Source organism: Chelon labrosus (genome assembly GCF_963514085.1).
Source record: "Chelon labrosus genome assembly, chromosome: 3".
Lineage (NCBI taxonomy): Eukaryota > Metazoa > Chordata > Actinopteri > Mugiliformes > Mugilidae > Chelon > Chelon labrosus.
In genome coordinates, this window is record NC_140339.1 from 25,712,360 (window position 1) to 25,844,799 (window position 132,440).

Genomic DNA, 132,440 nt, shown 5'->3' on the forward strand with positions numbered 1-132,440 from the left:
AGAAAAAGCAGACAATGTCAAGGCTAGAAAAAAATAGTAGCAGGCCATTATAAATTTTGAAAGATCTCTGCTGCATTTCTTTCACCTCTTTGATATTAATGTCTTCATTTTTCAATTGCACAATTAAAAGCCATGGGATTATTTTTCTCTTTGAATTTAATGCTATGCACAAAGTCCATTTTGAAATCTTGAAAGTCTTTGGGAAAATCCAACTGGAGGGTATCTAGATCAAATACAAAAGTTTCATTACCACTGACATGTAGGAAGCTAAATTAGGCGTAGAAATTACATTAAATTAAACCCAGCAGACTTGAATGCAGTGTTCACCATGGTGCATTATGAATATAATATGAAAGTGTTGTATTATTGAAAAGGCTCTTCAAGTCGGCAGAATGTTTTTAGAGCTGGGAATACTTATTGGTGTGTTTGGCAAACCAAGGGTCCTTGTTAGCATGGACAGCCTCACTGACAGGATGAATTTAATTCACCACAACGCGTCATTAATGCACTATATGGACAGATGGACAAGTGTTCCACACACACAAAAAAGGAAAGTGTGTGAAAAGGTGAAGAGTCAGACCATTTAATGTTGTTTAATGTTGCATTAACGCTGAGGCATTACAAATACACTGATGATCAAAAGATTTCTGGGATGAGTGTATTATCACTTATAACCACTGTGTTGCAATTGTGTGTGACTCATCTCGGCTTCAAGGCAATGTCAAATGTTTGTATTAATTAATACTCTTAACCAAATGTTTTCAAACAAAAAAAACTTACTATAAAACTAAATATCATGATTAGAATAGTAATCTAGTTATTCTAAATCTAAAACATAATTATATTACAGATCATCCAAGCATGTTTCCACCACTATTTCCATTCACACAGCACAACTGTGCATAGTTAGCCACATGGTGGCATTGCATTAAAAGAGCACACAACAGTGTTTGTGTGACTTTAGAATGTGTATGTATTTGGCAAGAAATTGCCCCATGGTTTAACATCTGTCACCTCACATTAGGACATTACAAAGTATACCTTGATGTATTTGGGGTGACACTGTATCATTATTAATATTAAATACTTTGAGATGCAAACACTAAACAAGACAGTGGAATTCACTAGTTTTAATGCATAAATACTAAATGCACAGAAGGAATGATATGGAAACATTTAAAATACATACATATAGCTGTTTAAAAAGGTGTTGTGGTGACAGATTGCGGTATTATAGTGGTTACAGGTTAAGAAACCAGAATGTGCCTGACTTATCCCTGGCCTGGCAGAATTAGTCCAGGTAAACAAAGCCTAGAGCTAGTCTCTCAATCATCACCATGGAGTTCCTGCACATATTCCATTTGAACATTCATTTCCAGACTGAAAGGTCCAGACTTGTTTTCTAATTTTTCAGACAAAATCTGGCATTTAAGAAAAGGCTACACGTTTCCAAATCCAGATATTAATACAATCTGCCGACGTATGTTCCTATGTTGCCAAATAACTGAAAGAGGATTGCGGGTGTAAGCACTGTAGCGCAAATCAATTAAAACCAAACGCAGACAGGTTTAATGCACAGCATCTCTTCCAACAGAGGACTGGTGCTACTTTTTCCCTTATGTTCTTATTCCCTCCGTATTTTCTTTATTGTCTCCTTTTAAATAACAAAATGAGTAGAAAAACTAAAATAATTTTCACAGCCTCTGTACACCCATGGAAAGACACCCAAAAAGGTAAGCCATATATGGTCTCTAGCATATGCATTTCAAATATATTGCCATATTTTCTTTCAGACTGACTTGGTACAGTCATAATGCATTTGAGCCATAGCTACTTTGCAGGTATAGCAGCAGCCCTACATAGCAGTGTGTATCAGTTGCAGGCCATACTTCTGGCCTTGATTTCGATGACTTCAAGCTCAGAAACCGTTGATTTTCTTTTTGTTTTGTTTATTTTACTTAAACCACACTGAGGAGGAACACTGTTACCATTACCAAATTGCCTTTCAGTAAAGCTCTTAATATTCCAGGGGAGATGTTTTGTGAGCGCTAACTGGTGTAAATGATGCTAACAAGTGTGACAGAATGTGTTCCATTTGGAAAGTTTCGAATTTGTTCATTGTTTAAAGGGGTCTGTATTCAAAATACAGGAGTTTTACTTCAGGAAGGGGGGATTATAGAGTCCCTCAGGCAAGATGAATTTTTTTTACAAAAGACAAAGCTACTGTCCTGTGTGAAACTGAACACTAATCTTAATCCTTTCTGTGAAAAGGTATTGCTTTCAGTATAACTTTTCGGTATAACTGAAAGTAATAACCGTAACTCTAACCCACCTGATTTTTTTCAGAAATGCGATAAGCCACCTCCACAAAGAGACCGGACAGATGAGGCTCTGGACCTTTAAAACCAAAAAGAGAGAAGCAGACCGCTTCCATCTCCAGTTTTTCTATTCACAATTTGTAAATTACTGTAAGGTACTTCAAAAAACAACTGTCCAGCTAGAATGGAATATGTAAATTATGTAATCAACAGAGCACAGGTATTACCAAATGCACAGTGTCAGGAAACCAATGCTTTCCAGGCCAATGTCCAGCCACGACAGCACTTTAAGTTAAAAAAATAAATAAAAATTGGACAGTTTATTACAAACGCTGTAAAGAAGCCTAATGTTGCCTTTCATGTGACAGACAGCAAAACACACTCTACTGCCTCACATTAAAGCTCTGTACATAACAACCAGCTGGAACACGCAAGAAGTCTGGGACCTGTTGTTCAACAAGAAAAGTAAAATACTGCAACTTTGAGTCCCAGTTTGGCATCCAGATGGTGATGCAGCAAAAGTGACAGATGCTTGTCCCCAGACACTCAACAGATCTGGCATCTCCAACAGCTCCACTGAGAATCTGAAGCAACTTTCAACACCAGCCCTCATCTCCTTCATTAGCTCTGTTTGGGAGTTTACACATGGCTACTCACATCCAAGAGAAGCCTTATTCTTCTGTCTAATCAACCGAGATATGTGTTGTTGGTCAACCCTCGGGGGGAAAAGAACTGCACATCCTAAACACACCCTTCTTCTGCACATGTTTCAGCCAGCACGGTCATGTACAAGTTCGTTTGTGAACTTCTACAAAAAGTAGAAGTATTTTGTTATATATATTTGATTTAATTTTCAATTATTTTTTACTTTGCAATCAATCACTGGCAATCACAAACTATGAGGAGACTAGAAGACGTAACTATTTTTTATTATTCTGTAGTTGCCTGTAAATAAATCATTGTCTTTTTTAAATATCAGACATAGGCCTATACGATATAAAAGGGCAAAAATACGCTAGTATGCCATTTGACTGACAATATATAAAGCAGTGTTGATTTTAAATGCACTGTCCCAGTGTGTGATTGTGATAGTGACAGTACGATATTTCTTCATTTCCCATCTGGCAACACTGAGATGCGCCAACACCTTATGCTTTGGCATGTGTTTAGTGTTACCAGGGGTGAGTAAAGTAAAATCAGGGACATTCAGCGGGTTTACACTTAGGCTGAAATAATATCTTGCACCAAAATTACTGAATTCAAATGAAAAATTGAGTTTTGTTTCATTATAGAAATACTGTATTGCAGAGGCGAAAGCAGACATTCATCAAAGCCTAGCAAGAAAAAAACATAATGTGAAAATGGCCTGGTATCAATACTCAACATATGTCAATGAAACATCACTGGGATACGTGTCAGGCCTGAATTCAAACAGGGATGATACTGTCTCAGTCGATTTTGCAGGTGATCATATTAACGACACCGCGTCATTGATAATGAATACCCCGTGTCATCCTATCTCCAGAAGACACAGTAAAACAGATACCAGACATACAGGCCTTGCGCTTCAGGAACACATATTTGAATTGAATATCAGAGAGTGAAAGCTTGTTGTGTAATAGCAACAGAGTGCTTTTCACCTAATACAGACTCATTAGGCAGACTCATTATTTACTTTGTGTGACTTCTCTAGTTGCCTCTCCAAACAGTAATGCCTTTTTTTCCTGTCTCGTTTATGACATTAAAATTAAAAACTTAATTCAATATTTTTTTTGGATGTTTGTACACAAAGATTACATCAAATTTATGATTTCCACATTAAGAACGTTTAAAGAATGATTCCAACATCATTATTTCTCATCATACTGACCAATGAAACTCATATTTATATTAAAGTGTCCCACCAACATCTGCCTTGATCTATTAATTGTTCAGAGACAGAGATTAATGCATACTTTGAGCAGCACCATGTGTAACAATCTCTTGTTGTTGTTTTTTTTTGTAAAAGTACTCTATCCCCAAAGAGGCACTAGCATAGAGGAGTCAAACAACTGGTAGAACGAGCATGTCAATTAGGAAAGGCTAGCAGCCATGAAGCTCTGGGTCTGTTGCACAGGAACTCTGGAGAAATAGTGACAATACTCCAGGGGGCTGTTAGGCCGATAACAATGGGTTCCTGGGGACCTCCTCCATTATGACAAGAAAGGTCAGATTAACTGTTGCTAAAACAGAGCAACTCAACAAAAATGGAGGATGCAATAGCAGAAAGATGTCACAGAGAAGGACATCTTATCAAGATAATGGGATATCTGAATAACCAATGTTAGGCTACAGCAATTAACCACAATCTAACACATTAAAGGTTTGGTCAAAAGTCAAAATGGCTGCCATTACAAAGGTCAACACAATCACAAATATTTTTCCAAGGTGCCATGTTAAAAGTTGAATCCTTTTTCAATAGCTGTTATATCAATTCATAATGCATTCCGTTATTTATTTTTTGCACAATTGGGTGGTGCTGCGATTTCTTTAGTAGCTTTGGATAATATGTAATGTATTTTGATATCAGTAACATTGGAGGCCTACGTGTAATTAGTAGTAGCCTAATACTACTAAAATAATAATAAATAAATAAATAAATAAAACGTCATGTTTACCGGCACACAAATTAATGTCACAATCATCATTAGTCAACACACCAATCATTCACTGGACTAAACCAACCCATCAACAACCATAGTATAGGTCTCGTGTTTACATATTAGCGCTGTTAAAACGAGCTAATTAGACCAGTTTTCAGTGTTTATAAATTAACAACAGAGTTATGATAAATTTGGAAAAACTGTGACTTACTTTTGGTTGAAACGTCCTTCCCTCTCACAGCTCAGGTGAATTTGTAGTTGCTGGTCTTCTGATCCTTCACCTTCTCCAGTTTTATCCATTTATCCACTGGCTTGGCCTGTTGCAGTCTTTCTCAGTTCATTCCCAATAACAACATCCGACTGAAGCACACCATGCACTTTTATTTCCACAGCTATCAATGTAAGCGTGTTAGGTCCTCGTTTATAGTTTCTCCGAGCCAAAGTTAGCATTTTAGCTAAGGCCCCAAATTGACCGAGGTAGCTGGCCGTTTAGATATTAGCACGCAGAAGTCATGTGCATGTTGGGCCAGGTGTGTCCTGATACCTGAGTTTCTTGTGAGCTTTCTGCGTTTACTTTTGTAGCAGCTTGAGTGGCCTACGTGATTTGACGGTTTGTTTGGTTTTCTGCTGTGTCATTTCTACCGCCTTTAAATGGTCCATTGCCTCTTAGGTTAGCTTACTCCACAGAACAGGTGAGCAAGGCTTGACGTTAATCGGTGCAACGAGTCGAAGCCACGCCCCCTCTGCCCGCCTTAGCCCGCGTAATTGTTCAAGGGAAAGCCATTTATTTATTTGTTTGTTTGTTTGTTTGTTTTTATCATCATAAGATGCACACCGTTGACCACAGTCACAACCCAACCCAAAACAATGTTACCTAAACATAATATTGGAAAAGAAAGTAAAACAGTAAATACATAGTTTTCTGAGTGTTGCAAACCCAGTTAAATTACTCTTTTTAATCAGAATGTGTTCCATTTGGAAAGTTTAGACGTTGTTCATTGTTTAAAGGGGTCTTTGCCATAAGGTTTCAAAATACAGGAGTTTTATTTCAGGAAGGGTTGAGTTCCTCAGGTGATGAAGATGTTGGTTAATGTAATTATTTGCAAAAGACAAGGCCACTGTCCTGCTGATTTGTCCAACCGCGGATATATTTGGGGTTTTAAGTGAAATACCATCCTGCAATAGCTTGGTAGCTATGTAATAACTAAGCAAAGAGCAGTTGCTTGCAGTTATTCATGAAAACAGGAGCTTCCCAGGCAGAAGTACAAATGGGAGGGTGCAAGGCAATGTCCATGAAATACAACAAAGAAACAGTAAAAATCTGGCAACAAACAGAAGTCAGATATCTTGCAATCTTTGTTGCCCATTCTGTTATTAGCATACTTCATGGAGAAACCCTGAAGCACATGCGCCACTGAGAAACTTTCACTGAAGTGCACATTACCTTGTATCCAGTGTCCAAGTATATGTATCTTATATCTCCAGCCATGGAATAAATGAATTAAGTTGAAGGAACTAAACTGCATCTAGTGATATCATCTGAGTCAGTTAAGACAATATGTCTGGTTTTGTTGAACTGACTTTGATCCTTTTTACTAACACTTAGTCTTATCCAAGATGTCAGGTTTGTTTCATCATATATAGATACACTGTCTGGCCAAAAGAAAAGTCGCCACTTGGATTTAACTAAGCAAATATGTATGAGCCTCCTAATGGATAATTACTACATGGGTGATTATCTTTCAGCTGGCAACAAGTTATTTAACCCCAACTGATGCAATGAGTAGCTTCTCATTTCTTAAACAACCATGTCTAAAGATGCATCCCGTGGTCTTGGAAAAGATGTTAGTCTGTTTGAGAAGGGTCAAATCATTGGCATGCATCAAGCAGAGAAAACATCTAAGGAGACTGAAGAAACTACTAAAATTGGGTTAAAACTGTGCAATGCATTATTAAAAACCGGAAGGATAGTGGTGAACCATCGTCTTCGAGGAAGAAATGTGGTTAGAAAAAAAGCCTAATGCTGTGACAGATGTGTGGCGTTGCCCAATTTTAATGGTTTTTTATTGAGATTGCATTATAAAAAAAATAAAGTGATATGTGAGGCTGATGGATAGCCCAAACAAAGCTCTCAGTTAAGACAATCTTTCTTGAACGTAACTCCACTTCCAATAGAAAAAGCAGTGACTTATTATAACCACTGGAGGGCAAAGTGAGCTAGGTGTAGCAAGACATAAAAGTGTTAAATCAGCTTACTGAATAAAATAGTGTCACATACCAGTTTACAACTCAGAATTCAAAACATATTTTTTTATCTATTTGGAGGTCGTCCATATGTCATGGTTTAATATCCCGATCATACCATTCTTTGAATGCCACTTTGTATCATACCGTCAAACAATACAGTAAAGACGTGAGTCAATTGTAGCTAAAATACAATTTATTCCTGCTTTCAAATCACATCATCACAATATTTAGAGCCATATATAACATCGTTCACTATAATGACATGTAGCCAAGGAACAAGACAGTCACAGATGTTTAAGGTTCTGTACGAAGGTAGCGCGGATGTACACTATAAGACTTCTCATTCATCACACTGTACTACATCCAACGATCAGAAGTGCAGTTTTTTAACCAGTGACAGCACAGACAGCAGTGACTACAGGCAGCTGTTTGGTATTCTGTAAGCAACATATCTGTCCATGTTAATGAAGGATATTTTTCTAAATGACAAGTGTTTATAAGCAGATGATGATGCAGTTTTGTCACTCAGAGAAGAGGCACTTTGTCCTAGAGAAAGAGAAGAGAAAACAGGAAAACAGTGTTGTGATCCACAACTGAATGCTGGAAAGATTCAGCTTGAAAAAAGATTCAGTGGTTTGCCAGCAGAATAGAGCAAAACGTACAAATAAGAGCTAGAAGGGGGATAACGTGACAAATTTCCTTGTCGACCTGCTCGCCACCTGGATGTTTCTATTTTATTTGGTCATTATCCTAATACCTATTTTAGAGAAATTCCACAATAACTTCCTATATACTGTATAATGGAACAGAAAACTTAAAGTGAAAGGCATTTAGGCTTCAGATATTTTTTAAGCAAGAATCACCTTCTAGCCACAGGATTAATATGGAATGATAACATACTCCGTATCTGGTCCTGTTCTCACTCAGGGCTGAGCCGCTTCCGTCTGCCAAACGCCTGGGCCCCAACGTTGGTGGGAACGAAGTTGCTGTATCCCAGTCCCCCTGACCGACTCAGAAAGTCGGCCAAGCGGTGGGTTACACAGGTGGCTGTGTTGCATGCCCGCTTTTGTGCTGTTGCATTGCTTGTAAGAACGGAAAAGAGAATAAATTAAGATAATTTACACAGGTTAGATACGTACTTTAAATAATATTGCATATAATTATCAGCAACACATTAAATAGACTGAAAAATAAATGGACATTTTCCAATGATTCTGAAAGCATTATAGACAGACGTGCTTACCATTTTCTTCTTGGGAATGAAAACTATTTCCAAGTTGATTTTTTATATTTTATTTTATATACTGGAAACATAACTACCATAAAATAATAATAATAACATCAAAATGAGTTTTAGCTGTTATTAATATTTTATTGTATTGTACAGAATGTCAACAGTTTTGTAGCTGATTCTTCAGGACTAAAACTGAGTGGAAAATGAAAGCGAGGATGCTTATGAAGTTAGTCACACAGTGTAAATAGGATCCACATGCATCAGCACTCTTGTGTGTGGATGGTGCTGCATTTACAAGCAAATGTTGACTCAGACAGACAAAGAACAGATGTGAGTTTTAATTGTATGAGTTGCTGTAGCTGTCATATTGCTCAGATAGACTTCTCTTCTTGCCAGGCGTCCCTGATCCCACATTAGTGCGAGGATACGTTTGTAGTTTGTGAATATCCTGGGAGAGTTTGCCCAGGACACAAGTGCTTAAGCCGGTGCAGCGCTTAAACAAGGGTCTATCCGAGCTGTTGGAGATGGAGACAAACATGCAGAAAACAGGCTTACAGTGACATGCACATTATTATTTACAATCACATGCATGGTGGTTTTTTTTTCTGAAATGTCATGCATTTACCGAAAAAATCCAGCATATGAAGATATCTTGATGACCAAGTCAAGTTGTCATGCTGTTGTGTATCTTTTTTTTTTTTTTTTTTTTTTTTGCAATAATGACTTTGATCATGCATGTTCTCACATGTTTGATATCATGCTCTATTCCATTTTCTGACCAAGGACACTCTATTGGAGGCATGTCAGTGAATGATGAATGAATGGAGGAATTAATGCATTAATAATCCATGCATTATGGGACTATGAGAGATTGATAATGTTCATGAATTCCACTTTATACCTTGAAAGTTAATAGACACCAACGTTGGAGCTGTTGGACATATATATTTAAATGTGAGATAGACAGACAGACAGACAGATGCCTAAAACTATTAAATTCAGACCTGTTTTCATCAGCTGACTGATAAGGTTGCTCATCTGAAGTCATCTGCATGAACTCCTTGATGGTTCTGAGTAACCTTTGCGCATCATCGTTCAGTAGTGTGATTCCATCTGACATGGACTCCTTACTAGCTCTGAAAATACACATTTGATTACAACCGACTTCGGGTTGTGCCTGTACATTGGTCCAAACACTTGGGTGAGCTGTCCACATAAAATTAATACTTAGTTTTACAGGGCAAACATACGACAATCCTACTTTAAAAAGCTAAGACAAAGCATGAAGTCAAATGGTGATTCAACTGGTGGTGAAGGTCCCAACATGCAAATTGACCTTTGGGACAAAAATGAACAGCTTCACATGAGGTCAAAAAATCTATTTGGTTAGTTATTATAAACAAGGAAACAAATGCTCACATCTAGAAGTTTTTTTTTTTTGTTTTTTTTTTAGTTGTAATTCTTGCAGGAATAATGCCACAGCTCTCACCTGGACGGAGCTGCCTGTGAGATGTACATCTGACAAATGGTCAGCGCGTAGGCAAAAAGGAGCGTCCAGAGTTTAAGCATTATTGCTGTTCCCTGTGGAAAAACACGCAGTACCAGAGAAGACAATTACATTAGTTTCAGTTATAAATGTAGCATTTTATGTCAGTGTCTTTTGTTGATTTTCATGCAAAGCAGAAGATTATTGCATGCATCCACAGCTGCATGGATCCCCTCTCTCTCCTTCTGTCGCTCTCCTTTTCTGTTGGAGCCACTGAAGTTGCAAGTAAAAGAGTTATTAGTGGTGTACGGCTCCTGGATGTTTTGCCAGCAACTATTAAAACAGGCTTGTCCATTAGCAGAATTAAAATCAGCCTACCTTACATAGTATAACATCATCAAACCAGCAGAGCATTACCCTTCTGTTAGCAGCCAGTAGCCACCAGTTACTATCAAATCTACCCACCATCTCTAAAACCCACCATTACATCTGATCATTCTAACAGTGACGGCGTTGTTTCTACGAATATCTTTTAAAAAGTCTCTTTCATCTCTACTCACCGTGAGATAATAGGTCTTCTGGTAATGGAAATTTAAATGATAGATTCACGTTGAATCTGCTGAACACTCTCACGGTACAGGGGTTTATATAGGTTTCCCGTGGTTTCTGTAGGAACTGAGTGAGCACTTGATCATAGACTATTGGCCAGTGAAATGTTTTACCTCAAACTGCCAGCCAATCAGAAGCGCTATGTCATTTACAGCAAGCCAGTAAAAGAGCTTGTATGCAAATGAGATTACTGCGTGGTCATAGATGCACTTCATTCACAAAGAGCTGTCAAGAATCAGTTGGTAGACTAAAATGTAGTGAAGTCCACCTTTAAGCAGGATGAGTGGGACATTCAAACTGTCTTAGGCTCTGCAGCTCAGATGTTTGGCAGCTCTGGATCAAACGTGCAGGCAATGTTCATTAAGGTTATTAGTTTTTTTCTAAACCCAATACACTCTTCTAACCACAGCATCTGGTGTTAACTGTTCTTATAGTAGATCTGCCATCTAAAAGTACAGAACCCAGACCTGGATGACTCTGTGGTTAGGGTTTCCTGTACCCAGCGTCAATAACGGTCAAAAATTGTCGAGGCGCTTCTGGGAACCCAGAACCTGAAACCCTCATTGCAAGCAGAAAGGTGACAGTGGCTAAGAGAAACTTCTTTTCAACAGGAAAAAAAAAAAAAAAAAAAAAACACTGGCCAGATAGAAAGAAAGAAAAAAAGAGGGAGGTAGGAAAGAAATGAAGGGAGGAGGACGGAGAGCCAGAAGCGAGCAGATAAATGAGCATTTCAAATTAAAGGTAAGTTGGCGGAAACCAAAAGTTATTTTCCTACTGTCTTGAATTGTGCTACTAAGTTTAAACTTTTTATACCCTTTTTTTTTTTTTTTTTAAACACAGGAATAGCATCACAGTGAACTGTGTCCATTCGCTGGTGTGCATCCGGTTTCTCCGAGGTAATTACAGGGCTGTGGGTCTCTGGCCATCTTCTAATTCCCGTTATGTAACAATATTGGATGATGTATCATATACCATCCTGCTTCCCAGTTATTTTTTGCGTCACAAGGAAACTCATTAGAGTAAATGAGCCTTTTAGTACTATTGAGCAGGCCTGCAGGCCTGCAGGCCGCACATCAGAGGCACTAAATTAACCACACAGCTACATAAACTGCTCATGAAAGACTTTGGACTTCAGAGCAAAACATTCCATTGATAGTAATTATTGTTAATTTTCTTGTTCTCATTTTAGTACCCTACATAGACATTTTCATTTCATGTATTTATATTTTACTGTATAGTTAAACTTCTAATGGAGTGCCAGTCGAGTAGATTGTGTTTTACAAGACAGCTGAGAGCAAGTTGATTACTCCATTATCTCAAAATAGCAATCATTGTTTTCTCATGATAATAGGTTTACTTTTTCATTATCTCAAGAAAACAAAATTTCTCAGTATATTTATCATAAGAATACAACTTTTGTGTTCTCAGGGTTGATTGTGGAGAATTCAAAAAGGAGTGTCAAAAGTTGTGAATTTGATCACATTTGATTTCAGCCCCCAAGAGGGCTATCATGACTATTGGTGAGAGTCCATAACTGAACACCAAGTCAAGGAATAAACGTGAAGTTTTGGTTGCAGAAGAGAAGAAGAGAGGTCGACCAACTCCCATCTCTTAGGTTAAATAAAGAACGGCCTTTTTTTCTGTAACAAAAAAAGAATTAACTCATCATAAAAAATAAAAAAATCTTGAGGTAATGAGATGAATTATCCAAACATGACAAGATAACGAAATAAATAATTCATGTTTTTTTTTAGATAACTGTTCAAAAATAACTGCAAATATCTCCGTTTTTGGCTTCCATAGAATCTGGAATTTGATCTTTAAACAATCTCAATGTAAGCAAATTACTAGTTTTTTAATACTGTTACAAAACTGACTCAGATACAGAGGATGCAAAGTGACTGCCTAATATGTCAGCCACAGATGTATCTTCAGAATCAGAATCAGAATGTTCTTTATTGTCATTGCATGTCCCCATGGTTCTCCTTACACTGGTCTGTGTAACAATAAGTGCTCTCTGCAGTGTTTTGGACTATACTCCAAGGTCCTGATTCACCACTGCTCTTACCAGGGTCACCAGCTGAGGCTGAGAAAATACATTCCAAGGGGAAAAGTTGATTGTCAAGACTGCAATTAGCTCACGCCGTTCACATTCACTAATTTTAGGCATGAATTGGCCTTGGAAATTAATTACGTCACAGGAGAGCATTCATGACCGAGAGGGCAGCGTTATTCTCACTGCAGCGCTCATCAGTGACAGTCTCAGCTGAGTTGGTGTGAATGCATCTCCTCCCGAACAGAAGCAACAGCATTCTTTGCAGGAACTCTGCCCTAATGAGAAGTTCCTCTAAAGCTCCCTCATACCAACAACTTGCTTTGTTTGAATAGGCAGCTCGAGTTGGAATGATGCCACAGTATGACAGATTTGGGGATGGATCTTTAATCAGTCGTGATGCAAAACATTTGTCCACAAGGATTGTTGAATCCATACCAAAAAGGAGGCCATTTGCACCTAACAAAGGGACCTTCAGTATGTCTTGGATTTGCACGAGATCACTGAAGTGGAGGAGGAGGAGGAGAACATAAAGAGTTACACTAAATTGTTGTGAAGTTGCGAATTTGTGATTGTGTTTTTAGATAGATGTAATCAGGGCAGGCAGATGCTGTAAAGTGTAAAGCATAAATAACTCCACTACACTTGATAGAAGCAGATTCAGTTAGAGTAAACCTGTATGAAAGGCAGTTCTGATGCTAAGTTAACTTTGACCTGTCTGAAGTAAGTGTTTTGCAGCCATTATCAGAAACTCGGACCTCAACCTATGTGCATGGCAGTGGTCAAGAATAAACACACCAAGTGTCTGGCAAAGAACGGCCTGAGAGGAGGACACCGGTCTGTGTCATGGAACATGAAGTGAATTATTCTTCAACAAGGGGACTTGCACCTGCTGCTTTCCATTAGTAAGCTTAACAAAACCTAAGCTAACATTTAAACACCTGCCCAGGAGCTACAGAGGGATTCAAGGACCTCTCAATGTTCCGACCACTGTCATTGTGTTGTTAGACAAAAAAGTAGTTTCTGGACAGCATTAGTATCAGCAGAGAAGAAATTAGATGTTACTCCTTGATGTGGTAATTCCACTTACTGGATGGTAAGTAGTCTATCATCTACGGCCCTACAGTATAACTAAACAGGAAGAACGCTCTCCATATGGCCTTATAATTTAAAGACTGATGCTGTTCTACCACACATATCATAACTGCATTAAAATAGACAGGAATGAAGTCACTGCTGGGTGACTTAAGACTATATGGTAGCAGCTGCATCTTTAATTCTATGGATAGTATTAGGCCATTATGGGGGATGTTACAATGATACTTGATACTTGTAGTCCTTGCTTAAAGAAAATTCACCTTTTCACACACATTCCTGCAAATTTAGCACACACGTTCAATTACATGACTCACACAAGAATGATCTGATTAGATTATAGTGATCTATGACAAAACACGTTCTGGCTACTACAGAAGATTTCACTGATGACACTTCTGAAGAGTCAAGAGTCATCCTCTCTCGGACATTACAGTGTCAGGCCGGTGTTTAATGTCACCACACAGGAAGAGAAGGGAAAACTGTGACCACATTTCACGTGTGGATACTGGACCAGTGACACATTTTGAGTGCTCGCCTTGAAACGGTGGTGGTTTGTGCAGATCTTCCGTGCTGCAGTGTTTAAGATGTTCGAAGCATCCGTATTTTTTTTGTATTTAGTATTTCTTGCAGCATTACCTACTGTCAGTGCTACAATACTGGGTTCTATGAGAATCAGCGTAATTGGTCAAATATGTGCTTTTTGCTTCTCTCCGTGCACTGCTGAGATACTGCGCAGGGGTGGCTGTGGCTCAGTAGGTAGAGTGGGTTGTCCACGAACCGGAGGGTGGATCCCTGGAACATGCCACATGCTCAAGTGTCCATGAGACACACTGAACCCCCCAGGTGTGTGAAAGTGTGTGCTTCCTCCATAATCAAAGACAGTATTACTTATATATTGTCATGAGCTTAGCAGAACTAAATATCAAATAAAATAAATAAGAACATATGTTTTAAGGATTGTCATTAATTGCAATTATTCATTCATTCATCTTCAGTAACCGCTTGTCCTGTGAGAAGGGGCTGGAGGCTATCCCAGCTGTCATCGGGCAAGAGGCGGGGTACACCCTGGACAGTTCGCCAGTCTATCACAGGGCCTAATAGCAATTATTTTATTTAAAATTTTTGATTTTCTCACTTCTCACTTCTGAGATTATTCTCTTTCTGCTTTGTCTGAATCCAGTGCAGGTGCAAAATACGGTCCACGTTAACCACCTGGGCAGTCCTGTCGCTGGCATCTTGATTAATCCGACCACTAACAAGATAATGCAACGGTGAGAACATGATTTTTTGATTAAACCCGACAGATGTGTTTAACGGTTCCAGAATAGCTTTTGAGTCAGGGGAGCTGGCAGGAAGCAAAGAAGCAATTTGCGAGAATGTCCTCATTAGGTAGCACTAACAAATCTGAATGATTGGGAGAGGTCTGTAGAGGCCATTGAGGCATCTGAAAAAAAAAAGAAAAGCTCGCCAGCTGCCTCAGCAGGAAGCAACGGCTGGATAAACAACTTCATGTCTAATGAGGAGCCAGTCACGATGAACTGATCACACAGCATAGCGGAGAGCATGATTTTACAAACATGCAAATTGTTTATAGTTTAAAACCACATTAATGAGATGATTGTATTTGCCTGGGTTAAACTCTGCAAGCTCTCTCATCTGCACTTCTCTAAAAAAAAAAAAAAAAAAAATGTTGGAAAAAGGATGGTTTCAAATATTTTGGAACCATATGCTGTCATGCTTGCGCACTGTCTTCACATGTTTACACCCATTTTTAGAACATTTTTGACCACGAGCTTGGAGAAACTCACACAACTATGTGGGTTTGAAATGTGCATACCTTCACCTTTAACCTCTGAATGTAGTGCATGACCTAACCTTTAACATGTTGAGGTAAAGGAACCTGCAGCAGATTACTGGGTCAAAGTTTATTTGCTTAAAAACATGGTAACACACGGTAACGCTTCACCACGACTCCTCAGTCAGATCAGGGAATTCACTTTTGATGCATAAATGAGGTTTTCTCTCCCTCTTTTTCTCTGTGTGTGTGTGTGAAAATTATTTGGAACTTAAAGAAAACTCCGGTTTAAAAGCTACAGACAGCTGTGATTAACTGTTGGTGCACGTTTTGGCCAATCTGGGGCAAAAAAGCTGATTTGAAATCAGCTACAATAATGTAGTTATTTTTATTACAAAATTTGCTTCTGCGATAAAAAACTTTCACATCACCTTTGGAAGATGTGTATGTTTCATTAGCAGAGTGTATCCTCATGACTATGTGACCCGTCTGAGGTGCATGCTTGTCCTTCTTTAGCGTGCGTTTTTCTATGTCTAAATAAGTTAACGTGATCAATAATACCCGGTAGCTAGTGAGCGAAACATGCTGATCTACTTCAGCAGTCATAGTAGCCTCTGACTGACCTTCCAAGAAGTCCCGACCACTGTTTTCCCCTGATTTTTATGCACGTTTGAATCTCTGCACTGTGCACTTTGTGTTCTGGAGTCCACGCTGTGTGTGCCAACTGAGATTTAATGTAGCCAGCGAAATAATCCATTGCTTGTCTTGTTTAAATGATAGTTTATGTTAATACACTTAACATTTAGAAGAAGGGTGCCCATGGGATCGCCTAAATTAGTATAATACAATACTCAGTGTAATTGTGGATTAAGTAAAGCAGTAAGATTGAAGTTCTGCATCCAGACTGCGATTATTTGGTTTATGTTTTTCCTCACTGTTCATTTGAGTGACTTCATAACTGTTGCAGAGACGGACAAGTGCATTGAAAAGGACTGCTGTTCTGAATGAATCAACTTCATTTTAATCTCTCCCCATATAAAGAACAGTGGCCAGTTTCACTGGTTGCTTGCATCATTCCAGTTCCATGTACTCTGACTAAGCATTAGGTTTTGATTCACATTACTTGAGTTCCTTTCCCTTGACCCATCTCTCCTCCCCCACCCCATCCCCATGTCCAGGGCTGAATTTCTTTTCCCAGTACAGCCCTGCAGCACGTTCCGTGTACTTCTCAGGCAGAAAGAGGCATCCAAACAGTGTGCCGAATTTAATCTGCCCTGCAACAAAGTGTGGCTAACCCTATCCGTCTGTTCAATCTCAAATCCCTCATACTGTAACGTGGCAGATTTAAACTTACATAACTGTCTGGTGTACATTTGTGCTTGTGCAAGTGTTAGCCCCTATTCATGCACTCTGCAAGCCCTGCTGTGTCCCAGTCAAACAAAGTTATCAAGGCAGCATACAACTTTAACATCCAAAGAATGTTTAAAAGCAACAACGGACGACACGAACTGCAGTTTTATGGTGCCCTGCCTCATCTTTAGGTCAATTAGAGGCAGATAAATGCTCAACCTTAAAAACTCAATCTAATAATCACCTGAATGGAGCGGATTATTGATCAAGAGCTGAACAAAGTCCACCGACAGTTGACTCTAACTTTCTGGCCAATCTTAGCCTTAGAGGCGGGGGATAGAAAATGTGCAAGATGATACATATGCGCTTCAGTGCCTCCGAAGAGAAGCCAAAGTCGGCAGAGTTTGTCAGCAGGGAAGAGAGGTTTTTGAAAAGATGGTTTCAATTAAATCGCCCTCGCTGGTGCCGGTGTCCTGGGCACAGGCTCTGCTCGGAGTGGGCTGCTTGACTGGCGCCCTCCTCGCTTTCCTGCTGGTTCGCCAGCTCGTCAAGCAGAGAAGACCCCCGGGGTTTCCTCCTGGTCCATCTCCCATCCCTGTGATAGGGAACATCATGTCTCTGGCCACCGAGCCGCACGTCTTCCTCAAGAAGCAGAGTGAAGTTCACGGACAGGTAATGACTCGGACTGCTTACAACGCTTTTTACGCGAGCGCCCTGCAAAGCTGTGCAGCGCACCACCCTGCACAAGAGCTTTCAGACGTCCACGGCGCATGCACACACCCTTGCAAGGAGCTGTAAAACGAACAAAAGGGACTCGCCCTGACATTTGGCTGTCCGTAGCTCTTGACTGGAGGAGAGTAACTGGCAAATCAGCCCCTCCTAGAAATACTTCTTTTTTTGAAAAACACTATATTTTCTAAAGTTAAACACAAATTAGGTGCACGACTGGATATCTGTTTAGATGGATCAGTTAACCTTAGAAACTGAGTTTCATTCACTCACTGCCTTGTTGAATGTCATGGCATTTTTAACTGCTACTTCTTCTTCTCATGATAAACCAGTTTGGAGAGAAGAACAGACCCAAGCAAAAATGTTTTAACATGCACACCATTGTGGTTCAGATTCCTTGACACTGGAGTTCATGTGGATTAAAAAAAAAGAAAGAAGAAGTAATGTGTGCCAAAGAACACAGTGTCTTCAGTGCTCATGTTGCAGCGTGTATCTTTCAGATTTTCAGTCTTGACCTCGGAGGCATCTTGACTGTGGTATTAAACGGTTATGACTGCGTCAAGGAATGCCTTTACCATCAGAGCGAGGTGTTTGCTGATCGGCCATCACTGCCTTTGTTCAAGAAAATGACCAAAATGGGTGGTAAGATCCTGTGATATGTTTCCACTGAATGCTGTTTAATTTAGAAGAGCATTTCATTGTCTTAATCATATCAAATGACTGAATTCTCTTCTTTATTTTTCTCTTCGCCCTCCAAAGGTCTTCTTAATTGTAAATATGGCAAAGGCTGGACCGAGCACCGCAAACTGGCTTGCAACTCTTTCCGTTACTTCGGCAGTGGCCAGAGAATGTTTGAGAGGAAGATCTCGGAGGAGTGCATGTTCTTCGTCGACGCCATCGACGAGCACAAGGGCAAGCCCTTCAACCCCAAGCACCTTGTGACCAACGCGGTGTCCAACATCACCAATCTGATCATCTTTGGCCAGCGTTTCACCTATGACGACCGCAACTTCCAGCACATGATCGAGATATTCAGCGAGAACGTGGAGCTTGCAGTGAGCGGCTGGGCCTTCCTCTACAATGCCTTCCCCTGGATCGAGTACGTTCCCTTTGGAAAACACCAGAAGCTTTTTCGCAATGCTGCACATGTTTATGACTTTTTACTGGAGGTTATACAGGGATTTTCACAGGGTAGGGTGCCCCATGTTCCGCGTCATTATGTCGATGCGTACTTGGATGAGTTGGAGCAGAGTGCAGGAGATCCAAGTACTTCTTTTTCTTATGAGAATCTCATCTATTCTGTGGGTGAGCTCATTATTGCCGGCACAGAGACCACAACCAACACCCTGCGCTGGGCCATGCTGTACATGGCAATGTACCCCAACATACAAGGTCAGTTGTAGTAGGATCATCATCCTTTCTATGAGAACATAACTGAATTTGCTCTAAATGTGGTGATAATATAACGTGGCGTCTGAATAAATGCCTGATATTCTCTGTTTTTTCCCTGCAAAGAGAGGGTGCACAGAGAGATCGACAGCGTGTTGGCCAACGGGAGAGCGCCCACCTTGGAGGACAAACAGAAGATGCCCTACGTGGAGGCCGTTCTGCACGAGGTCCTTCGCTTCTGCAACATCGTGCCGCTTGGTATTTTCCGCGCCACGTCCCAGGACGCAAAAGTCAACGGGTACACAATTCCCAAGGGGACCATGGTGATCACAAACCTCTACTCGGTGCACTTTGACGAGAAGTACTGGAACGACCCGGGCGTTTTCTCGCCACAGAGGTTTCTGGACAGCAGCGGCAACTTTGTGAGGCGCGAGGCCTTCCTTCCTTTCTCTCTCGGTTAGTCTTTTTGTGTTCCTTCAAAACCGGACAGAATTTTATAGATTACTTGAAGTTTTTGAAGGTTATTGAAATGGACTAAAACTAAAATCAGGTATTTGGAAGAAGGGAAAACTAACTAAAACTTACAAAATTCCATCACCTTTTCAGATCCATCAGCAGAAACATAAACGTAACCATATGCATCAGCAAACGATGGCAAGGATTGTTATTCATTAGATTAATTTCTCCTCACTTCTATGTACTTTCCTACTAGGAAAAAAAAACTGTAAGATTGATGTTCTTCTGCTGTATAACTTAACAATTTTCATTTGGTGCATGTTCTTGGTGCCTCTTTACATCTGAATATGTGAGAATGTAGTAGATTAATTTTCTACAGCACTCTATATCCTGAGTTAAACCCAGTTTTTTTTTTCCGCCTTCCCCAGTGACTTCCTTGACTTCCTCCAAATTAGCCAGATGTGGTTGAGGCCTGCCTGTGGCTGTGTGTGTGTGTGTGAGACTCTAAATCAGTGCATTTTCTTTTTCCAGGGAGGCGTCACTGCCTGGGTGAACAGCTGGCCAGGATGGAGATGTTCCTCTTTTTCACCACTTTGTTACAGAGGTTTCATCTTCAGTTCCCTCCAGGAACCGTTCCGACTGTCACTCCCAAACTTGGCATGACCTTGCAGCCCAAACCTTACTCCATCTGCGCTGTCCGCAGGCAACAGAAACCGTCCTGCTGCAGAGACACTCCTTACCACAAGTAGGCAAGCAGCCACTGATTCTAGCTTGGTTTCGGCCATTCAAGCCAGAATTACATTACTACTTTGCACATTAGTTCGGCCAAGTGATACAGGTGAATGAAATTGTATCCTATCTGTACTGTACTGACTGTACTGTCCAGTTCCAGTGCAGTACAGTTTTTCCAAAGGATGTTCGATGCCTCTGTACATCTGAATATGTGATCCAGTTTATTCAATTCCCGTTGGTTATTTTAACTGGAAAATATGCACGTTTGCACAAAGCATTTAAACATCAAGGGAGGCAACAAGATCCGAGAGGATATCCTGGACACAGACGTGCTATTGATTTATTTGTCTGAGCTCCAGGCCTGGAAAAAATTAAATGTCTATGAACCTTGGTGCGATGTGTTAGGTGCATGTCAATGATTGACAGTATGTACACTTCTGACGGTTCATAGCCCTGCCTTCATGGGACAGCTTCAGGTCAGACTAATGACACCGTCAATTCAAACGCTTGGGGGCAAAATGGGGCTGAGAGACTTTCCAAGAAAGTTCTGAACACTGTGTATTAGAGCTGGACGAGGGCCAAGATCAACGTCATCTGGACAGACTCTGACCTTTTCTCCAGGGATACTGCTCCGTGGAAAAGCTTTCTCTTAGAAAGCAAATGCAACCCTGTTGAATTTCTAGAAGCGGACTATGCAACACTGGTTTCTGCTTAATGGTGCTTATCAGTACTAACAATGTACTGCATTTATGTGTAACATTTGTCTGTCCTTTTTTTGCAATACTGTTGGTGCGAGTTTTTTTTTTTGTGTATTCATAAAGTTTTTTACTGAAAACGAGACGAGTCTTTTTTTCGTTTTTTGTTTAGCTGCTGCTACGCTGCTATAACCCACATCTTAAATGTACAGAGATCTCAGATTTATTGTATCAAGACCTCATAAGATAAGACATTTACTGCTGCTTTCAGCCCGTGACCTTTTATGGCCACTTAAGGGTAACTAAACAACGTCTTAATACATTTACCTGCAGTGGAAATGAAGGGGATGAATTCATAAACAGAGGGGGAACATTGCTGATTTTTGTAAAAATGACCTACAAAATTTTGCTTTTATTTAAAGGCCTCTTTAAATAATGCACAGGGCAAACTTAAAATAGCATAAAGAACATGAAATGCTAAATTGTCTCCATGTACGCCAAGTTAGCGTCTTCATTCAGATGCTGACAGATTATGTTCTCTTCCGAGTTTATGAGCTCGGTTTGCCAGTTTGTGTGCTCAATTTATCAATCCGCTCAATCAATCGGCCAACAATTGCACAATTTCCCCTGGTGTGGTCTGAACATTGGTATTAATTGTGAATCTAAAATCCAGCGTTCACTCTGCTTTTAGCTGTTTGCACTCTGCCAGTTTCTCTTAGGAAATTGGCCCTGGCTGTTTATATTTCAGCCTGATTTTTGATGCTGCAGTCACGCACAGTTTTTTTTTTTTTCTGCGGCTAAAATGTCACCCAAGAGAGCAGCTATGAAATCAAATCAGGGAACTGAAAGATGTTAAAATGCTGCGTGTTAGTGCCGTGGGAAAATGAAATCGAAAACAACCTCTTTCACATTACACAGAGTGAACCATTGTTACCACGGCAGACCAGACCCTCTCCTCAAGCTGAACTTGCAGAAACTTGGGTGTTAAGCATCGATATCAGTGACAATGGAGGGTATGCTGTCCCATCCTAAAAGGCATCGTAGCTAAGACTAATGGAGATGTCAGTGAAACACAGTTTGAACATGCCCTCGCTCTCCTGCGAGTATGTGTTGTTGTACAGTAGGTGCGTTGAAGTTCTTCTCTTTATTTGAGGTGGTGTGGAAAAGAAAAACAGCGTATACTGTGAGTTCATACAGACACAGACAAACACCAATAAAAATCAACGAGAGCCGCTGATACTTTAGGGATGGTGTTTTATGACAGCTATAAATAACAACAAAAAATCTGTTGCCCGCACAATGTGGATAAGGGTGAATGGTTACATTAGACAAACGTACGTATATTGATGCTACATAAGGGTAACAACCATTCATAGATGTATTTATGGCACAATCATCAGCGGACGCTGTGGTTTGAAAGACTGCACAGTGAGAAGCCAACAAACTTTTACAACTTAATGAGCCAGGTTATGTCAGGTCGGGAGCTACCGAGGCTTTATGATCCAGCATGGGTCCATGTGAAAAAAAACACTGACGACAGACTTGTCAGAACGTATATGGCTCTAACCCGAGTCCAACTCTGACTCTTGCCACCGTCACGTCCATCCTGGTGGAATATTTGATGATTCTCTTGCATGAACAGTACTGGAGCCCAGAGAGATTTCACCAATCAGCATTATCACAGCCCACGAGTTACAGTATGTAGGTAAAGTTTGGCACTAGTTGGGTCAAGTGAGACGACAGTGATAGAGAGATAATGAAGAGTACAAGAGTGGTTATGGTACAGCACAGGGAGACGCTGAAACCAGGTGGAAAATCCAAATCAAAACACCAAGTCCCCACAGTTCCACGCCTGTAAATAGAAGAAGATAAAAACTCTGGAAACACAATGGTAATTACAGGATGTACAATAATGTCAGCTGTGTGTAGAAAACAGATGAATTCATTTGATTATTTAAAAAATATATATTTATATGCACATACTCTTTTGTACAGCGGCTAAACACTTGTTTGGTATTAAAATGTGCACACCTGTATCTATTTTTTTGTCTTTAAATATTACTATCTCAATGTACACTGCTTACTTAACATTTTCTCCAGAGATCATGATTTAATAAGGTGATAAAGGAGCTATCCTGCCTTCCCTTTGATAAAATGTCTTATTCTAGTGGAATGCCAAGAGTTCTTAGAGACAAAATTAGAGAACTAGTAGTTTTTTAACCTGCCTCGTGGCACGTCATAAAATATATATTATATATAAACAAAACCAAAGTGACATGAAACCCTGGATCCCTTCTTTACACACTGGCCGAGTTATGGGTCTTGACAAAAATCTTTAAAATAGAGGAAAAGGAAAGTTAGACACTGTTGGTTTAAAAAGTATGGGAGAGTAAAATGCACTGTAGAAATGTATTTGTATTTTTCCAGAATTCTGACTTTAAAAAGTGATTTCTCACAAATTCTGAAAAAAAAAATCGGAACTCTGAGAAAACAAGTTGGATTTCTTATTGACAAAACTGAATACTGCCATTAAACTGTGGCCCTTTTTCCAGAATTCTGATATTAAATAGTGAGCTTTGGAAATCTGAAAAAAAAAAAAAAAAAAAAAATTCAGAATTCAGAAGAAAAAAAAACTCAGACATTAATTTTAAAACTTAAAAAACCCTTATAAAGGGTTTCCTAAAATCCTGACTTTTTAATCAGGATTTACATTAAACTATGGAACTGTGGAAAATCAAGAATTGTGAAAAAAAGTAAAAATGTGGATTTAGAATGCTGACCCTTATTTATGATTTTTCTAGTGGAGTCCCAATTTAAATTTGAGAAAAAAAATCAGACAATAAGTTAGAAAAAAAATCTGAATTTTGAGAAAAACATTGATGTCATTGTGACTTTAAAATCAGAATTCGGGAAAAAACGACTGACAAATGATTAAAAAAACTATATATTTTTTTTTTTAACAGTGACTCTAATCATCTTCTATCAAAAAACAATGCAGAGACCACTTAATTAAAAAAGCCCGATACACTGCCTTAGAACAGCACAATTGTACAATGTGTTGAGTTGCTGCAGAAAAAGACATTTGCAGTCTGCTGACAATCAAGATAAGCTTTTCTCCAGTCAGACTGTAAAAAGGTTATGCAAACAGTGTATGAATGGCCAACAGCACATACTGCTCCTCTGTCCCAGAGGATTTCAATTGCTTCAATTTGTTTGTAGTCAAGTTGTTCATTAAGAGATTACAAACTACTTCAGTCACCCAGATTTTTAATTTTCTTACTTTTTAAAGTGTATTTCATATTAATGACATAAATTCTTGCAAAATAATTATTCAACTTTGCGTGAATCCTGAGTAACCTTTAAAAAAATACTTAGAATCAAAGAGGAAAATGAAGAATCCATTCACTTGAAACTGCACTCTCGATCTGAATGCGACATGTTTAACACCAGAGGACATTTGACTGATTAGAAACTAACTATAAGGACACACAAACATACACACAAATTACATCCTAAAATAATTAAAAATGTGCTCTCTTTCTCCCTACTCATTCTCTCTATCACACACCTGCCAAAAAATATTCACACACTCAAACAAAATAAAGAACAAAGGATTAAAAAAAAAAGACTGGGTGGTACACATGAGTAAAAGCATCAAAAATGATGCAGATATAATGCTATTAATCAGTCAACATTTCAATAATGTCTTTGTGACTGAGTCTGATACAGTGTTTCGTGTCGCCAGCAAGGAGAGAGAACTACACAAGCCTAGGCTCTGGGCCAATATGGACTTAGTAAAGGTTCAGACAGGCACATCATTTCATATATATATGTATATATATAATTCAAAAATATACCTGACGTTGAGGCTGAAACAGTTTCAGTCTCTTGTCTTTCCATGTATGAACTGTTCACTTTGGTAAAGGGTATCAATCGCTTCATGACGTCACTTGCTTCAGTATTTTTCCTCTACCTTTCATTTTTAAATATACAGAAATAGTTTTGTACCTAAGGGAGGTGTTAAGTGTTAAGCGCTTTGCATTCAAGGCAGCATCACAGCCAGGTTACCATGGAGGCCAAGATAATGCTGGACCCTGTCCACACTCTTCCTCTGCACCTTCCTCCTCAGTTCAGGTGCTTTTTGTTGTCTGGGTGCACTTGACTCTCCATGGGGTGAAAGTGCATAGGAGTTGGGCCCCTACCGTTGCAGTAAGGATCCGCTCACAGTAGTAAGGCCTTTTTGTTTCTCCAAAAACAATGTGAGGGCTTAAGCGTCTGAGTGTCTGCACAGTGAATCTTTCAATATATGTGTGTGAGAGAGAAAGAGAGAGAGAGGGAGGAAAGTGTGTTTTATGTGCATTTGTCAAATGTTTGTCTTTATGTCAGCGAAAGGCAGGTGGTCGAGGAACTCATGTCCTTATACTGCCTCTCGTTTTCTTTTCCCACACATCTCCGTTCTTTCCTTTCTCCTCCTGCTACTGACGCTCCTCCCCCTCCTCCTCCTCCTGGATGACCTGGATGTCATCTGACGGAGAGGTGGGCAGGCTGTCTGGCTGCTGCTGTTTTCCAAGCTCTTTGCTCTTCTCCTCCTCCTCGATGATCTTCTTCCACACCTTGTGGTTCTCCGTCAGGTGCTGCATGATGCTGCAGAACAACCTGCGACGGCTTTTCCTCCTCCCTGCAACAAACAAAAGGCAAACGTGTTTAGGTGTAACAATAGTGTAAACTTCTTTAACTCATTTGTTCAATTACTGAATTCATTAATGGTTATAATGATTTAATATTTAGTACTAGTCTGGGCTGTTAACACTGTGACGTATCATGCAGCTTTCTCACGTCTCTGAATGGTGGACCTGCATCCTAAACACTGTGGGTATCAAAACGTACTTGGTGCCAGCTCATCCTCTAGCTCATCTTCCTCTTCCTCTTCTTCATCCGTGTCTATGTCCACCTGCCCCTCCTCATCGTCTTCATCTGATCCCGCTTCATTAATCCAGTGGCCAGGGAGCAGTCCAGCAGCATCGTAGGAGTTACAAAGTGGCCCCACAATATGGGTGATGAAGGACTCCTGTAGCTTGGCCAGCTGCGGGGAGGAGCGGTCCATGAAGGGGCTGATGGGTAAACCCAACCTAGCCTCCTCATCGCCCTGAAGATTTAAACAAAGATTAAAGATTTAAAAACAGTTTGTTCCAAACACGTCTGTGACTTTAAATGTAAAAGAGCCCTTTTTGGAAGAGGGACTTGTCTGGGATTGTTGTGGAGTTATGTGTGTGTGACAGAGACGGGATGTTGAAAAAGACAAAAACCTAATTTAATATATTGATTTTAAAAAATGAAATCTACAGAAAAATGAAATGATTTCTGTGACTTAATATAAACTCAGCAGCATGAGCACACAGTCCGTACCTGCTCATAAAACTCATTGACGATGCCTTCAGTCCACTTGAGGTGCAAGTCACGGACTTTGGCCGGACCGTTGATATCTGCCAGCTTGATACACACTTGGCACACCAGCAGTCTGTCATTCTCATTGGTCCAATCAATTCCTGGACTGTTCACATCGTTCACCTGTTAACAAACAAAGATGGATGGATGGCCCTATTAAAACCGGTCAACAAGTTGCCTACATCTCGACTATTTTTTAAAAGAAGTATCCTCTGAATTTCTTTGATAGAATTGAAAGAATCAACAAATCTTCATCTCAGACCTTGGCATTGAACTCAGCCAGGAAGTCAAAGTGCTTCTTGAGGTCTGTGGCCAGTATAGCCTCGATGACAAGGAAGCGAAATCGCTTGAATTCCACGTGATCCAGGTTGACCAAGAAGTTGAACTCTGGCTGGGACAGGTAGAGGCTCCAGGCGGATGCAGCGTGGTGGTTCTCAAGCACTGAGCGGTCATTGTACAGCACCGCCTGCACAGCACAGCAGAGACAACAACAGAGACGGAGAGAGTGAGAGACAGAGAGAGAGAGACCGCATTAGGAAGATTCCTACAATTTCCTCTAAAATGTTAGCAAGACATTTGCTTACATAATGCGTCTGTGTACGAGTTACACAACTTGTACTGGATGTAAAAATAGCAAGCACTCAATAAATGAGATAAAAAGACACAAGGTTCTGGTTATGAAAACACAAATGTAACAGTCACACATGTAGTTGGGATGGATAAACATGCTAAAAGCTGTTAAAGGGATGTTAGATACCAAGAAGCAATCCTGATCCTGATCTTTTTAACAGACATGGTGATAGTCAACATCATTAGCAATCAATAGGTTCAGGGTTCCCTCTCCTTTCTTTTAACGCACTTTCCGAGGACAAAACCCAGACAGTGTGAGTGCTATTATTGGACATGTTGTGAAACTACAATATTTGAAGTGGGGCAAGTGGTTAACCATTTCATCTCTCATTAGAATAGCTGACTACAGTAAAGGAGCATACTGCATTTAACTGGCCATGTGGCGAGATGCTAATCTTACAGTATATAGAACCTCTGTTTGAGTCACCAATACTTTGATACTCATATAATGCTCATATAATGATTGTCCTGTCCTGTGAATTTGCATCAGTTGGGAAAAAAGATGCATTCATGTTACAAGGCGGGTAAAAAAGCTGTGACTGTAAAATTGGAGACATGATGCGCCAGGACAAACCACAACTTCAACGCAAGGCAGCAGATGAGACAATGAGGTATGCGTACGTGCAAAACCAATATGCATGTGCAATTGAATTTTAGTGCATTGGTGAAAAAAATGACTATTTATGTCTAGAGACAATTGTTCTGTCTTCAGGTAGAATGAGAGACAGTATCCATCAGCAGTCAGAAAGTCACTGCTGTAAAAACGCAGCCATGTGATTCCGTGTGTATACACAGAACTCGTCTCGGGCCAAGGCGTCAGTGTTGATATTTGCTCTTGGGCTGTTGGTCTTCAAAGAAAAATAAATTCCTGTTAGAAGGCAGGTTGCAACCTGTTGCAAATGACCTTCAGTTCTGAGCAGAAAACTTAAAGTAAAAGCATAAACAGCGTCCCCCGCAACACATCCAGGATCCAGTATTTAATATTATTTTAGTAGATCCATGGAGGATCTGGTTTATTACAGATTGGGAAACTGCGATAAGCCACCATGTTCCAAAATATTCACAAATGAAAGAAAAGGTTCAGGTTGGCCGCTGAAGTTTAGTCTTCAGCATACCATTTCAGTAGTTGTGTTAAAATGTCATTTTGCATAAACCCTTATTTTGAACACTAGATCCTCTGATTCTGTAAACACAAGTGTGTTTATGCTATCAAGTTTGACCATTTAATCTGCAACAGCTTTAAGGGCCAGTGCTCGCTGCGGGTTACCTGAGGTGCATTAGTGGCTACTAGAAAGGCATTTGTGCGACCGGGATGGTCGTAGTCGTGCATTGCAGCTGCTACATAAAGAGCCATGAGCTCCAGGGCAGGGATGTTCCAGGCCAGGCAGCCATAGCTGTCATCTGAAATTGAAGAGCTCTTGGAGGAGGCGTAGGATATCCTGCCTGGAGAGATTCCACTATCTGAATCTGGAACATAACAAACAAGATGGATGAATGTCAGAGATTAAAAAATGAGGTCACCCATCCAATCAAATCAGCTTACCATTACAGCTTTTCTACTTCTGTTTTACACTACTTTTTCATATCACTGCCCTTTTCTCCCTCCTTCCCTCCATCCCCTCTTATCTACTGACAGTTGGTACGGCAGGCTCAGTGGGAGATATCAGTCTAACAGAGCTAAAATATCATTAGCAGAGACAGGCCCTGGGAATCTCTGCACTTGAACTATCTTTGATATGTACAGCAAATCTTACAATTCATAAAAGACAAACAAAAGACGTCAGAATTACTGGTTTGGTGATGTCAAGATTTCTTTAACAAGTAGTACTTCTATAAGTGCCATTTGGCGACCTGTCCAGGGTATACCTCGCCTCTCGTCCAACGACCGCTGGACGCTCCACTGACGAAGCGAGGCATCAACCAATCACCTGTATGTGTTTTCCACACAACCCTGTTGATGTCACTGCTTAAGTCCAATGGCGACTCAGGTATTGTGGCTTTTGTTGCTGGTAGTGTGAACATACCATAATGAGCGTATGAATCACTGGTGTTTACCTGTGTCACTTCCTGTCACATGCTCACTGTGGATCTGCTGGAACCCAGGGATTGGTCGAGTGGTCAGGTACCAAACAGCGTGGAGCACATCAGTAGCATGGACCCGGTTATGATCTGTGTGTTTTTAACCGTAACAGTTTAGATTAAATCTGTTTCACCTTGTAGACCAGATCAAATTTATAGCTAACTAAAACCTAGATTTTAGCCTTGCCACACAAGTAGCTACTTCACTGATCCAGTAATACACATGGCCATACTTGGTTAACACATAAAAATGGAAGCCTTTCTTGAACACTACACAGTGTAATACTCACAGGGAATGTCTCTATAGCCATTTTCCAGAGCACAGAAGTATGTCATGAACTCCCTCACAGGAATCTTAAAGATTTCAAACAGACACATATCCTGGAAAAGGGTGTAGGTTACCTGCAGAAAAATAAACAAACTTCATCAATATGCATGCAAGAAGTTCACAGTTCAAGTGCATGTTCAAGCTGAAAAAAGGAACATTATTTGCCCCTATAGTAAAGTGAGAGTAAAGTGTTTTTATTTAGAGTGAGGCGTGTCTGTCTCGAACATATCTTTGGAACCTTCAGAAACTGTACTGCGGCTGCAGAGCTGACTGGCTATTATTAATATATGCACTTGTATATGGTTTTCATAATTCTAACTAACACCTTTCAGGATAATTAGAGAGAGAAGTTATTAAAATTCATAATAAATTGTGACATGTGCAAATGCAATTTAAACTTAAAATGGCTTCAAATCAAATTCTAAAATTTGGAATTAACTTCCGGCTTTCCTTGAGACATTTAAAAGCTTAAAAACTACAGCTACAGGAGATGGTGGGTTTCTGGTGGTTGTACTGACGTAGCTGAGGATTCGTCCGGTCTTCCCTCCTGTTCTGTCCACCAGGTCAAAGATCTGGAAGTTCCAGGTGTTCATCCTCTCCATGAGAGCCTCGTGTTCCTCCAGCACAGGATCTAACCTGAACTCCTGCTCACCCTGGAGACAGCAAAAGCACGGGATGTCAGATTAGCGCAGATAGGCTAGTTGTAATGACATCATTTTCATCAAAGAGTACTCTTAGCATTCTGCTAACATACCACTGATCGGACTCATAATGAACAGAAAAAAATAGGAATGCAATACCAGAGATACGTTTATTACACAACTAGACTGCTGAGAGTTTCATCAGATATTTGCCTGTGCCATGTTAACTGACTGTCCCAATATAGTACCACTTCAGTTACTCTTTAACATGTGAAATGCACATTACACAAAGAACTGACAATAATCACATACACTATCTATGATGTAAAATAAGCATACAGACCAATGACCACAATCAACTGATTTCAGTGTGACTCATATAGACAGGAGCTTTTTTTTCAAATGGGACGACAGCTTCGAACCCAAAACCTGACATCTACACAATTACATTTACAGGCTGTTGGTTAATCTCTCAAAGCAACCACATGTCTAAGTGTTCATGAATAAAACTAAATCTCTACATGCTCACTGACTACAAGCCTTTCCTGACAAAACCATGAACTAAATGTCTGAAGCATAGCTGTGCTTGGTGACGCTAATGGGAGTGGTGAGAACAAATAACATCCCAAATGGAATACCTGCTCCGTCCGCTGTGCTGCATTAGATAATCATATTGTTAGATAAAGCACACCTCTGATTCCTGAGTCTGCTGGTCTTTGCTCGAGCTCTTCTCCTTCTCCTCCTCCGACAGCCCCTGGTTTCCTCCAGCATCTGGCCTCTCGTCTCCAGATGCGTCCATCTCTGCACTCTCCTCCCTGATCAGAGGCTCCCCTGCGTACTCCAGCCCTTCACCAGCTGTGCACACACACATGCAAGCACAATGATAAGTCACCCAAAATGTCAACAGTGAAGACTGTGTATTTTGCTTTATTTTAGTTTTGTTTTGAACAGATAGGTGTTATAAATTGGACCCATAAAAAGAAACCAAGGACATTTAGCAGACACAGCAGCTAATGTGGTTAATGTGGTGAGAAAAGTGTGATAATAGTGAGATAACCATGGACAAATGCTGCAACTATACATATACAGGATATAAATATATGTTTCACTGTATGATTGTAGTGATACAACAAATTTACATTTGCTAATTTTACTTTAAATGATACAATCCCAGAACTATAACACAAGACAGGGAAAAGATGGACGAGCAGCGTGTTTGCCTGAGTGTATTATAATTTGAGTCCAGCAGAGGGCAGCATTAAGTGTTTCTATTTCAAAACCACAAGCTGCTGGTCGGGACTGCCATAATAACATTGCACTGTCAAATGTACCTGAGCGTCTACGTTGAGCCTCGCTGGTAAATGGTTGATGAGAGTCCCCTCCTGTATCACTGCTGGAAACTCCCTTGAGCATCTGACGTCCACAGCTACAACGCACAGACAACGACCACAGTCAACTGCAGCGCATCATTTGCATTTACTGTTACAGCCCTTTACATGAAATACTGGATAAAATGAGTCATAGCAGCGTGCCAGTCCAATACTGCGGGTCTCACCTGGTGCAGAGAGGGAAAGCAGAGCTGCGGAAAGCCTGCTGAAAATCGGGTGAGCTGATTGTGTAGTTCAGGGGCTTGTGCAGGTTCAGATTGACGCTGGGCTTTGTCAGGAAGTCAGCCGTGTCTGGGAACTCCACAGGCGACCGAGTGACAAGGGATGATGAGGAACCTGTACCTACTGCGGGGGGACTGTGGGTTGGTGAAGTGACTGGGCTCAGGCTGGGAGATGTTCCTGGAGATGATGGAGGGAATACAGGAAGAAAAAAAAAAAAGAAGTGAACAATACTGAGCCAGAACATGAACAATTAACCAAAAGATATAGTAAGTCTTACCTGCTCTTCTGGGCCCTGCGTGGTATGTGAGGGTAACAGAGGAAGATCTCTGTTTGGGAATGGTGAGCAGGTTAGCATTGGGCCCATTTGATAAACCTGAGCTGGGGGACAAAACACACATGTTCAAATCAAGCTGCAAAGAGACTTTTTAACTCTTCCCAAACTTTCTGCATTGCAACTAAATGCCATCTCTATCATATATTTTGCCTTATCTGGAGAACACAGCCCTACAGTGCAAGGTTACATTATAACAAAAACAACATGATGATCTTAAACTCAAAGAAGCTCATCAGCCACTATATTGTATCTAGTCCTCTCCTGCCATCCTGTGGAGACATACTGTATAGGCACTACAACCCAAACAGCAGAAACAGAAATAGAAATAGAAATAAAAAAGCCTTTATTGTCATTGCATGCATGATACAATGAAATTTCAAATTACTCATCATAGTGGTGCTTTTCCATTTCATGCATGTAATTCTGTGATTTTGTAAAATGTGGATCTTCATCTCAGTTTTTACTCCAAAAAGAGACAGTAACTGTACAAGCTTAAATTTATTTTGCGTTTTTGAAGTCGGTGCAAACGCAATGACAGGAAATGATAAAACCCAATTTCTCCCTATACTTGTTTGTGGTTTGCAGGCAGCTAAGAAAACAAACTAAAGGGCATGTTTAAATGTTATATATGTTTACATCTTCTTTGTTTCTCAGCTAATGATGGTTTGTCCCACGAGGCAGGAATTGAGGGTTGGGTGTCTTGTGCTTCTCAGTAACAAACAGCGTCAAACCACAGCAAAGCAGACCAAAAGTGCAAGCAACTGCTCAGGGTTTAAAATATAAACATACGTCCTCGACAGTTAGATGAGAGACAGCAGTATGGCCATGCATTACAGTGCTTTAAGTAAGGGTAACGTTATTTTGCTTTAAATGATATCTTATTGCATCAGATCAGACATATGCTAACAGTTGTTGCCCAGCTCATTTTTCTTGAGCAATATAAGTCAGTTTTGCAAGGAGGGATGAAAAAAGAATAGAGGTAAATAAAAAATAAACAATATTCACAGCTGTAAGTTAAATCTGGCTTCTCTAGCCTTTTCATTGTGCCCAAAAACCGGAATAGTTATATTATTTACATCCTGCAACAAGAGCCCTTAATGTGATCTAAAACTAGGTAGGTTCAGGTTAAAGTACAGCCCAGATGACGTGTGTTAAAAACACTGAAGATACTCTGTGTTTCTGGGAGCGGACACTTGTGTTTGTGTTGATACAGTTTGTGTTGTTACCTGGTCAAGTTGAGGTCAGGGTGGGGTCTCTTGCCACTGTTACGCTCCCAGCGGGAAGAGGCGGAGTCAAGAGGAGGGAGTGCGGAGGTGGTGGTGGAGGAGGAGGCGGAGGAGGTTGAGCTTCGCCTGGGCTGAGGGGTGGGCAGGCTGTTTCTGCTGCTCAAACCCTGATTGGTAATAGAAATCTCCAGTATAAATATATGTTTTATACACAAACTAAGGATGCTGTTACACAAACATTATCACACCTACAAGTTATGTGCAGCCGACTATGGCACTGTATCCAAAGGCTACAGCACAACAAAAATACAGGGTCACATGATCAACACATTTGAATGTGGGTCAACGCAGGGCACAGCATCTTTTCCTAAGCTTAGAAACTGATACACAGCATTATGATACCTGAAGAGCACAAATAAATCATATTCAAAACACTGCTCCTTTTCCCAAGACAAACCGCTGGTAGTTATCAGTATCCAGTTCGTTGCAGTGATAAAACTTGTGCGCACCTTAATTGTTTTCCTGTCGCTCCTCTCCACAGAGTCCTCCACCTCATCGCAGGAGTAGAAACCAGGGAAGGGGGTGAAGGGATTGACCCTGGGGCGGCATGAGCCAGAAAACGTCCCCATGAGACTGGAGATGCTGCGCAGAGATGAGATGGTGTGTGGAGACAGAGACGAATCCATCAGCAGGTCTGACACCAGATTCCTGGCCTCGTTGATGACGGAAAGATCCACACCGTTGCCGCTCACGGCCCCCTGCAACGTGAACAAGTACAAAGGAGCAGAGAAGCAAAAGGAACCTTTAGTGCTGGACATTATTTGTTTTCTATATGTTTGTGGGAACCGTTTGTTAAAAGCTTATGACTTGTGTTGTCTACTAGCCAAGGACAGGCAAACCTATTGGGGGACAGTGGTACTGTGGTAGTAGTGATGGCATCTTTTAGGAATCCCATTTTTTACTTCCTTTCCCACAGTATTCCTCTACATTGTTTCCTCATCACTCTCCTCTTCCTCTAGCCTCTTACACAACAAGACAGTGACAAAAGCTCCACTGTGGTAGGAGGAAAATACACTATACCTAAATCCTACATGAGAAGCTAAGTGATTTGACAATATCTAAAGTGAAACCCCATACATTTTAAGAGCAGCCTATCACAGAGTATGTTTCATAAGAAAAAGGGGTCTGGCAGGGGTAGGTCCGTTTAACATGCACAAATAATGACTTTTGGTCTGTGGGAGCTAAATTCTTTCATAGATTACACAAATAGTTCAAACAAGACGTAGAATGTCTGAGTCTGATAAAAATGTGGCATGACAACGATTCCAAGGTCATTGTATGCAAGTCTTTACACAATGTGTATTTTGCCTAACAAAAAAAAAGTGAGGGAAAGAACTGAATGTCCTAAAGGTGACTTTAGGCCTCTTCTTTTGGTGGACTACAGACCCCACTCTATCTGAAGATTACTGTATGAGGACAACCCCCCAAAAGGCATGTGAGCTGAAATAAACATAGTACTGACCTGATACTGTGGTTTGTACCAGTGTTTCAGATCCCAGTCCCATAAGATCATCTGAAAAACACAAAAGAACTGTCAGTCAAATTCCACTGATGTATTGTTTGTGCGTTTTTGTGCAATAGAGGATATGAAATGTATCGACACAGAGAGAGTTCTACTTGAAGCAGACGTTTCAGTGAGGGCGCTGGCGGGTCAGAACGACAGAGCTTCTGCTAGTCTATTCCGCCAGTTATCTAAACACACAGTGGAGTAACAGTTTACATTAAGGATTTCCTGCACCACATGATGCACTTGTCTACTACAGGTATGCTAATGCACACAGCCCAAGCGGCAGCAGACTGGGGCCTTTCACCGAAAGCAAAAGAAGAAAAGCAAACCACTAAAACCACCGTGGTGCGTCTACAATGGAGCTGTGAGATCTTATCGGGTTGCAACTACGTCAATCGGCAGCATTTCCATGCTATCTGCTGGTAACCACACAGGAGCTCTAACACTCTGCAGCACAGTACAGACAAAGTTGGCATAGATTGTGTAACGGTATTTTGTTGGACTTGAAATAACCTCTCTGTCAGGTATAAACATAACTCGCAAAACGGAAATGAGTAAGTTAAGACAGCCATCAACTAGGGTTTTCAGTTCAATTATGCTTTTGAATGTAAACAGTTATTTTTTTCTGCCTCAAATGCTTTTGAAAAAAAGTATATACACCAATCAGGTATAACATTATGACCACCTTCCTAATATTGTGCTTCCAAAACTGACTCATCAGGAATGGACATGTACCTTTCGAGGGTATCCTGTGGTGTCTGGGAACAGAATGTTGTAAGTGGGGGCCTTTGGGTCCTATGGGTTGGGGGGAGGGGCCCCTGTATCAGTTTGGGATCTAGTGAATTTGGAGGCCAGCTCAACACCTTGTGCTGTTCTTCATGTTTTGTTTTTTTTAGTTGTTCCTAAACTGTTTTTGTGTGTGTGCCTGTGTCAGGCTGCATCCTGCTGGGGACGGCTCCCGCCATCAAGGAGTGTCATTGCTATGGGGTGCGGGTGCCTGGTCTGGTCTAGGTGGGTGGTACATGTCTAAGTAACATCCACACGAATGAATGCCAGGTCCAGAAGTTTCCCAGCAGAACACTGAATTGTCACAAGATGGTCAATGACTTCACCTGTCAGTGGCTTTAATGTTGTGGCTGATGGGTGTCTGTACAACATGTAAAACACTAATATTCACAGCGGCGTCATGTAGTCTCACCCCACACCACAAGAGGGAGAGACACTGAGGACTAAGCTTCATGTATGAGAAGCACCTCAGCACACTGTCAGGAATAAACAACGCACATCAAATTATTTGGTCATATTTAGCAACATGAAGTTTTAAATTGTGTGTTACTGTTTACAAAGACAACATGTGATTTTTCAACAGCAGTAAGTAGGATTTAAATTTTTTTAATCCAATTAGGATTACACAATATGTTACGACTAAAGTCCCACATTCGAAATGCAAAAACTAAACATATAAACGTTTTTACGCCATGCTTTTCCCATCTGTAATATTATTGTTTTGTTTTATGCAGACAGTGCATGAAATCTATAACTATGGTTATGGATCAGTGGGTCCATTTCATCCCCTCTAATCAGCAACCGTTTCATTGATCAAAGTGAGATGTTGGGTGTTTGTCATCAGCATCTGTACAATGCTGCCAAACATTTAATATGGCAAATAAGCCCTGCCATGGCAACCTGACATAGAGGCCAGCAAACAATGCTCCATACACCATGGCAACGAGATGGCGGGAGACGGCCAGAGGATAGAGTTGTTGGCCTTCTGCTTGTTTACAGAGAGAAGCAGAAGGGTTGAAACAGATAGCGAGACGGGTAAAAACTGAAGGAGAGGATGCCATTAAAGGAGGGATGAGGAGTAAAGGACAGAGAACATAAAAAAAAAGAAGGCAAGATACAATTAGATACCGTGTGCACTTTTGACACCCAGTGACACTCAAATGTCTACAGTGTGTGTACGGACCAGCTCCAGCACCTCACCATTACATTATGACCCTCGCTTTACCTTTGTGCGCCATGAATAGTGACGCGGACTCTCCATCGACTCTAAACAACACAGAAACAGGAAAAGCTATCTGAATTAGCGCACCAACCCTATTAAAGCTTGTGCCGAGATAGAAATTATTTACAGTGAGGTCATTTTGAAAAGATTAAATCTGTCAGTGAACAGAGGAATTTATTTTTAGTGATGTTATGAAAACACAGTATGAGGGCAAACGCCTGTATACATGCATCTACGTAGACAGAAAGCAAAGCGGTATAGTCTCACCTCTAAGAAATTTAGGTGTGAAAGAGACGCCTTTGGAGATACTTATATTTGAATTCAGCTCCATTTAAAAATGGTTAAATTGTAAATTAAATACAAATCAAGTGCTCCTTTTCCTCAAGTACAGTATGAAAATACATGATATATAAATCATGCTGTACACCCAAACTAAACTAGCCCTGTTTTGTGGGGACATGTTTGCAGCCGGTCATTATACATAAATTTGACAACTCGTCTTACATCTTGTTAAATTTCAGTCTATTTTTAAACACAGACACAGACTACACAGCTCATCATATCCTGTGTATCTGTGTAAAACTATGTGTGCATCCACATGCATGAGGAGAAATCGCAATATATAACGTGTATACAGTATGCGCACTTGCACACAAAATATGCACTTAAATGCACATGCACAAAAATAGTAAACATGAAAATAATTCCTTACAATTAGTTATAGGGAGACAGGTTGTAAATATTTCCGAACAGGACACAGTAAACTTGTGTAAGCTATTAGACCGCCAGTTAGTTACACCTGCGTGTCATATTAGCTCGGCTCAGTGGTGTGAGAGGTGCTAAAACTGATAAAAACATGCTAATAAGAGTGTGGGGGAGCAGAGAAAAGGTATCAATGGCAGGCTGGCGGGCAGGGCATTTGTATGTAGAGGAGCAGGCCACTGCTGACGTCAGTCTGCAGCGACACACAGCGTCAGCAGCCCCTCTGCACATGCACACGCTGATAATGAGAACTGGGCCCTGGCTTTCAAGACACGCAGGGGAAGAAACGATGATATGGAGAGAGGGCACTAAAGCACAGGCTGGCTCAGACTGTTTCGGGGGAAAAAGAGCTGAGCAGAGGAGAGGTCTGCAGAGCGCGTGGTTGCATGTCCTGTTCGCTGAGTACAGCTTGAACAGAGCAGACAGAGCTGTGCCTTTATGTTGCACACTGCCAAGGCTGGCGAAGGAAGGAGCAGACCGGGATAAAAAAAAAAAAAACAGTCTCTGAACTTTTGACCCTAAAAGACTAACAGCAAAGATGTATCCTACATTTAAAAACACAGAAAATGGACATAATATAATACATACTATTCTGTACTACTTCTGTACTAGAGGAATTAGAATGCTATCATGCTAATGGATTTTCTAACTGATCTAAGCAGTTGCCCATGGAAGGTGGCAAGAGATAGAGGACTTCCTGTCAATGGAACCAGCCTGACAATCTACAGGTCCAAGGGCTTGTAAAAAATCTTTTTGCATCTGTGTTGCGGCAGCAGCCCACAGATCAACAGGAAAACTCAGGGCACTACAGATGGCAGCCAATGGCTGTCACCTGTGTCGTCAGGGCAACCTGGCAGGACCATGGAAAATTCTTTGACTAGGGAAAGGAGCTCGTTCAAAATGTCATCCCTCTCTTTCACACTCATCTACCACTTCACTGGACCTGGTGTTGTTCAGCGTCTGCCCTGCACAAGCAAGCATCTGTAAGTGTCATGAGGAGTGTCTGGAGTATTTTTCTAAGAACTAGAGGATCAGTTTCTTTTTACTCTGCTGTGTTTGACCTTTTCTGCACCTGTTAAGTGAATTAATAAAGCAAACACTTCCAGGGCAGTATCTTGCTATAAACAGTAATAAATAGTTAAATGTTACTTAAACTGTTTACATGTTTTAACTACCAAAAGTTTGAACAAGTTACAGGTCTGAGGTCTTGTTAGTCTTGCTGACCCACCGTTGGCTACTGCTACTTTTAAACAAGCATCTTATGCAAAAGCATTCAACGAGTGTTCTTTTCCTGAAATGCCACTCACTGTGTCAAGTGTAAGAAGTGGTATTTTTTAGTGGTAGTACTAGTTATACAAACTACACCAGAATGCACATATTGTGTTAATTTTACACAGACATAGTGACACTCTTTAAATGATATTCAAGATTTTCACAGTGGAACATTTTCTGGGTATTTATAGAAGCCAGCATGTGCTCAATGGGGAGACACTCCAGCTAATGAAGAGCATGAAATAGGCTTTGGAATTGATGTCATGTCACATTGCATTCAGGGTATTTCTGGGCCTGATCTGCCGTACTTGTCAGCAACTGGTGTTAGTTTACCAGTTTAACAGAACGGAATAGAGATGTTTCATTTGAGCACATGTCGTCACTGAATTTTCATAAAAAAACATCCGGTAAACAATCACAAGAAGAAGAAGTAAGAAGTCAACAATGGAATGAAATGGCATACACCAAATACTTTCATTAAGTAAAACTACACTACCGTTAAACATGTACGCAGTGTTTTACATGCTATCATGTTTGCCACTATGGGATCATTTACACTGCATAAATCTGAAAGGGAGTTTTATGACTTCGTAGCTTCTCCCCAGAGGCAACTGTTAAGGGTTTAGTATTAACAAATGGAGTTAAGATTGTAAACTTATTTTTAAGTAATGACATTCATCTGTCTGCAAAAAGTCGACATATGAGCTAATTCAATAAAGTTAAAAATAAATAATGATTTCCATTAGATAACCTCTTTTACAAACATGTCAGTTGTACCTCCATGTAGTCTTTGAGGCCAATAAACCATTCATTCAACATGCTCTGAGATTACCCATTTTACATTTTGTACCATGATCACATTAACGTCTGTTATATAGCTCGTAACTTGTTTGTGTTGTTCCGAAGTGCACAACTATAAAGGAGTAATTTGACCAACGGTTGGTTAGAGACAGACTCCACGTATGAAAGGTTCCTTTACAGTTTACGGTTACTGTTTGTTCGGAAAACATTTCCGACCCCACTCTTTATGCTGGGATAGCAGTACACTGTCTATGTACTTGTGCTTTCATTATTTTCTAAATCGATAAATTGAACTGCGAGTGAAATCAGCTGTTTGCCCGTTAATGTGAGTCAGAACTTAAAGGACTAGTGTTTAGGATTTAGTGGCATCTAGTGGTGAGGTTACAGATTGCAACCCACTGAATGTGCCTTCCTTAGCGGCCCATTTCCTTGTCACTTTACTGTAATGCAAAAACATGATTAGGCCCTCTCTGGAGCTGGTGTTTGGTTTGTCCTTTCTGAGCTACTTTAGGAACAAGGCAGTGCAGCATGGCCGTCTCTGTGGAAGAGGGTCCAATAACTACTTAGATATAAAGGGCTCATTCTAAGCTAACAAAAATACAATAAATTGTAGTTAAAGGAGATTATATGCTCATAAAAACATAATGACGCATTACATTCATGCTGACAGATTCACCTCTATCCTCCACATTTATCCATTAAGTTTTAAAAATCCATACTGAAGACTGACCCAAAAGGGTCCTTTAGCAACCTTGCTGCACTGTAGTAGTACCTGCTACGTGGTAGTATCACCAGCTACAAGTGTTGCATGTTATATGATACCATAAGATTAGCTGACCTAAAGCCCTATTTGCATAGCATTAGGTTACTTGACACCATGTCCTCACATGCTGGAGGAGAGTAACAAGGTAGAAATGGCCAGCAGAAAAGAAACTGGTGTGACTAAAATAAACTGACCCATGTCTTATTTTAATGTTAAAGAATAAAGAGGACATTTGCGTATAAATGTGGGCATTTTGCTCAGCTGACAGCTGATCCATTTATCTGGTACAGACATGCACTATATCTTTCATTAAACCATCCAGATGGTTGCATGTCTAAAATATTTTACATAATTTGCTGGTGAGTTGTCATTATTTTATAGGATTGCTGTGAGCCACTTATGCACAGTGTGAAATGAAATTTCTAGAAAATGGAGGAAACTCTTATGCTTCCGCTTTATATCCTAGCATCATGCAACATTACATGGAGACTGACTGCTTATCACCAATCTGTTAAATGAACCAATAACACGCAAGAGATATATGGTCATATAGAAAGCTTTGAACATTTACATGACCCTTGTCACAATGCAAGATAAGATGACAATATCTCTTTGTCTCTCATTTTGTTGTTCTCTGAGCATTATGCTCTTGTTTCCCTGACAAGTTACAGATGACATTTCATGTGACCCTACTGGCCCGCAGTGTAATTAAGAGCAACAGGCAACAGTGATTATTTATACATTTGTACATAAAACCCTGTTGAGCAGATGTTTGGTCAGAAATCTTTTTTTTTTTTTTAGCTTTGATGTACAGTAAGTGTACTACCTTTTTAAATTAACAGTGTTAATGTCAAATTTAGTGCATTCTAGGTATTCTATGGCAGCATGCTGTCATTTAAATGGGCGACCTTCTGGGTTTCTAAGCACTTTTTCGAACAAAGTCCGAATTAAGGATTTTCGGTGCTGTTAGATGTAGATGGCTGTAAGCAGGTGGTATATTATCTGTTATTTAATTATAAAATGCAAGGCAGCATAATGAGGCTTTATACTATATAGGTGAAATGACTGATCAGCTGCAACATGAATCCAAAATCTGAGCCTCTCTGGCTTAAACCTCTCACTTTCCTGAGACTCACTTTTGGTCGTAGCTTGCTTCTGCAGAATGAGTAGCCAACACACGTCTCTCCTCTCGTATCTCAGGGGCATTGCATGTGGTTTTACTATGACGGTTTGTTAAGATGAGTCAGTAGACATGCAGCCCGCAGCCTACAGACACACACCCACTAATTTCCTTGAAATAATCAAGATAGTAGTTGCTGTCTGCATCCCAAAAAAAAAAGCAGATGGACCAATCACGACGCTAGCAGAGACAGATAGGGTGGTAAGTAGAAAAAAATTGTTCATGCCAAGTTGGATGGTGCTAATTGCCAATATTATTATTTTGTCAAGGCCTAGAGAGTGGACAAGCCGAGGCGCGTGGCACTGATTGTTGTGACATTTCAATTTTGTAGATTGTATTTGGAGATTGTAACTCCAAATACTGAAGGAACTTGTGGAATTGGGCTGAGAAATGGGCCCTTTTGTCCCATTTGTTATGAATGGAACTGCTTTTAGTGCTAAAAGTTCGCCAGTGCCCCACTGGCTGAATAAGGATGAAAAAGGCACAGAGGCATAAAAGGCTGCATCTGCTTTAGTTGTAGAAGCAAAAGAACTACAGAAGACCTACAGTAAAACACACTGAGGACTAAAGAAGGGGAGGCAAGTGCAGAAATCACTCAAGCTACAGGCTGCAGGTGTGTCCTCATTTCAAAAGAAAGTGGTGGAGGATACTCAAGGGTCCCAGCAGACTTTCCACTTTGTTGGATTTACTGTATCCTAAGATCATGTCTGCATTCTCTAAAAAGAGATGCAGGAAGTCGCTTTGTGTCTGGTTTGTTGATACAATACCGCCGCACAAGAAATAAGCCATTTATTATCTATTCATTTCACTTAATCTTATTCTAGGCACTTTCACTCATTGACAATACAGCATTTTATCTGTTTTGGCGGACAGTCTTGCAGAAACTGCTTTAAAGATCAACACACAAAACAAGCTACAAGACTAAGGAACAATAATAACAAGACTGCCAGCACCTTCTGTTGTCCGGCAACTATTCTGTGATTGGCCAGAAACTGGAATGGGTGTGGTTAGTGTGGAAAGGCGGAAATGTTAGCGGCCACTCTGTGAGTCCCCAGAATATTCTTTTTTGAATTCTTGTTTATCGGAGAAATTTTAACTTAAATTTAGTAATGTGAAATATATTTACTGTTCAGCAATGCAGTATCATAGAGTAAATTAGAAAATCAAGTTCACATTCCAGGTAGCCAACTTTGTAACGTGAACAACGTAGTTGCAGTGCGTGCATCACAATCGTCAAAACACTGAATGATGCCACTGTGGTAACTTAACTTTGTAAAATTCTGCCTTGTGGTATTGTAACCTCCTTAGATTTTGACATCTGATGGACCTTCATATGTAACATGGAGCAGGTTTGATAACAGTGAAGAAAAAATAGTTTACATGAAAAACATAGACATACATTTACCAGGTAGCCAACCTAAATTATATAATATGATTCATATTTTAAATTCTTCAAAATAGCCACCCTTTGCTTTGATTACTGCTTTGCACACTCTTGGCATTCTCTTGATGAGCTTCATGAGGTAGTCACATGAAAAGGTTTTCCAACAATCTTGAAGGAGTTCCCAGAGATGCTGAGCACTTGTTGGCCCTTTTGCCTTCACTCTGCGGTCTATCTCATCCCAAATCATCTCGATTGGGTTTAGGTCAGGTGACTGTAGAGGCCAGGTCATCTGGTGCAGCACTCCATCACTCTCCCTCTTGGTCAAACAGCCCTTACACAGCCTGGAGGTGTGTTTGAGGTCATTGTCCTGTTGAAAAATAAATGATGGTCCAACTAAATGCAAACCGGATGGGATAACATGTCGCTGCAGGATGCTGTGGTAGCCATGCTGGTTCAGTGTGCCTTCAATTTTGAATAAATCCCCAACAGTGTCACCAGCAAAGCACCCCCACACCATCGCACCTCCTCCTCCATGCCTCACGGTTGGAACCATGCATGCAGAGACCATCCGGTTCTAACCACACAGCGGCTGGAACCAAAGATCTCAAATTTGTACTCAGACCAAAGCAGAGTTCCACTGGTCAAATGTCCATTCCTTGTGTTTTTTGGCCCAAACAAATCTCTTCTGTTTGTTGCCTATCCTTAGTAGTGGTTTTCTAGAAGCTATCTGACCATAAAGGCCTGATTGGCGCAGTCTCCTCTGAACAGTTGATGTAGAGGTGTGTCTGTTACTAGAACTCTGTGTGCCATTGATCTGGGCTCTAATCTGAGGTGCTGTTAACTTGCGATTTCTGAGGCTGGTGACTCGGATGAACTTATCCTCAGTAGCAGAGGTGACTCTTGGTCTTCCTTTCCTGGGGCAGTCCCAGTTGACACATTCAAAGTTTTTGAAAACCATTTCAGGTGACTACATCATGAAGCTCACTGAGAGAAGTCCAAAGGTTTGCAGCGCTTTCAACAAAGCAAAGGGTGGCTACTTTGAGGACTCTTAAATATGAATCATATTTGGAGTTATTTCACCCTTTTTTGTTTACTACATAATTCCATTTGTGTTCATTCATAGTTTTGATGTCGTCAGTGAAAATCTACAATGTAAATAGTCATGAAAATAAAGAAAAACCATTAAATCAAAAGCTTGTGTCCAAACTTTTGACTGGTACTTTAAAACGGTAATTACGATTAATTAATTAAAAACTTTTTTTTTTTTAAAAAACTACCTGATGGAAGCCTTGATAAAAGTGGGGCTTTGTGCAAATTGTGCAAAAAAAGAGTTTGCATACCACACAAGCAATTCAACCCTACAGTGCCATCTAAATGCAAATCATGTTCCAGTGAGCACCGAAACTGCCGGAGCTGTTAGCGCTAGCAGTCCTGGTCTGAGTACAGACAAGACGTGTCGGCAGCCCAAACAATTGTTGTTTTTTTTTACCATTTAAAGTCAATACCGTTCTGAAAAAGTACTTAAGTACTTAAAATGGCACTTTAACTTTGTCTGTTCAGTTTTGGACAGGGATATTTTCTTTCTTTTTCTACCATTTTTCCAGACATTAAAAGAGCCGGAGTTTACAGTATTCATGTCTGTGTCTATTATTTGATTCAGTCGTCCACTAAAATCCATTTAAGTTAAAAAATGTTGCTTTTTGGGGCAAATATAAGGGGTATATATACAGTACACAGTGTATATTTTCAGTTAAGTTGTGAAATATGTGTTTAATACCACTTGTTTAATAGCACTTGGTAACCTCTCATAGACTGAAAAAATAGCAAACTGACATCCTTAAGATTTCAAAGAACCAGAGATGAAGGTGCACTCTATTGGCAAAGAATTTGGAGCTTAATGAGAGGAAATCTCGGTGTAGTTCTTAGCATTGACTCACACATGACGTTTCTTCAGATGGCTGTCTGCCAGACAGAGTGCAGCTTGCATAATGACAAACACAACATGCAGGAACAACATAAATGCCACAATATGAGTAAGGTCAACCTTAGTACGTCAATGATGAACTTTTTCCCACAATGGTATGTTTCATGCTCAAATGGCCCGTAACTCTTTGACTGTACCCAACACCAAAACTCAGCAGGCAAAATAACGCCTGCACATCGCTGGTTGTGTTTTAAGACCTGCAAAACCATAAAAATAAAAACAGATGAAAGTTTGTTTCCCTTTTCTTTCAAATTCCACTGTCAAACAAAACACAAGAGGATTTTACACATGTAACTGTATAAACAGCGAGAAGATAGGTCACAATTACTGTGGACTGTTTGGATGTGGTGTTTAAAACTGTGTCCCTCACATTCACAACTGCTAGTCAGAGAGTGTAATTCATCACTATAACTGCTGCACGAAGAGTTTGTCAGTGCGCAGTCTACATATTTTAAATATTTGTATTATATTTATTGACAAAGTTCAGCTTGCAAAAGGTGATTTGAGTAAAAACTTAAAGCTCAGTTAGGTTGGCGACTGCGTCCAAACTAACTTCAAGATGAGAGAAAAGGAGTGTGACATTTTACAGGTCTCGGGATGACAATTTTACACAACACAACATATTCCACGTAAAGGGATTTAATCCATGCGTGACTTTGGCCCCACATTTACTGGAAACCACTCAGTAAATCACGCACCTATAAATAGCTGAAGGCACTCTGCAGTGCAGGCTATGTATGCAGGTTACATTTTATCTGAGCTTAAATTTTCTGTTGACCTGGAACACAGCAATTCATTGCTATCACAAGAGATTGGCAAGAATATAGGCATGTATGACCTTTAGAGAGCAGTGGCAGAGAGCCCAAGTGTAAATACTCTGAATAGTACTTCTCAAAGTCCTTTCTGCTGACATTGATTTGCTGATCTGCAGGTTCATAAAAATATCCCAGGTTTACCTAGTGTTATTAAAAGGACAACAGACTTTAGAATGTGCAATCAGACCGTCAACAGTTTTATGTCAAAGATAAAATAATCAGTTTATTAAGGTGCAATAAGGACCTTTACCATTCCTCTAGCTGCATTTCCTTCTATTTATTGTCCTGTCAGTCCGTAGGTTTGTTTTACAACAAGCGATTCCAAGTTAGTACTATCAAAAACTCCATTTATGCCAGGGGACAAAGGTAATCTCAGTGGCAGTGCTTTCCTGTTAGTGCACCCAGGCTGCTCTGTTCAAGCCAAGAATCCAACATCCTGCACACATAGAGATACAATATAAACTTTGTACTTGTTTGTATATTTTATATGAATTAATTTACAATCCTTCTTTACAACCATTCAGCATAGAAGCATAAAACAAAAATTGTAAAGAGCAAAAGAAATGGAGAGGGCCGAGTACTGGCAGGCCTCTGAGATTGTGCAGAGCTCTGACTGACTGCCTGTTTTGTTTTGCTTTTTTTTCACTTCCCAAACCCTTGAAACTCTAAATCTTTCACAGCAATGCAGTGTCATAGAGTAAATTAGAAAATCAAGTTCACATTCCAGGTAGCTAACTTTGTAATGTGAACAACGTAGTTTCAGTGCGTGCGTCACAATCGTCAAAACACTGAATGATGCCACTGTGGTAACTTTGTAAAATTCTGCCTTGTGGTATTGTAACCTCCTTAGATTTTGACATCTGATGGACCTTCATGTTACATGGTGCAGCAGTGAATGACATTTCACTGTATGTATGTTCCAATCCTGGGTAGAGATGTGCAGACCACAGTTACTGTACATCGACGGGCACTGCAGTTAATAATTCTGACTAATAGTGTATGGTGAAATAATAGATTACATCTATAATGAGGAAAATATTTGCTTATTATGTTCTATAACATGACTTTGTTGTCAGGCAGGAATTAGCAGGCATTAATAATTTTAGATTAAATTTTTTTTTTTTTTTACTTCAAGTGTTTATTTAAATTGTGTTTTTAAAATCAACTTACCTTAGCTCATCACACATAAATACATGCCACTGACAAATAACGTTGGTGTTTAGGTGTGGTTGTCTAATTCTTAGAAAAACAATCTGTTTGTGTGGGTGATTCATGCGACGGTGAGAGAACCCATCCATGCATCGCTACTGGTTGGAACAGTTGCATCTCAATTTGGGCCTTTATTAAAAAACAGCTAGGACCATTTACCACTTACCTAAAGGTTTTCCATCAAACTGATAACTTTAGTAATTTATGAGAATGGTTTCTCACTTTAGCACTTGTAATTTATCAAGCATAAATGCCAAGCTCCCAGTGCTTCCAAACTTATTAAATGTGAGAACAAACACGGAAATTATGTTTTTATGCAGACAAGAATTGGTCCTTAATCTGGGAATATTCTAATTTAAACTATTTCAGTCTATCAAAAAGCAAACATCTGATGCATGGCCTACACACACAACCTATTTTGACCACTGTGGAGACAAAGGACAAGCTATAGTTTGGAGGCTGGGAGGCCCGAGTACAACAGGAAGGTTATACCTGATATGGACATGAGAGCTAGATGAGGGAGGCTCGAAGCCTTGTAAGGGAACATCTGGTTTTATCATGGAATCAGTGCAGGCTCCTCTCATAAACACAACCTAACGCCTGAGCCCCGGAGCTCTGGCCAATAACAAGCATGTGAACACAAACGCCATCAATCAGAGCGGAGCCGTGGTAGGAGGAGTTCACGGGGAAGTAGAGAGAGTGAGACAGGCAGAAGGAACAGAGAGAGAAGAGACCACAACAGTGGTTAAGTAAATCATTTACAAGCAAGTGATCAACACTGGCTTCAAGCAGCTTCTCATTTCTCCTCTGCATATGACACTCTCAGCGATGGTGGCAGGGAGTTGAATTAAAAAAAAAAAAAAAAGAGCTTCAGAACCTCGAAGTTGTATACATATCGAGTCAAAAGTCAAAATCAACACAGGATGGGCCACTCTGAAGCACTTCAACGTTCTAGCTGTTGCCATTTGAGAACGCACTTAAATAACTCAATGGTTGTACATTGTATGAGAGTAATTTAACCAAATTCTGTTCACTCTTCTTGGAAAATTTGTAGTGAGAGGTTGTTTTGGTGCTCCATAGAAACAAAGGACATGTTTCAGCGTGCTCTTCCTGATTGTTGATCGTGGTTTGAAGGCCTGGGCTGGATCACAGAGGTAAAGGTCAGCGTCATACAGGGCTCATACATGTGCTTTTCTAAATGCACCCAGGTCTGCAAATTATAACTAGGTATTATTTTTAAGGGCTGCATAATATTTGCTAAAAACACTGAAAGCTGCGTTCATCAATACACATTTAAATTAGGGGAGGAGTCAATTCTACAGGACATTTTAGGCTCTTTTAGGACAGTATCTTGGGATAATTTTCACAGTATTTTGCCTAGTTTGAGCAGTTTTATGCACTAATTAGCCCTTTTAACAGCAGAAGCTGAACCAAATGTATGCCTGTGTACATGCACGTATAAAAAAATTGTCGTGAGGCACACAAAATGTAGGTACAGAAACTGTACCCTACATCGATTGACTTAGACCATTTCTCCGTCAAATATAGAGCCGTCAAATATGGAGACAATGTAGAAAAAAAAAATATGCTGTAAGCGTAACTACTCTTTTTGTTGTTGTAGTTTTGTATACATTATAAATTATATCCATGGTGCAACCTCCAGAGCTGAAATATTAAGACAACTTGGAAGTGCAAAAAAACTCCAGTGGCTCAAACGAACACTTCAAGGCTGTCTCCAAAAGTGGGTGAATCCAAATAGACCATCATGTTAAATGCCCAGCACAAATAAACCAGGTTTATAGCCTGGTACAAATTTTACCTTCAATAGCTAATTTCCCTATTCACGATAACTCTGTAGGGATAATAAATTTCATCGAACTCAACCATTTAAATTATATTACGGTTTACAAATTATATAATTAGGGCCCAAGGCGCTTTGAGTGACAGGTAGACGCCCTCTCAGATTCTCAAGTTGTCCGTCCAGGCATCACCAGCCCCACTGTATGGACAGACAAACTCCTAGTTTGACACGGACATACGTGTCTGACATATGTTATCAGTAAACAGTCTTTGTTGCGGCCAGTCGCTTCATGCATCTGCAGAGCAAAGCAGTGGCTTTCGTGTAACTTGTCATTAAGAAGAGCGTATCATAGATGCGATCAAGCATTGCTGAGACCATGTCGATAGCAGACGGAAGTACTAATTCCGTTATAGTGAGCATTTTTTTTACACTGAGCAACTCTATAGGCAACTTTATATATAAGGTGATTTGAGCATTTGAATACACAGATGCAGCTGTTATCAAGCGATTCTTTTGTACACAACAGCTTTGAGTCTTTTCTGTTTTAAAAAATCAAATGGCTTGTCCTCATGCTCTGGATGTGCTGTCTCCAATTAACGTACAATTAACAAAATTAACGTTTCAAACTTTTAAAGGCTAACATTTTTAGAGACACAACACACTGTGGTCTCTCTTCGCTATCCATCGTTTTACTGGTGAAACAGAGGGCGATATATGGTCATAAGTTGTGTCATGCGTTGATTAAGACTCATCCTCTCCTGTCATTAAGCTAGGAGCCCTATCACAGACCTCTTCGGGGTATGCTAGCAAGCTCAAGCTCATTCTCCTGCCACATACATTTAGACCTTTTGAATATCAAGATTTCATACATCTCTGTAAATGACACAACACTAAAAGCCAAAGTCGAACCGTTCAGTGTGAAACAATCCAATTCCTTTGCATGGCCAAACAAGCAAACGTCTATCAACTGAAAACTTGAAGGATCGCATCTGATCCCTCCCAACACTGCGAAAGGTCATGGGCTAAATCTACAGGCCACAAAAAGGGCTTCTGTTGCAACGTCCGAGAGCACGACAATAATCCACCACGGCTTCATACAAGGGTGGGGCGTTTCGGTATTTCACATTGTGAAGTCCCCAGAGTTTAGCACACACATAATGAAGTGACAGTCACTGCGTCATGAGGCTTGTATGCCCCCCGTGACGACCATGGGGAGGCTGCCACTGGAGCAACAGAAAAAAAGAGAAAAATAGCATGCGAGTGAGGCAACACGTTTTTTTGAATCAAAAGAGAAACATGAGGAGGACCAGCTGAGCTCAAGAATGACAGAAAACAAACAAAAAAATGTGTCCTAGAAAAAAATTGCAGGGATTAAAAAAAAAAACACTGTCTCCTATTTAAGAAAGGATAACAGACATTTATTAATATGTTATATCTCCAACCAGTGACTGGCAGTGGCAAACATTGTTCTGTAAAAGCTATGCCAAAAGCCCACAACAAGAAAGTGAAAAACATTTTCTGTGTTGCCTTTAAAAATAATGTCATCAACGTTATTCGAATTTAAATATTCTGACATTTAGTACAAAGGCATTCCAGGGAAAATATTTGAGTATGACCTTTATTAATGGAAGGGTGACTCACATGATTCCTTTCTCAACAACTGAGCACAGGATATTTAATTTATTTGTAGATATTTATCATTGGCTAGTGGTGCATTCAACAAATATATTCGCCAGAGACAGCACTGCCCATTTCAAAAATAAACAAAATGCACCAGAAAGACTGTTAGGAACTAATACTTGTCAACTTGCTTTGGGAAAAGTAAGCTCAATGCTCAGGAAAGTGCAATGCCATGAGCAGTTTGAGAACCAAAAATAAATGTTGTGCCATAATGAATTTTTCCTTGCAGAAAATAGTCATTGTTTTTGCTTGCTGCCCACCAGATGCCCATGATTACCTGGGCTGACTCCGCTGTGGGGATGTCCTGATCGGTATCGGGGCAGATCAGGGCATTTTAAAAAGGATTGGATGGGATGGGCGCTAAGCCAAGCTCCATGTTTTGTATTGTTTTACGGCTGCTGTAAACCAAGACCAAATGATAAAAGAATGTGACCTTACATGTCTGCTGCCTGGACATACTTCACAGAACTGAGAAAGAGATTTGTATTGTGCAGTGTTATGCTGTTTTAATGCTGGTTTTTAAGCAGAATTTTGATTTAATTGTGTAAAGGTTTAAGCTAAGCTATATTCTTTATATTTATTTGTTTTTACATTCTTTACTGTACTTATTTTTTTTAAAAATGAAGAAGGCGCTACTGTTGTGTTATAAAATGGAAAATAAGGCAAATTTTATTTACAAAAACATGCACACACACACACACACACACAAAAAAAACAACAACAACAAAAAAAAAAACACGGACAAACCAAACTCAATTAGGACTGGTTTGGGGGCAAAAAAAAACCAACAAAAACATGATGATCAGGACTTTCCTATTCAGAGACTGTGTTACTGACCTGTTGACCAAGAGGCCTTGCTTTTGACAGTAGAGATGATAGTTCTGATTTCAGACACATTGTATCGTGGAACAGGAAGGCACTTTCTTGTTTTTGACCTTAAAGGTTCCTCTAACCGCCTTAAAATATGGCAAATGTAATGAATGAATGAATGAATGGACTTTATTGTCACTATAACAAGTACAGCGAAATTGCAGTAATAAGGAAATAACATGAAATAAAAACAAATGACAAGGAAATACCTACAGAGTTGTTGCAAAGCTTCCTTGGGTCAGGTATGACCAGTAGAAGGATGTAATGTTTATTTATTTTTCCCCCGCAGGAAGTTTCCAGGAAAAAAAGCTGACATGTATGAGGAAATAAATTCAGGTTATATAGCATATATAGAGAGTCTTTTTGATTCTTTACAAATGCATCACGCAGTCTGAAGTATAAACACGGAATTACCAGACAGGAACCATGGTTTTTTAGAGTGAGCAGTGTCAATTATCGTCACCTCAATATCCCATCAGGGATCAGGAGCAGACTCAGCAGGCACTGCAGGCAGTGTGTGGGTCATCACATGGTGGAGCCACCAGACATCAGCATTTTACATGTGTAACTATAAACTTAGAGCTTGGCGAGAGCTACCTATATCTCCTGAGACATGAAGGCACATGGCATAAATACTGGAATGCTGGCTGACTGTCAGATGTCACACAAACAAACCTGAAGTAGGTTTACTAAACAGAGTTAAGGAGAACAAAGGTGAGGCCAACATGTCCCCATTTTACCAAGATCTGTGTACTATACAACTTTATTTATTTATTTATTTTTGAAGAACTTTCTAGGTATTACAATGGCGTAGCATGAAGTTGAAATTGATCAATGAGTTCAATAATTTAAATAAAAATAAAGGAAAAGAAATATCAGCAATAATGCAACTTGTGATCTTCAATCGCTTTTAAATGTCATTCATTCAAAGTCTGTGTCAGTTCTTAGTCATCCAGGTCATGGTTTATCCACTCATTCAAGTAACCTTTTCACTTCTAAGAGGCTGTTTGGGAATCTGGGTCTTCTCAGGACCATGTGTACATGGTGCCCACCTGAAACCCACATGTCTACGGTTGTAACAACCAGATACTAACCTGTAATGAGGACAACAACGCGCACGTTAGCCAGAGAAGGCAGACGCTTTGAAAGAGGGCTATCTATTTAAAACTGGAACCCCTATCTGAACAGGGCAGGTGAACTGAGATACATTTGCCATCCCTTTTCAAAACGGCTTTAACATCTGTCCCCAGAAGTTTTACTGCTCTTCATGCCTCGAGTCTGGAGTCTCTGGCCAATACTGTAATGGGTTGTTTAGAGAAACATTCATTGGAGGAAGAAAAACTGGAACAAAACAAATTTCTTCCAATTACATGGGAGTTTCAGGAGGACAATGCCTTCAGATGTCCACTTGGATAAGTGTAGATACTTCTTTAAGAAACCCAACAAGTTTTTTGGATATTTTTTCAAAGTCTTTAAAAAAAAATATCTGATGCAGATTGAACATCTTTAGCGTCATCATATATATTGGCTTAGGGACATCCACAGAACATTCTACTGCAGTGGCCGGTTTCAGTTTCCTTTGAATGTGTCTTTTAGTGTATTACTCTCACTGCTCTGCTGCTCCATGATATGCTAGTTAACTTCATTAGCTGTATGGACAGACAAGTAATGTGTCCAAAACCTGACAGACAAAAACAGATATCTTCTATCTGCTAACAGCATACCTTTGGGATGCTTTCAGTCTTTGGTACAGTTACATTTTTATCAACAACTATTCTGTTGGTCCATTTGCACGTATATTACAGACAACTGCGCAGTTTTCTTTTAAACTGCACATTTGCCAAGACACAGTATTACAAGACTACAGTGTATTCTGTTGACCAAGGTGGATAGAAAATATTTTATATTGAACATACGAAGAAGAAGTCTCATTCCGAAAAATTACATCACTTTCTGAACCTCTTCCCAACAAGTGTTTTGTAGCCATTGCAACCAAAGAAGACAAGGAAATGAGAAAGTAACTAACTAGCTTGCCTAGAAAGTTGATGGATGCATCTAGCATCATTTCTCATTTTCAATTTCCCCGTTTTTTAGCTATTGTACAGGCAACCTGAATGCGATTTAGATCACTTAGCAACTGTAACACAAAACTTTCTATATGATCACTGAGCTCGGCAGAGTTCACCTGATGACGCACATGCTGCATCTTTAATCCAGGCCTACCCCCAGCCAACTGCTGCTGTATGCAGTCGAGCTTCCAGTGCCTAATGCCCCGTGTCTATGCTGCCATGCCAGGGTGGCCGCTGTTGATACGTGGCATCAAGTCCACTGTTGATCCAGTTGATCCTTTGATACATGGTTGGGACAGATAAGGACAAAGGAGGGTCAGACTGAAGCAGGCAATCCAGCGCATTTCAGAATCTATCTGGGTTATGTCTTACTATTAAAACATTTTCATGTGTATAAAGTACGTTAATATACATGTCGTTGATTGAAGATTGAGACTTTGGCTTGCTTCCCTCCACATCGTCACATAAAGTTTAGAGGGACTCGTGCAAAATGACATTTTCAACACTAGTATAACCTTGTCTTCTGCATGAAGCAAAGTCTTTTTGGCCACTAAACCACTGCCTGTAAAGCCTTGATCCCTCAATATTGCTCTTCAAAAATTCTTGTGAGCACATCAAGGCCTTCGCAGGGAGTAGTTTTGGGCGGGCCACAGCTCCGACTGTATCTGAGTAGCACAGTGTGCATTAGCTGCAGAGAGGGCGTGTGATTAAAACCCTGTGCCTTCTGTTCATTCACTCTGCCATCAATGATCTCCAAATGACTGGCATGAGCACCTATCTCTGTCCATAGACCTCAAGTCTCTGCTGGTGCCGGTTTATCTCGGGCAGCAGCCTCTATCAGACATAATTACTTGCATCACAGCCTCCCGAGCACAGATGCAACAGTCATGACATTTCTTTTGCTGTATATGGACTATCAAATTACTGCGTTACCGCACTCTAATATTTCTCACAAGGATGCTGTCTCATGTGTACCAACAAAGCACAAGCAAATTGGTTTGGCTCAGTACTGTAGCTTTGAAGCAGACAAAAACAAGTAGCACACTGCAACAGAAATAAGCAACAATGCTCAGAAGTTTGGAAAGATGTACTTGTTACTTTAATACAAAACATAGATAAAATCCTTGTAAGATTGTACAGAGACGATTATACAGGACTTGATTACCCTGAACAATAGCGAGTAGATCAAGAGCCACCCCGACAGGATGGGGAGATATCACGTTGAAGTTGCGAGTCATAGACGTTTGTCAGACACAAAATCTACCTACAAAATCTCACTTACATTACGTGAGGAGGGAGCGAAGGAGGGGTGGGATTTCAGTCTGAGTGTGTGTCTGTGCTGGGGGAGGGGTGGATGGGGGGGGTGGATGGGGGGGGTGGGGGTTCAAGTGAGAAAGAAAAGGAGACAGCGACAGACTAAAGAAAAAGTGAAGAAAAGGGGGTGGGGATTTGGCCGGGAGCGGTTTCTCCCCCAAAAATAAAATAAAAAATGATCTCAACCTCACCATTCCACTTAGAAAGATTTACTTTTACCCCGAACGAATAAATTGTGAACAGTTATTGGAAATGGCGATTCCTGTTGGTCGGAGTTAGGGTTTTCATTGCAGTGACTAATAGTGCTTCACAGTTTTGCCCTTTTCAGTGGGATCTGCCCTCAGCTGCTAAACACACACAAGCCCTCCTCTGTAGCTGCGGCTGACGTCAACCGTCACTTAGCAACAGCCTTTTGGTGTAAAAGCAGCAGTGCTGACACCATTTTCAAAAGAAGCGCAGAGATAAAGACAGAAAGAAATTCAGAGAGAATGAGAGACAGAATAAAATGAGGGAGAGAAAGGAGAAAGTAAGTAAAATCTGGGTGAGACTGCATATAATGTTTTGGTGAGAATGCAATGCAAAAATGATAACTGTAATCGCTTTAAGCACCACAAAACTCAAGCTGAAAACACTTTAAGACTATTGAAGGAAAGGATTATGTTATGTCAATAAAGTTGTCTGGAGACTATTAACAGCCAGTAAAATCCATGGCATGCATTCATTTAAATAAAACTTAGATTTACTACATCCTTCACTTCAACTTCTACAAGCTTAAATTTCCACAGCAGCAATTTAAACCAGGGCACCCACCATCTATGTCATAGCAGTCACATTTAACCGTACCACCCCTCGACCGAACTGCTCTCTCCCACAGCTCTCACTCGCCCTGTCACTGCACTGAGCAAACAGTCAGCACATGAAAGGTTCAACAACCTCGTCCTGAACTTAAAAGCTAAGCCACCTGAAATGTTTGCATTGTTAGGAGCCTTGCGGTGTAATTAAAATCCTTTAAGACAAATTGAGCAGAAAAATCTGCACTGTTTCCTCAAACGCAAAAGCCTGATTGTGCTGCAAACAGAGCCAGCAGCTTGGGGAGCACTTTGTCATTACTTATCTGGGAACTTCACATTTGCCAGTTTTTCGTGTTGTGGAAACGGGCGAAGTCTAGGAGGCTGATACAGCAGTTGCAGAGAAAAAAAAAGGGTCTAATTAGCCCAAACTTAGTTAATGGCAATGGCTCAGCGTGCCCCACTCTTGTCCAACATTCTGGGCCTCGACAATACACAAACTCAGCCACAAATAAGCTTTGTACAGATAATAACACAATCAGAGACAAGGTCAGGACATCACATCAAGGCTCATTAGAGAAAAATAAGAAATAGGGAACACGCTGCACAACATATTATGAGCAGTTTAAAAGAAAGCATCTAAACAGCCGTAACTCCAGCTAAGCCCTCAAATAGCAGTAATTTATTGACTAATATGTGAACAATATGTTAAAGAGAGAAGAAAAATAAAACTGTCTGTTAATATCTTGTGAGCACTCTTTTGACGGCGACTCTTCAGCCACCAGAGTCATTAGGCTGAGCTCTGGTAGACCTATCATGAAAACTAAAGAGCTGCAAGCTAATTGCTGGTGATCATGACGCAAACCGTTTCCAGGGTAACCCGAGTTTTGGAGTACCCGCTCCAGCATTTCCTCATCTGTTTGCACTCACACCAGCAGGCTGACAATGCAGTCGCTGCATCCTGTTTCACTCTGCAGTCAGCCAAACACGGTGCCTCGCTCAACTTAACCCCTTCATATGGCTCTGATTCCGCAATGAGAAATTAAAAAGCACCAATGCAAACTAGTTTTCACATTAAAACAAAAAGTGGAAGGGGAGGAACAATTGCAGACAGCATGAGCAGTGAGCAACCCATCTGGAAACTAAAACAATGAGCCAATGATTAACCAGTACAATTCTTAAAACAATGAATTATGTACATTTCAAAAATGGATTAGAAACACCTGAAAAAGCTTCTTGAAAATCAAACGTTAAGGCAATAACCATGAATGCTGACTGAGCTGTTGATTTGACATTAATAAAATGTTCAACTACACTATCAAAGCTACATGTGGCATCAGCGAGGAGTTGCTAAGCAATGAATTAGGACATCTTGGTCTTTATATCGCAACACAAGCTCCTAACTGCTGAGGTTAACTTCACACGTCATTCTCCTTCAGCTAAACAACAGCTGGGGTTAGGTCACGTTTCATCGAAGAGAATTAAACTAATCAGTTCAAAGACAAATGAACATTAACAAGACTTCCACTAAAGCTTGCCATATTTCAATTAATAACCGACAAATTGCATTACATGGCAATTGTGGATGCAAGAGAGATGCTTTTCACGTGGACTGAGAGAAAATGTTCACAGCATTGATAAAATCAAGTTTCCTTAAAAGAAAAAAAAAGTGTGTACATAATCTTTCCTGAAGATAAAATGTGTAATTTGATGATCTGTATTATACGGCAATGAACTAACTAAAAACTATTTTTTTAAAAGCAGGCCAAAAAAAGACTATGAGCGATAATGTAAAAATTAGGTTATTCTCTGAAGTGTGTTAAAATGTATGTTCGGCCTGTTAGAGGCCTCGAGTGGCAAATCATGACCAATAAGGTTTCATCCGATTTGCTAAAAGCAAGATGTACTTCAAGTTTTCTATCAGGCTAAAAAAAAAAAAAAAAAAAAAAAGGTAATGACCAGCAGTTGAAGGATTAACTTTATACTGGAAAATAAAACGGTGCATGTGTCAGCATACACTTCTCACGCTACTCTTGGACTGAACATACATTGTGAGTGGTTTGGTTTTGACAAAGGCAGAGGAGTGTGCATCAGTTTCAGTGATTGCATGGAGGCCTTCATCTGCATAGACAACACATACTGTGAAGATCCTGAAACACTATGTACAGGTATGACTGTGCATAATGTATATGACTAAGAAATTAACCACATATTTATTATACCTGTAGCGTTAGGCTCCATCTGACTGCAGGTGCTAATCTTACCGCACATACTTATTTTTCAAAACTAAAAATCTGCTATTAGGTTTTACAGCAATTGCTTTCTCTCTGCACTACTATAATAGAGATGAAGGAGGATCTGTTCAAAGTAAACATTGCATAACAAGTTAAATACACTTACACCACTGTGCTTATAGAATAACAGCCTCAGAATGCTACAGTCCTTTAGCAAAATATATTAAATTACAAAATATTAAAGTATGTGATTTTGAAATATAAAGTAATAAATACTACTCTGATTTTCTGAGTGAATGAGCTGACGTTTTCTTCGTGGCAGCTTTTTCCACCTAAACACTCGTTCTTTTTGCACACCGTCTGAAGACCGACAATTTCGGCCTTTCTCATCCCTGCTGGAGGCGGACACTTTATTCTACAGGGCAGTTAATAAGACTCTCTCTAATTTTTTTTTCTTCTTTGCAATCACCCTGCGGTACGTCACTCGGTTGTGACGTCAATGTTATATCATTCCACATGGCTTTACAGCGAGCTAACGTGACAGCTGAGAGCTGCTCTGCGTTTTCGCTGCTCTCCCTCCAACCCTTTCTCTATGCAGCCTGCTTCTCTGTTCTCGTCGGGACGGGGGGGTTAGTTAAGTGTATTATTTACCCCCGCCTGCCCCTGTGGAGTGGTCACTGCACAAAAAGAGGGCCCTCTCCCTGAATTCAACACTGCACTGCCAGCATGGCCTCTAAGGTCTTAGTCATGAAGTGAAGCTTTTAGATTTCTGCCATGAAAGACCAAATACAATAATCCTACTTAGAAAAAAAATATATTAATTCCACTTTATTCTCTCCATCTTAAAATAACTAACTGGGTCTCTTAGACACATGCTGACGTCATTTTTCAAGAAAAAAAAAAATAGGTTTCTATTCAGGTTGTACAGTAAAATCGTTGTTCTAGAAAACATTCATTTAGAACACATAACTAAGAACCCACGACCACAATATATATATTTCTCACTTGTGAACAGTGTTAACCTAATTCTGGGTCTTAATTTGGAACAGTCTCAAAGTGAAAGATTAATCTTGCAAGAAAATAAGCAAATACAAAGTTTCATATGGCTTCTTCACAAAGTCACGCCGAGTTCACTCACTTATTTAGATACTACCGAAGAAAAACTTAACAAAACAGAATGACACGGTTAAAGCAGTAAATCTGAGATTCACTGAGCCGGACCCCTGGCAGTAGCAGTTAATCCATAAAGCTTTGGCTGTGCAGGAGGTTTTGAGTTACTGTGGTGGTGAAACACAAAACTGAGAGCACAAATTAACATTAACTGAAACTGAACAGGCTAAATGAGACCAGCTCTGACATTACAAAATACATTGTTCATAGTGTGCTAGTGGATTTAAGATGGCAGCCGCTTCGAAGGGTTTTCTTTCCTAGTCGGCCTGACACATTTAGCTACAGAGACTGTGCCCATGCGGCACCTCATTACATACAAGCGAGGACAACTTAGAAACTGTCATTCAGAAACTTTAGGGTTCAATGTAAAGTCTTCATATTTTTTGGTCACTTATATGTTTTGTTAATGTAGACTAGTATAATTTTGCCCGTAAAGCCATGGCAGCAGGATGACAGGAAACCTGTTGGGTGAGGCTATTAATAGTTTGCTATGGTTGTCCTTTAGCTCATGGTATTTAAAAATTAAAATAAACAAACAAGAATAACAAACAAAAAAAAATGGAGGACTTGTTAGCAATATATTTTTTTGACTGTGAACATTAAAATGCATTCTAACACCATCTCAGCATCAAATACATACATTTTAAATAATACCATAACGTAATAACAACAATAATGTAATAAGGTAAATTCAGATCAGTGTACCGATACTGTAAACAGGTCAGTATGTTGTAAATTTTCAAATTAGGTATTCTAAATCTGCAACGCTCTAAGCCTTTCAAAATTAAACTCATGAGAATTTCGTGGTCTGAGGCAAAATACAAGTACTTAAAAATAACAGCAGTTTCCTGAAACAAGCGGCCTACAGAAGGGACAATTAGATTTTCTTGGGAAATTAAATATATGCACTAGTCAGCAGCAGTCATATTAAACTCCATATCGCGTTCAGTCATCTAGTTTTAGGAACTGCAACCTTCAGAGTTTGTTTTTGAATTCAGCATGTTCTACTGTTCATTTTAGCCTTTGCATCTATTTTGTATACCAAAACGAAAGCTGAAATTCCCTACTTTACAAACTTGCAAGCCATTTCCTTTGGGGTTTTCTTTTCTATGTGTTGTCTCATTTTCCTAATTTATGGGCCGCTACCTTTCAGAACTGTCATTTGATATTGTCCTAAAACAATTAAAAGTAGGAATCAATTGAGCATTAGTGATACTATTTTTACATGGATTTATTCCCATTAACATGCTTTTAGAAGAAAAAAGGACTAGCAATATAGAAACCTACTCATCAGTTGCTCCACAGCACCTCTAGTGGATGAAAACTCTTTGGTGTACGTTTAAAAAAACAATAGCAATAGCCTCAGTCTTATCTGTAGTCGATAATGTCGGTAGCAAAAAGGATCTGTCGGCCACCTAAATGTAAAATATATTCAGGACTTTATTCTCAATGTGACCTCAGAGAATTTATTCACAAATTTGAAAAAAAAAAATAGGACAAGGGTAACCCACGATTTTCAGACATTGTGTTTTTTCTTTTGATGATTATCACTCCGGTATTTCAGCTCAGTACATCTGGTTCCATTTTATGAATTTCAATCACTGTAGCAATGGGGACACGTGAACGACCTTTATGTCCACTCCGAAGTTAGCAGCAAATCAATACGGAAAGGCCCTTCAACATTCGGTATCAATGCCCGCACGACAACTCATTTTCAACAAGAAGTATACAATTTAAACTTTTGTGTCACATTAATGACGTTCTCCAACAATCTTTGAATTACATACGTCTGGGGCTATTTGTAATGCTGGTACCACTCATTTATCACGTGTTTCTGTAGACAATCATCACAGTGATGGTTCAGTCATTATTAATAAACATCAGACTGATTATCAATGATCAATTAATAGCATGCACCTACATCATCGTTGAGGATATAACAGCTCCAATGTAAACAAATAAGAATGTTTCTCACACACAAGGATACTGTAAGATTTAAAAAAATCAACTGTGGCTTTTCACCAAATGTTCTTGCTGTGTAGATTTTAAAACAACACAATTGGAGAAAACAAAAAAACAATGTCTTACTATTTGCATATGCGTTTACCTTATGCTTTATGCAAACACTGGCTCCAGGAAATTGTGTACTTCTTTAGAAGTATGCATAAGGTGTGAACATGCAAGAAAAGGATAAAGCTTCAACTGGAATTTCCTCTGCCAGTATTTTATTATTATCTTTTTTTATTGCCAGTGTTATATAATGGTCATTTACAAGAGATAAAAAGGGGAAGCTACATTTACATCATTATCTGTTTATCTAAAAGAATGTTGGTCATGGGTTTTGCTCCTAGTTGGGTCCTGTTCACCAATGAAGAGTACTGCTGCTGTAGTTACCCACACCACAATATATAATCACACAAATTAAGAATGTTGGATAAACTCCTCGAACAATATTTCAATTTGAGGTGTTGTCCAATCCTAACAAGTACTTCACAGTTAATCAACAACAGGCAGTTTTCGTATCCTGGTAATTATCAAAACACTGAGGATGATCTCAAAAATGTGGTTTAGTTTAGTTGTTTTGAAAGCAAAAATGTATTAATATCTTCTTTGACTTACGCTCCATACTCCAATAACTGTCTGTTATTCTGACCAAAACACCTTCACTTTTATCTGAACATGGAAAACCATGTGTTGCAGCTTCCAGGAAAACAGCCCCGCTCTTTGCAACTGAAAGACATGAACCAGTGGTCCTGTCAGACTGAAGACAGGAAGGTTGACCGTTTTTTTGTTTTTTTTTGTGCATGTGTGTGAAGACAGAGAACGTGCGTAACATCACTAGTGAACCCTGAGTAACTCCTTTCAAAGTGCTTCTCTATGCCGCTTTTTTTTTTGCCAGCCTCCGACACAGTCACTCAATCACTCATTTAGGCAGGTTTCCACCTAAAGAACCCAGAAGTGTTAGTCACATGAACTTTTATGAAGGAATTGAGAGGTCTAACAACAAAAATTGGGCAAATTAGCTGGGTGAACAAAAGGATGGCTGTGAGTCAGATTATACAGCGACCTGATCCAGTCCAGTAGGTGGCAGCAATAGGAACGGCTCTAGAATAGTAATGGCAAATAAAGTGCGTGGAGTCAAGCTGTGCAGCTGTAAATAATAATTTTCTGCTTTGCAAATGGTGTCTATTACATGGTTATGTTACCAATCATGAGCTCTTGTGCTCAGTTTAAATTTCTTCTTCACTGACTACTTTTATGTAGTCAATGAAGAAGAAAGAGAAAAGAACTTATTTGTGTCACCCATAGTGTAGCCCTTCTACATTAAGGGCTACTTGATAATATTGTAAGGCTATCACGGTCTCCCAGTATCCAGTGGGCACATTGCATTGGCCAAGCTGCATCAGAAGACTAAAGCTTGGTTTATAGCTACAAGTCACTTCTACATTGTAAGCTACGCCGTAGCCTGATGTGCACCTCCACAGAAATGTAACTACACGTTGCGGCCATACAGACTAAGCCAGCGACTGGTCCAAATTGCATTTCCTTGTTCTCGTCTCTCAGCAGCTGGACAAAATTCTCCCTTGTTCGGCCTCCTACACACCATCTACTCTGACGTCTACTTAGTCTTCAGTATTGCAGTAAAAGCAACTGTTAATCCAAATGTATTAAATTCAACTCCAACATGAGCTGCTCAGTTCCATTCGCCAATATCTAAAGCATGGAGTCAAAGTCAACACAACTGACCAGTCGCCATACTTGCCAACTAGCGTTTCAGCGTAACAATGCCGACACACCAGCGCACAAGTATAAATACTTGCACGACGTAGGCATCAAACAGACCTGTTTGCGAGAGTATAACCAATCTAACATCTATAGATAAACACATACCCTCACTGCACACATTCGCAACTAACAAACAAGTCACCTGACTGGCATCTACAAGCAGAGATCCATGCAAACAGGTATATTATTGCGTTTACTTATGTCATTTGTCTGTTTTAAGAAAAACTTCACATGACTATTCACTGGCGGAGATGGTGTGATGGTAACACAACAACTGCCAGCAATTGTGATCACAATTTTGAAAAAAATACATTATTTGTACTTTTTTTTCAAAAAAAACTAACAAACAATAATAATATGTAGTACTTTTAGCTAAACAAACTGTGGCGATTCTTTATTTTATATAAATCTAAACATTTCTGCAAATAACACTGCAGCAACATATTCAAAGTACAATCGAGTCTTCAGACTTAAACAACTTGAAAGTCTTTAACATCTTTCCGTACCAAATAAAAGGCTGGCCAATGCGAGAGGCCTTCATTACAGAATAAGATATTACACCCTCCACATAGTATTGTTTACTTCACAGTAATTTTCTGTGATGTATAGGTACATTCTGGGAACTACACAAAGCTTCTGCATCTCACAGGATTAAGGAAATGCGGACTGGTCAAGTAGTCAAATAAGGGCATGTGATCATATTCATACACATTGGATTGAATGATCCACCCTGTTCTTTTTTTTTCTGTTTTCATTTTCATGCTCTGTTTAAGGCCTAATGCAATGTGTCTACTAATCTGCTGATAGGACACAACACAATGAAGTGAAAAACAACTGCTGGAAATAGCACAACTGAGACAAACTGGATATGCATTTTTAGTTCTCTTATCATTTCCAACAAAGCCCGAAGGACGCAAAAACAATGTGCGTGAACTGATGGCTTGGCACCCACTAAAGAACAGCATGCTTTGTTTTTAAATACATTGTTGACGATCCTGCTGACATTTGCCTGCACATAAATGAAGGCAGCAGCTTCTGTCAGCTTCCAGTCCAGCATATTGCTTGCAACAAGATAGTCTTCATTTTGTATGAGTATCACTTGATATAGGAGTATTGGTTTTCAGAAGTAATGCTAAGGAGAAAGGAGCATCACTTCTCAGCGGCCCTGAAAGCTGCATTGTATAAACACACCAGCTTCATACAGCTCTACGTTATACAAGCAAGACATTTAGAAAAGGAAAAAAAAAAAGTGCTCTGTTATGAAAACTGAAGATCCAGACTTGTATGTGCTCGCCATTGTTTTATGTTTTCATATGGGACTGTAGGCCACATCACTTGCTTTGCTGCTGGTTGTGTTGTTATTCTGCCAGCAGGATGTAGACAGCCACTGCATTGATTATCTGCTCTGTAAACGATTAAATTGATATATTCCAAACAAAATGTAGAAAAAAATATGACTGAAAATGATAAACAGACCGGATATCATTTTAATATTTGATATTAAGTGTATTTATAGGCTGTAAAACGCACTTTTTAATAATTAGCTGCAACATTATTTTTTTATGTGTATTTGCACACCAAAAAAAAGGATGAAAAAAAAAAAAAGGCCTGGCTCCTGTATGATAACACTGTAATTCTTAGATTGCTTAATAATAAAGCACAATCATCAATACAATATTATATTATTGCTGACACGTTATCCTTCTGCATTTGACTTATTGAATATCACATGTGTGGCTGATTATTTGGTATTTAAAAAAGGCTAAACGTGATTGATTATACATGTCTTTTTTATATATGACATTAGATGTGTGTTTTGCATTCATGCACATGGCTGTGGATGATCAGTGGGCCTACTTTTGCAACAACAACAACAACAACAACAACAACAGACGTGGTCCTGCAGGGGAAGACCTACCTGTTCTCTGGATATACAAGGTAACGAAGGTCTGCGAGGCATTTTACAACTGCCATAATAGCTGGTCGACGTTTCCCCCAGTGAAACACAACTGGACCTTCTCCTAGGTCTGATCACGGGGACCTTTTCCTCGGCGCTGGAAATCCCACTTGGCGCTTCCCTCGACGGGTAGTATCGGTCGAAGCAGAGCCCCAACAGGGAGCCAGAAACCCCCGCAAAGCAGGCGAAGAGGGGTCTGAGCAGTGCGGGCAGACCGCTCAAACTTGTGAAAGAGACAAGCCACACAATGCTGGCGAAGACCAGTATGAGGACACTGTGTTTGAGTTTCAGCGTCGGGATCAGCGTGAGCAGACCCACACATCCCAACACGAATAACAACCTGCCCACCATTTGCATCTGGTGCTGGTCCTCTCCCCATTGCAAAAACCGCAAAACCAAAAAATCCCCGAGGTAACACGACGCCGGCAGTGACACGAGCCAACATTTGCTGCTCTCCTTCTTTTTCCTCCTCAGGTAAAACGTAAGAAAAAAGAAAGCACATCCTATGCTGAACAGGGGACTGACGGACTGGGAGAAGCCCGACAAAAAAGTCCGCAAATCCCAAAGCGAGTCACTTTGCGAGCTCCTAGAAATGAGAAAAGAGACCGCGAAAATTACAAACGCGCCGACGTAGAGGGCAGAGACCTTTAACAGTTTTGAATTGAGAATGTCTTCGTTGCAAAACCTGCACACGCTAAACAAAAATCCCCTCTGATGGTCCTGTTTAAGGGGGGTGACGCAGCTCTTCACATAGCCGTTCCTGAAGCCCTCTGAGCTGTTTACACTTCCAGCTCCGTCGTGGTGCCTTATTTTGCTGTGCAGAGCCTCTCCTTCCTCCCGTGCAGCCATGGCTCGACTCTGGCTCCTCGTATCCACACAAAAGTCCCCCTCTTCTACTATTCACGCCGTATTAACGCTGAACTACATGACAGCAGACGCACTCCATGGTCACTCAAACGTGCTCCAGCACTTGGACTAAAGAAAGAAGGTGAGATGTTGTTTTTACAGAAATGGGGCTCTCTGTCGCCGCCTACAGGCCACTACTCCCACCTCAGGGCTTTGTGATGTGGAGCTCTGAACCAAACCTGAGCTGCACCAGTAATATAATATTATCAGTATACTTTATTAGGTGGCTATAAACATTTTAAAAAGAAAATGTCAATAAAACTGCTACATTTTTATCTTTCAGGGGTAACCCTTGGGTGTTATGTAGTTATTATATTGTTAATTTAGAATTATATTATCTCTTTTAAAATATAATCTTAAAACCGCGAAAAGTTAATAAGGCAAGAGTTTCGGAGTTTGTCGAGAATTTGTTTTTACGCATATAGTTTACATTAGAATAGTCATGCTCTTATTAGCTCTATAGTTAAAGCAATGTTTTACCACTTTAAAACGAACTGGCCTTTTGGTCAAAACGCGACCACTGCGTGTCGCTGCATCATGTTGCTCTGTGATCGGTTGGTTCGCCTGCCTTGAGCTTGGTAAAGTGGACGATTATCGATTTAACCGATCAGAAAGAACCAACCAAGCTGCTGGGAATGAGAAATATCCTTTCCACATACAAAACTGTAACGTGAAGGGGAAAAAAAGTGTTAAGATTTCATTACGATCATTTTTATTTAAAACTGTAAGATTAGTTTGCTGAAGCAACAACTCTGCAAAACCCTGCTGGCACCACGGATGTAGTCTCAATGTGTGATGTAAAATGCAAATAAGAAAGGGAAACATAATTACAAATCAAAAGCTTGCTTATATCTTATTTATAAATGATAAACCAAAAAGCTTTGTGCTTAAAGACAGGTATTGATACATTTACCATACAAACTGTCAATTTAAGCAACACATTTTACTTTTTTTTCATTGCAGAAATTTTGACTTGGCACAGCAGGAAAGATACACTTCTAATGATATAATTAGTGATTACAGCCTATTATTTAATTTCCCCCCGCCTTGTGCATGCTGTCTCACTGGTAAAACAGAGCCATCCCTAGTATAATTAGTTACTGCCGTGTCTCTGTTGCTATGACAAGTCAAAATGTCTGCTTTGCAAAAAGTCAGTGTGAAGGCAAGGCAGTTTGTCAGTATAGAACTTTTCATTAGATGTAAACTTGACATGCCTCACATTTAAATGTGCACAGCAACAAATAACATACAATAAAATAAATGAAAGTCACTGTTTATATTCTGCACTGTACAATATTTAATTCATTCATTCATCTTCTGTACCCGCTTATTCCTGTTAAGGGTCGCGGGGGTCTGCTAGAGCCTATCCCAGCTGTCATCGGGCGAGAGGCGGGGGTACACCCTGGACAGGTCGCCAGTCCATTGCAGGGCCAACACAGAGAGACAGACAACCATTCACACTCACATGTATAATATACGGCCAATTTAGAATCACCAATTAACCTAATGAGCATGTCTTTGGATGGTGGGAGGAAGTCAGAGTACCCGAAGAGAACCCACGCAGACACAGGGAGAACATGCAAACTCCAGAAAGGCCCAGTCGGCCCATGGCAGATTTCTTTCTCTAAGGCAGTCCAAATGACATGCTTCAATATGACCTTCATCACCTGAAAGAAACCATTCCTACAAAACATAACTTCTTTTCCCAAGTTAAATTACAGTCTTATTGTAATAGGAAGTTTACTTAGAAGGAAGCAGTTATATCTTTTGTTCTTTGTCTGACAATACAAGCATTGTGATCTTGAATTGAACCACAAGTCCTCCTTATCATTACAGTTTCATTTGTAAATACTTACACATAAATGGTTTAAGAAATGAATGTAGTCTGTTGAGGTGTTTACAACTAAAAGTGTTGGTTTACAGCCTCATGTGCCATGGAACCCCACAGTCTTCAGAAAACTACTAAACAGTTATACGATCACACTGTTTTGCAGATGTACATTTTCTTTCACATTAACACAGTGAGTGGTTGTTCTCGTTTAAACAATACGTGTTAACTGGGTCAGTCAACTGTTGTTTAAGACCTTTTGATGGACTGTGTGTGTGCATGTGTGTTGCATACTTTCAGTTTGAATGAAATTACCAGAAAAACTAATATTCTATTGATGTTGATCCTGTTTGCACAGAGATCATTGGCCATGTATTATTAGTTTATTATGATGTGATTAAAGAGTAAAAATAAGGACCGGATGAAAGGATTTCAGATATTTACTTTAAGACTGGTGCTCTCAATTTGCTGGGCATCCACTCTGTCACTTAGGCTAAAAGCTTCCACTGGAGGGTGCTGCACGCTATTAAAATCCACTATACTATTGTGTTAAAGCCATTATGAAATTAAGTTTTGGTTCAGTATTTTATTTTTTACATAACATTGTAAATGATTTGTTTTTGTTTATGATATAGGGGCCAATCCAAAGAAGATAGAGATAGAGATAGATGAAAGTTTGTCACTATAATCTCTCCAGGCATATTTGAGAATACAGTGTTGGACATGGCTATATTAGGCCTATATTTTTGTATAGCAGCAATCCCTCTTCTATCCAATTTTGTTGTTGTTGTTTAGAGAAAGCAGAGAGACCTTTTTGTCTTCTGAAATGTTTTTAATTTTTCCAGGTGATTATTAGATACATGGCAAACAGGCTGAGCGCAGCTGATTAGATCTTTTCAGACTTACATAAACTTTATTGATCCACAAGGGAAACTGCTTGGTCGTAGTAGCTTAGTTGCAATAAACTAATTTAACACTCTTAAGAACCACGAGTAAAAGAAAGATTAAATAAAATAAATATAAGAAAAATCTACTAAAATAAAATACTATTGGCAAAAAATGTACAGAATTAGCATATGAACAAATGTACACGAAACAGAGACGGAAGAATAGTAAGGTGCAATAGTGTCCATTAACATGAATAACATGGAGTTATCTGTTACAGGTGAGTTGTTGTACAGCTTGACTGAGAATGGTAAGAAAGAAATTCTGTAGCGTTCAGTGTGGGAGCGGAGCTGGATCAGTCTGTTGGAGAATGAGCTCCGCTACACCTCTATTGCCTGGTGTAGTGGATGAGATGGATTGTCCATGATGGAGAGCAGTTTGTCCAGTGTCCTCCTGTCCCTCACTGAGACAAACATATCCAACTCACTGCCAAATAACAAGGGCAGGTGTTAAAATTAAGAGGTCAACGCAAACGGCGACAAGTGGCTCAAAAAACAAACAAAACACATTTAAAGTGGAATAAATAACACCAACGGCCCGTGTCCTGCCTGTTATTGATCGCAAAAGCTATTCCGTATCATCCTGTAATTTTCGCTCTCGCGTTTGGACCTTCCGGCGCACCGTAGCAGTGATGTGGCTCACAAAGTAATCTTCCACGTCACTAGGAAGTAGTGGTGAGCCGAGGGAGACTGCTCGTCAAAGAGAGCTTTTCAGATGTAAATACTGAAAACTGGATATCGAAGGCCACCTCGGAGGATAATAGTCGTGCAGTTCGGTAAGTTATGTAGCTTAATTTTAACCTGCATGAGCGATATTTCCTGTGCTGACCAGTGGTAATTGATAAGACAGCAAGCTAACGTTACTGTCCTCCATTTCATTGCTAGCTTGGGCAAAAGCTAAACTGGTGTTAGCTAACACCCGCTAGTCCGCAATTGACCGTATATTTTGACGTTATTTAACTATCTCTATAGATGGCTAAGCAATGGGTGTTTGCGTTTTAGTGGGATTTGCTTCACAACTGTTCGGTGCTAATGCAGATACACGCCATTTAACGCAGTGACAGCAGCTTCGGTGTACGAAGGTGTGTGCTGCGTGTCAGTCTCTTTACTCGCTTTAACTAAATATTGTAATTTTCGCTCGTTCTCCTTTCATATTAACGACTGATTCGTTTAACAGTGAACAGCAGAAAACTTAAAAGCTGTCCACCGTCATGTCTCCACTTATTCAGACAGCGCAGCAGCAAGTGAGAATATATATATATATATATATATTATAATCGAGACAAACATCCATAATACTGTTTTCAAGCGAACAAGAGCAACTATGTTACCTGCGGCTCCTCGTAATGTCATTGTATATATTTTTTTTCAAATACACCTGATTTTGCCCCATTGCCGATGACTTAATGCAGACAGACGCTAAGTATAATACGGTTGTTCTTTATTAGTAGGACTATCCTCTGACAGCTTTTCAATTGAAAAGAAATGGTTGCCAATGTTCACAGCTGTTTAAAAGTAATCATCAGATGCCCATATCCACAATAAAACTTATACTACATCTACTACAGGGATTATCTCTATATATACACGTAAGATCCTTGAGCTGGGAGTTGCACACGATGAGCTATCATATTTAATTATGTTCTGTAGAAAAAAAAACAAGACCTGTGATTGATACCTGGATGACAGGCCTACGTCTCATATTAAGAGTCCCATTCAAGTTTCCCACTCTTCTGTGTCTGCTGCCAGGGAAAAGTAATGCAGCCTTTAAGTGCTTTAGTCTTAACATAATATGTTTGTAAAGGTTCTTGGTGATCCAGGTTGTGGTATATCCAAGGAAAGCTGAAGGCTCTTTAATATGATGCTGCATTGTGAATTTTGTTCAGTCAATGTGTGTCCTGGATCCCTGCATAGTTTCATTTGCTGCACTTATACTTGTGCACCTGCGTAATTGTTTTTTTGTTTTGTTTTTCCATCAGTTACTAAACCTACTATACCTTCTGTTCTCATAGGTCTTATCCAGTGAGCATCATTCATTGGGATTCTTGTAAGCGGACACAAGCCCAGCAGCAAAATGACAGCTGCAGAGAACGTTTGTTACACTCTCATCAATGTTCCATCCGACTCAGAGCCCCCTTCTGAAGTCAGCCTAAAAGCAGATCTAGGTAACCATTATTATTGTGAACATGCAAAACTAATTTAATTTCTTTGGAGAAAAAAGTGAAAATGATTATAATGTTAACATAATCAGGTGAAGTTTGATATAATTAACACATGATTTATGCAAAAATAATTAACTTTCAACAGAAAAGGGGGAAATCAAGGCAAAGACTGAAGCCCTGAAGAAGGTTATCATCATGATCCTGAATGGTGAGAAGTTACCGGGACTGCTGATGACCATAATTCGCTTTGTGCTGCCACTTCAAGACCACACCATCAAGAAGCTATTGCTGGTTTTCTGGGAAATTGTTCCTAAAACAACTCCAGATGGCAAGCTGCTTCAGGAGATGATCTTGGTCTGTGATGCCTACAGAAAGGTAAACTATCCAACATTTAAAAATACAGTATCTATCATAATAGGGATGTTTATAACAGTAATGAGCTTGTAGGATGCATACAAAATAAGGGATATTTAAAAAAGATTATTACTTCAAATGTTATTGCTTTTTTAAATTTCAGGACTTGCAGCATCCCAATGAGTTCATCCGTGGCTCCACTCTGCGTTTCTTGTGCAAGCTGAAGGAGTCTGAGCTGCTTGAGCCTCTCATGCCAGCAATCCGAGCCTGCCTGGAGCACCGTCACAGTTATGTCCGCCGCAATGCTGTCCTGGCCATTTACACCATCTATAGGTACAACCTCTTAAGCATTTCTTGTTCTGTTGTCATTCCACATAACACTTTTGTTCTGTATTCAACAAGCAAATTATTTTGTTGTAGGAACTTTGAACATCTCATCCCAGATGCCCCAGAGCTGATCCATGATTTTCTTGTCAATGAGAAAGATGCCAGCTGTAAGAGAAATGCCTTCATGATGCTGATTCATGCAGATCAGGTCTGTAGCTTACTGTCGCATTACTCTTAACACATCCATCTTAAAGGCCTAACTTACATCACGTCTTTCACATATTCTTATATTTCAGGATCGAGCTCTGGATTACCTCAGCACATGTATTGACCAAGTTCACACTTTTGGCGACATCCTCCAGCTGGTCATCGTGGAGCTGATTTACAAAGTGAGTCGAGGCTTTCATTACTTCGATTTAATCTTTGTTGCACAAATGCATACGATCGGATGATATTTAACATCTGAGTTTTTGTCTGTTAGGTTTGCCATGCCAACCCTTCTGAGCGCGCCCGTTTCATCCGTTGCATCTACAACTTGCTGCAGTCCTCCAGCCCAGCTGTTAAGTACGAAGCTGCTGGCACTCTTGTAACCCTCTCCAGCGCTCCCACAGCCATTAAGGTACACCATCAAGGTTTTTTTTTAGTGATTGTGTGTATGTCGTAAATGTAGTTTATACAGTGTTGATGCAGGGATGTCTTTGGTCAAGTACACCCCCTAATTCTGTGCTTTGTTGGATTCCAGGCTGCTGCCCAATGTTACATTGATTTGATTATCAAGGAGAGCGACAACAATGTGAAGCTGATTGTTCTCGATCGTCTCATTGAACTGAAGGAACATCCCACTCATGAACGTGTACTCCAGGTACGTAGAATATGGCTGTGGTTAGTTTTAGTTGCAACTACCTTAAGTAAAATATAAGCCCGACAAGCAAAAATAAAAAACTATTAATCATATTTATGATGCAGGGATTTTTGTGTGTGATTATTATTTAAAATAATAGAAAATATGTGACTGGATTTAGTTTAGTTAATATAGTCAGAGATAATATAGTCCAAGTCAGAAAGATCTCAGAAATTGGGAAATGTACTTTACACCTCTAATTGCCACCATTGTTGTTTTTTATACAGGACCTTGTGATGGACATCCTGCGTGTTCTCAGCACTCCTGACCTTGAAGTCAGAAAGAAGACCTTGCAGCTGGCACTGGACCTTGTCTCATCACGCAATGTGGAGGAGGTCTGTTGCATGTGCAGTATAGCCATGTTCTTGTTGATTTATTGTATTCACATTGACAGATGGAGGAAATGGAATGCGATGCAAATATAGTGTCATCTGTCTGGTTTCAGTTGGTGATTGTTTTGAAGAAAGAGGTGATCAAGACAAACAACGTAACTGAACATGAAGACACTGATAAGTACAGGCAGCTTTTGGTGCGCACTCTTCACTCATGCAGCGTACGCTTTCCTGACATGGCGGCCAATGTCATACCTGTGGTGAGTTTCATTTGAAATTCTTCTTAAATTCTTACGTAGTTTCTAACAGACACCCAAAGGTTAAGACTTTGTCTGTGTGTTGCTATGATTTACAGCTGATGGAATTCCTGAGTGACACTAATGAGGCAGCTGCTGCTGATGTGCTGGAGTTTGTGCGGGAGGCCATTCAGAGGTTTGACAACTTGAGACCCCTGATCATTGAGAAGATGCTGGAAGTCTTTCACGCCATAAAAACTGTCAAGTAAGGCTTTGTTGGCATATTTAGGGGTAGAATATGCAGTTAATCTTTTTGTTTTCTCTCCTTGTGGTTATAAAAAGAAGGCCAATGTAAATCAGCAATGCATTAAATCATAATACACGCACTTGCCAATTCATCAGGTACACAAGTGAAAACAAGTGCATTCTAATATAAGAGCACAGCACTAATTCTTAGCTTCATGAAGGTTACTGTATTCAGCATTTGTTTAAAATAACTGAGAGAGCCATTTATTCAGCTTTGTTTTCATTCTGGATGCTTGTAGAACTATTGAATTGTGTTGTACCAACATGTTCCGATTATTTTGACGACCCTTTGTTATCAAGTGGGCTGAGCTAAATAACAGAAACACTTAAATGTTTAATTCAGTCCATTTTAACAATAATACAAACTACATCGTCCAAAATGATCACCCAGATGAATCACCACATTTCTTGCACAGTTTCAACATTATAACATTCATGAAGGGGTTTTAGTGCAGGACTCTTATATTAGAATGTGTTAATTTTCACTAGTGTTGCTAATGTTTTGTCCTATAAGCTGTTTATTCAGTGCTTGCTAATTAGAAGTCAACGTCGCAAGACTGTTTTAGCATACTGCATTGTCTGTTGGATGCTTGCTTTTTTAAAAATGATACAGCTAAAGTGGCTCACGTGAGACGACACAATGGAAAATTTAAGTCATTTACAGTTTACTAACAGGGTCTCTTCTCACAAGGAATATAATTAACAATCTAACAAAAGGATGCACATTAGGGTCAGCCTTGGGTTTTCACAGCTAGTTACTGTTCAAGAGGACTTAAAATGGCATATATTTTTTCTTTGCTAGATATAGGAGTCATGCCATAAGGTCTTATTTCTTAACTGTTTCATAGATCGTGATATGGGCTGTGTTTAATAACAGCACAGGTGTATGTAACTTTTTCCATGTGTGTGACCTTGTTTTGTTTCAGGATTTACAGGGGAGCGCTTTGGATCTTAGGGGAATACTGCAGCACCAAGGACGACATCCAGAGTGTGATGACAGAAGTACGCAGGTCCTTGGGGGAGGTATGTTTCTTCATCTTTGTCAGGATTAAATGTAACACAGTTTTACTCGGTCTGTTCCAACAAATATCTGGTCTATTTTCTTTTTGGACAGATCCCAATTGTAGACAATGAGATAAAGAAAGAAACAGGTGAGGTAAAGCCAGAGGATGAAGTGAGTGCAGCTCCAGCTCAGAAGCTGGTGACAGAGATGGGCACCTACGTGACACAGAGTGCACTCAGCTCCTCCAGACCTTCAAAGAAAGATGAGGACAGGTAAGCTTTACACAATGTTCAAGAATGTCATTTTTAGTCCATAATATTGTCTTGAGTGTGTGGAGTTTTCTGTCCACCTCACTCATTCATTTTGTTACACCAGACCTCCACTCAGAGGCTTCCTCATGGATGGAGACTTCTATGTGGCAGCTTCCCTGGCCACCACACTAACCAAAGTGGCCTTGCGCTATGTTGCTATTGTTCAAGACAAAAAGAAACAAAATGTAAGTTGTCCATTCTTTGTTTCACTAAACGACCATTTGTATCATTTGACTTTCTGCTGCCGTGTCTAATCCTTGCTCTCTTGCTGTCCCACTTTAGTCGTTTGTTGCAGAGGCCATGCTCTTCATGGTCACTGTGCTGCACCTGGGCAAGTCTTCTCTGCCCAAGAAGCCAATTACAGATGATGATGTGGACCGCATCTCGCTCTGCCTGAAGGTCCTGTCAGAGTGTTCACCCCTTATGAATGACATATTCAACAAGGAGTGTCGCAAATCCCTGTCACATATGCTGACCGTCAGACTGGAAGAAGAGAAGTTGTCACAGAAGGTAATGACAATGTCAGCGGACAACACTCACTACTGAACCTCCTGACGTAGCTGAAGCATTATCACACGAAGAGAAGTAGAAGTGACAGTTTTTGATGGCTTTTTTGGGGTCAAACCCACCATGCCATATTTATTTAACATTTATAACCTTAATATGTAACACTGATAAACCAGGGCCCTGGGGTGGTACCTATTTTGTACACATCAAACAGGGTTAGAAACATGTACACCTCTCCCAAAGTAAAACTTCATGTAATGTGCATATCTTTATGGAAACTTTGACCTACACATGCAGACATTTTAGAGACTGTGGTAAAAGATGCTGATGTAGTGGACTGAAGCCATTCATAATACTCTCATGCGTGTCCGTGTGATGAACATACAGGCCACCATTCTTTCTGTATGCTGCGTGATAGGGAAACACCACCTCAGATCATAGACGTTTGAGTCATTATTGTTATTATAGTATATATTTTATTTTTGGGGGACATATGCAACTTTTGTCTTTGTGCACACACACAATATACTGTACATGATGCACCTGGTTTCTTCAGTTCGTCAATCTTGTTACAGATTTTCTCTGTTGTGAGTTAACTATTCCCTCCTAATAATCATCTGTTTGTTATTCTGACCACAGAAAGAGTCGGAGAAACGTAACGTCACAGTGCAGGCAGACGATCCAATCTCCTTCATGCAGCTCACAGCTAAAAATGAAATGACTTCTAAAGAAGACCAGTTCCAGCTCAGCCTGCTGGCTGCCATGGGCAACACCCAGAGGAAGGAGGCTGCTGATCCTCTGGCATCAAAACTCAACAAGGTGCACCGCTGGCTTTGCAGAAATCTTACTATACAAGAAAACTGGAAATTACATTGGGGGAAAAAAGTCACTAATGTTAGAGACAGATTGTAGGCTTTCAGATTACGTTTGTTTGGAGATTGGATGGATTTTATTGCTTTGAAAGAATTCTCATTAATCACTGCAGCGGTCATGCATAAATAATTTAAGACCTTATTTTGGCATTTGCCTCAGAGGATGTTTTATATTGTCCAGTGAGAAAGACAACAGTCACTCCTGTTTGTGTGTTACAAGTAGTTTACCGTCGTTTAATTGTGGAATCTGCCTTTAGGTATTTATTTTATTGGTATACAGGCATTTTTATTTTTATTTTTTTTATCACTCTACAATGCAGCCGAAGACCCTAATAGAAAGTGAAAGATAACTTATACTGATGTAACATTTATATTTCGTGATATTAGAATCAGTAATAATTGATTTTGTCCAATCCAGGTGACCCAGTTGACTGGCTTCTCAGACCCCGTGTATGCTGAGGCCTACGTTCATGTCAACCAGTATGACATTGTGTTGGATGTGCTGGTGGTCAACCAGACCAGTGATACTCTTCAGAACTGCACCCTTGAACTGGCCACTTTAGGTTAGTCTAGTTTATTTTCTGCCTCACTGGACAAATATAATGCTAATTACAAACCAGTCGTGTGTTTCTTTGTCGCACTAAATTGAACTTTTTCAATTCTACAGGGGATCTAAAATTGGTCGAGAAGCCTTCACCTCTGACTCTGGCTCCACATGATTTTGCTAACATCAAGGCCAATGTTAAGGTGGCTTCTACTGAGAATGGCATTATATTCGGGAACATTGGTAAGAGAATCCCTCTGTGTCAATTTCACATTGTAATTCAGCTTGTGGTTGTTTTTGTTCTCTGCATGCATGTTTTCTTATTTGTGGGAATCTCTGACTCCTCCTCTTTAGTCTACGATGTGTCGGGGGCTGCTAGCGACAGAAACTGCGTTGTCCTCAGTGACATCCACATTGACATCATGGACTACATCCAGCCAGCCTCTTGCACTGATGCAGAATTCAGACAGATGTGGGCAGAGTTTGAGTGGGAAAACAAGGTAAACTATTACGACCATTTCCTAAAAACTACAAAGTGGAAAATAAAGTTCAAGTTGATTCAATACATAAACAATGATATTTAGGAAGTGAACTTTAAAACATAGGAAAAATGAGCATTGAAAATTGTTCTTCCTCTACTGTAGGTGACAGTAAACACCAACATCACTGATCTGAACGAGTACCTCCAACATATCCTCAAGTCCACCAACATGAAGTGTCTGACTCCTGAAAAGGTTGGTATGAGACTCATCAGTTATTTTCTTGTTGAATTACATATTAGTAAATTGGAGTGTAAGCAGAAGTCTTCACCACACCCTTCTTTATTAGATGAATGTGTCAATACAGTGCTGTAGATGTTGTAGAGTATTCTCAATTCTCCTCTTTCTTTCTTATAAACCAGGCACTGTCTGGCTTCTGCGGCTTCATGGCTGCCAACCTTTATGCTCGTTCTATCTTTGGAGAAGATGCCCTGGCTAATGTCAGCATCGAGAAACCCATCCACCTGGGGCCCGAGGCACCTGTCAACGGACACATACGCATTAGAGCCAAAAGTCAGGTGGGTCACAGCTGCCGCATCATGAACCCTTATGAAACTGAGAAGTAAAGGCAAAGCTGAATTTATTTGCCTTCAGTTCAGGCGATGCCGACAATTTGTCATTTTGCAGGACAGCAACCTGATACCTTATTGAAAGAATTGGACTTACAGGAAAAGAAAAGTGAACGCCTGGAATAACCCATTAGATCCTGATGTTGCACTAAACCCTCATGTTGTTAACAATAGATCTTGGATGTTTACATGCAGTGTCTTTTGCAATAACCCTTCTTCCTTTGTTCCACAGGGGATGGCCCTGAGCCTGGGAGACAAGATCAACCTCTCTCAAAAGAAGGCAAATGTCTGAAACAGCTGCTGTTCTGTTGTCTCTCATCTTACTGCCTTTTCGTCCTAGCAAATTAAGAACTCTATATGGTCAGTTGCTTCTCTGCTCTTTTTTTTTTTTTTTTACATGACCTATTTCTGGAAACTACAATCTCGCAGTGATCTTTCCCTGTCCTGTTTAATTTTCAATAAACATATATATTAAAATAATGACAAAACTGAGTGTGAATGCTGTTTTCGTTGAGTGATAACCACTCATTAAATACCTGTTTGAAGGCACTGTTTGAATTGTCTTGGAAAGTTGCGCTGTGTAAACTTGGCATGTGTCGCAGTAGATTTTTAGTAAAGGATTTCAAAGTTCTTCTTATTCTTAGAAGTGGTTGTGCCTCAAAGTGAAAGGACTCCTTCCTGCACTTCCTACTGTGTCCGGCTTCATAGCTCTCGGCTCTAATTAGAATTCCTCAGATGTCTCTTGTGATACCTCGCCCAGTGTGAAACTGATTGGAATTTGTTCTGTCAGCACCTCTAAACTGACAGTGTCATGAGGAAAACACAAAAATACATAAATGTCCCAGATAAGGACTTGATACCTTTTGATGTAGGGGGAAAATTCATATTTTTATGATTTCAAATGTAATTTCTTATATATGTCTTTTTTTTAATCATGACTGTGATAATGAGATGGAGATGGATTAGTGTTGGCACAGTAGACCTGCGTACTCTACTTGCCCTCCTGTTTATAATTAATGAGTAAAGGGACATTTCTGAGAATGGGCCAGATTAAAGGGTCACAACCCTGGTCATACATTTACAATATCTGTGAAATTTGCCCCTCCAGGGGGCTGGATAAAGGCCAAAAGGTGGCTTTGAGTTCAGACCTTCAGCTGTGAAAATAAACAGTTGGATATCTGGCAGCACTGTGGAGGTCCAACTACTGTGTGCAGCCTCTTTGGAGGTGGATGTTCCTCGCAATCATGACAATCATGGGTAAATCCTATAATGTGCGGTCTGAACATTGGTGTTTATGTAATGATGTTTCAATTTTGACAAGCTTGTATTATATTTAATTCATTGAATTCACTCATGTTTGTATGGGGATTTGTTCTGTGGTTTTGGTGACTATAATATTTTGCTTCTATGACTTCAGTACATTTCTTTATGTATCTGTAGTTTTACTGTGATGTTTTTGTAGTAGTTTTTTTTTTTTTTTTTTACAAAACTACAACCGTTAACCACCTCGTCCTCAGTACTTTAAAACCACACAGATATGACTTTTGTAACAATACCAATATAAATAGGAATAATAAGTATATGAACAACAGAAACCAATTAACTATTTACGCCAAAGTGCAGTTTCACACTTACCCTCTCTCGACACTAGGTGGCGCCACACGTACCAAAGCAGAGAGTGTGACGGTGCACAGTTTACTTAAAGGCAGAGTAGAGGGATTTGTCACGGCTTGCTGTATAATTAACACGGTGGAAATGTAAGTCAAGCTTTTACACACTCAAGCAAAGTCTTATTTCGGACTCACTGTCTTCGGACTATTTCCTAGGGTTGTCGGTCAAAGTGACAAAAAAAAAAAACAGTTCGTGCTCACCTGGGTGATGCCTTGTGACAACACATACTTTAAAATGAAATGTCTTACTTCGGTATAAAATGTACACTTTAAAATGAAAGTGCGGAACAGTTTACGATGTAAATTTCCTCTTTTTTTAAAAAAAGAGCTGAGCTTGTAAATCAAAGGTTATGCTCACAATTTTGCTATAAATAAGTAGCCTGATGGTTAGCGAGTCTATAGCATTTCTACATGTCTACGTAGCAGGTGTGTCAAAGGTATGCTGTGTACATTGTTATTAACCTGCTTATTATTTTTTTGTGCTTTCTTTGCTCAGTTGTGTAGCCCAATTTTAAGATAATTTAAATATAAGACTTCATTGATTCCCAAGGGAAATGCATTTGTAGTTTGTATACATTAACATAAATAAATAAAGTTGAGATTAAAAGTACAAGATAGATATCTAGTTGTTGTACCAAGAAATCGTTGTACTTGTAAACAAGTAACTAATTCAAGTTAAGGGAAAACCAACCAAAGTGAAGAAAGTGGAAAAACAGTCAAAGTTAAATGAGTTAAGTTAAATGAAAAAAGTCAAATAAAAAAGGGAAAATTTCTCTTGAGGAAACTGAATATTGATCAGAATGACACGAGAAATCAGTAAAATACCTGAGATACCTGAACAAATGTTATTTCACAGAATAACTGGATAAACATTATTTATGATAATACCTAAGATTCTGGGCGTGGCTACAAAACAGTTAATCTAATAATTACTAATTTTTACATATAGGATGTAAGTTTTTGAGGATTGACTGAAGACTTGTAATTTTGGACTATATGGGCTTTGCTGCATCTCAAAATGTATTTTAGCAATGTGTGCTTATCCATGGAGCTCTAGATTGCAATGATTTTTAGACAGAGTAGGAAAGAAAAACTAACTTTAGGAGGAGGACTTTGCATTTGTGATGAAGACTGCAGAACACGTTTATTATCACTACATGACTGGCTGTAATTACAGTGTGTAGAGATTACAGACTGAGTCTGAGGACAGGAATGTGACTGCAGGGGTGCATGACATTAGTCTCAGGACAGGGCTGGAGGGTAGGTTAGGGTTGTGTGTGTGTGTGTGTGTGTGTGTGTGTGTGTGTGTGGGTGCGCAGGGGAGTGTTGAGGCAGTCACAAACAGCCTGTAGAAGGGCCCCTAGCGCCAGACATTAGTACTGGCCTGGCTGATCACTCCTACTATCGGATCCACATCTCGAACAGCGCAGTGTTGTCGAGCCTCAAACACGGTCAGGCGTATATGGACAGGCGGCCGTAGCACCGGGATCCTCCTCTATCTCTACCCGTGCGCAAAACGGACTACGCATACGAGTCATTTCGGCACATATCCGAGCTCCCTCTTCTCTCTGCGTTCCGGTGCCTCCGCTGCAGGGCCTCTTCTTCAGTTTACAGAGGAAAAGTGGGTGTTTGCTGCTCTCACTGGTGTTTCGGCAGCGGCGGCGGCGGCGGCGAGCGCAGCGAAGTGTCCTCGATGGCTGGCTGGAAGGACGGCTCGGTGCAGGAGAAGTATCGGCTGGTCGTGGTCGGAGGCGGCGGTGTCGGGAAATCAGCCCTGACCATCCAGTTTATTCAGGTCAGTAGCGGTAGAAAGCCTCCCTTGAATTTAGCCTTGCTTTGATTTGCTTATCTGAAAGCACGGCCAAAGAAAAAAAAAAAAAAAAAAAAAAAAAAAAGGACGGGGGAGGCCAGACATGGGAACCCCGTAAATATACCGGGGTCTGATTTCTTCATTACTTTGCAGAGGCCTGCAACTATTCACCGAGGGAGGTTTTAGGACGAGGTGGGGGGAATTAAACGAAGGAAGACTGCTGTCACTTTAACGCGACGATTTCCGAGAGGACCACTTCCACTTTGCAGTTCATAGCCGCTAGTCAGAAGAGAAAGGAAAGTGGGTCTGCGGAGCTCTTGAGTTGTCCTCTTTTACAAAGTCTGCAAAGTAAGGTGGCGGATTTAGAGTTCACGCTAAGTCGTTACAACTCTAAGACTGCTGTGGCCTACCGAGCCAGGCAACTAAAGTGAGAATGTGAACGCTACAGAAGAGAGAGAGAGAGAAAGAGAAAGAGAGAGTACAGTTGCATCACATTACTCTCTTAGAATAACATTAAACCACCTCAGAGGAAACACACTTTTTAATGTGAGTGCTATCAAACTCTATGGAAATATGTGCACCAGCCAGAGAAAATCCGTTAGGACTGAGTGACTAGAATAAGCAGCAGCAGCAGCAGCAGCAGCACAAAATGTCCATTGAAAAGATGATTAACGTTTGTGTTCAGATTTCCCCAAGACAAGCTGCTGTTTAACCCCATTCCAAGAACTCCCAGCAACCGCAGGCAAACAATATAACTTCCATCAGTTTTGTTGCAGCCTATACAGGAAAACTCATTTGGTGTCACATCGGAGAACAAAAAAAAAGGTGAACAGTTTCCCTCCCTCTATGCCTGGTTGCATTCCAGCACACTGCAGACACAGCCTGCCTCCCTCTGACCTTCCAGGCTTTCATCGTTTAGGACCCCTTTCTGTAAAAGCCCACACACACACACGAACACACACCGTATGAAAGAGATGACAAACTTTGCCCTTTGCCTTGCGTGTCCCCTCCCCACGTCTCGTGTCCGTGTGTTAGCGATGCTGGCTTTCCAGGAGACCAGACTGCAGGCAGCTGCATGTCTCCACACTGTCGGACAATAGTGGGGCTGACACACGCTTTCAGAGTGGGGGTGAAAGGCTCGCGAGCGTGTCGAGTCGGGGGAGAGTCGTGTCTAATGAGGGTTCAAAAAGCTCATTAACCGCATACCAAGGAAAGAGGGATCAGATAGCTGTGGCACATATTTTTTATTTTTTTTTGCCATAAGTGACCTGAAGTGAGGCCGCAATTAAATGTGAATGCGAAACACACAACTCAGATATTTCATATAAGGTTTTCTCATTTGGAGTGTGAAGTCACCACACGTAGTTGCTTAAATATGTAAAAGATCGTATCTTTATGTAGCACAACAGACCGGTTTGCAGAGATTGTTTTATCGATGCACTGAGATGGATTTACATGCTAACAGAGATCGAGCAATAAAGCTTCCACTAAGTTGTCTGTAGAAGTCTCCTGCCAGGATAATTGACAACCATAGCATTGACCAACTCATTCAAGAGCTAATTCTTGAATTGCCTGAAGCGCATTATTTTAGCTGACTGCTTTATCAAACATTGTTCTCATGCTATAGATTCAGTTTGGACAGTGTCAGTGTATACTGTTACTGCTTTCAGCACTGAGCTGGGCTCTTGCCGTGTACATTTTGTATTCAGCAACGCCCGCAGTTAATTTCCTCTCGTGTTTTTTTTCTCACCGCCGCCCAGCATATCTGGTGCCATGAAAGTGAGAAAGGTTCAGATGCTGTTATCAGGAGGAGGAGAGCCGGCTTCAGAAATCTCTAGAAGTCTCCTGCCAAGGGGGAAAAGACCTAACAGCTGGTTGTGAAGTCGAGGCTTTCCCCAAAAGTATGCCGAGTGTTTGGAGGTTGTTAGGTTGGGGGTGCGGGGGGTCTGAGTCAGCCTGGGTGGGTTAATGGTCATGGACCATGTGGAATTTGGCCCTATGGCAAAGGAAGTCCCTCTACTGCTGCTCTTAGGACCTCCTAGCTTTGCATGGAAAAACATGACCTGCTTCCTGAATCACTGGAACTATGCGTGTGCGCTAGTGATATTCTTGACACAGTGTTAGGTTGTGTTTAGCCAAAAATATAATGAACTTCATGAAAGTATTGCTATTATAACACATTTAAGATGTAGGCCAGCCCTCATGTAAACACGTATCTAAATAAAACAGTGTGACAAGAAGTGTGTCTCCACAGCTGAAACACCTTTCTCTGGTTAGTTTCCTGGTTAGCGGCTATTGCTAACCAGGAAACTCTCTTACAGTACTTTTTTTTTAGTGTAACAACTCTATTTTGTTGTATTTCTTCCGAAGACAGTTTAACATTATAGCAAGAAATGTTATTTATTGTTGTTTGCAAAGCCAGTGATTGGACAATTAATCATCATTTCATATCCTGTCATCGTGTAGGTGTGTAGTATGTATTTTAAATAAAAAGTTAAGCCATTTGAGGTCGTATTACCCCGACTGAACATGTGAAATTATGAATGAGCCTTTTTGCGGCATCACCTTTTATTAATTTTGTGACTACTGGCATGTGATTGTGAGTGTGTTAGTGTGACTGTTGCCTGTTGTCATACTACGGTTCCCATTTTAAGAAGGCCATTTCAGTGTTGTTGTTTTTTTTCAAATACTGAAGCCGATATTATATCTGAGTTTTGATAACGGGGCAAAAACAAAGCCTTGACGTGAATCGGGAAATATGTGACCAAATATACCAACACGACTGAGAACTGCCTTATGTCAATCCTCAATTCCGTAGGCACATTTCATTTGTGCCCAGTCCTCGTCTCAGTGTGTCTGAGTCAAAAAGGCAGACGTTTTTCAGGTGTCAGAAGACAAAAGATTTATGTTGCCAGCAATAACGGAGTGGCAGGTCGCTGAAGTCCACTCCGATGCCAAGCAGTTGACTCAAGTTGAAATAGCGCTGGGATGACATAACATTGAGTCATCTGACAAATGTTGTAGAACACAGTGTGTTGTTTAATGTGACGTCTGTGAGGGAGGAAGCATCCCAAGTAGGGGAAAACATGACTCACTTTGGCTGTACGAAGCCTGCATGTCGGGTGGTGTGTGTGTGAGTGTGTGACTGTAAGTTTGTGTTTTGTCCAAGAAATAATAATAATGATAATAACTGCGTCTAAAAAAACTGATTCATTTTCTCAGTGTAACCGAAGGAGTTGTCGGTATGCTCTGAGATGAGATGTTGGGATGGGGGTGGTGGTGGTGGTGGGATTGCTGGCTGAAAAGCATGGCGTTGCTTGCTCACATGCTTGCTAATATTAGTGCGGTGATTGCCCTCGGCGGCGCAGATTCATGCACGAGAGCGAACCATCCTGACTGATCAAGTCCTGACAGATTAGTTGAGGATCTTCTGAGTCCTCAGTTGGATTTACAACCAAAGCACACCAGTGATCTCTCTCTCCCTCCCTCTCTATCTCCGTCTCTCTCACTTTCTCTCATGTACGCCCACTTTTACGCATATCTCACATATTTTCTAGCGTGGCTTTGACTGTTTAGGTATGAGGTCAGTGAGCAGAAACGCTGCCAAAAGTAGCAGGTTAGAAGAATAAACGTGGACCGTGAGGCCAACCCTCCTTGGGCGTGTGGAGGCAGGGTTTGGCAATGGTAGCGTTTGAGTAAAATGTAGAGGTGGGCGTTTCATGTGGATTTGTCAGAAACGGCCACAGGTAGTCAGGCAGCATGTTTGCAGCAATGCTTCTACGAATGTTTGGGATTTTGTTGTATGTATCGGTGCGCACGGAATAGGCCCACTTCATTCTCTGACGCTCAGTGATATGTCACATGCCTTACTGATGAGTACAAATAAATACATTTCTATTCTCATTGATGTTTCTTGGTCTCTTTTAAAGAAGCTGTAATGTCTTTCATTTGTAAAGTAAGACTGAACCACATGAAAGTAAACTTCTGCTTAGTGGAGGGTGTGACAGTGTGTGTGTACCTGTGGGTAGAGGTGATGAGAGTACACTGTTTGTTTAGCTCTACAGAAAGGTCACCTGTTGATTTCTCACAGAGCAGAGCTGCAATGAGAGCAAAGAAGCCCTGCAGTGGTTTTTACGACAGACTTTTTTTTTTTTTTGTTAACTTTTTTAATTATCCTGTTCAGATGTTCCAGGACACAATTCCCATTGAGCCACAGATTTTGTATATGGTCACCCTTCCTGAAACAGAAAATTCTCCTTCTTGGAGTACTGGAGAGTTATCACTCTTGTGTTCAGTTCTACTCTCACATCCGTACCTGTTTCATGTTAGTGTGCTCCGGTAAGAATTTAGCAGGGATATTTAACTTGCATGCACGAAGCACAGACACACAAAAACGCAGATTTTGTGCCTTATCCTCCCTCTCTCTCTCACATTTAACTCCTGTGGTGCTATAGTGGTTGCAGTCCACAAATCCTTTGTGAGATATTTGATCCAAGTGCCACCTGTAGATTTGCACTTCTACAGGATTTGTTTTTAGGTTTGAGTGGTCCAGATTTTAGGCTCGTAAAACTGTTTAATAAATCTATAGTCTATTTACAGTACCCCGTTGCTATATATATAGAATTGTTTGTCCCTCATACTCAATGACAAGGCTCAGATAACCTGCATTGACCAGTCAATATCGACCGCAAATGCAACATTATCCTGTTTCCCTGTGTAACTCTGCTTTTTTTTTCTTCTTTTTTTTTTTTAGAAATTAAATCAACAGCTGACCTTAATATTTTGTATGTACATTTTGCTCTTTGTCACCATGTAAATATACAAGGCATGTCTTCTTCGCATGTCTGACCGCGGTCAAACTCTAACCAGATATAACCTGTCATACGTGTGTTTCTAAAAACAGTTTCGTGTGACCAGTCAGGTGTGAAGCAGTCAGCAGGCCTTGTGGTGGTAGAGCGTACATAACTCTACACATGCTTATTTATCTTCAACTGTGATGAGCTTTCAAGTGTGTGAAGGTTGGTAGTTTATAGCAACACATAGTTTATTTATTCATTCGTACAGTTAAGCACTGTGAGAAGTTCAACCAGAGGCTGACATCAGAGCGGTTAATGCACTGCAGCTTGTTACATGTTATGTGTCGTTGGCTGCTGGACGTGAGGAGTACCTGCAGAGTTTATCGATGGTGGCAGGGCGTGAAGCAGCGGCGGCCCTGGCTGCGATGAATATTGCAACAGAATCCTGTTGCTGAGGTAATTTACTTAAGTCTGGCAGAATGCCTTGAAACACACCATTGGAATGTTCATGCAAAAGGGAGTTTAGGATCCGCAAAGACACTCCCACCCATCTGGGAACTCTCAAGAGACGAGCAGGTCGCTCCCTTCGCTCCAAGCTAATAACAATCTAATGACTATCCAGGGAGGAAGCTCACTCTTAATCAGCAGTGGCAAATCAGCCTTATTACAGCTGGAATATTCTACATATTTGTGGTTAAATCTGTTCTGATTGCATACTTTTTACAAGTGTTTTGTAGTCATTATGATAGAACTGAAGATCCACCGTTAATTAGCGCAGATGTACACAATTCCATAGTTCACTACTCTGTCACGTCTGGTCCCTGTGTGACTTTCAGTGGCCTTTACCTGTTTACACACACTGACGCTGAAGCTGAAGCTGGCTTGGGTTCGTGTGGACACGTTTGTCCACGCACACAGTTACACACGCGCATAATTTGCAACGAGCGGTGTCCATTGTTCCATCACCTGAACAATGGACAACGTCGCTCACCTTCCTCTGTCAGCGTGCTTCCTCGTTTTGCATGCTTCTTCTATATTGGCTGTCATATGCGTTTGTTAGAGATGAGTTCTACGTCAAATCACTGTTTACACAGTCGTTTCCTTGTTCAGTGAAAGAAGAACTTTATCTCGGGGGTTGAACATATAATGCCCTCGGTAATTCAAGAGAAATGCAAGTAATAGTCAGCATTCATCCAGTCACAACCTGACTCATTTGTTGCCTTGAATGGAACAGTAATGAAATGAATCGGTGAGAAAACCGTTACTGTAGCACCGAGGGTAAACTATTGCTGTAAGGCGTATATCAAATGGGTATGTCATCTTAGTGTGATGAGACAGAAAAAAAACTGCAAGTTGTTTGGTGTCAGTGATCAGATGCTCTATGAGCCAGTTCCTATTTATCTGTTTTTTACATCTTCTTCTGTGAAGTAGAGTTATCTTGAGGCAAAGGTGTGATCCAGAATGTTCCCTAGCAGACCTCCAGATTTGAAATCATTTTTGACCGTCTGTCTCTCGTCAATAAAAGAACAAGAACAAACTGTGTGCACAGTGGATGCAGAAGGTATATATGTGTTGTCTCTTAGTGCGTTATAAAGCCATATAATTATTTGAAACCTGTATATATTCCCACTACTACCGTAATGTTAAAAGTGAACAAAGTATTTGTTCACTTACTTTTTGGTTCATGCAGAATCTTCCATGAGAAAAAAGAGCGGTGATACAGTGAGAAATACTCAGTAAATATGATAAACTCCTTAGTAAATTCCTACTAAGGCAGAACTCATCTTGACTGATCAAGATAACAGGAAGCGGTGACTAAATCGAATAAGTGGCGGTCATGTCGAATGACACATGGCACGATTATACAGATCCTAAAGTCTGATGGGGCATCTGCAGTGGCGGATAAAGAAAAGAAAGATTAACAGCGTGTATACTTGTACTTCTAAGATGGCACCGTGTACAAAAAGTACAATGTTTAAAGTTCTGAAAAGTGACCTTGAATGTCATGCCAGTCATATTTATGATATTGTTTATTTTTGTGATGATCTGATAAGCTTCCAAACTTAAACAGAATTCGTTTTATTTTAAGGCTTCATGATGGCATTTTGGCATTTGGCAACTACAGTTCTTCTAATGAACGAAAACTAATGCATGTACTCAAATGACAAAACTCATTGTGTTGTCAGGATCTCTAGGCCGGTCCTGCAGCCCGTGCTGTAAGAGCTTATTTTGAAGGTGTTTTTGATAAGTGTGCCTCAGTAGGATGGAAACATGTACAAACAGCAATGCGCCCGAGTGATTTGATTTTGAAACCAGTCAAAGTTGTCAGTTGTGTCCACCCCCATGGGCTTGTTTTTAAGTGATCTTTGCCACAAAGCAGGCTGTGACAGGAGGCGCTTTCTGCTGCTGTCTCAGATTTCACCTTAAAGCCACATTTCCTTTATGTACATTTATGTTGTTTGCATAGAAAACACTGGTGGGTTTGACTGAAGAAAACCTGCAGGCACCTTTATGCCAACAAAAAGCTTTTGTGAGTGGATGTTTGTCCTCTACAATTGTGTTTCTGTATTCAATATATCATTTTTATTTAACCGGCCTCCTGGCACTTGTAGCTATTGTAGGCATTAGCATTCATACATTTATGAATTCATTATTTATTCATTATTTAATTGAAACTTTATTTTTTTTCCAGGATGCATGCTGTTGTGCAGCATATATGTGGTAGTAATTAGTTTTTTTGTGAGTGAAGATCATAAAGACATTGAATATTGATACTCTTCTTTAAGTTTATTTTACCAATGAAAAGATTATTTGATCTACAAAAATGAACACTGTGTTTATGTTAATTGAAGAAAATGAATGAGTATTTTGCTGTTTTCTCCAAACAACCTTCTCGTTTAGTCACGTGTCAATACATATGCACGTGTGTTTAAATGTTACATATCTTTTGAGGTTATTTGGACCCTCTGTTGACTTCCTGATTGGTCTGTTGACCACTAACCAGAGGGCTTCCCGACTTCCTATGTTACTGTTTCTAGGTAAGACAAATAATCACAATGCGAGGTCCATTAGATAGATAGATAGATAGATAGATAGATGCTTTATTAATCCCAAACTGTGAAATTTCACCGTTGCAGCAGCAATGTACAGGCACTCGACACCATACATAAAATATAACAAAAATCTAAAACCAACAATAAAAACCGTAGAAAAACATTGAAAAGTCGTAGACCTTGTTAGCACTGAAACTCGTAACTGCGATTTTTCAGAAATGTGAAAAGCTTACAGTTGGAAGGTAGGAGGAAATAACCAAATGTAAACTGAAAAGTGGTTTAAAGACTTGTTTTTACAGTGTCTGCCAGCGCTGGTCTGCCTTGCCGCCACGCTATCTCTAGATTCTATTATTGCGAGTTCTCAGTATTTTTCTATGGGCATGGCTGTTGTTTATCCAGCCTAGCAGTAACAGTAAGATGGGAAGTTGTCGAAGTGACAAAGAGTGGGAACCTTCTGGTTGGTGGTCAGCAGACATATCAAAAGGCCAACAAAGGGTCAATTGAATCCATTTGTTGTTCAAAACAAAATTTTGCACAAAGCCACTAATGAATGATTATGTGCATTTTCAACGTGTTGCATTTCCATGTGACTGGGGCAAACGAAATGATCTAAAAAAAAAAAATAGTACGCACCTGCGATATACCCTGGTTGTTTTCTGGTCACTGCCTCTCACATAGTCAGACAGACAGCGAGGGCAGCGGGTTCCTCCGTGTTGTTTTTGGCTATTGTTTCGTATTCACACTTCTGTCTGTTTCAGAATAACTGGTCACAGTATCGGGTCTCGCATCTCAGAGTCATATAACAACAGCTCTTTCTATGGGAGTCTGACATGTTGGCTGCTTATTTTAGCAACCCACTCCCACCATCTTCTAATATCTAGCATTCGAAATGTTTGTACACCTTTTTTTTTTAATATGTGTATATTTACAAAACATACTGTTGAGTTTGTGGGTTATATATATAATATCTGTTGTTGATTTACTGTTATCAAGACCTTTGCCTTCTGACAAGGAGATATTCTTCATGCATCTTTACCAACAGAGCACTATGAATGTTGTTTTTATATGTCTGTGTTTGTTGCTGATGCCGGGCCCTGAATTGCCTGCCAGGCAGCTGGTGGACATTTGGCACGTCTCGTGCAGACAGTGTCCAGAAGCCTGTGGGGCACCTGCTGTCCATCAGGGGGAGGTGAGGCATGGAATGAGACAGCCCCTCAACAGGTGACATTATAGCACTACTCACTGTCCAAATGTGCTGAGGACAATGGCCAAGTTTGGCTTATGTCCCCAACAAATGAGCTTCTGAGTGTCTCTCCCATTGATAGAATACCAGATCACGACCAGGAAGAGTGGTCTGTAAGCATCAGGTGCATGTGTAGATACACTACGGGGTATTTGAGTTTGACTGAGTCAGTGACGCAGCTGTTGGGTGACACAGATCTAACGCACAGAGCAACTGTATGAGACTCTGTCCACAGCTCCAGTTGGTGTCAGCTAACCCAATGTAGAATTTTAAATTGGCACACGCCAGTGAACACCAAGTCAACAGCTGCCTAAAGACTGTTTGGTATGCCTATCCAAAACATTCACAGCCAGGCCCCTGTATATGTTAATCAATGCACGTGGAGCCCAGGCCCTGGCATGCACAAAAGATATTTCCCTTGTAAACAAAATGATGGCAGTAATAGTTGCTGAATTTGAAGTTATGAGGTGTGACTCTGAATGTGCTAGGCCACCAACAAACCTCCAGAACAGCTTCACTGCACCTTGGCACAGATTGTACTCTGCTGTCTCTGATCTCTGAGGAGTTACCAACATCCTTCCCTTAAAGGATATTCTTTTGGTGGTTTTTTTTTTCATGTCACCACAAAGCGACCCAGCAAAATTATGCTTTTTAACCGTTGGTGTCAAATGAATAGATTATGTGCCAACCTGGGAATATGCAACTGTTTTCTATATTATTTGTTGTTTACGCCACCTGGCATTTTGTTCTCAGGATATCTGCCCTCTTACTAATACAGTTCTTATCATGACATGTATGATCATTGATTACGACCTGGTGGTGATGGTGACAAGATAGGCAGGGAGGAACCATCAGGGGGAGAAGATGGTGTCCATTAGGACTTATTTATGAGAAGCTGCCTGCTAAAGTAATAACATTTCTGCTGCCTGTGTTGCGGGACTGCCGGCTTAAAAGCACACAGCAGTAATACTGCTGTGTCTGACATGATGCCAGTGAGTGGCCCCATTTCCTTTGACATATCACCCCATGCTAAGAAGAATTATAGTCTGCAGCAGAGTACGCCAGTGCAGAAATACACACTCAGCACTGGTACTGGAGGAGAGAAAGGGAGAAGATGAATTCATTCCTGCGCAAGCTGTACAGTGTTTCTGTACAGTGTTTCTGGAAGAGAAATGATCATTTTAAAGCAGGCCGTAGTTGGAAACGTTTGTTGTGTTGTAATTTGTCAGTTACGGGCCATTGTGTTTAGTTAGAAACAATTGGGCTCTTAATCGGTGAGCAAACTCTGTGGATTCACTGGCTGCTCTTTATTTTCAGGGGAGATCAGTCATATGGTTTCCCTGAAAACCATAGACTGTGCGCCACACTCTGTTGAATGACTTTGTTTGGGTTCTTGAAAGACACACAGTAGTTTCTCTGTCCTACTGCAGTACTGGTGTCCTGAGTCGTCACAGTACAGCTTTGTTGATGAGAGTGTGTGCTACGCTACTTCGACACAAAGACAACTGAAGGATTGAAGAATTGAATAAAGCCCAGTGTGAACCAAAAACATATGCGTATGTGTGACACGATGGGCTACAGCAAGGCTCGGGAGTCTCAGTGTATCGCAGCATAACACACAAGGTATGTGTTATACATTAGCATATCAATGTGCTTTCTGGGTCAGCTCTTTGTATAGTACTGTATCTGGTTTATATTATAATCCCCTAACTATATGAAGTCCACATCTACATTACTTCCAGTTCTGTCAGCACCTTTCTTCCTTCTACCCTCATATAACTGCATCGATTCCACTCAGTTTTGTGCATTTTGAAACGGCATCACATGGTCCTATTTTCCCACCTCCACAAAAGAAGGCATTGATGAAGATTCACCAGAGCAAAAGGCAGTCAGGGGAACTCACGATGTCTTTTTAAGAGAGTGACTCTTTTCCGTATAAGTCTTAATTTTCCGTTCCTTCCAGCAAAACAACAAAGAGACACGGAGGAAACTGCATCAATAACCCATCAATGTCTGCACACCAGGCGGGCATAACGCAGCGAAGGGCATCATTAGTGATGCCACATGATCGGCTAGACCGTCTCCGTTTTGTTCTGTTTAATCAGTTTGTGAGATTCTAAAGTATTTACGCAGGTCTTCACTTATAATTCAACAAAATGTACGTATGAAGTTGAGATCAGGGTACAGTCTGTAGTGTGACCACTATAAAGCAAATAGGCAGCTTTGAGCCCAGTGATCTGGTGGAAAAAGGCATTTAAATGGCACCTCTTTGATTCTGTGCCTTTGAGCGGGTTCAAAAGCGTTCGGAGTCCAGCACGCATTGATATTTAGGGGGGTGATTGAAGTCTTAATGCCAGAGAGGTTAGAGGAGAGCAGGGGGTTGACTGGAGCAGGAGCTGGCCTACTTGGTGGGGACATTTATCCTGTGCTTTATTCTCTGCATGAGTGCTATCCCCAACTCTACAGCCCTGAGCGCGAGCTGTGCCATTCATCAGCATACTGTCCTTGTTTTCATCATAATTCACTAGTATAGTTGTAACAAAGCCAAATACCACTCATTGCAGCTTGATTAATGGCAAGGTTAAAGAATATGTCCCAAAAGATTTTTTACTAAAACGACATTTTACTTTAACGGCTCAACCACAAGGATCAGTTAAAGTGGCTATTTGTCTAAAGGTAGACATCTAGTTGGGCAAGCAGCCCAAGCAGTGAACATGAAATAGGCGTAAATAAATGAGGAATACACCAGAAACTGCGTGCATGTAAAGCTGTTGGAAGTGTAGTAGGTCAAACCCAGGAGGAGTTCTGCAAAATGTTAATTTATGGTGACATTAACAAGCTAAAACGATTAGTCAGTCAAGTAGATTGTTGACATTTATTAATCATCTAAGTCATTTTTCAAGCAAAAATGTCAAGCCTGTCTTATTCTAGCTTCTTAAAAGAGAGGATTTGCTGGTTATCTTTGTTGTGTATGATGCGGCCACCATTGTGGCTTCTGGGTGCATGTATTAGTATGTTAGTTCCAACTTTAACATTTTTTGGACAAATTAGTTGTTGCTGTCGCTTTCAAACAGCAGTCTGAATTTGTTATTTCCTCTCAGTTTGTTTAATCATCTGACCATTGGAGTCCTATTGTATTCATTGCTTGTATGATCTCAGCAATTAAGAGCCAGTATTGTAAATAATCACCGTAAAGGGGGAGATGTGGAAACATGAGACCATGGAATTTTAATGAAATTCACGAGTTGTTGTTATGGAAGATGAAGAACAACCCTTGGTGACACAAAGTGCGCGGGTACCAAGTTGAAGTAATCTCAACTTTGAGGCAACGTGTTTGAGGTGACGACCATCGGGAGCAAATGATACAGTTCACTGACATGAAACGCAAACACAGAGTTCCCCAAATGTTAACAGCAAGGAAACACGGTCCACAACTTTGGTTCCCACCACCAGATTCACCACGCCGATGAGGGCAAGTAGAGCTAGTCCTTTGTGATCCGTAACGTACAAGTCTGATCTCAAAAACTGTACTAGGCCTACTTGTGACCTATAATAAAAGCTTGCCACTGTTGAAGCATAGGCTAGCTCTGTTCATACAAAAACAATGTTTTTATCCTTGCTTTAATCTTCCTGTGATATAATGTGTACTGTACAACATGGTTACGTTGACAACCAGAGCACCGAATGTCCACTAGTGACCAAGAGGTCATTAGTTTCCAAGGTAATAGAATGCATGTAATCTCATTAGATGACAACATCTTTGACCACATGTTCTTATAGCTGGCCGTCATTTATGCTGCTTATTAAAAATAGAATTATCCTTTGCCTTCAGAGTGGCAGGATCTCACTTTACAGTAAGGTCATAGTACTGAATGGATGTGAGCGTTACGCCAAGGGTTTGCCTGGTCGGGCAGAGTTTCACTGCTCTGCTGGCATTTAAGGACAAGCCAGTGATTAAAGAAAAAGGCTATTGATCTGTTGCGCATTAGGAGGAAGAGGGCTTGCAGGAGTGATGTGCATGGCTTCATTTAATTCGGCATCAAGCCAAAGTTTGGTGGTGTACACAGACAGCATTCTCTAACTGTAAACATTGAATGTTCAGCTTCACGGTAGAGGTATAGAAATAAAATCTTTTCATTCTCAAGCAGTTCTCTGTAGCAGTGCGCACTGTCTTAAAGCTTTCCCAGCTCCAACAGAATGCTCCCCAGTGGCACTTCAAGGCAGTGGACGCATTGTGTGCTTTCTTTCTCTCCATGTGTATTAGGTATTGAATAAGTGACCTTTTTGGTTTGCATGAGCTCATGGGAAAAGTGGGTGTTTCCACAGGAAGTTAAGGCCTTTCCCTCCCCCTCTTTTTCTTTTGCTCTCCCTCTCCATGCAGCCTACGGCCTCTCTCCCCCTCAAACCCTTAAATCTGTCTTATTATTTCTCCTATTTTTTACTTTAAGTGCTTTTAGGTACAAAACACTGCACCTGTATTACAGATAACACACTGATCAACTCACTGTGTGGAACTCTGTGAAGCACGAGAAGAAAGGCGATAATGCTGGAAAGGCAGCGCAAAGATGCAAAGGAATTGGGCTTCACTTCCATGTGTTTGACATTAAACCCTGATGGTGTCTATTTGATTATAGACAGCTGCTCATAGTCCAGCCCCAGAGGTCCAACAAAGGTTAAACTGGTGTGGGTTTAGGAACAGGAAGTGTTGCACAGACCAGATTTCTCTTTTCTTAGATCACTGCCACGTGCTACGCTGTTTTGATATATAGAGCTTAGGAAATCAAGCTAGAGTAGACACAGATTACAGTAGATTTAGGTTTGACTGAGATGTCATGCGAGTAACTAATTTGAAACTGTATGAATATCAATTAACCTTTGAAAGATTTCCTTGAATATTTATTCTATTAAGCATTTCAGTGCATTTCTAAGAATGTACATTTTATCCGTTTGTGATGTGCTATCACAAACAGATCTGTCACGTTCTGTTGCCGTCTAGCTTAGGGTGCGACTTGGCAGGCTCCAGTCTGTCTGGCACGGAGTTTGTGTCCTTAATTGAAATTGCTACACTTGGCTCTTGTCCACTGAACAAGAAGTCTTACAAACGGCATGTTTCACCTGTAACCTGAAGGCCACCACCACCCCCTTTGTGTGATGGACCCTCCTGTCCCGTGACTTGGTCGTGATGTCTCGGTCTACGTAGCACTTTGTATCTGCTCTCTCAGCAGAACTAAGAGTTCCAGTGTGGTGAAGTAAGCTGAACCACTCAGTTTGAGAGAATAATAGCTTATCCTGACCTTATCGCTGCCTTTTCTGGGCCAGCCATCTTTAATATATTTGGCACGTGTCCTGCAATATGAAAAAGTAGACAATAGCATCGGACCTGAGAATGTGCATGCACCACCACCTTCAGCTCATTTTGGAAAATGCGTGAATTCAGGCTCAGCTCCAGGTTCTCCATCCAGAGCTACTTTCTAATTTTTTTTTCACGTGTGTGTGTGGAAAACAAGTGAGTTTGAGTGGCATTTCAGGGGTTGTTGAGAAGTCAGCCACCTTGCAGCTGAAGATGCTGGTGCTGAAATGTGTGCTCAGAGGCATAAAATAGTGAAACTGCTTGTTACGTGTGTGATACTCCAAATGTACAGCATGTATCAGTTTTAGCGGTGGAAATTTTTGCAGTAGGCTCCGAGGTGTTGGTGCGAGAAGTGAGGAGGTAGGGGAATATTATAAATCTGCCGATGCTGACAGGATTTTTCCTAGAATAACACAGTTTAATGGTATTCAGACGACATTTTTCTTTAATTAAAGAACAACCACGGCTGATGATTTTTAAGTCGAGGTCTGTGAATTTTCATCGGGCGTTGGGCCATATGCAGAAGGCAATTAACTCCCGGCCGCGTTGATGACTATTTGATTTAGCTCAGCGTTTCCTCTTATTATGACAGTCTAGTAGGCAGCCGCACCATTTACCCATGTCGGTGTCGCTACAGTGTGTGTGTAGCAAAGAAGGTTGTTTTTTCTAATCATGTAAATCTCAGTTTTTGTTGGTGGTGAATCACTGGTTTTGTTTTCTGTGTAGATAACAACGGTATATTGGTTAACAGTCGAAGAGGCGGCACTAACCATACAAGTGGGATAACTGTCAGAGATGGAAAAGGATCTATATTTAGGGTTAGTAAAGCTGTTTGCGTGGAGAGGAAGTGGGTGCATAGTGCAAGCATGATGTTGATTACACGCCTACGCATATCACCCATTCTTGCTTTCCTTGAGGCTGGCAACCAGCAGTTGTAACAACGAGGATCCATTGCTTAGTGTCTTGACTTGTAATGAAGCGGAAACCTGAACTTGTGCTCTTGTATTCGGTTCGTATGTTAAATAGTGAGATGGTTTCCTGCAGACAAATACACCTACTCACTAGTTTGATATCATGCTGAACCCTTTTCATCTTAAAATGCACGACCGACGTCTTTTCATTCAGGTGTTTTGCAACACATTCTTACGGGGGTGTTGTTTTATTTCTCTGAAAGGATTTGTTAAGCCATGGTGGTTTCAGCAACAATACAAAAAAAAAAAGTCCTTGAGTCATTATATTTGCTGGTTTTCTGGTTTACTTTTTGTTTTCCTTTCTTTGGATAATAAACTAAGCAATCGATCTGAACTAAGCAAGCAGAAGCTAGAAATAATTATTAGTTGCAGCCCCACATTTTTAACTTGACGTTCTCTCACGAGCATCTTGGACATACAACTGCTCAGCACAAAAAGCTGCACTGCAGCTGAGACTCATCCAAGGAAACATTAAAGGCCAGCCCTATATTGCTAAGGCTTGTCTTTAATGTTTCCCTGGTCTAAGCTTAGTGCTAAGTGTGTGTTTATATATAAGGCAGGGATGTATAGAATTCTGGAGGCGGGGACTTAGTGACGGGTCTGGACTTTGGTAGGCGAACATGTCATCTGTGACATCACCACCAACCGAAGGCTCGGCCAGGCCCTCTGCCTGCTCCAGAGGTGGAGTTTCCTTCCTGCAGAGCTGACCAGGGCTGAGTGCGGCCTGACCCACCTTGCCATCAACATCTAAATTGTATTGCGACTTGGTCTTGCAGGCTTTTGGGTCGTTCTCCTCATTGTTTAATTTTGCTCTTTTGTTCTTGTAACAATCGCCTTGTGCAGTGTTTATGTACCTTCTACATCGTTAAATTAGCTTTAACCTGACTTTGACTGCAGCTGTGTGTAGGCAAAATCCAAAGATGTTAATAATCCTGGTTTTACAGCTCTCTAATTCACACACCCACATGGTGGTCATGTCAGCACTGGCCTAATGATTGCCTAAGTGGAGCTTGTGTTTGTTTTTTGAAGCATCATTCCTAGGCCCATGCAAAGTAGTTATATAAGTTGTTCAAGTAGGCTCTGTTTAAATAGTAATTTACATTTCTGGTGTAAATGCCTCAGTTGCTTGCACTGCAGTTAGGCACTTTTTCTGAGAGGACATTAAGAATCATGTTTTTGATCTCACCAGAGCGTTGGCTCGCTCTTCAAGTCAGCAGTCCAATGTTTTCATAGAAACGTGTCTCAAAATGTGCGTGCCTCCCGGGTATGTACCTGTGATTCAGTATTACAGATAACACACTGACTGTCACACATGTTTGAGCTGAATATATGTTGGATGTGTGCTGATATTTTTAATAGTTATGTCCATTTTTGGTATCAAACATTGAATGAAATTACTAGATATCGGAGTCAACTGACAAAAAGCATTTTTTTACGATCAGTTATTTTAAATGTCTGGTTTCAGCTTCTCAAAAACAAGAACATTTCCTCAATTAAACTATAAATATCTTATCAAAGAGTGTGATTATCTTGCAAAGCATTCAGTTCAAACGTTGGTTTGTTTTTAGTACTTGGCATATTCTGTTTAGTAGTGAAAAGGGCGATGAACACTTGCAAAGACTTTAGTTACACTGGGGAAAATGAATTAATTCTAATGTAACGGTCCTGCATTAAATCCACCTTCATGATTGTTATAATATTTAGTTTATGTATAATTCAACTGTGTGATCATTTTGGAGGCTGTGCTTTGTGGTGCTGTTAATCTGTATTGAATTAAATAACAGAAACACTAGAAACATTAGTGTTTCTGTTATTTAGCCTAGTCCAAGACTTAAATGGGGTTGTCAAAATAATAGAAACATCCGTCAGTACCATTTAATTATACTACATCTCACAGGCTCCAAAATGAAACACAGTTGAATCAACAGCTCTTTCAGTTATTTTAAACTAGTGCTGAATACTATAACCTTCATGTAGCTAAGACTCAGTGCAGGACTGTTATATGAGAATGCATTTCACTAGTGTACCTAATGAACTGTCAAATGTTTAGTCCCAACTTGTGGGTGCCACTGCTCCCCCAAACCCTGGAGTGGCTCTGCTCGACTTCAGCAGATTTATTTTGTTTTAGGTGCCTGTTACATCTGATGAAGTCATGGGCTCCGGTGTAAGGATTTATAGGTCATATTACTGGATATGACTCAGACTGGTTTATGTCACACAGTTATTGGTAGCCCTCCTGAGTCATGTTGCACTCCCTCACCCAGCACATCACTCTGTTGCTGCCCAGCTGAAACCCAGCCAGGCTGGGCTACAGCCCTGTTCGTGCTGGCTCTGGTGCTGCTGGCACTGCAAAACAGTCTCATCTATCACGGGAAACGGCTATGAGACAATCAGCAGCTACGCCACCAGTGCATGCGGGGAGGAATAGCCAGAGGAGTGCAGTGCTCTTTGCGTCTGCCCGAGTTTGACAGAATAGGAATAAGAGTTTGACTGTGGGCCGAGGTCATGTGCTGAAGCTACAGCTGGCAGAGTGGTAGTGAATGTGGGAGGGACGAGAAACACAAGCAGCTTTCTCTCTCTCTCCGTCTGTGTCTCTGTGTCTCTGTTGCGTCGTCGTCTGAAGGTGCACTGGCAGCGCAGTGAAGCACGTTCTGGGATGCACAGTAATACTGATGAATTATTGAACAGTGGTGGATGGATGTGACACAGGCCGGCAGACTTGCATGCTGCACAGCGACAGTGGAGTGTGAGGGGAGAGATTACCTGCATCTCGTGCAACAACAGAGAGCTGCAGGTGGGAAGAACGTGCACAGAATATTTAAGGGACAAGAAATTAGAAATATAATTAATTAGAAATTGAACCCTCCTGTGCATTGCCATACTGTAAAGATTAATTAATACTTTTTTCAGTTCTGATTCCATAAATAGGTTTGTGTGGCTCAAGGTACAGCATAGTAGAGCTGCACTGATTCATTTTGATAGTGTTTAATTGTTCAGTTATTATTTCAGCTGACAACTCACATTCCAGAGACCAAACCGCTAACCCTGTGGTTCTGATAACTCAGGTCATGAATATGTGTCAGTCGGGCTCTTATCACAATTAAGGAAGTGATTCAGTTGCTTCTTTATTGGTCGGCATCAGCTGTCAGCGTTTTACTCAAGGATGTGACATTCAGTATTCGGAGTGCGAGCTCTTCTTTTGTCTCCACCACAGCAAACAAGCAGTGCAGCACCTGCATCACACACATTTCCACGTGCAGGATACGCAGGCTGGTAGCGGTGGAGGTTTAACGTGGCTCCTTATCAGAATGACAGGGAGATTTGTCTAGATTTTATGTTCTTGTGATCGCTCGTGTCTTAGGGTGTTGGTTTGACATTCCTCGAGCACTCCCCTCAGCTGTCACCACTTAACTAGTCCCCGAGGAGGGCGAGAACTACAAAACATGGGAAAAATGTAAAAAATGCATGACTCCTCCTCCTCCTCCTCCTCTTCCCGTGTTCCCCCGGCCCCACCCTTCCAGTTTAGGTTACTAAGAGACCAGACACTGGCCTGAGAATGGAAGATTCAAAGCCTTCAGGAGTGAGTGGCGGTTGTAACTGAGGAAACGTCTTGTAAATGTGCTGTTGGCATAAAAACCGGCCTAAGCGGCAGTCGTTGTGTGAGGTAATATTTACTTCACATTTTGTGCCGTGTCTGCAGGCGGTGTGTTTACCTGCCGTCTGCAGTGTGGTAGTAAAGGCAGAGGTCAGTGAGGCTACCTGTGCTGTTTTCACCTAAAACACAAGAACCGAGCGGCTGTTTGTTGTCGTGCCGGCTGATCAGTCTTTCTGTAAACTAAACTAAATATATATACTCAAAAGGTGGGTTTTTTAAATCCTCTGTTGGTGGTCGTGCTGCACACAGTGCATAAAGGAAATGGAAGATGCTCTCACAGTTTAAAAGAAATGAATGGTGGATTGTGGTGAACACCTCAGAAAAACAACAACAACCAAAAAAACCATTTTGTTGTCCAACTGCAGACATTGCTTCATTTCCTGTCAGAACAGCAAAGCGGAGTAGGTTGGTTTCTTGTGAACCTGCTTCAAAGAATAATCTTTCCCTGTTATTTGTAACAGTGTCACAGCTCTATAATGAAGGCCACAGTTTCAGAACACAGGAATTCACAGTTTCTGCATTTCATTCATTTACAAAGACTAAGTTGACAGAAAGTATTTACAGACTATTTTCTTTTGTCCTGTTCTTTCTCTCTTACAGTCCTACTTTGTCACCGACTATGACCCCACTATTGAAGACTCCTATACCAAGCAGTGTGTCATTGACGAAAGGGCGGCTCGGCTCGACAGTAAGTGCACTTTGCTGAACAAACACAACCAGAGTAAATATACACACACATAAACGCACACACATGGGCCATTTGTCTGTTTTTGTTGCACTTGGGGAACTGACTTTGCTGCAAGTTGCTTTGTGCGTGTTTGTGTGTTTGCCTCAACGCACGTGTTCTTGCCATCTAGTCCTCGACACGGCTGGACAGGAAGAGTTTGGAGCCATGAGAGAACAATACATGAGGACAGGGGAGGGCTTCCTGCTCGTCTTCTCAGTCACTGACAGAGGAAGGCAAGTGACAGTTTTCATCATGTGCAAAGAAAAAACACACACAGCCGCACACTCCCTTGTTCTCCGCCTTGCTCTAAGTTTGCGGGTCTGTGTTTACTGTTCTCTCCTCTGACTCTACTAAAACCAGAAAGTTTACGCTCATACTCTCACTTGTTGCTGCCTGTACTTCCTGACTTTGCTTTTGTTCTTGTTGTCATTTTCTTTTGTTCTCAGCACTTCCTCCCTCATCCTGTTCTCTTAAATTCACCTACTCATGTACCTTAGCTGCACACCTAACGGTGTGGGCTGGTACAAAGATATCTTATGATGAATGAAACACTTTAGGGCTATATTTTGGAGCTTTTAAACCATGCACAGCTTTTTTTTTTCTCTTTCATTTCAGTTATGTATGTACTAGCAACATGTATGTATGTATGCACTAACAACACTATCAGGAACAAACAGTCCTGTAGCCTCTTAAATCCTGCTGACTCTCTGGTCGTGTGTGTATTTAAACATGAAATGCAAGATATTGTGAATATTTCCACTTAATTTAAACGTCTCAGGCCACGGGTAGAATTCAAAGCAAAAGCCGAGCTCAGCTTATTGACACCTGTGGTAACCATTGTAACAGTACGCCTGGTTTAATTCGGCTGCACGGCGTATTCAATGCAACAGATGTGCAAGCGTTTATGCCAATGTCGGCCGAACGCAGCTAGCTTCAGTCAGGTAAAGTCACCGATAGATAAAATACATTGTGTATTCCAGTGTATACCTCGTGCTTATTTAGGTTATCTTAATCCCAGAAATGGCACCAGTATCAGTAGATAATAGTAAAGGCGTATGCCACGTGACTTAAATGTCTACGGTTGAACTCCTGTCTGTAGCTCCTCTAATTCTATCAAATAAAGTCAAAATACCAAAAAATAAAGCGAAACAGGGTTTGATTTGTAGTAAATTGGTGCTTAAGTCACCTTTGAAACTTTTCCCCTTGTAGTCGGTCACTACCCAGCCTCCCTGTCGTCGCGTCCCTGCCCAGCAGAGCTGCTTTCCCTTGTCCCCACCCACAACCCCCTCCCAGTGTTTATGTTGTAAACAGTCTTTCCTTCCTCCATTTATATTAGTCGAGTCTTTCCAGATTTACTATGTGCTCACCAAGCTGTCTGAGGGCCCAGGGCAGGAATGCCGTCATGGGTTTGTGGCAGCGTTCTACCTCTTTTCCAAAATGTGCATTCACATGCATTGTAGTGGGATGGCAGGCGGGTCCGTGAACTGACTAGAGTCTCAGATAAAAACACGTTTTATGTTTCTGACTTTTTCCTTCCCTGACATGTTCAACCTTTCAGTCTGATCCACAGATTCCCAACGTCGGGGTGATAGTTCTGCGTGTGTGGGTGTTGAAGGGTGGCTGGGAGGTCATTAGCTGCTGTATATTGCTCCGTGGTCTGATGCACTCACATTTTTAGTTGGACGTATGCATCCACACATAAGAAAAGGTTGTATTTGTTCAGAAAACCCCTCATAACGCCGTGTATTATGCCTTACAGCTTCGAAGAAATATACAAATTCCAAAGACAAATTCTTCGAGTCAAAGACAGAGATGAATTCCCGATGATCCTTGTAGGAAACAAAGCAGACCTGGAACTACAGAGACAAGTAAGTCCAACAGACTGCAGAGATCTGAACCTCGCTGTCTGACAAAACGCGCTTTGCTTTGCTCATCTAAAGAGATAATATCAAGCTGTTTGGAGGATTCACATTTGCATACTTGAAAGTGGAAGCATTGCAGCTGCAGCTAGCTGCTAAGATACAACAGGATGTGAGTGAAAGAATAAAAGAGAGGCTGTAAGAACTGTGGTGTCGGGAGGGGAGGATGGATTGAAATGGGGAGTGTGATGAAATGATGAATTTTCTGCCTGTTGGTGTGCAGTCAGTCATCACTTCCTCCAGTGAAGCCACATCACCCCCTAATGGTGAGCAAGAGTCTTGCAGGTGTATATAACTGATTTCTGTCAGTAGGTTTTATCCAGAGATTAGCTTTTAATAGCATTTCAAGCATAGAGTGGCACAAAGTTATGCTGGTTTATTACCTAATATTCTCCATTCATCCCTGAAAATCCAGATGCTAGAGACATTACATTATACATTGTCAGGATAATTTGCTGCACATGACATAAATGCCCAGATGGTGGCTCAGTAATTTTCACTGATCTGCCCATGCTAATAATATAACCTTATACAGCAATATCACTAAACCATTGTATTAAAGAGTTGGTCAGCATGTTACACCCTTCTTATCCTTTGATGCTATATGTAGTGTTGCTATGGACTTGGTACACTTTTGCATTATTTTGTCCTAGATTACATGCACAGCTTAGTCACAAAGAGGACGAAGGCACATTTCAGCGGTGTCCCTAATGCATTCTACTGTATATACTGAACTAATTAAATTGCTTCAGTTCTCGTGTGGATGGACAATATTCTTTCACAGTGCACTAAATAAGGAAGAACAAAGGAACTGCACAGAGTTGGAAAATGGAGAGGACATTTTAGGCACATTTGGACAGAAAATGGTGAAATAAAATGAAACGGTGTTGGATTTTTTTTGTTGCTGTAAACGTAAGTATTTAAAATTGTGCAAAAGCCATGAAAAGGAGAGGGAGAGCCTGTTTGTGTTATCTAATACATACTGCGTATATACGTGCAGATAACACTCATTAGTGCTGCTGTTTTACAGCTTCCCCTTGTACATAAACAGTGATCAGCCACAACATTAAAACCACTGACAGGAGAAGTAAATATCATTGACCATCTTGTGACAATACAATGTTCTGCTGGGAAACGTTTGGACCTGGCATTCATGTGGATGTTACTTAGACATGTACCACCCACCTAGACCAGACCAGTCACCCCCACCCCATAGCAATGACACTCCTTGATGGCAGCAGCCATCCCCAGCAGGATGCAGCCTGACGCAGGCACACACACAAAAATGGTTTAGTAACAACTCAAAAAACACGAAGAACAGCACAAGGTGTTGACCTGACCTCCAAATTCAAATACTCCAAATCCACAGAGGCCCCTCCCCTCAACCCATGGGACCCAAAGGCCCCCACTAACAACATTCTGTTGCCAGATACCACAGGACACCCTCAGAAGGCCCATGTCCATTCTCTGATGAGTCACAACTGTTTTGGATGCACAAGGAAGACCTACACAATATTAGGAAGGTGGTCATAATGTTGTGTCTGATCGGTGTATGGTTGTATTTATGATTTTGGTTGTTGTTATTTGTTCCAGCCAGGATCATTAGGTAACCAACTAGACATTTAAAACCTGTGTTTGGACGAAGGGATGAAAAAAGTCGTAAAGGGTATTCTGTGAATACGGAACATACACGCAGTCAGGAGAAGTTCAGTGTCTAGACAGTGTATTCTCTACCTACCGGACAATGATCCCAGGGTTTCCTATATATAAGCTTTTGTGCGGGAAATGCTCGAGCTCGGTTTACATTCAAGGTTCAGCTCATCATTATTCTCTTTTCCTCTTTTTCTTCAGGTAACCCAGGAGGAAGGCCAGCAGTTGGCCAGACAGTTAAAGGTCACATATATGGAGGCATCTGCCAAAATCCGAATGAACGTAGATCAGGCTTTCCACGAGCTGGTTAGAGTAATCAGGTAGGTGATTTATAAAGCCATCTTTTACATATTGTCCTCATGTGGGACTTTCTCATACAGCTGTGGCTATAAAAGTAACAGTTTTTATGATAAGTGTTAACAATGCAGAGTACAGCTGTGGTTGTTACATGTTACACTTGTTGCTGTGAAAGTAAATGTCTGTGCACGACTTTAGGTGCAAGTTGCTTCCCATGGTCACAATGCTTCTCAGCCCTACATGTCCTGCATGGACCTTAGCTGCATGCCGTCGCCAGTTTCTCTTAACTTTTACTGTCAGTTAGCCAACAGGAGCATGAAAACACTGTAAATAATAGTAATAATGTTAATTGTCATGACTGAATAAGCAACAAGGAACTTTTGGATTAAAAAAAAAAATCTATATCAAGAGTTTAATGCTCAAAAAATATCAGCTGATCTGAATAATCAAAGTGTGTTCGCTAAATTCTGTCAGAAATCTTTTACAAAATGTGACTGAAAATTTTTGTGGTCTATTCTCTTTAATAATAATAATAATAATAATAATGAAGATATCTTTTTTCAGCATACCCCCTCCTACTATAGTCAGTGTTTGCATTGCTGCTTGTTAGGCTCATGAGCAAAGCTGAGACATCTTACCTCTATTTATTGACAAGCCTAAACTCTATCCCACCACCTTGCTACAGTAGGTTCTCCCGCACCATTCAGGGTCAGAATCCAGTTCATAAGCTGCTCTGTCTTTGTCTCCAGCTGCTGTTCTTACAGGTCAATGATATTTGCATTATTCATCAGGTCGTATTCCAATTGATCAGAATATAAGAACAGCACGTTGGGAGAGAGAGGAAAAGAAAACAAAAAGACGAAAATATGGTTTCCAAGAAATCTGAACTGCGTTAGGTGAAAAAAAATGTCACAGATTTGTCTATTTAGCATTAATGAATACAAAGGGCCGTGACGGCAGATGTATAAAAACAAAAGAAACCGCAAAAGCACACAGAGTCCTGATAGCTGTGCTCTCCTCCGACTCCCAGGAAATTCCAGGAACAGGAATGTCCACCGTCGCCAGAACCTACAAGAAAAGAGAAAGACAAAAGCGGCTGCCATTGTGTGATCGTCTGAGTCGGCCTTATCACTGTAACTCATGCAGCTACTCGACCACCCCACCCACTCTGCCTGACATCACATCCTCAGTGGATGACTGACCGCTGCCTTCTCCACGTGCATGACTTCAGACAGCCTTTTCTGAGATACTCTGACCAGGAACTGCTGTCCCCAGGACATCGCTATGGACAACTGACAATGCCAAATTTTAACACCACTCTACCTTCAGCCGTTATCTAATTCACACGAGAGAGTCCCAACACTAAACATTGCCTTCTAAATCAGCCTGACAAATTAATGTTTTGTACTCTGAAGGACTTCTCTTGCCTTGTAGTGACATTTGTACTTGCTACCGAGATTGAATGAAAACTATATATCCAGAATGTTAATGACTTTCGTTAGTTGTCTGACCAGAGCAGAGAGATTATCTTATGAAGCTTTGTGTATGTTGTGCCATATCCACCTTTACTCCCATGTGCTAATCTGCTACTGTACATATGTGACATTTGTTGTGATTTTCAAAGTGTATTTCTAATGACCTATTAAATCACCACAGTACAGTGTGTGAGGTTGAGTTTGGTTTTACATATATGAAATTGATTCTATAAGTATGTATATAAATATAATGCCTAGACAGACCTTAAAGCTATTATGATAGAAGTTTCTGGCATTCTGCAGTGGATTCTTCTCTTTCTGTGGGTCCTGCTTTTCATTTCGATTGCCAAATATGGAGCGTCTGCTGTATTTCATTTGGTAAAGTCTTATAGATTCAGTGATTCTTCTCTTTAAAGTACCCAAAAATAGCAAAGTTGTTTGAATTCTTTCCTCAAAGGTGGCGGTTCAGTCGACATTGGACACAACACTTTTTTTTGTTCAGATTTTCAAGAAGCAGTAGAGACAACGTTATTGGTAACATATTGTGTAGCTTTGAAAACTAACATGATTTCTGATTGAAACACTGAAAACTGTATGCTCTGTATTCAGCTTTTTTAAAAAAACAATGATATCACTGCAAATCAAGAAGCTCTCAGAATTCAGTTCAGATCATTCCTATGTAATGCATCATTTCTGTCAAACATTTAGCCTATGATCTAGATAACTGTTAACACCATTCCAGTAACACAGTGGCAATGTATTTGTTTTATGTCCTTGAATTATTCCGTATTATCCTCCCTCCCCCCCAATGGTCTGCCAATTGGAAAACCACGACAGATGGACGCATGGAGATGCACATTGTAAGACGGCCCGTTTCCAATGGGACATGAACTCACCGGACCTGCCACCTGTGGAGCAATCATCACCACAGACACAAAATAATGTTCTGCCTTCCTCTTCCCTCTTCTGTACTTCTGTTCAGGCTTTCAAATGAAGTACTGCAGTTTGTTTTTCATACCATCATCTTGTGATATAAACAAGAAAAATCAGATGATGGGAGTGATGGACTTGTTTCTACTCTACTTTTATACATTATTTTCTTATCAAACTAGTTGACAAGTATTTTTATATGTTTATAAGTGAATACATGTTCACAGCGTGGCTGTGTATATATGTAAAGAAGAATATTTAATTCTCTTGATTATTTTAAAGTGAAGATGACTGTTGGCCCAAATTTGCAAAATTGGATTCTTCCCCCAGGTGTGACCAAGAATGTGTTTTTTTCCCCATTGTGGCTTTAGTAATGGAGAATATATTTATCTTGAGGCATTCACCACCGGCTTGGAGTGTGAAATGCCTGGTCAAGTAGGAGATGATCTTTGCAGAGGAGCTTTAAATCAAAACTGAATTTTAATCACAGAGATTTGAAATACCCACTTCCCATCTTATTGCGAATACTAGTGTGCACTCAAATCATACGGTTATTTTTTTCTTCCACGTTAGTGTCTTTTGCCCTGTGTCTAGCTTTTGGTGCTAAAATAAAATCTGTCATTGAGCCGGATTGGGTAGAGAATCTTCCTTTTTCTCAGTCAGTTTGTGATTGACAGTGTCCATTCGGTATGACTGCAACTGGCACCTTATAACCAATATAAATCAGTCATATCTCAAAAACAAACAAGCAATCAAAAAAACAATAATCGGGAAAGGAAAGAATGTGTTAGACTTGAGCCGATTTTGGAACCATCTTACAAAGATGTCCATTCAAATCGTACATAAACTTTAGGTTTTACTGAATTTCTGTAATCTCGAGAGAGTTCTGGCCCTCTTTTGTTGCATAGTAGAGGCCTTCTGTACTGGAGAAATATCTCTTTCAGAAGGCAATATAACACCTTTTCTTCTGTGTCCAAATACACACCTAGACCTTCAATGGCCCAGCTACAAAAATAGATAGTAACCTTGCCTCCAATTTTGTGCCTTTTGGGAGAATTTTGACAGCAAAATTAAAAAAATGATTCATGTTGTGAACCTTACTGACAAATCCAGATCTAATCATGTTTAATTCTGCTGGGGGGGGGGGGGGGGGGGGGGGGGGATTCTATGGCATTCAAGTGAATGCCATAGAACAAACCATAATGTATGCAGCAATATGTTCACCTTCCTTATGATGTGCTGACATGGTATGAACGTAGTTTATAAGTTGTAGTAGTAAAACTCACACACCAAAAACAGATGCACAAATGTTGGACCACAAGGTGACTGTTTTGATAAGGACTTGAATTAAATCCTTGAATCAGGAGGGCTCCAAGTATAGAGACCACAGCACATACTGTAGATATAAATATGGACGACTATAAATTAACGGAAGATCATTCTGCATAAAGAATCTCAGCAAAGTGAAGGGCCATCATAAACGTTTCAAAGATCCAGAAGTCCCAGTTTACTGGAGCATTTGGGCCGAATCTGGGAAACTTTTGGCAGTTATGGTTGAGTTACATTACTGGAAAGTGCTGTGTGGGCCAGATGTGGGCCAAATGTCCCGGGCTGGGCTGAACACTGGCTACGGCAAAAGGCGTGCAGGCATTGGTTGCATGGTTACTTCATGGTAAACTGTTACAGCCTCCTAAGTAGTACTTTAGATTATTTTATTTGTAAAGATAGATAGATAAATAGCCAAATAGACCGACAGAATAAAAATATATATTAATATACAGTATATAATTATGCAAAGTCATCCTATCAATGAGCACAACAAATGACACCTTTTTTATTCAGTATAGCAAGAAAAGATACAATTCACTTTACCCTGGCTAACCATAAAAACACACACCTGGGAGGGGCATTTCATTCTAAATAAATACTTCACCTTTTGACAATGGTGATGGGGAAAGCTATCTAATGCCTCAGTCCAAAATTTCCCATTGGTGTTAAGTTGACATCTGATGAGCATGAAGTCCACACCGAAGCCACTCTGGGCATTCTTTGAAACGAGCGCTTCCTTCTTTTGACGGTTAAATTCATTCCTCTCCACAGATTTTAAATTCAGAAGGAGCTTTGCATAGAAGCACATAAACACATTTGTGGATTCAGTAATTTGTTTGGATTATAATATGTATCAGTGGTGTCGGCACATACTGGATCTTAAACGAGTGATGTATCAGCGTAGCCGTCCATTCGGATACACGTCCCACGAGCAAGTGACTGGTGTAAATAAACTACTAAACACTGTGTGACTAAGTGGAAACCAAGAACCAGCGATGGCAGTACACTTGACATTTGGATCCATAATATTTTTTAATTAGTAGGCTACATATGTGTGCAGCTGCTCTGCTGTGGCATAGTGAGAATAGGAAGAGGGAATTCCTTCTATTCAGCCTCATCTGTGGTAAAGATAAAGGTAAGGATGAAGGACCACTTTAGCTCTATCGTCCTTTGTGTTGTTCCTTTGGCTTCAATATAGAGAGAAAATGAATCAAAATGGCAGCTCAGGAAGATTTCCTGCATGCCCTTTGCCCTCTTTTCATTTCTTCTCTGCGTGTAGTGATTTTGAAGCATTTTTGTGTCAGGACAAAACCTCTGAGGAGCAGTAGTTTTAATCTACATACACAAATCAATGAGCTGCACGTCGCCTGGTGCTGTGAAACGTCAAGATTTTCATATTGCATTCACTGCAAACACCTTCCCCGGCGCACACTGCTATATATACAGTTTTTCCTTGTTCTTTTCTTTTGCACTGGTCAGCAAACGAGTGGAGAGCTTCAGTGTTTGCTCTGGGCTTTTAAGGTGCCTTGGACAAATCCCACTGTCATCCATCCAGTGGTACGGGCTGTTTCATTAGGCTGAGGTCTCTCCGAGGCTAGTGACACGCAGTGCGCAGCCAGTCATTAGAAGTGACCAGACTCCTGGATCCCCGCGAATGAATGAATTAGATCGGCGGCAGCGAGTACGCCGTGGACTGGCAGCTCGCTCTCCCCTCTCCGTAGTGGTATAGTCCATATAGGAGAGAGCGTCTGGCTGCGCTCAGCCTCCCTTCTCCTCCTCCTCCACTTAACGGCGATCCCATTAGTTCGTGTTTGCATTAGGGAGAAAGGGAAGAGGAGCTTCGGCATCGCCGCCTCGCCACCTGGTCCAGTCTTCGCAGCGCAGCGAGCCGGCGACATGGAGGGGGTCAGCAGCAACAGGAGCATGTCTTACAGTAGATGGAGTTATGACAGGTAAGCGATATTCCCCCATCAGTGACAACTGTGCGTTCATCTAGTCTGTTGCGTTTCGTGTTTATTGTCAAGGAAGGCCGGTGTATAGAGGCTGATAGGGTGGGAACCCCCCCTTGCGCAATTAGTTTGCAGGTACAGCGGGTTTGGAAAGGGGAGATATGCGGACGATGTGGTGGTAGGTATACGAGATGACTGCTTCAGTTTTTGCCTGGTATACTAATAACCATGGTATAGTTCACAAACACTCTCATTGGAAGAGCTCGAGTGTTGATACTTTTTTGTCTATCTATCTATCTATCTATCTATCTATCTATCTATCTATCATCATGCCATATATTATGTGCTGAAAAAGTGATAGTGTTCATCCCCTAAATGTCTCAAAATCAAAGGAACAATGTTCTTCCTCCCCACTTCTGAACTAATTAGCCTGGAAGTTGGCACACTGTGTTTCAGCAGGGGTGACTGCCATCAAGACCTCACATTTGGTGCAAATTCAAGCAGGAGTGTGGCATACGAACACGAAGAGCATAACTGATAAACCCACCCTGTAGAGCCACGGTGGTCCTCGGCAGCAGGTTTTTAAAAAAAAAAAAAACAGTTTGGAACAGATTCGTGAGCAAGCCGATTGTTCGTAAACGTGTGGTGTATGACACACTCGCCCTCTGAAGACTTGCCACGAAAACAACCAAATGTCACTTTTGTGTGCTGTCACCGTCATAATGTCAGTTATAAGTGTGAATGAGTCAGTCACTCTGAATGGTCATGACTGGCGAAAATGGCTCCAACGTGGAGGAAGCATAAAAAATAACGAAGAAACGTTGATCTGAGTTTATCTACCAGCTCAATGGTTACAAATGTCCGCAACAAAATTCCTCCTTAGTCATTCTCAGCCAGCAAATTGGAATTCAGTGGATGGTTGGGGGTGCTTGGTACTTTATTGATCACCAGTACAGTAGAGGAGGTTTTACCTTGACAGCGCTGTGTATGTTGGCTCAAGCAGTATCATTGGTATTCTGAATCTGTGCTTGGACAACCCAGGAGATTGTTGACCGAGCCAGTGGTCTCATAGCCTCCTCAGGTATGCTGCAGTATTGTCAGTGTTGGAAACAGTTCTTGGCTGCAAGATGTGCCAAAGTCTGAGTATTGACTGAGATTGTTCGCTTCTCCAGCAGCATGTAATATTTTCTCTCCAGGAAGCCAGTTATTTGCCACAGACAGATTGTTTTGCACCCAAGCAACCTCTCTGTTAATGAACTGCTTCATCACAGTAACACAAGTTAGAATCGACCAGTTGAACAGACTGCTAAATCTTTCTATTGGATCGAAATGAGTGTTATAAATGTAACATTTTTTTCGCAGGCTGGACATTAGCATCAGAGGTCAAATTTAGGTCACTGGCATATATATCCACCTACTGCATTAATAATCATGCATCCTTAGTAAAACCCACACAAAACGTGTCGTGCTCAGTCAATCCGAAGGCTGCCTACGTGAGATCTGTGTAGGTGTTTGTGTCCATGATCAGCATCGGCTATCATCTGAGGACTTAACTTCTGGGGGCTACAGTCAGTTCAGGGGCTTCCTGTTCTGTGCAACAGTCAATCTTTACAGTCAACATAACAACATGAGATGGGAAAATGTAGTTTAATTTTGGGAGACACTGACTACAACATGGTTCCTTTCCTTTCTAGATTCTGCATATTCATATGTGGCAATTGGTTTATGGAAAATTTGAGCAAGGTAGAAGAGATGTGCATAAAGCATTGAGTGGTTGGGTTTCCTATCCAACTCTGCAAGGGATACGTGTAAACATGACACAAATGGCAGGGTGGCTGTTATGTCCCTCTGCACCTCATCTGGTCATGTGTCTTTGGGTGGTTCATTGGCTTAATTGTCCTAATAAGCCATGGTGTGGATTAAGGGCCTGTCCACACAGAAGGCGCCACCTATAGGCCTGGAATATGAAGTAGCGTTTTCGGTCGTGCTGAAACGGATCTGTGTGGACGCGGATATTTCTTGAAACGATGCCATCGAAAACGGAGAGGGAAAAGATCATTTTCGTACGTGTGGACGTGGCCTAAGTGGTATGGCTGGAAAGGCCTAAGAGGACACCACTTTGCACACACTCACCATGTCTCACCTGTTGCCTTTTTTAAATTGTAACTATGTTGTCTGTCTCTACTTTATGTTCCCGGCTTGTAACATAAGTGTGAGCTCGTCCAGGATACCGTATGGGCTTCTTTTTTGTGGAGACTGAATATTCTTTTTTATTTTCTTGGGGTGAGCATGGGGGTTATTATCCAAAAGCTTGGCTTGCAGTGGATGTTGATTTTTGTAGCCCTAGAAGTTAGTAGGTTCAAACTAATGTTGCCACATGGGGTAGGTTTGCATTTACAAGTGAAACTTAGAACTTGAAATGGCACGTGCACGTGCATATTGTGTGCTTCCTGTGTGACCTTTAATGTTTTGGGGATCAGTCCAGTTTTTGTGGATAACTTCTCAATGCTTCTAGCGAGGCGAAGGCAGTAACTTTGCTCGTGTGTTGTGTTGCCACAGTCAGTATAACTAAAGCTTAAAGTAGAAGATTTCAGCCATCGTTCTACCATCTGAGGTGAAAAACAGTAAATAAGCCAGCTCCAAAACTGTCTAATTGATCACTGAGCATAATGTTATGGAAGATTATTATAAACCAGGTGTCATGTATTAGTCTGGTAAACGAAATTAGCATTAACAGGCAACAGCTGATCATTCATATTTCAGCTGAAATATCGCACCCCAATAAACCGTGTATTAATGATGGCTGCATTCCACTTAGAGACGATACGCCTTTTCTAGTGGGGCACTTAATGGAACTGAACCATCATTAGTTCGCTGGTGCTTTTCCTTACTATGATAGAAAACTGTTGTGAAAAAGGCCTATTGAGAAGATTGTTCTCTCCTCGTCCATTACTAAAAAATATTCAGAATATTTTCTCATTTTCTTTCGATACTAGATGATGCTCAACAAGAATGAGCTTATTCATTCTCAGAGACTACAGTTTGAAGGTTTAAGACCATGTTGTATCATTGTGTTTTTCCAGGCATTGGAGGAGCCTATTTGTTCCACAGTACAATCACACTGTGTCCTGGCACTTACTCAGTAAACACTGTATCCTAGAGATGGAGGAGCAGGGTGGTCTGACAAGATACAATTCAGAGCCTGCAGAGCTCAACATTTTCATGTTTTCAGTCAAAGACAAAGGTTCATTTTAGTTTCCTCGTGTACAGTTTGCTTGTTCTCCCTTTGCCTGATTGGATTTACGACGGGTGGTTGTCCGTCTCTCCGCGTTAGTCCTGTGATAGACTAGCGACCTGTCCAGGGTGTAACCTCTTCTCGCCCAGTGACAGCTGGGATAGGCTCAAGCTTTCCCCGTGACCCTCTAGGGATAATTAGTAATAGATAAAGGATGGATGGATGGACATTGTGTGACCAGGTTAAACATAGGACTGTCAGGAATATAAAGGAGGAATAGTGGAACTTATGAATAAAACACTAAAATACTTCTTAATTTCATCATGGGGTTTGAAGATGAGTTGGATAGAGACTTGACCCTTGTGAAAGAGACAGTTGTAGTATCAACAGTGCTAATTAACTAACCATTTAGTAATTAAACTATCTGTGCCCAACTCTAGTTGATAAAAGAATGAAAATCTAATTAAACTCCAGAGGCTCTCTTCTCTTCACTTCTATTTTGCAAGTATTTATTAATGTGAAACAAATACACACTAGCAAATCTCCTGACTTGGCTTTGTTTCTTGTAAAAGCTGAAGGCTGTATTGATGTCAGCCTGTACAATGATTTATCCAACAGACGGATGAGAGCAGACTCAGTGGCCTATTTTACCGGCATGGAGGAGAGAGAATGTCTTTTCTCTGACCGTCTCAGTCTGCTTCAGAACTGCATACACACCAAGCTGACATGTTAGGAAAAAACAAGCAAAGGGTCTTATGGCGATAAACATCACATTGACAACTTTTTGTTCGGTGATCAGTCATTTTTTAAAAATCACGCTTAGGATCCACACATTCAGCTATTGGTGGAAAAGTTAAAGATAAAAATGGATTTTAGATTTGGAATCAAGTCTTGTTCACTTTTAGACTAAATCGTTTGTGTATAAGGTAATTCTTGGTCATTTTGCTTTTCTATGAAGTGTGGCACATTATTGTCCAAGAACTATTTCTGTTGCTGCCCTGAAGTCTGTGCTGGAGAATTAAAGTGCAAAATGACCTTAAACAAACTGAGCTAGCCTTACTGCGTGAAACTAATGTCATTTTAAATGACACTCCTCTGGCTGCACATGTTTTTGACCCATATTCCTATTGCCCATACTGATTCCTAATTTTGATCTATATTATATTCTTAATATATAATAACATACAGTACTGATGATGCATGACAAATACTGTATATTTTTTTTGTGATTCTCTTACTCACTTTTTATTTCCATTTTTATTTGGCATTTGTATGTCTGTAGGGGTTTTTAATCTCAGCACTTCCCACCAGACTTTGGAACTACCTGGAAGAGCACAACATGAGATTTAACTATTTTCCTGCTGTTCCAATGTGTTGTGTTGTTGAGTATGCACATGCGGTCGTTCTCATTTGCTTTGCTGAGAGGCTTTTGATTTGTTCAGTGGATTATACTGTCTAGGTGCAAGGTATTATTGTCAATGGATACATTTCAGATGGGTTAATTAGGAATCTGTGCAACTGACTGAGGAGTTTAATATTCATTATCCAGCAGTTTCAAAGTATTGTTTCATATTGTTTTCATCTTCCGATAAAGTGAATTTTAATTCAGATGAGATTAGATTAGAGCTCATCTGAAGTGAACAAAAATAGAGGATACATATTCAGCTTTTTCAGTCTTCTTGAATAAAATGCATGAAAATGAATTTAGATTGATTCATAATTTATCTGTGGTGTGGTGTGAATAGCTAGCCTGGATACCAGACTCTCTGACTTCGCAGAGAGTCTGGCCTAGCTCCATTGGCAAACGTTTATTTCCTGGTGGGAGGGCACAGTTTGAGGTTTAAAATCATCGGAGTTCCTTTAACCAATCACTAACGTTTGGTAATGACGTATGTTATGCGCCGGAGGCTTCAGGCTATGCTGCCTCGTACTTCCGCTTTCAAGAACGCAACAAGTAAACAAATCGCTACTCTACCATCCCCCATTGCAATTAAGGACGCGAAATTGGAATAAAAGTGCTGTAATGCCAGGAAACATATCCACAACGGAGCGAATGGCTTCGAGTATATCCGTATCCGTTCGTGTAAACATTTCAAACTCGGCGCGCAACTGAAACGTAATCGCTCTCAGACCCGCCCTCTGTTCGCTGATTGGTCCGCCAACCAGTTGGCCGGAGTAAACGTTAGCGGATCAAGCTATTCCAGACGGAGTACTGTAGGGAATGCAAATGAGCGGAAGTACGTAGGCAGGCGGAGCCAGGCTAGTGAATAGCATGGCCATAGCAAAAACAGTCAGTACTTTAACTTTGCATGTGTGTCTCTCAATAGCTGTACGCAATCTGCAGCTTATAAGCATACTTTAATATAAAGTATTAAAGTATGCCGTACTTAGTATCGAGCGCATACAGAATAATGCGTAAAAACGAACCTAGTGCCAAATACCTGATTTCAGATGGTGGTTACAAATACGCGGAGATCTCTTGAAGTGTTTGGGCTGTTGTGGGTGGCTTTAAAAGTGAGTCATTAAAGAATCATGCACTCTAGATGGAAACTGCAGACGAGCAAACAAAAGCTTTGGGATTGATTCATCAGAGTCCATCCAAGAAAATGGTTACTTCCATAATAAAAGAGATGAAATCAAAAAATAACATCAGACTTGAGTGGGGGCCAGACGCAGAGAAATTGTTGAATGTGGTTGCCATGACAGTCTAATCAAAGTTTTAAGAGAACCAAAGTATTGAAGAAACTGACTTGAGTTTTTCAGACTTCATATCTTCAGAGTTCTCTCCATCTTCAGAAATGTAGAGTATACTGTCAGCGTAGGTTTGATGACAATTGCGAAAAAGAGCCTTGAAGCCGCTCTCTATGACTGCCACAGTGTAGTACACAAGGGCAGCTGACATGACAGCTGAGTTCATAGAGTATCAGAATGCCCACGTGCTGTGAAAGCCTGTGCACAACCCTTAGCAAAGATCGGTTTTGGACAGTTCGTCTCTCAACCTTGATGCACAGAGTATAGTTCAGCATCTGAAGAAGTTGGATGATGGATGAAAAATGCAGTTTCTCATGTTTCTGCTTAAGGGCCTTTCATGTTCCATTTGCTCGACCACTGACTCTTCATCTTAACAGTCCCCTGTTGCACATGCAGTTCATAGCTTAGTCTCTGTCAGCTGTTTCTGTAGTAACCAGAGAGAGAAAAAAAGAACAATAAAGTCTTAGGGCTTTTGTCCATACTGCTACACCTTTGGGGTTTGCTTGCTGGCAAGTAGCACATGGCTGTGATCAATTGCAGTGTTGAAAACCTTTGGAAAACAGAATTTTGTAATTAAAAATCTCTGCTAGTTCAGAGTTTTTAAACTACACCGGTTCAGGTTGTTAAAACCTCACCAGCTCATCTTCTCATACACTGTGCATCTGTGGGTGTTGTCCTTTAGGGAGATGAATAAGCTTATTGTAAATATCAGATGTTTCCTGGTTAAGAAATGTTCTTTGATCGTCATTAGTGGCAGCAATTAGCATTAAACTGTCACATGTACATACATTATTTTCCAGGAGTTAATTCAATGCAAAGGAAGCAAAATCCCATTTCTTTTAAAGGCATTGTCTGATAATGGTGAATGGTAAAGATAAATGCCCGAGCTGCAACGGACTGCAAATTCTACAATACTGTAGCAGGCAGGTTGATTAAAGTAATTTAAGTCAACAAACCAAAGGCACAGAAGCACAGGCTAAGAGAACAGACCACATGACAGCAATGATTTACATCCAATGCCTTCTGCATATATTTTCGTATAATCATTTAATAAAAAAGAAATCAATTTATTATTGCTTCTAAGGTGAAACCAGCTGGCAAGAAAACCAGTGGACATAGTGACTTTAGTTGTGAGTGAAGTGAAGCTCAAAGAGCTTCAAGGTGGAGATAAGAGAGAGAGTTTGTGAGGATGTCAAAGGCCGTCAGCCTGTCATTCCAATCCTTCATCCGCAGGTAAAAAGAAAACGAGGAATGCTCACATTGTCTGGGAGCTGAAGCCAGCTGACCTGCTTCTGTGGTTGAAGCTGCATCGCTTACCACACTGCTCACAAGTAGAGGCTGACATCAGGTGCATCGGCGGAGAAGCCACTCCTCTGACATCTCCCTCTGTGTTTTGGCTCGCCGTCGCTGTCAGTGTCTGGTGTGGGGGAGATGCTGGCAGGCTATGAGCTTTAAAAGCAAAGGTGTCTGATGTGAGAAAGGAGGAGAGCTGGCTATGTTCGCAATTTGCAGGATTTCCAAATAAGTGCTTATCGGTGAAATCTTCTGGCAAGTGTACACATTATAAATTATACACACAGTTTTTATTTTTTTGTACTAACAGTCAATTATTGCATGCACTATATGTATTATACAACATTTTACAAAATCTAATTATATATCTAGGCTTATAAAATATCTAACCCAAATAATCCTTCTCCTTCCTTTAGGATATAAAACATTTCAGACGCTCATGACAAAGGACAATCAGCTGCACAGTCCAGAATAGAGCCTCTTAAACATCCCCCATTGTCACTTGATGAATATCTTGGCAGTGAAGTGGTTGAAAAGGTGATCACTGCTGAGGGAGAGTATGCTGGAGATGCGGCTGAATGCTGTGGAAGTGTTTGTGTGGAACAGTCTTCCAGGGCTTCATTCATTTCTCAGTGATGTGTAATGTGAACAGAGAAATATGATAGTGTTTTATTTTCGGCCTCTAAAGGTTACATTCCCCCCCCCCCGGCTTTTCAGTAGCCATTAATTATAAGAAGCTTTGAATTTGAAAAAATGAAACATCTACACGTGGTAACCTCTTAATCCTGGCATTTGGAATGTCTTTTCTACAATGTTAAAAAAAAAAAAAAAAAAAAAAAACCTGAAAAAAAATGGAATTTAATTTCCTCATCATCACTGTGCATATTCAAATCTGCTGAATGAACCTCCTTATCAGATTCACATTTTTCACCAAAATAAATCCTATATTCTTAGACTTGGACAGGCAGTGTCATCAAAGAAATAGCATCGCCTCCCTTCATAAATGGCAATCATTATTAAGTGTTGTGACGGTGTTTGTAGCCTCCTCACTTTGATGCCTTCAGTGTCTTATTAAAACAGGAGAGGTTGTTGGTTCTCCTTCACATCAAAGTGGATTTGTGTTGAATTACCCTTTCAGCAGCAGGTGTGCTTTTGCAGCAGGAATCTGGAGCAGCGCTACAATCCAGCTGTGGCCTGGTCCTGCAAAGAAAATTTTTTAAATAAAAAGTGGTGGTAAAAATTGCGGAATGGCAATGCTTTTAGTAGTACTTTATGTAAATGAGGAACTCATTGCTTTGTCCCGCCGTTAACTGATCTTTGGAGGCCAGAATAAAAATGTGCTTTGTGATGGAAGGGCAGCTATGTTGCAAGTGAATATTCATTATCTTCAAATGTGAATATACAGAACCTTGAATACTTATTAATTCATTCTTCTTTTTTTTTTCTCAGTAAGACTGTTCTTTTAGTTTCTTATCTTCTAGATCCACAGCAGCCAGTGGTAATTCCAAATGTAACATTCTTCTGTTGTTTCACTACATTATATTCATCAGATGTCCTCTGAAATTAGATAACCGTATACGTGAAAGTCATACATTTAGTCAAGATTCAAGCCACTTCCCCAGCATATTAATAAAAGCATAGAGTGGTTTGAAATACTGTTTCTCCTCATCCCACTGTGCTACATATACGCTGACAAGACACACACAATACTATAACTGCATCTACTGCTGAATTACTCTATGCTACTACACAGAATACAGAAGGATTTTCTAAACAGAAGATATACAGAATCTACAAGTGGAACTTTTAACCACACAGCAAATGTACACTAGTATTTATACACACCGATCAGGCATAACATGTTGACTGAACGCTGACAGAAGAAGTAAATAACATTGACCACCTTGAGACAATACTTGTCGTCTGACACTCCTTGATGACACACACTGATCAAACTGATCAAGTATCTGTGGGATGATCCACAGAGGCCCCTCCCCTCAACTCATAGCACCCAAAGGCCCCCACTAACAACATTCTGTTGCCAGACACCACAGGACACCCTCAGAAGGACCATGTCTATTCCTGATGAGTCACAACTGTTTTGGAGGCACAAGGGGGACCTACACAATATTAGTAAGGTGGTCATAATGTTATGCCTGATCTGTGTATATAACTTAACACTGTATAGAAAAATTGTATTTTTATTATTCATATGTACAACCACGCAGGGTAGCTGCCAGTTTAAGAGAAACCTATACAATGAATGAATGACTGAATGAATGAATGAATACTGTTATCAGAACCTGCAGAGACTGTACAGGCTAATTGTAGGTACAAGAATTTAACTAGAGTGAACACCATTATTGTCATATATATATCGAATGATCATTATTGTGACCAGATTGGGTGGACAGTGCTGAAGAGTTCAAATTGCCACAGATGCATGTTGTGCAAAATATCAAGTGTCCATCTCGGCCGAAAGCGGCTTGTGCAATGTTTGGCAGAAGGGAGAAGAGGCAGTGTAGGTGGTGTGAGAGGTTGCCTGGGAGAGTGCTGGAAACTTTCCTGTTGCACCTTGACCCGTAGATGTCCTGCGGGGTCGTTTTCTATCAGAAACTGTGCAGTTTCCAAACCAGATGGTGATGCTGCTTGACAGAATGCTCTCGATGCAGGTGCACATGTAAACACAGAGTCAGTTTGAAAGCTGAGGCATATTGTACACACATATGGATTTCATTTAATTTATTTTAATTTATTTTAATGCAAACATACAGCATCCCTCCAGTACGTGTGCCTGCAAACTCAAATTGACAAAGCACAGACGCTGCACTATGAAACTACATTCACAATGAACTATAAAATTGAAGAATTTTACATTTCATATTTTCCACACAAATTAACAGGAGTTATGGCGGCGCAGTGGTGTGGTGGTAAGCACTGCTGGCTCACAGCAAGAAGGTTCTGGCTTTGAATCCTCCAGCTCTGCCTGTGTCTGCGTCTGCGTCTGACATGCTTGTTAGGTTCATTGGCCGTACGTGTTCATGTGAGTGTGAATGGGTGTCTGTCTCTCCGTGTTAGCCCTGTGATAGACTGGAGACCTGTCCAGGGTGACAGCTGGGATAGGCTCCAGCCTCCTTACGACCTTCCAGAGGACAAGTGGTTACAGAAGATGAATGAATGAATTAATTAATCAAAACCACGGAATTGTGCTCTGTTCATTAATAATAATACAGAGCAGATGTACATATTCTCTTTGTTCTTCTCTGTTCTGTTTGTGTGTGCTGTCAGGTTGGGAAGCCATGTTTGTTCTGTTGAGCAGGCCCCCATTTAACTGCATTGTCTCGATAACTTCTGCTGCTTTCATGAGCTGTTCTGAGCTCTTGACCAACTGTCACCCCACCCACTGAAAGCAGCAATGACTGGTTTCTGACAAGATTGCCACGAGATGGTTTTTCTTTCCCGGAGGAGTACTCCGTGTTAATCCCAGCTATTTTTATCTGTGTCTTGGTTTACAACAAATTGCCTTTGTGCTGGTGGGCACTCTCGAGCTTTTCTTCAAAATGCAGACTTTCACATTTGTGTTTTAGAAGATAATCCACTTAGTCAATGATGACCACAGCTCTTCTCTTCTTTAAAACTACAAGCAAGTATCTTCAGCAGGACTTGGCAAACTGCTGTTAAGTTGCAAAGGCATAACTGCAGCTGCAGGGGCATTACATTTGCCCCGCTAACTTTCATTGGGCGTTTTGGCATTTGGCATGTGTATCGCTGGTTTCCATACTCTCAGAACAGTTGATACTGAAAACGTGTGCCCACATAGTGACTTCTCCAGCCAAGAACAATTAAATACATCATCTTAAAACTGTTGAATTGAAGGATAATTATAAACATCACCCGCAACTGAGGAGGTAATGCTAAAACCACACTTTGTTCTGCTGCCAGCTGGCAGGGCTTTGTCCACTTGAAATTAGTTGTAGTGGCAAATGGAACTCAGTACCTCCCCTCAGCTCTGCGGAGTGTTTAGCTTCTTTTAGGACATTGTTTTAGTGTCCACACTGTTAAAGCTTACTCTTTCCAGCTGCACCAGAAAAGGCAGACAACCCCACTGCAGGTGTGTACCTCCCCAGCATCAAACAGACACTCATCCGTCAGCAGAGATTCAGCAACTAAAGAGCCAGGTAATTCCCCCGGGAGTTGGTTTAGACCAAAAAGAAGTGCTTGTATTCATCCGGTGAGCTGATACCAGGCTTCAAATAATGCTAGTGTGGCTCCACGTATATTGTACTGTATGTGTTAAGTATGTGATTGTTGTCCATTCACTTTCTGGGGTGGTAAAAGCAGTACAATAATTTAGCAGCATTAAACCATTGTGTAGATGTCAGTTGAGGCGATGAACCCACAGACAGCTATCACCTGAATCCGCAGCTCTCTTCTGAGCTTTAGAGCTTATTGTTTAGCTCGCTTGCCTGCAACTTCGCCGTTATTTCCGCTCCCAGCAGGCACCTGTTTTCAATGAACATTATATCTAAAAAGCAATTGTACACCACCTGTTCAGCCTCAGACACAATTGGCAACTAGCTGGTGGACATATTTCCATCATTTTCACAGAGCGGTCAGGCCGCAAATGAACCATGATGCTGCTTTCTTTGTAGGCAAATATATGAATAAACCCGCTATGTGTTGACAAGTGTCGTCTCAAAAGATGGCGAGAAGCCAGCAAAGGTTGTTGATATTTCTGATGCCGCATTTGAAAGTTTAATTTGATGCTGTCCAGCATTTAGTCTCCTTCTCCTGAGATCATTCTCTTTTCCTTGTTAATATTTTATTCTCCAATTTAACCCTGTAATGTAGGAGTAAGAAATGTCTCTTTCAGTCCAAATTACTTGTGGATTATCATGACTCTGCATTTATACATTATAGCTCCTATGGGCAGTGGTGGTGCAGTGGTTACCATTGTTGCCTCACAATAAGAAACCTCTGGGCTGTTGGGGGCCTTTCAGTACACAGTTAATTTTCTTGTTTTCCCTGTGTGGGTTATCTCTGGGTGCTCTGGCTTCCTCCCACATTCTTAAAATATGATTGCTGATTTTTAATTGGCCATATGTGTGCATGTGATAATGAATGGTTGTTTGTCTTTCTGTGTTAGCTCTGCTAGGGATTTTTATAGTTTTCATTCAAACTGATTTTTATTGGCTCACGTAAAAGGTACATTAGTTATTTTTATTTTTTTCCCCCCAGACATTGCCTTTAGAATCATCAGTGAAGGCACCTGTGAAATAAATAAAAAAATTAAAACAGGTAATGGTGGGAATGGCAACAGCCTGTCTCTCCCTAATAACTATGCACAAACAAGCATCAGTGTCGGAGTTAAACCAAATGCGTAGGCAACAGTCTGGAACCAAGCAGCCTGGCACAGCTGCCAAACAGCCACACCTGCAGGAGCACATCATCCACTCCTTCAGGGTCATGGAAAGAACAATCTGAAATTGTCACCCATAGGCAGAATAACGTGCAACTCTGTGAGACAATGACTGTAAATAACCCGTAAAGACTGCACTGTTTATACAGGAATTATTTGGCTTTAGTTCAATTTGTGCTTCAATTAAAGAATGTAGTAATGTTCAGTTGCTGTAAGGTTTGTCATATAGGGTGACCCGGCCAGGGACTGCATGTTTACACCCAAACACATTCCTGCGTCATGTGCCTGATACCTGATGACGTAAACATGTGAAAATTGTTATTGATTGTTTTTCATTGATTTAGATTTGTGTCTTTTAATTGCTGAGATTGGTTGAGCCCGGGTCCGCTCAGGTCCACACGACGCACATTTATGCCATGTAGTGATGTATCATCCGTCCAAAAGCAGCCTGTAATGGCCGATTTATGGTTCAACACTGGTGTCCATTTGCTCGCTCTTGTCTGTGCAGAGCTTGCGTGCAGTCCCCCGGCAAGCCACAGCGTGTTGCACCAATGCAGTATCGACTGAGTACCATGCTGGGGTGTGAGCACATGCAGTCTCCTTTGTTCCTTCATCACATGGAAGAAAATAAGTCGGACCGTTTTAATAATCATTTAAATTTTGTTTTAATATGCATCAGGCTGTTGTTTCCTGGGTCTGAAGAGGATGGCGCCTGCTGCTCCTCATTATATACATGTTTTTTAATGACATTGATTTATGTGATGAATTCATAGTCAATAGAGAAATGGGAAAAAAACAAACACGTAAAGCACAGTGCACATATACTCATAGGTTTAGTGTTGCATGAATGACTAAAGCATTATTTCATACATAATCATTTTAATAATTACAGATCAAACATTTCAACTTCTAATCTTTTCTGTGTTGCTAATAAAACTTTAGTTTACATCTAATATCACCATGAATGTCAAGCAAGGCAAAACAAACAAACAGCAATACAGTGACTGGTGTTAGACCCAAGCAACACCCCTGTTATACAGTCATATTGATTTATATGGATTTACTGTTTCCACGGTGTCTGTTATGTTTCATCAAGTGGCTTGTGGCTATTTAGCTAAAATGGCCTCCTGAAAATCAATATGACATGAATGAATGCAATGTGCTGCCCCTTCGTCAGAACTAAACCATTCTTAAAAGGTGTCTTGATTAATATTGGGAGCACACACATTTAACCATGTCCTTCTTGTGGTCCTCTACAGACTGTAATGTATAAATATTTAACACTTTTTCACAGTCTGGCCCAAAAGTACAGAAGTGCCATCTGTAATAATTCATGGAACGAAAGATGGCACATTGGTATGAATGGGGAGGAAAATTTTTAATTAGATTTTATGACCATCAAGCTACAAGTGAAATGATGACTTGTATTCATTTACAACATCGATAAATATAAGAATGGGAGGCATTGCTAAGCAACTAATTTCCCCACACTAGTTGCTTCGTTTAGCTCGTGTAGATAATTGTTTTGGCTCTAACTCTGAGTTTACCTCCTCCGCAGAAAGCGTGAAGCTGACTCTGGAGGGAATGCTGGGTTGGAAATGCAAAGCTTATGCTGTTGTACAGCACCTCCGTGTGTCCATGAGTCATCACTACACATTTCTGTCACTGTTCACCCCCCTGTTGGTCAGGAAAAATAAACACTGCCACTTACTGCAGCGTCACAGCAATGTACACAGGCGCCGCCAGATGTTAATTAATCCAATCAAAGCTATGGCAACTGGCAGTGTGGTGATGAATCTGTGTTTGTGCACGTGTGTTCTTTTCCTGACGTAGGTCTAACGGTTGAATGGCCCTACCAGTGAGCTTTAAAATGAAAATTAGTCCCAGCTGTTGCCATGGTCACGGGAGCGAACCAGCCGAGGAGCGTGTGTCAGAGGAGGCAGCGTGACATACAGAGAGAGACAGCCACTGCCTCCTCACAAAGATGCTGAGTTAGGATGCGACGTGTGCAGCAGTAGCACACGGTCACACTACAACGCTCCCCGTTTCTCTGCTTATGTGCACACACTTAAAATATTTAAAAGTAAAGAATGATACGGCCAGCTTTATTCCTCACTCTTTCTCTTTCTATTTTACCTAATATTAAACAAGAGTGAAGGTCAGGAAAGCAAAAACGGTGCTGTTTAAAGCCACTGGCCTATGTCAGTTGATTTTCTGCTTGTCCCTTGGACGCTGCTTTCTCGGTTTATCTATAATAATTTGCTGTATGTAATTACTAGAAATAAACTGGAGCCGACCGCTGCAAACTAATTGGAGACTTAAAGATAAGTCATAAAGAAGGCAGATAAGTAAGAACAGAGTCAGCTTAGAAACAGTGAGTCACGCGCATATAATCCTCTAAAGATAGATGCAGGAATCACACACTGTGTGGCACCTGACGAGACGACACTCTCATTTAACATCTTTGCCTATCTGCTGTCATTCTGTCAGCAGGATGTGAGGTGTGAGTGTGCATCAGTCGGTTTGAGATGAAGTTTTTTAATCCTTTGTTTGAACCAAGGGCAGGGTATTGCCTCTGAAAGGAAATGAATATATATATATATATATATGCTTTGATTTTGCTTTTACTTCCTGGGAGCCTACTTTTATCAACTGGGTCCACAAATCACATTTTATATTTAGGCCTTAATTTGGCCGGCCTGATATCCAAACACATCTGTATGTACAGAGAAAATGTGAGGGGTGACTCATCAGTCCATATTGGTTTTCTGTTTCTTATTATACTAAGCTGAGCATCTTTGTCTGTTGCCCTTGGATACAAGTGGTTTCCCAATTGAAACCCTGCCACAAACACTAATTTAGCAATGCCCCGGACATAGTCTTTGTTCGGGTTGTCACATTAATGGATTGATTTCAATCTCTGGGTGTTATTATGGCTGTGTTTATGTAATGTTTAGCCCAAAAATCTTTTTTTATTCTTTTATTTGCCAGGGATGATTCAGTTAAAACTATTACATACAGATAATCAGTGCCACTGTAATGTATACAGGTCATCTAGCTGAAGCTACTTTGCAGTTTCTATCCCTCAATAGTCAGTATTCAAACCTGAGTACATCTTTAAAACGCTTATGTTCGATCAGATTAAGCCAACATTACATTTTTAACATTTTTAATAGGACTCGAGCAGGAAATATATGCAGAAGTGTGTCTAGAATATATGAATGTGTGTGTTTCTGTGTAATATTTACAGATGCGCCAAGCTTCACACACAGATAAAGCTGTGGTAGGAAAAGGGGGATTGGAAGAGAACTTTGGTTTATTGAAGCAGTCCATCTGGTTGCCTCACTGGGACACTGGGACACTGTTTCATCCACCGTGACATTTTCTAATCCAAATCATGTTTTATGCATGCCCTCTGATGCGCACTGAGCAATGAGATACAGGGATTTATGTTGATACAAGAAATGTGTGTGTGTTTGTGTATGTGTGTGTGTGCTTGGCCTTGGCCTGTGTGTGTGTGTGTGTGTGTATCACCCACCTGCTGATTCTTTACCATAGTTTCCTGCTCTTCTAGTCTTAAAGACAGAGCACTAGCATGTCTCAGGTGCACATGGTGTTTAAGCCTGACTTGATGCTATTATAAATGGTTCCTCTGAAAATAAAACCTGAATTTTGAACCGAAATTATTCGCAATTTGCTTTTACAAACAAACACCACGTTTCCCACTTTAGAGGGAGTCAGTGAGCGAGACACACTAGAGTCAGTCAATACTGGAAACAAGCTATTGTTCTCATTCTTTTTTACAACTCCAAAGGATAAATAAGGATGCCACTGTTTATACAAAATGCCTCACAGCATCCGCCACAGACTGGCATTTTGGTTTTATCTGAATTCTGTCGCTCTCAAATAGATTTCATTTACTATTGCCAGGGATGGTTGAAAAGATATTTTCAGTAATCTCCAACTATAAATAGAGCTATCATCCACTGAATCGTAGCTAACTGCTACTGATTCATTTTGGGCCTTGCTGAGCTGCTTCTGACTGACTTTTTATTTTCCATTTAGTTATTATGTGTAGTCGGTTTTTCCTATACTGCATCTTACAGGGTTTACACTATCATTACTGCGTTTATTGTAGTGTAATCACAGAGCTTGAGCTCAGGTACATGTTTTTATTTGTTAGAAGCCATTTTCCAGTGTGCACCACTAGAGTCAGAATCAGAATACTTTATAAATCCTTCAAGGAAATTGTTTTGTTGCTGTTGTTCCCATAAAGTGACAGTTGGCAGGTGGCAGAATCAGATACAAATAGAATAAAAAGTAATATAAAAATATATAAAAAATAAAAGTTATTCACAATATACAGAGGTAAGTGGTTACAAATAAATTAAAAAAAAAGTCTGTGTCAAGAGTATTAAGAGTGACCAACACTCAACGGGAGTAGTTATAAAGTTTGATGGCCACAGGCAGGAATGACCTGTGACGTTCTTTGACCTTCTTGGGGAAGATGAGTCTGTTACTGAAGATACTCCTTAGACTGGCCAGTGTGTTGTGGAATGGGTGGGGGCTGTTATCCAGGATGGTCTTCACTCTTGCCAACATCCTCCTCTCTGACACTGTTTTCAAAGAGTCCAGCTCCACCCCTACAACATCACTGGCCTTGCGGATCACTTTGTTGAGTCTATTAGCATCTGCCACTCTTAGCCTGCTGTCGCGGCGTACAGGAGCGTTCTGGCCACCACAGACTCATAGAACATTCTCAACAGTAGAGTCGACTCTGGCCCTTCCTGTAGAGTGCCTCAGTGTACTTTGACCAGTCCAGTTTATTATCAATGTGCACTCCCAGATACTTGTAGTCTTTGACAATGTCCACATGGACCCCAGAGCCCTTTTCCTCCTCATGTCCACAACCAGCTCCTTTGTCTTTGTCACATTCAGATGCAGGAAGTTCTCCTTGCACCATGTGACAAAGTTTCCCCTCCAGCTTCCTCCTATATGTTGATCTTGTTGATCTTTCCCTTCAGGTCCCTCTGAATCACTTTCAGCTACTTCAGCTACTGCTGCAGTTCTAAAAGCCCTCTTCTTGGCATTCAATATGTCTTTAAGGTCACTTGTTACCCATGGCTTGCTGTTCGAGTAACAATAAACAGTCTTTGTCGCGACAATGGAATCCACTCAGAAGTTTATATAAAAAGTTATACACTCAGTAAGAACATCAATGTCCTCTCCATGTGGCTCACTGAGTGCACTCCAGTCCGTCAGTTCAAAAGCCACGTCTGCGTGAAACACATGATGCTACACTCACGAAACTCCCTTTGGGTCTTGACTAACGCTGCAAGCTCATCCATTTTGTTGGCGAGCGACCGGACATTTCCCATGATGACGGAGGGAAGACACGGCTTGAATCCCCTACCTCTTCTCCCCCGTCGCTTTCTCTTTATCTCCTCAGGGATAAGATCTATAGGGTAGACATGATCTGTGCCGGCGGGTTTCAGGGCAAGTAGAGCGGAATGCTCTCCAAACAATAGTGACCAGGAAAGTGAATAAAAATCCTCTCGTTGGTCAGGAGCACCAGCAACAAGTGGCCGCTCAAGTTTGTGTAGCTTTGTTTTGTCTTGTCACTTATGCCTATATGTGTAAATGCAGCAGCTCCCTATTCTTCAAACGTAGTTAAGAGATTCATGCAGATAAACATGCCTGAGCTTCCAAGACCCTTTATGTCCGTGCAACATCATGTTGCACTTACTCGCAAGATGTTGCGCCATCTGATATCCATTGTAGCCCATTAATTCCTCTGATACGCAACTGTTTTGTTTATACATAATTAAACAGGTGAGCATTATTAAACGCCATCCACCCTGTTAATCCTGATACCGACAGGGCTCTTTCAGCTTACACTACCATATTGCTAACGCAGTCCCTTTGGCTGTGGTCCAGCCTCTATGAAACGCAGCAGCTCCCGTGTGAGATGTGACGTAATATGGATCAGTCAGTGACTCACTTCTTAGCCGTGTCCTAATTGCCTCCTTTAAAGTCCTCATTTCAAGGCTGAATACGGCATAAAAGTCTCCAAATGCGGCTGAGAGATAAAGCTTTGTGATCAATGCGTTGGAGCTTACATCACCCGCAGTGATGTAATTGTTAATGGTGCATTTGGCCACTTCTTGTCATGTCCTACGTCAGGTTACTGTGTATGATATGGTTCCCTAGTAAACAAATGACTTCAGACTGTTAAATGCTAGTGAAATGTGTTTAATAATGGCAGGCAATGTTTGTGTTAGGATTATGCACCTTGTCATTCTTCATGTGTAGCAATCATTCATACAATAAATACAGAAGTGAAAAGTACATACATTTACCATTTTCTTTCTTTTTTTTTTACGTTGGTATAATTCATGCCAAGTGTCTGCCATGTTGAAATTAAGCGTCACCTTTTGTACTCTCCTGTATCTCGCCATTTCCCGCTTTGTTTGCTTTTATGTTCTGCAAATACTTACTTTTCTTTTACAGTAAACTTCTTAATTTACATCTTGTCTGATGAACATAACTGATGAACAGTAATTCTGAGAAGCAGAAAAACACTGCAATCTTCCAAAAGCCACAGGCTACCTCCTTCAAAGGAGGATACTCCACAGGCATAGCAGAAAATAACTGCTGTGCTGCCTCCAGCCAGTCAGAGCTGGAGGAATCTTTTAAGCTCAGACAATGACAGGCTGTCTTTACATGTTGTAAGTGGAATTCTCACTCACTGAATTCAAACCCTTGTGAAATTGTTGCATCTGTGTAATATGGTTTTATGTTGATTGCTGCATTAAGAAAAATATACAAGTGTTCCCCAGCTGGTCCAAAGGTAAATGTCACTCATCTTTTGGGACATGACCTGCATGCCCAATCAGGCTGCTATATTGTTAAGGCTGTGTGCTCTGCAGCTGTGTTTCGGTCACTCTGACTAAAATGGGCAGACACAAGCCAGAGATCCATTTTCACATCAGTGTTCCTTCTATGCCAGGACTATTATTATAATTACTGATAGTGCTGGTCTGCTGTTGCTATCAATAAAATGCCTCTGGGAAAATGCTGCATAAATTCTGCTCTGAGAAAATTTAATTTGTCAAGAAGATCTTATCATTTGTTGTTCACTGCTGTAATGGTCATAAGGCTTGAGGGAGCAACAAGGAAGGAAGGAAGGAAGAAAGGAAGGAAGAATGAAAGAGAAAAAAGAACGAAAGACTGAAAGCACTGCTTGCTATAGTAATGTCCTCATAATATTACTGTATGTAAAGTCAGCCTCTCACCCACTTTCAATTCCCTCATGGCCAAAGCCAAACTTCAAAGTCCTCCCTTCAGCATCAGATATTAAGCAGGGTGCTGTGCTTACACCTGTTTGTCAGTGGAGTGGCTTGTTCCATTTACCTCGACTTTCATCACACCAGCTGATATGCAGGTCAGGCTTCATCATCCACAGAGCAATTTAACAGTTACCGCCATTGACATTCATCTCACTACCAGGGCTTAGTAATGTTTGTTTGAATCTCAGTAGAGAATTATATTCTTTAACGTCGTATGGCTGCCAGTGGTTAGAGAATCATGGCATTATTTAAGGGAGCCAGCAGAGCTGATGCTTGTTGGTTTAAGACCCTCAAGCTCCATCCTCCTTACTGTATCCATCTGCTTCCAAAATACTGTAATACTGACTGAGAAGATGTTGCAGGTGGGCATTCCTGAGCACTTTCTCATGATTTATGAGGAAGACCTGGACTTTTCCTGTGTAGTGGAATTACAATTTAGTCATTTGCAGAAGAGCTGTGTCGGAGGGACATTTGACATACGCAGCATTTCTTAAAATATAGTAACATATTACTCTGTTTCCAAGGTAGGTTAACAAATGCCACATTAAATAGGGTACCAGGAGAGCAGATAACCCAATTTTACTTAAGATTTGTAAATTAAATTTAACCTTCTCCATTTTCTTTAAACACTTCTGCTCTGGTGCATTGTTAGAGATTGATTTGTTAGGAATTTCCTGAACGCTGTTTTGTTTCACTGTTTCCTGTGCTTTCAAGAGTTTTCAGTCAGAGGGAACCCCCTTTGACATTTCTGAAAGGCCATACCATTAGCAAACATTAGTGCTTTGAGTAAATCCGCTACTTGGGATCCTAATGTTCCATATTGGTTGTACGGGAGAATCAAATCAAATTCGGATAGACCCGTTTACCTGAGGAAAAATGTGTGATTGTCTGGCAGTTACTTTAGGGCCAGGGTGCCCAATACGTCGATTGCGATCAACCGGTAAGTGTGGGTCGATCGCATGCCATTCATATAAAAATCTTGTAGATGTTAGTCCATCATCTATCCTTACTATGGCATGTGACACTTGGTTGACGTACAATACAGTGACGGATTGACGGGTGGCCAATCTGAGCTCTTCCCATGCATGCGTGGCCAAATGTGCAAGGTGCTGCAAAACTCTAGTGAGCTAAGTAGTTGGCCTTCCAATTTATATCAACTGAAGGAGAGATATAAAAATGAGTGGGAGCGCTGGACCAAGTAAGAGAAGTCATCAGAGTAAGGTAAGAGACCATAAACGTACTGAGTTGTCCTGTGCCATAAAGGTTCATGCAGTTATGCAAGGTGGGTCAATATGTGTACATATAGACAGATCATTCATAGTAAAAATAGTTTGTGAGCCAAAAAAGTGTGGGTAACTCTGCTTTAGGGTAATGTTTGCCATTTAAAAGCGACACAGAAAACCTTTGACAAAAAAATGTCTGAAAATGTCTGTATTTCTCTCTTACATTACACAAAGAATGTGTGTGTAATAATAAAAAGTAAGAAATATAATTATATTGTGATATTTTTGGTCAGCTGTAGTCATTTTAACACATTGAGCTGTCACATTTTTGGTATCTCAGGCCTTCACTGCTGTTTCATTGTCTTCCTGGCTTACTTTGGCAGTCTACCACTAGACTCGATCAACAACGCTTACAATAAATAATTGAGGGAAGATGCTAATAGTGACTCCACTGTTTGTCATGTCTTTGCTTAAATAACGCTTTGCTCAGTGCTGAGTTACAGCTTTACCGTGTAACAGTGTGTCAAATCTGATCAGCTCATGATACTAGGTTCTGACCTTGGGGGAGTGAAGCTCTGAAGCAATGTAAGCCTCCACACATAACAAATGCCTCTGATAAAATGAAAGTTTACAGCTAAATAAAAGATTTTGCAGCCTGAGGATGTTTTGCGCGGAGTCTGTCGGAGGCAACATACTTTCATCTGTACACACCACAAACATATACATGCTCGCTGATAGACTTGACATGAATTGACTCCTTGTCGAGCAGATTCGTTACAAGGAAGCTGCTTGGTTTAACTGTGTATAGATGGACTCCTGAATAACCCTGGGAGCACAGTGAGTGATGTGTGTTTGTGTGGTGACAGTGAGGGGCGGCAGACGGAGGGCGGAAGCAGATGTGTGTGAGAGAGGTTCAGAGCTGTGGCACTATCACAGGGTGCCTTTGTCTGGCTGTGGAGAGTGTTGAATTAAAGGCTGTTAACACTAGTCTGCGCAGTCATATGCTAATGCCTCTTACTCTGAGAGAATAAATAAATTATGGTGCAGAAAACACATCTGAGTCCCTGCTTTACATGCCTCTTGCAACACAGAAAGAGTGTGCAGAAAGACCGACAGAGAGAGTGTGTGTGCCTGTGAGCATTAAAACGAGTGGGTGGCACTGTAC

General features: G+C 40.7%; 5 protein-coding genes across 5 annotated transcripts; 3 read left to right on the plus strand and 2 right to left on the minus strand.

Moving 5' to 3' along the window:
• Positions 1-8,610: 8,610 nt before the first annotated feature.
• calca (calcitonin/calcitonin-related polypeptide, alpha) lies at positions 8,611-10,010 on the minus strand (the record flags this gene model as incomplete). The annotated part of the gene is made up of 3 exons (XM_084575069.1): positions 8,611-8,956; positions 9,446-9,577; positions 9,931-10,010. The coding sequence occupies 3 exons, from the start codon at positions 10,008-10,010 to the stop codon at positions 8,779-8,781; spliced, it is 390 nt and encodes a 129-aa protein (XP_084431195.1). The 3' UTR covers positions 8,611-8,778.
• Positions 10,011-17,134: 7,124 nt separating this feature from the next.
• On the plus strand, positions 17,135-21,451 carry cyp2r1 (cytochrome P450, family 2, subfamily R, polypeptide 1). Its single transcript, XM_084574902.1, has 5 exons — positions 17,135-17,504; positions 18,062-18,203; positions 18,321-18,953; positions 19,077-19,406; positions 19,938-21,451. Exons 1-5 carry the CDS (start codon positions 17,268-17,270, stop codon positions 20,153-20,155), a joined length of 1,560 nt encoding a protein of 519 aa, XP_084431028.1. The 5' UTR covers positions 17,135-17,267; the 3' UTR covers positions 20,156-21,451.
• Positions 21,452-22,070: 619 nt separating this feature from the next.
• Positions 22,071-65,520, minus strand: pde3b (phosphodiesterase 3B). The gene is made up of 16 exons (XM_084574901.1): positions 64,502-65,520; positions 34,649-34,699; positions 33,636-33,884; positions 33,127-33,293; positions 31,844-31,944; positions 31,512-31,743; positions 31,288-31,382; positions 30,648-30,811; positions 29,834-29,968; positions 29,278-29,389; positions 28,964-29,077; positions 28,176-28,375; positions 26,541-26,744; positions 26,240-26,401; positions 25,721-25,979; positions 22,071-25,511 (listed from the first exon to the last, which is right to left on the minus strand). The coding sequence occupies exons 1-16, from the start codon at positions 65,387-65,389 to the stop codon at positions 25,309-25,311; spliced, it is 3,336 nt and encodes a 1,111-aa protein (XP_084431027.1). The 5' UTR covers positions 65,390-65,520; the 3' UTR covers positions 22,071-25,308.
• A 3,342-nt stretch (positions 65,521-68,862) lies between these two features.
• copb1 (COPI coat complex subunit beta 1) lies at positions 68,863-78,532 on the plus strand. Its single transcript, XM_084541513.1, has 22 exons — positions 68,863-68,994; positions 70,231-70,383; positions 70,526-70,755; positions 70,898-71,067; positions 71,155-71,269; positions 71,358-71,450; positions 71,543-71,680; positions 71,804-71,923; positions 72,190-72,297; positions 72,408-72,554; positions 72,650-72,795; positions 73,763-73,859; positions 73,951-74,111; positions 74,215-74,335; positions 74,433-74,660; positions 75,297-75,476; positions 75,948-76,092; positions 76,197-76,316; positions 76,428-76,573; positions 76,718-76,807; positions 76,975-77,130; positions 77,414-78,532. The coding sequence occupies exons 2-22, from the start codon at positions 70,293-70,295 to the stop codon at positions 77,471-77,473; spliced, it is 2,862 nt and encodes a 953-aa protein (XP_084397639.1). The 5' UTR covers positions 68,863-68,994; positions 70,231-70,292; the 3' UTR covers positions 77,474-78,532.
• Positions 78,533-79,877: 1,345 nt separating this feature from the next.
• rras2 (RAS related 2) lies at positions 79,878-106,846 on the plus strand. Its single transcript, XM_084540807.1, has 6 exons — positions 79,878-80,646; positions 100,330-100,417; positions 100,587-100,689; positions 102,216-102,324; positions 104,227-104,345; positions 105,353-106,846. Exons 1-6 carry the CDS (start codon positions 80,545-80,547, stop codon positions 105,438-105,440), a joined length of 609 nt encoding a protein of 202 aa, XP_084396933.1. The 5' UTR covers positions 79,878-80,544; the 3' UTR covers positions 105,441-106,846.
• Positions 106,847-132,440: the final 25,594 nt, after the last annotated feature.

Coding starts and splice junctions, on each gene's coding strand:
- pde3b (XM_084574901.1), bottom strand. CDS start 65,389: ATGGCTGCACGGGAGGAAGGAGAGGCTCTGCACAGCAAAATAAGGCAC. Junction 29,969..30,647: donor AGCAGACTCAGGAATCAGAG/GTGTGCTTTATC, acceptor TGCTGTCTCCAG/GGTGAGCAGGAGTTCAGGTT. Junction 29,078..29,277: donor TGGCTATAGAGACATTCCCT/GTGAGTATTACA, acceptor AAAAACACACAG/ATCATAACCGGGTCCATGCT.
- copb1 (XM_084541513.1), top strand. CDS start 70,293: ATGACAGCTGCAGAGAACGTTTGTTACACTCTCATCAATGTTCCATCC. Junction 71,681..71,803: donor GCGCTCCCACAGCCATTAAG/GTACACCATCAA, acceptor GTTGGATTCCAG/GCTGCTGCCCAATGTTACAT. Junction 72,298..72,407: donor CATCACGCAATGTGGAGGAG/GTCTGTTGCATG, acceptor GTCTGGTTTCAG/TTGGTGATTGTTTTGAAGAA.
- rras2 (XM_084540807.1), top strand. CDS start 80,545: ATGGCTGGCTGGAAGGACGGCTCGGTGCAGGAGAAGTATCGGCTGGTC. Junction 80,647..100,329: donor TGACCATCCAGTTTATTCAG/GTCAGTAGCGGT, acceptor TCTCTCTTACAG/TCCTACTTTGTCACCGACTA. Junction 104,346..105,352: donor GAGCTGGTTAGAGTAATCAG/GTAGGTGATTTA, acceptor TCCGACTCCCAG/GAAATTCCAGGAACAGGAAT.
- cyp2r1 (XM_084574902.1), top strand. CDS start 17,268: ATGGTTTCAATTAAATCGCCCTCGCTGGTGCCGGTGTCCTGGGCACAG. Junction 18,204..18,320: donor GAAAATGACCAAAATGGGTG/GTAAGATCCTGT, acceptor CGCCCTCCAAAG/GTCTTCTTAATTGTAAATAT. Junction 19,407..19,937: donor CTTCCTTCCTTTCTCTCTCG/GTTAGTCTTTTT, acceptor TTCTTTTTCCAG/GGAGGCGTCACTGCCTGGGT.